Here is a 144179-nt window from a genome sequence, read left to right as displayed (position 1 = left end):
CTTTGTCTCTGTCTTTATATCCAATAACTGTCATGTACATAATCTTGTATGTTTATATCAGTTTCTCTCTTTAAAAGAATCTTTCTTTTTCGTGGATATGGTCATTTGATTATTAGGCACAATGTTTACAGTGTTATGGAACTTCAAAGACACTTCAGTATTTTAAGAGTTGTTTTCTTTTAATTATTTTCAGAGTAGACCATGAACATTTGAAAGCTGGAGAAATCTCTCTCAAATGTGTGAAGTTATCTTATTATCCAGTCTTTGTAAATGAATTGCAAATAGATCAATTTTTAGCAATAAATATACTCAATTAAATTCTCATTTAAATTTTGGTGGCTTTGTTGTTGAATGAAAGGGGAAATCTTCGTATTAATTTATTTGATCAAGCTTTCTGTGCACTTGCCACATTCCTTGCTGGCCATTGACTTGACATCCAGCTGATTTCAAAATGACTGGGCAACAAGGTGATTTCTCTCTTCTTTCTGTCTCTTGCATAGTCAACTTTGTTTAGAGCCTGTTTATTGATTTTTTTCATTGTAATGCAATGTGAAGTTGTTTTTATAGTACTGTTCCAAAGGATTATTATTAACTTAGATTTTTAGAAGGATTAATGATAAAGATTCCTGTAAGCAGCTAAAATAGAATTTGTAAATATATGGAAAATGGCAGTAATTAATATGAGGGTAGGGTTCAAAGACAATTTTACTTTTTTAAAGTTTGAAAATGACTGGCGCAAAGCTGTATATACAACAATGAACACTGATAGTCTCTTCAGGCAAAAAATAATTAAAGCTTTTTTCCCTCTGTAGCTCTAGCAGAATCAAAGCCCTCAAATCTCTTAGGTATTCCAAATTGTAAATCTCATTTCTGAAAATGGTTCTGGGGATGATACCATGATTAGAAAACAAAGTAAAAGGCAATTATTAGCAATTGATTGTATGACTTACAGTCATTGCTGGTAATCTCTGAGTTTAAGAGAAATAAATTTCCTTTCAATTTCTTCTATGTCCATACTTTACCAATTATAAACCTTGATGACCTAGTTTTGTCATATGTTTCATTCCCCCAAGGGAATAAACAAAAGCTGAAGTGAACTTCACTTTTCCAGTATTTACTTTAATCCACATCAATATTTTAAAGAGGGTTAATGGCCGAGCCCTTATCCTGCTGTGTAGAGTTCTGTAAATAGCCAGACTAGGGCCTTTACCTGGAAGAGACTTTTCAGTCAGAACTCTTTGCTGAGGCAGATACCCACCTCAGCCTAAATTAAGCAAAAAAGGGTATTTATTGTCTCTAATAACTCAGAAGTCCAGAGAAGGATTAGTCTTCTGGTTCAAAGCAAGGGATGCAAACGAGGTCATAGGGTTGTTCCTTTGTGCTCTTCCCTTCCCTCCTTTCTCCCCTCCTCCCCTCCCCTCCGCTCTCTGATTCCATCCATTCCCCTCCCCCCATCTCCTTCCCTTAGCCCTTTTTTATGCTCTGTTTTATGCTCTCTAAAAGAAGTCACATCCTCTTCTACTGAAGCCAGTTTTGTATCCTTTGATTAGTATCTGGTCAGCCTAACAAACTATGCCAACCTCTTGGCCTGAAAGAAAACAACTATTTTATTATTATTTTTATCATTCTTTGGATCAGAAACTCAGACAGGGCACAGACAGATGGCTCATCTCTTATTCACTTCATGATGGCAGGAGGTTGAGTATCCAGGATGCCATCTTTACCTACACATCAAGCACTCCAGCTAAGATAGCAAAAGGCATCCATAATGACGCTAAAGTAATAATGGTGTGTTATAGGTTTCACTGTTTCCCCCTCCCTTTAAAAGGAATCTTATAATAGCATGTTAAGTGTTAGATTTTATTCATCCTATATATATGTATCCTTTTTAGTTACTCTAAGTGGTTTTAGAGAAAGCACTGTCTATTTTAAAAACTTGATTGCATGTCTAGAAATAATCATGTGGTTTTCTTAATTTGTTACTATGATAGTTTATGGTTATAGATATTTATTATTAAATAACTTTTGCAATTCTTGTAAGTAGGGTAAAACACTACTATGCCTCATTTTAATAAAAATTCAATTTTGATCTGTTAGTAATTTAAGGTGTTTATAAGTGAGATTTTCCAAAATTTCCTTTTCTTCTTTCTTTTGTCTGAGATAGGTATTAAGTCATGGTATCTTATAATATTAATTAAGTATCCTTTCAACATTTCATCCTATGTAAAACATAACATTTTCCTTGAAAATTTTGGGAGAAATGACTATAAAATCATCTAGAACAGGAGCTATTTTTAATGCAATTTTCTAATAATGTTTTCAATTCTTCTATGATTAAGTGATATTTGTTTTTTCTATGTTAGAGTCTTCCCAGGTGGCCCTAGTGGTAAAGAATCCATCTTCCATGCAGGAGACAAAAGGGACTCAGGTTTGATCCCTGGGTTGGGACGATCCCCTGGAGGAAGGCATAACAACCCTGTCCAGTATTCTTCCCTGGAGAATCCCATGGACAGAGGAGCCTGGTGGGCTACAGTCCATAAGGTCACAAAGAGTTGGACATGACTGAAGCAACTTAGCAAACACATGGTAGGGTCAGTTTTTGTAATTTATATTTTCCAGAAAAATTACGTATTTTATTGAAAAATACACTTTACTATTATAGATTTCATGTTTTAATATTTCTGCTTAACTCTGTGTCAAACTTTCAGCCATCTTGCACCCCATGAACCTGTATGGACTGTAGGAGTGAGATGCCGTACCCTCTGGCTTCTTATGTGGTTCAGTTAGTGGGAAGCCCTATCAGGATATGAGAAGAAAGGGAGGCCAGGTACTCACTAGCCGGCTCTCCCAATGCAGTTCAATTCAGACAGTCAGCGTCGCTGATGGTTGTCTTATACTCAATCTTCTTTCAGGTACTGCACCAGGCCTTGTGGTTTCTCGTACCTGCACATTTTCACTCAAATATCCTTGATTTATCTGTGCCATATGCTTCCTCCTGATACAGACTGAAGATAAAATTTTTTGATATTCATATCTCTTTTGTCTTTGCTATTTGTGGTGTTTTCTTTGTTTGGTTATTTCATGTGCCAACTTGACTGGGCCATGAGGTGCCCAGACATTTGGTCAAACAGTATTCTAGGTGTGTCTTATTTGGGATGAGATTAACATTTGAATTGGAAGACTAACTAAAGCAGATTGCTGTCTTTAATGTGGATGAACCTCATCCAATTGACTGAAGACCTGAACTGAACCAAAAACCTGAGTAAGAGGGAACTACACCTGCCTCACTACTTCAGCTGGAACAGCAGTCTTTCCCCACATTTAGACTTGAACTGAAAAATCAGTTCTTGGGGGTTGAGCCTGTTGGCTTTCAGACTGGAACTTATACCATTAATTCTCCTGGTTCGGAGGCCTTTGGATTTGTACTGCAGCTATACCATTGTCATTCCTGGTTCTCCAGCTTCACAATTATAGGTCTTGGGACTTCTCACTTTCCATGGTCACATGAACTGATTCCTTATTATCTATCTTTCTTCCTGTCTGTCTACCTATACACCTGCACGTATGTGTATTTGCATATATTTATATTATTGAGCCTCAAGATCCAGTAGAGTTTACTTGGCTAGGTTTTGGATTTTATTGAGATCCTTCATTTATTTCCTTCTGATTTCTCCCTTTGGAATGGGAATGTCTATCCTATAACTGTACCCCACTGTATTTTGGAAGCACATATCTTGTCTGGTTTCACAGGCTTATAGCTAGAGAAAAATCTTGCCTCAGGATGATTCATACCTTGAGTCTCACCCATATCTGATTTAGATGATATTTAGGGGAGACTGAGCTTCAGACTTAATGTTGGAATGAAGACTGTTGAGGCTGTTAAGATAGAATGAACATATCTTGCATGAGAGAAGAACATGAATTTTGGAGGGGTCAGGGGTTAAATGCTATAAACTGCATTGTGCTCCCACACAGTTCATATGTTGAAGCCCTAATGTGACTATTTTGGAAACAGGGCTTTTAGGAGGTAACCGAGTTTAAATGAGGTCATAAAGGTGGGACTCTAATCGGATAGAATTGATGAGTTTATTAAAAAAGCAGGAGAGATATCTCTCTTTCTCTCCATGCACATATGCTGAGGAAAGGCCCTGTGAGCTCACAGTGAGAAGGCAGGAAGAGAGTTCTTGCCAGCACTTAACTTTGCTGGCACCATGATCTCAGATTTCCATCCTCCAGAACTATGAAAACTAAATCTCTGTTTAAACCACCAAGTATATGTTGTTTTGTCATGGCAACCTGAGTTAAGACACTATTATATCCCCTTTAAATGTGTACAGTTTATAATTTGCATATTCACTATTTTTATTAGATTTTTCATAGATATGTCACATTTTTTTTAAAGAGCCATGTCTCAGGTTTATAGGCAATAATACTTATCATTCCAGTTCATAAATCACCTACTTCAGTTTCCATCAGTTAGCATTTTGTTATTTCTTTAACTTTGTTTGCTTTCTTTCAGTTTCCTTTGTGCAGTCAAAATAATATTTTGAGCTGAATGTTTTGTTCATTTTCTGCCTTTTCCTTGTTTTCACATTTGGAAAGGACAAGACATTTCATCTGAATATACCTCGTTAGCACATACAACTTACGCTGCATCTTATAAATTTTGAAAGGCTGTAGTTTTATTTCAGTGTGATCATAGGAAAGAAGATCCTTCTGAAACAAAGCAGGCACATATATACTAACTTTCCTACTGAACCAATTTGTCTGTCTACAAGTATATTATACATTCATATATGGAATGATGATTCTCAAGTATCTGATAGGATTTAAAAGAATTAAATCTCTCATTAGTTTATAATTTTGCACATTTTGGGGAGAAGATAGCCTGTGCAATTTGCTTTCCACCACTGTTGAATTTTATTGGTTCTGTATAAATATGGCAAATTTTGTGATTCTTCCACATATGTTAGAGGCAAAAAAGGCAAAAAAGTTATGTTTTCAGGATATAGAATACTGTATATAACACATTAATTTAACATCATTATTATATTATTTCATTTATCCATGGTCCAATTAGTTTTTTCTATTTGATTTATCATTCATTGATAATAGTATATCAGTATACTATAAAAACTAAATCTTTAAATGAGTAAAGATCATTTGAATAACAAAGCTATAATGATGAGAATGTAGATATTTCCCTACCTTATTTTGTCTCCAAGTAGACAACAACTTGTCACATTTACACACATTTATGCTATACCAGTACATAGTTTCCTAGTACAGTAGTTTCCTAATACAATTTGTTACTAATTACTGTAACAAATTACCACAAAAAATTTAGTGCTTAAAACAACACAGATTTATCATCTTATAGTTTTAGAGGTAAAAAATCTGAAATGATTTACACTGGGCTGAAATTACAGTTTGGGTAGGGCTATCTTTTTCTGGAGGCTCTAGAGAAGAATACTTTCCCTTGCCTTTTCCAGCTGCTAGAAGCCATCTACATTCCTTGGCTCGTGGCTCCATCCCCCATATTCAAAATTAGCAACAGCCTAACATCATCAGATCCATATTTCTCTCTTTTTCATTGTCTAACCTCTACTTCTGTTGTTATGCCTCCTTTTCTGACTCTGTTGCTTCTCTTTTTCACATGGGGCCACCAATACATTCAGAATAAACTCTCAATTTCTAAAATCTTAATTTAATCACATCTATAAAATGACTTTTAAATGTAAAAAAACATATTCATAAGTTCTAGGGGTTAGGATATAGACATCTTTAAGAGGTCATTATTCTGGCTATGACACCAGGCACTTCTAAAGTATTTTTCCTCAAGCTTTTCATGGTTGACAGTCTTGTAACTATAAATACATTGCTAGTCATTTGCTTTTCATCATAAGTGGAATGTAAATGTGCTGACCTTACATTATCACCTGTTTTTTAATACTCAGGAAAATGTTTAATACAGTGAATTTTAGAATCACTGTGTAACTTTATGAGGACTTTGATATTTGGTTGGATTAATTATGCTTCAGTAATGGGCTATTTTGATTTTTGCATGTTAGTCTTCAATTCATTTAGCAGTACAATAATGATTTTTATCATGTTTTAAAATGTGCCCCAAAGATTCTGATTAGAATTATTACTAACCTGCTAATGGGCAGCATGAAAAATAAAAACTCATTGTAGGTTTTTAGAAAGGTAGAAGAGTTAATTAATTACTTTTTCCTGTCCTCAATCCCCCAAGGAAGAATAATATAAGTGCTATGCTTCTGTAATTTAAATGAACTTGTTTTTTAGTTTCTTGGAGCTGGTAAGAAAAAAATATGACACATTATTTGTCAAATATACAATAAGCCATGTTTTATATGCATTGTTTTTCTAATTTTGACCCCACATGGAGTTAACATATGAATAAAGTATAGAATTTGCATCTTTTATTTATTTTTAAGGATATATGTAAGTGTCAATGAAATGCTTAATAATGATCTTTATTTTCTGCATAGTTCATCAAACCAGGAACCTCTGGTCATTCTAGTTTATAACAGTTTTGTATTGGCTTATTGACAGATAAAATATTTATCCTAGCCCTGGACACTTTACTAACCAAAAGCCTGGTGCTCTTTGAAGGGGAAAAAAGGAAGAATAAAAGAGTTCTGAAGGCTATGTATTTATCAGCCAAAATATAAGACATTGCAGAGTGATCTGGTCAAGAACAGCAGCACACATACCTGTGAGAATTCATTTTCTAAAAACTAGATTCACCACTGCAAATCTTCTAAAGGTCAAAGAAATAAGAAGGTAGGAAGGAAAAAACAAAACAAGCAAAAACCTTAAGTCATATATTGATCTTCATGGCTTTCCAGTATAGTTACACAGTGATAATTAGCATTAAAATATGACCTAAAAGATTAAGGGGATTAAAATTAAACATAACTTATTTTCAGTACAGTCTCTTTACTAATATAGGTCTTAATGGTAATGATATTACATAGTTTCTTCAAATGACCAAATTGCCATTCATTTCATTGATAAATATTAAGTAGAAAATTAAACACTGTGGTAAGCCAGAAAATAAAGAGCTACCGAGGCTGTAGGGTTAGCATGCCTCTTACAGAGTCTAACGAGTGAATAAGCTTCATCCTGGGCTTTCCTGGTGGCGTAGTGGTAAAGAAGCTGCCTGCCAATGCAGGAGACAGGGGTTCAATCTCTGGGTCAGACAGATCCCTTGGAGAAGAAAATGGCAACTCACTCCAGTATTACTGCCTTGAAAATTCCATGGACAGAGGAACCTGGCAGGCTACAGTCCATGGAGTCACAAAGAGTCAGACACAACTCGGTGACACCCAGACTTCATACCGTCAACTCTAAAATATGGATCTTGTAACAGTTTCAACTTGATCAAAAGAATAATGCAAAATATGTAAGAGGGAAGGAAAGAAGAAAGAGAACTCAGAAAATAGGAGATGATCTCGAGCAATTTAGAAGACCTTTAATTTATATATTTTCATAAAAGTTTATATTTAGTCACTGATCTTCATTTTTGGAAAGGGTATTAGTGAGTGAGGATAAACATGCTTTGTTTAAGCCCTAAAGCTATTTAAACACTACGAATTTGAAGGATGCTAAGCAGAAAAATATTAAAGTGTAATAAAAACTTGTTTTATTTTGTTTTAAAAATTTGAATAGTAAGTGTAAAAATTTTGTTTTAATATTAAGTTTATACAAAAGAATATTTATAGCATGTGTAGGTTAAAACACATAAAAATATAACCAACATGAGCATATGAATGTTGTTTGAGAAATAAAGCTCTACCAGAAATCTTAAAACTCTTCGATTCCTCCCTCACCAATATGATCCTCCTTTCTCTACTCATAAATGGTTATGTTGTCAATTGTATTTATATAATTTTTTGCTCTTTATAATTTTACCACATATTTAGTTTTGCATGTTTTTGAATGTCACATAAAACTGGATATCCTTCTAAAGATTGTTTTTCAAAATTATTGACAATAAGTTTCTAAGATTCATCCACGTGTGTTTGTGTAAGTTGTCCAATGTCTGGGTAGAATACTCTAGCTGGTAAATATACAAATATTTATAACTCAGGCTTCTTCTGTGGATATTTGGATTCTTTCCACTTTTTTTTCCTATCACAAAACAATATTTCTCTGAACATTCTTGGATGTGCCCTCTGGTGCACAGAAGGAAGAGTTTTCCCTGGTGTGCATGAATAGGAGCAAAATTTCTGAGTTAATGCTTTTTCAGTCAGTTCAGTCCCTCAGTCATGCCCAGCTCCTTGCGACCCCATGAACTGCAACATACCAGGCTTCCCTGTCCATCACCAACTCCAAGAGCTTTTTATTAAGATATTTTATGTCTAGAAAGCTTTCTAAACTCTATTATTATTCTTTTGGGTTTTATGCATAGATAATCATATATCTGGAGAAGGAAATGGCAAGTATTCTTGCCTGGGAAACCCCATGGGCAGAGGAGCCTGGTGGGCAAAAGTCCATGGGGTCGCAAAGAGTCGGACACAACTTAGTAACTAAACAACAACAAAATCATATATCTATTACAATAGCTATTTTTCATTATCCTCTAATCAGTCTTGCTTTTATTTTATTTGCTTCTTATACATACAGAATTCCATATCTTGGCTATTGTGAATAATGCTACAGTGAATGTAAAAGTGTAAATACCTTGTTGATATCTTTTTTTTTTTTCATTTTCTTTTGATAAATATCAAGATCTAGGACTGCTGAATCTTAAAGTAGTTCTAGTTTTAATTTAAAAAGTGACCTTCTATACTGTTTTCCATAGTAGTGATTCTGATATATAATACATTTCCACCGCAGCACACGAGAGTTCCCTTTTTAAATAACAATTTTGTGTTGGTATATGCCCAAGTGGAATTGTTGGGTCATATGATAGTTCTGTTTTCAGTTTTCTGAGGAACTTCCATACTTTTTTCTATAGTGGCTGTTCCAATTTAAATTCTCAACAGTGTAGGAGGGTTCTCTTTTCTCCATACCCTTTCCAGCATGTGTTATTTACAGACTTCTTAATGATAGGCATTCTGATCAGTGTGAACTGTACTCACTGTAGTTTTGATTTACATTTTCTCTAATAATTAGTGATATTGAGCATCTTTTCATGTGCTTACCAGCCATCTGTATGTCTTCTGTGGAGAAATGTCTATTAAGGTCTCCTGACCACTTTTTGATTGGGTTGCTTTTGTTGTTATTGAGTTGTATGAGCTGTTTGTGCATTTTGGAGATTAAGCCCTTGTTGGTTGCATTATTTACAAACATTTTCTCCCATACAATAGCTTGTCTTTATTTTATTGTGATTTTCTTTGCTGTGTAAATCTTGTAAGTTTGATAGGTCCCATTTGTTTATTTTTGTTATTTCTATTGTCTTGGGAGACTGACCTAAGAAAACATTCGTATGATTTATGTCAGAGAATGTTTGCATTTCCTCTCTTCTAGGAGTTTTGTGGTGTTATGTTTAAATCTTTAATCCACTTTGAGTTTATTTTTTTGTATGGTGTGAGAGCATGTTCTTACTTCATTGATTTACATGCAACTGTCCAACCTTCCAGAGCCACTTACTGAAAAGACTTTTTCCCGTTTTATATTCCTACCTCCTTTGTCAAAGATTAATTGACTATAAGTGTGTAAACATATTTCTGGGCTCTGTATGCTGTCCCATTGATCCATATGTCTGCCTTTGTACCATTACCAAACTGTTTTGATTACTGTAGCTTTGAAGTATTGTCTAAAGTCTGGGAGAATAATGTCTCCTGCTTTGTTGTTTTATCCTCAGGATTGTTTTGACAATTCTAGTCCTTTTAGGTTTCACATAAATTTTTGGATTATTTGTTCTAGTTCTGTGAAGAATGTGATGATTAACTTGATATGAATCACAATAAATCTGCGGATCACTCTGGTAGTACTGCCATTCTAAAACTATAAATTCTTCCAATCCAGTGAAATTTTAAAAGAAATTTTTTTTTACATTTTTTTTCTGATATTTAATTTTTAGTGTAAATATATGTCACTGATTTCTGAATGTTAACCTTGTATCCTGCTACTTTGCTGAATTATTTTATTATATCTAGAAGTTTTTGTGTGGAGTCCTTAGGATTTTTTATATATAGTATCATATCATGTGCATATAGTGGCTAAAAAATATATGTACCTGTATGTTCATAGCAACACTATTTGCAAAAGTCAAGACATGAAAACAACCTAAATTTCCACTGACAGATGAATGGATCAACAAGATGTGGTACATATATACTATGGCCTGCTACTCAGCCATAGAAACTAATGAATTTGCAGCAACATGGATGCAAACCAGAAATCATCATATTAGTAAGTCAGAAAGAGAAAGGCAAATATCATATGCTATCATTTATATTTGGAGTCTAATATATGCCCAAAACGCGCCTTTAAACAAAACAGAAACAGACTCATAGACATATAGAAGAGACTTGTGGTTGTTGAGGGGATAGGGGAAAGGGAGAGGAATGGAGTGGGAGTTTGGGATTGTTCAGTTGCCCAGTCATGTCTGACTCTTCATGACCCCATGGACTACAGCATGCCTGGCCTCTCTGTCCCTCACCATCTTCTGGAGTTATCCCAAGTTCATGTCTAGTTTGGGATTAGCACATGCAAACTATTATTGATATATTTGGAGTGGATAAACAAGGTCTTACTATATAGAACAGGGAACTATATGCAGTCTCATGGGATAAACCATAATGAAAAAGAATATTAAAAATATATACATATATATATGTAACTGAGTCACTTTGCTGTACTTACAGCAGAAATTAGCACATCATTGTAAATCAACTATTTCAATTTTAAAAAATAGAGAATTTTTAAAAATTCCATTTTCTCTTCATCCTTCCCAATATTTCTCTCTTGTCTTTTTAATGAAAGTCATTCTAACATGTGTGAAATGGTATCTCATTGTAGTTTTAATATGAATTTCTCTATGAGTTTCTTTTTGTGAGTGGTGCATGATAGGAGTCTAATTTCATTCTTCATGTGGCTATTCAACACCACTTATTGAAGAAACTATCCTTTCCCCTTAAGTGTCTGGATCACTTGTTAAATATCAGTTGACCATAATACATGTGTGGGTTTATTTCCAGGTTCTTTTTGTTCCATTGATCTATGTGTCTCTTTTTATGCCAGGACTTTATTAATTTGATTACTACTGTTGAATGGATTGACATGAGGAAGTATGATGCCTCCAGTTTTGTTCTTCTTTCTCAAGGTCACTTTGGCTATTTAGGTCTTTTATGATTCTAACAAATTTGGGGATTACTTTTTCCATATCTGTGAAAAATGCTATTGGGTTTTGGTAGAAATTGCATTGAATGCATAGATGACTTTGGGTAGTATGAATGTTTTAACAATATTAATTCTTCCATTTCATGAACATAGGATATCTTCCCATTTGTTTGGGCTTTTTAATTTCTTTCACTAAGTTCTGTAGTACAGATCTTTACCTCTTTGGTTATATTTGTTCCTAAGTATTTCATTGTTTTAATGCTATTCTGAATGGGGTTGTATTTTTTATTTTTTTTTATCAGGTATCTCATTGTTAGTGTATAGAAACACAACTGATTTCTATGTGTTGATATTGTGCCCAGCAATTTTTTAATTCATTGATTGGTTCTAAAAGGTTTTTGGTGATATCTTTAGAATTTTCTCTATAGAAGATCATATTATCTGAAAAGGGTGATAATTTTAATTCTTTCCTTTGGATTTGTATTTCTTTTACCTTTTTTTCCTTTCCTAACTTCCCTGGGTAGGACTTCTAGTACTTTGTTGAACAGGAGTGGTAAGAATTGGCATCCTTATCTTGTTCCTGACCTTAGAGGCAAAATGTTCAACCTTTTACCATTGATTACAGTGTTAGATGGGGGCTTATCATATGTGACCTTTATTATATTGAAGTATGTTTCTTCTATATTCAATTTGTTGATGATTTTTATTATAGAAGACTGTTGTATTTTGCTGAATGCTTTTTCTGCATCTGTTGAGATGATCATATATTTATAGTTCATTCTGTAACTGTGGTGTACCACATTTATTAATTTGCATGTGTTGAATCATCCTTGTGCCTCAGTGTTATATTCATCATGGTGTATAATGTACTGTATTAATGTGCAGTTGAATTTTGATCACTAATTTTTTTTGAAAATATTTGCACCTATATTCATCAGGGCTATTGGTCTGTAGTTTTCATATAGTGTGCTTATCTGACTTTGCTATCAGGGTAATGATATCTTCATAAAACAAGTTTGACAGTGTTCTCTCTTCAGTTTTTTGGAAGAGTTTGAGAAGGATGGCATCAATTCCACTTTAAAACTCGGTAGCATGCACCAGTGAATGCTGGGAGAATTAAGTATGTCCATGAGACTCTACCAAGAGTAGACATCTAGAAGCTTGCACCTAGATTCTCCTGGCATTCACCCATGTTCTGTTTTCTCTTCCTGACTTTAATCTGTATCCTTCACTGCAATTAGCTGTAACTATGAGTATAACGAATCTGAGTCAAGTGAGTTCTTCTAGCTAATTACTGAGCGTGAGGGTAGTCTTGGGGTCACAGTGTAGTTCAGAAGTGAAACTTACCAGAATGACACTGACTCATTGAAATATGGTGACAACATTATTTGGGAAAAGGAAGGATGAAGAGAGTGGAGGATGACAAATCTTTGAAACCTAAGTGGCTACCAAGTCCCCTATGATATAGGACAGCAGCTATGAAGTGATTAGTTACTTTAAGTAAAAGTTATCAATGTAATTTAGAAATGATAGATCTATTTCTTGAGGAGTTGGCTCACTGGATATACACAAAAACACAAAATAATGAGAGATAAGCTAAATATGAAATCCTTGGTTATTATTTTTTTTTTTCTGTAGTAGATAAAATGAAAGAAAAGGACAGGGTTGGTGTAGGTCTTGGCATTAGATTTTGACCTTCCTGTGCCATGCCCACTAGCTTCATGGCTGTTACCTATATGGAAATGTATTATAGAAAAACAGGTAGCACTTCTAGTATCTATGGTCATTAAGAAGGTAGTTCAGGTGGCAGGGGTAGATGTATGTGTCTTTACAAAACCAAGAAGCTACTAAAACAGGGGAATATTGTAAAAGAGTCGCCTGCTTTTATAGATTAATATAATCAACTTCCTGAAGAACTTTTACTAGAGTAAATTGTGAGGTTGACTAACTTTGAATCAATCTTCTCAGTTTTGAATCCTTTGAAGTGGAGGTGTATGTTTGGGTTGATACAGCACCCATAGCATGCTACTGAACAATCAAAACTGGCTGCTGCACATTATCCAAACACATAATAGGTTTCTTCCTGAAGGGACAGCTAGCTTGGTGGACTGCAGAAAAACAAGATAAAGTTTGCTTATCCTGAGAAGAGGAATTGTCCTTTCCCTCCTTCACATGATAAGTGGAACTCCTCAACTAAAGTGGCTGATATGCTGCATATGAAAGGCATGCTGGAATAATTTTATACTTATTAGGATATTCATCCATTTAGTAGTCTCTTCAATTATATTGTGGTAAAACCTACAATTCTGTGCATGTGCTAAGTTGCTAGTCATGTATAACACTTTGCGACGCTATGGACTGTAGCCTGCCAGGCCCCTCTGTCCATGGGATTCTCCAGGCAAGAATACTGTAGAGGGGTGACATTTCCTCTTCCAGGAGATCTTCTCTACTCAAGGATCTAACCTGAGTCTCTTACATCTCCTGCATTGGGAGGTGTGTTTTTTTCCACTAGCGCCATCTGGGAAGTTAAATGCTATGATTAAGTGGGTCTTTTTGCATGGGCACTGCATGCCCCATGCTGTAAAAATGAGAGAAAGATCAAAAAAGCCATATTAGATTTGTTGTCTCAGCTCCACTTTCTGAGACTCAAAGATTCTAAGAAAATTAGAATGATTCACAGCGATTAAGGAAAGACAAAGAAAATAATAGTCAAGGGATCCATCACTGCAAGCTGAAAGTCTTTAAATAGTTACTAAGGAATTGGATGAATAAAAGGTCATTGACGGATTCAAAACAAAAGCTTTCAAAGATTTGATAAACAGATGGGAGCCACTCCTGGTTCCCTAACATTGAAGTGCTCTAGACAAATCTTCCATATTTGCCCTAGTTTAGAGAAGTTTAAAAACCCAAAAGCAAAGATCATGATGACATATGTGACCTCAGATTACCAGAGGGTGATAGCCTAACTAATGAGGATAAGGACTGATCTAAGTGCCAGGGTCTCCTGGCCTGACCCTTGGCTGGGTCCCAACACCACATGCACATGTGTGAACAAACTGGAGAAAGGACAGGGAGTTGGAGAGAATCCTACCTGGAGCTACTTGTCATGGAAACCCCAAACCTATTGAAAAAGTCCTAACAGGGGCTACAGTTGAAATGAGATGGTATAGAGGTGTAATAGTCAATGGGACTAAAGTAAAAGCTTGGGTGAAAAGTAGAATTTTTGAAGAGACTTTATGTGACATGGTCATGTCTCCTTTATCTAAATGTATTATTCGAATGGATATTATGTCTGACTGGAGAATACTTCTAGTTAATATTATAAAGCAGAAGGCATATAAGTTTGTCCTTCAAGTAGTATTAACTGGACAGGTTAAATGAGAATTTATAGTCTATCCTGTACAGGTTATTAATTTAAAACAGTGTTAAATAACTGGTAGATGGAAAGAGATTATCACTTTAATGAATGACATGTTAGAAATTGGAGTACTGATACCACTAAAATTTCTGTACATCTGCCCTTTGTGACCCTTCCACAAAGCAGATGGCCCAGTGGAGACAAGTAGTAGATTATCAAGGCTCGAATGGAGTAGTACTGTCTCTAGTATCAACAGTCCCTGGTTATGGTATAAAAAAAAAAATACAAGGTAAAGGAGACTGGTACTAAACGACTGATCTTACAAATGGTTTTTGCTCCATCCTGATCTTATGGAAGAGCCAACTGGTTTGCATTCACCTGGGATGAAATCCAGTTTATCTTTATTATGTTGCCATAGGGTTATTTGGAGTCACCAATTTACTGGCATAATTTTGTTAGAAGGGATTTGGATTTGAGGCATGTCCCAAGTGTGGCAATACACTATCTTGATAATATGATACTATCATAAACTAAAAAATAAGCTAGAACATACAGATTTTATGGTGATACACATGAATAGCAGAGGCTGCTTGATAAATCCACTTGAAAGAACCCACTCAGATGGTGAATTTGTTAGGAATAACCTGGGTAGGAGACACTCATGACATTCCACAAGAAACTAAAAGTAAATCACTGTATTTCCTATCTCTGGAACTAAGCAAGAAATCCAGTAAATGGTCAGGTTGTTTGGAAATTGTAGGATGCATATTCCACAACTAGGAATATTGTTGTTTAGCTGCTAAGTCGTATCTGACTCTTTTGTGACCCCATGGACTGTAGCCTTCTAGGCTCCTCTGTTATGGGATTTCCCAGGCAAGAATACTGGAGTGGGTTGCCATTTCCTTCTCCAGGGGATCTTTCTGACCCAGAGAATGAACCTGCATCTCATGCATTGGCAGGCAGATTCTTTATCATCGAGACACGTTAGCCTCTATCTATAAAACTGCCTGAAAGAAGACAGTTATTTGAATGTGAACCTAAATAACACCCTAGTCTATCAGAATTTCAAAAAGCAGTGTCTCAGTCACTGCATTTGAACTTTTATAATTAGCACTCAGAATCAATTTTGGAAAAATCTGTAACTTACATAGACTGGAGGTTATGGCAAAATCCCATTAATGCCACTGAACAACAACAGCTATAGTTTGTGCCAGAAAATTTCCACTTGTGGTGGTATGGTACAAGCCACTTCAGAGTCAGTTATTGACTTGTTATTGAACTTTATTAGGATAAGATAGATACTGAAATCTAAAATATCTATAATGTGTTGGGTAATATTAGAGAAGCACTCTAATAAGAAAGTCAGTGTCCAGAAGAATTCAATAATATAATGGATATGGTTTGTATGGGGACATACTACCTGAGGAATGTAAGGAAGTACTTACCATATCTCTGAGCAGATAGCCTCTTTTCCTCTCGGAATGACTTGGAACCATCTGAGTTGTCGCTTGATCCTGTTGCCATCTGAGGGGTGCACTATGAACAGATTTCAACTAATCAAAAGGAAGATGCTTGGTTTATGGATAGCAGTTACAAGCACACTCTTTGACAGTCCACTATACCATGAGTGACTCCTGGGAAAACTGTGTTTGATAAAGGTAGCAACACATCATCTCAGTTGACTTACCGGCATGCTACTTCCTTGCAGTGATGGAATAAACAATCAGAAGGACCGTGATGTTTGGGTGTGTATAGACCCACAGGCAGTGGCTCTGCCACATAGTCAAGCAGATGGGCGGTGGAAAACTTCACTGTTAAAGGAAATACCCGTATGGGGCATGGACCTATCGCTCTCACTGTAAGAACTTATTTGGTACATTACGGTAGTGTAGGAGCAGGCAGCTAGATATGAGCAGAGAAAGGGGTTGCTGTTGTTCAGTCACTCAGCTGTGTTTGACTCTTTGTGATCCCATGGACTGCAGCCATGTCAGTCTTCCCTGTCCTCCAATATCTCCCAGAGATTGCTCAAACTCATGTCCATTGAATCAGTGATGCCATGCAACCATCTCATCCTCTGTCATCCCCTTCTCCTCCTGTCTTCAATCTCTACCAGCATCAGGGTCTTTTCTAATCAGTCAGCTCTTAGCATCAGGTGGCCAAAGTATTGGAGTTTCTGCTTCAGCATCTGTCCTTCCAGTGAATATTCAGGATTAATTTCCTTTAGGGTTAACTGGTTTGATCTCCTTGAAGTCCAAGGGACTCAGTGGTTAATAGGTTGCGCATGGGTGGTACTGGTCCTCAAGGAAACACTGAGGTGGGGTTCACTGTGTTTGCTAAATTGATGGAGAATGACATGAATTGTGCCCACCAGCACAGGACTAGAAAAGTGGAAAGAGAATAAGAAAAATGGCACCCACCAGCAGTCCCCTCCCTATTAGATCCCTGCTGCTCCGGCACGTGCCATAAAATTAGCCAATGAGTCTCCTTCTCGTATGATCCAGGCACTTTTCAAGGTGCTGCCTCTGCACTAGGACTTGGAGTGAGTTTGTATACGAGCCCTTCAAGAAGCAAAGTTTCAGTTCCTCATACTCCTTAGGCTTTTTCAGACTTAAGTCCTACTAGCTTTGAAAGCCAAGAATTACAAGTGGGAGGTCATCTTCTTGGTGTAGATCCCCTGGACCGGGAAGCTCTATGTGGGGATGGACCCCTCACTCCTGAGACGGGACCTCCTCAGTTGTGATGTCTCTCCCACTTGTGGGTCTCTGTACCAGGGAGGTGTGTTCTGACTACTACATCTCTGTCATTCTACCTTTTCATTTCATTTCTCTGTCATTCTGGCCTTTTCAGTATATCCTTTGTGGTAGAAAAATCTTTTCTGCTACTCTGCAGGTCATTTTCAGAGATAGTTGTTCCCTATGTACTAGCTGTAATTTTAATGTGTCTTTGGGAGGAGGGAGGCCTGGAATCTTCCTTGCTCTATCATCTTGATCTGGCCCTTACGTGATTTTTTAATGATGTGTTGGCATACAGAAACTTCTGTCTATATATTCTATCTTCAACTTTTAGTTAATGATTTTTTTATCATTTCTTCTATTGCATTTTGGGTGACAAAGTCATTTTCATCTTATGCTGTTGGAATTTTCCATTAAAATATATGTCAGTTAAAATATACTTTAATATATGATATGAAATGTGGATCTGACTTTATATTTTTTTCACAACAGTTAGGTAACCAGTCCACATACATTTGTATCTTTCAACTCAGTTGAATTCATGGGATATGTCTTTTATTTTAGCATATAAAAAATTAAGAGCAAAAAGATAAAAACACATATTCAAAAGTGTTTTCTTTTACTTCTACCTTTCCATCATTCAAGTTTCTTTTACCATTTATTATTTTTTAATGGAGTATAACTGCTTTATAGTGTTGTGCTAGTTTCTGCTGCACAACAACGTGGATCACTATTGTTGCTGTTTCCTCACTAAGTTGTGTCCAATTCTTTTGCAACTCCATGGACTAGCCCGCCAGGCTCCTCTGTCCATGGGATTTCCCAGGCAAGAATGCTGGCATGGGCCACCATTTCCTTCTCTAGGGAAACTTCCCGACCCAGGGATCGAATCTGCATCTCCGGCACTGCAGGTGAATTCCTTATGGCTCAGCCATCAGGGAAGCCTGGATCAGCTGTATAAACATATCTTGAACCTCCCTCCCACCCCCTTATTCCAGCCCTCTAGGTCATCACACAGCAGCGAGCTGAGTTCCCTGTAATATACCACAGCTTCCCACTAGCTAGCTATTTTACACATGGTAGTGTATATCTGTCAATGCAACTCTCTCAATTCATCCCACCCTCCCCTCCTCTCACATCATTTGTGTTTAAATATAATACAGTTGCTCATTTTATTTTATATGCTTGCATCATTAAATAAAACACTACATAGATTTTATTTCTTCCTAAATACTGGTAAAGTTTCTTTTTTCTCTACTCTTATTTCTTCTTGGCCAGTTTTGCCAATTATAATATAGATTGCTTGTGGATGGATATGTCTAAAAGGATATTTATATCCAAGCGCAGCTAATTCTAGTCACAGATCTAGTGTCAAAATAAAGTAATCGGCATATATCCTGTCCCCTGCCTTTCTTCACCAGTTTCAGATTCTGTTTCAGGAGGCAAAAATACAGCCCTTTTTTCTTCTGCAGTGACAATCCAAGTGAGATAACAGAGTGTTCAATTAGCTGAGCTAATGGAGCAACTCCCCCAGTTAAACAGTGAGAATGGTTTTGAAGCCTTCATGCTTCCTGTTCAATTTCAGCCTTTCTGATAACATTTTTAACTGCCTAGTGAATTCTTTTTATTTAAGGGCATTCTTCCCATACTTTATTAGTAGTTTGATATTCCAGCTAAATCCCAAAGATGTTAACCTTGTTGGCCCATGGAGCAACATTTGAGTCTTAAATGTAATACATTTCTCTAGCCCATCTTACCTCTTCCGTCTTTGAAATCATTCAGTTTTAGGGGTGGATTACCAGCTGTGGGAGAAATCTTTGCCATAGTCTTTCTCATAGTTTGCTCCAGACTGGCTGGCTTCCTGGATAGGAAGCTTTCAAACGTCTGAGAGAAGGAAGATGAATTGTCACTTTCCCTGAAATATGCGGTGTTGACAGCAAGTGTGGTAATTAGCAGAAAATAAGGAATGCAGATATAGCAGTGGGACTAGTAGTTAGAATCCATTCTTTTAACTCTATCAGTGCTGGAGGAAGCTGTGATGAGCTGGTGTGTCTGTGGCAAATAGGAGAGTACTGGATTTGCATTCAGAAAATTTGAGTCTGAGAACAGGCTCTAACACTTAACTGTGAAGGTTGATACACCCTTCATCCTTCAACCTATTTCCCCATCTTTATTACCTACCTCTCAGGTAATAACCTGAGAGATGATTTTGAAAGTGTTTTATAAATCAAACATTTTCTACAAAGGAAAACAAAATGCTATTATTGTTATTCCTGATATACAAACAATGAAGGAAGGAAGGAGTTTTATTTATAGACCTTTTTCTAGGAAGACATGTAGATTAAGGCTGTGAGGTGGATGACAGGAAAAAGCAAACAAACAAAAAAACAGAAATAAAGATGATCGGTCATCTTATAGGTTGCTAAGTTCCAGGTATGACCTTCAAAATCCAGTCAGAACATTTAGATTTTATTTACTTTGCTTGAAATAGATACCATGAGAAGATACTGTTTTCTTACTGAGTAGGTAAGAGCTAAAATCCAAGTCTTTAGAAATAGGTTCATGTATCTATCCATCTTTCCATCCATCTATCCACTTATTTATACATATGATTAATATGCATTCTGTATTGATTCTGCATAATGTACTATGTTAAGCTATGTGATTCCAAAGACGAAAAAGACAAGGCTTCTGTTTTGAAGGTTCTCTAAGACTTCAAGAAGATATGCATATAGCAATTGCAGATGTAGGTGCTCTTTTTGAAATAAAAATCTTAAAGGAAGGCCAGATAAATAAAATTAAAGGTATGTATGAAATCATTCTTAGGTACAAATTTAAAGACTGTTTTATATCATTTTTGAGGGGCCCCTGAATACTTTTATTTCTTTCCATTTTCAGGCTGTTCAGTTTTACTCTGAGGTGGCTAGTATGTAATTCTTATTTTAAAAATGTCTAGATCTATTTAAACTTTTCTTATTAAGTCAGAACTAGTATACTAGTTGAAACAATTGTGTTTAAGCATCTTCTAGTCTGTGTAGCCAAGTTACCAGATTTGAAAATAAGACTATTGATAAGAAATAACAAGAGTATTGAAATAAAGCTGAACCTTCCAAAATACATGGGCCCTAAACAGGCTAAGAATTTACACTCAAAGGTTTTCTTTGTGCATATGTTTAGCATTTATTTAAAAGGTTTAAAAGACACAGGCTAAGGCATATTTTGTTGTTTGCTTCTTTCTATTGTAGAGAAAGAAGTCAATCATTTTATATTTCACTAGTTGTTCTTGGGTAGAGAGATCTGAGTTAACTGGCAACAAATCTGAGATTTACTGAAGTGATATTTTAGTACTTTTTATAAGTTAGCTTGGTTGGCAGCTACCAAGTTGGCTTGTCCATAATCTGGCTCAGAAATAAGCCATGTCTTTTCTTGTCTTTTATACATTACCTCTGCTTAGAGGAAAAACATCACTCAGGTGTCAGGGAGGAATCAGATCTCAGTGTTATCAGCCTTCTGATCTCTGCTCCACTCCCTCACCTTTAGGGAACTCTGATTAAGCAGCTATCTAGGACTACAGGTTATACTTAAATTAGGCTTTGCTTTCTTCCGCCTTTCTTCAAAATTAAAGAGAAATTTTGTCAGAGAATATTTAGAAACTATGTAAGAAAATAAAAATTACTCAAGAAAGACAAGATTACTCATATTTTAGTGCATTTCTTTCTACTTGTTTTATAAATATACATGTCTAAGTAAATGTACATGTATACATTTTAAAACAAGACTTTTTATTTTATTTATTTATTTTTATTTAATTAATTAATTTATTTATTTTTCATTTATTTTTTATTAGTTGGAGGCTAATTACTTTACAATATTGTAGTGGTTTCTGCCATACATTGACATGAATCAGCCATGGATTTAAGATTTTTTAAATTAATATGTTGTAACCTTGTTTGCTTAAAATACAAGTATGTTTTTAAAAAATATTCTACAACATAATTTCTTATCTGTACTCCAATGCATGGCTTTACTAAAGCTGACTTGCCAATCCCCTGATTATTTCTAAATTTAGATTACAAACTATTTTTTAACATCTTGCAGCTAAGATTTCATGTATGTATATATATAATTATTTGATGAACAATTTTACTATAAGTGAAATAACTAGATTAAAGAACATGCATGTATGAGACATACATTGGAAAAACAAATTTCTAAATTATATTCCAGAAATGCACAATTTTATATATCTTTCATATATGTGACTACAAACTCTGTCAAAATCCTATTTTTACAAAATAAAATTCTATGAGGCATTTCTTTTCTTTTTAAACATCATAATATTCATAACAGAAGAAAAAATTAATTTAATTCACTTTTATTGTAGATAAATATAACTTCCCTTTAATAAATATTCTAATGAATTCTAATGATGTAGTCTTGAAATGACAAAAAAGGCAGACTAATTGAGAATTAAAGTAGTAATTATAATTACTTTAATAATGTGAATGGATAAGAAGTAACAAATATACAAAATCAAAGCAAAAGAAAAGCAATCAGTAGAATTAGTGTGAATTAAAATTAAGTAAATTGCTTAACAGGATGGAAAAAGTTATGCATTATGACAGAAGTTTTTGTTGTTGGTTTATTGCCAATAACCTACAATGTTCTGCAAAATTTTAGTTTTTTGATAATGCTTTCCAATGAATACTGTTCAAACAACATATTAATACCAAATGTATAGGACCAAATGTTTTTAGGACTAATGAAAAATGCACTGAAAAGAATAAGGTGTATTCAAACGTGATCCGCTACTAGTATAGATAAAGTTGTGATACAAAGTGAATCAGCAGTTTCATCGCCCAAGAGCAGAGTGATGCAGGTAATTCCCTACTCTGAAATTACCAAATTAGATCCTGCGTTTTAGCAAGATCAAGGGATTTCTATTACATCAGTTTGACAAGCACTGATTTAAAAGCAAACAAAGAAAAAGTTTTATCCCTTTTAAATAAAAGATGTTTATCAAAACAGCTTGTCATTCTCTTCTTCTTCCAAGGGTTAATGATAGAATAAACATAAGTAACATAGATAAAGCATATAACATGATTTCTTGGCACCCAATAAATGTTCAAAATTGACAATGGTAGCAAGTTAATTGAATTTTAATGCCCTCATCTGTAAATTAAGGAATGATAAGAATTTACCAGTTTTTTTGAAGAGTATAAAAGTATGGTACATGTAGATTGTGTGTAAAACATTGTGACATGACTGGTATTCATGTATTATCCACAGTGGGTGAATCTGTAATGCTCCTTGATTTGGCATGATGCTGCCATGACCCTCATCAGCATCATCACATCTAACATTCCTATGTGAATATTTTGCTTTAAACATTACAGACATTACATTTGTAGTGATGAGCAGATACTGTTATTCCCATTTTACAGGTAAGAAAACTCATGGTAAGAGGGTTTAAATGATTTGCCCAAGTTTTCTCACTAGTAGGTAGGTAGTCAGGAACTTAAAGCCATTAATGCCTGAATTCAAAGCTCATGGTTTTTCTTCCAATTATTAGAAGGTGAATGAAAAATACATGGTTGATTTGATGGCCCTGTTCTTCAAGCAGGAAAAAAAAAAAAAAGGCTAATTTTGTGAACCAGCAAGGGAATGACTTCTTTGTCAAGGTCTCTAGAATGTGGGTCAAATTTCTTAATTGCTTCCTGGAGAAGGAAATGGCAACCCACTCCAGTGTTCTTGCCTGGAAATTCCCATAAATAGAGGAGCCTGGAGGGCTACAGTCCATGGGGTTGCAAAGAGTTGGGCATGACTGAGCATGCTGGTCATGCATGCTGGTCTATCTTATGGGTCTGAATTCTTTAAACGAATTGAAATTTTCTACTTAATGTTTGAAATACAGAGCATAGTATATTATAAAATGTTGTGAGATGTTTGCAAATAGAAGATGGAGTGGTCACCAAAGTTTAGTTTTCTGTAAAATTGTGTAAAAGAAAAGCAAACAAGCTGTTCTAAAAGCATTGCCTTTACAAAAGAATAATACAGGATAGTTAAATTTTGTCAAAACCCATGCTTCTGAGAGTTGGAGCTGTTAAATTTGCTGTCTTTATAAGACAAGGTATCAAGTTAAGGGTAAAGTGTGTAAGTAAACATTTATTATGGAACATCACATCTCCCAGAGGAAGGCTTTTCTACGTCTATCTCCTTTCTGATATGATGCCTTGGCAGGATGTTTTTATTTCTAACTGAATGAAAAAAAATAGGAATAATTCCTGAGGACTTGAAACTTATTGGTTTCAAACTTTGAAACTTCAAAGAATTTCCTTCATGCTGATACTTAGTTTTTGAACAACTACAACTGTTCAAAATGAGCAATAGATGAGAATGAAAGTTTAAATGATCAGGTGATTTGGAGAATCTGACCTTATCTGTTAGTGAAATGTCTATGATAGATGTTCTATAAGATAAACCAATTATTTTTTTAAAAATAGATATTTGGTTTGTATATATATGTGTAAAACTGAAATAAGGAATACACTTCTTACTGAAGATTGGAGATGGGCCTGAAGAGTGAGGCTGAGCTACATAGACTCACGGGTCTCTTTGGTTTCCACCTCATTTCCCTTTCCCATGGGTCCCAACATTGGTACTACTGGAACAATCTAAGAACATTCACAAGGTGAAATTTCATTACAGTTCAATGTCAAGTCTTTGGACCCAAGAAATTAATCAGGCAAGTAAGGCAAAATAGAGGAGGTCATAGTGTTAAGAACAGTTCAAATACAGAAGGTAAATGTCTTTAATTGACTAAATGTAATGTGAACCAAAAAGTGTGGCAAGTCTGTTAAAGAGTTAATGGTACTTAAGAGTTTACATAGACCATCGTGTCCTCCTTCTGATCAGAGCCCATGTGGAGGCTGCATCAAATTCCAGGTAAGGACATACACAAAGTCAACGTTGGCAAGTGTGAGATAGCTAGAGGAGGAGGTGGAGGAATTCAGTGTTATAATGTTGAAGGTTCTGGGCATCATGTTGTGTGTGGAATGTTTGAGGAAACTAGAGCTTGTCAATATAGGAAAAGGACAAACTCAAGAGATGATAAGAGGCAAAACCAGGGAGTTCTCTTCAAACGTTTGAAACACTTCTCTATGGCAAAAGGTTTAGATATCATCAGGGTAGCTAAACGAGGGCCAAGGATGGAAATTCCAGTGATAAAAATTTAACTTAATCAGCAATGTAATTATAATCAATTAAAGCTCTTTTAAAAGGACTTTTGGGTAGAGTAACATGCTTTCACCAGAAATGCTTAAATAGTGATTAAATCATTATCTTTCCAACTTACTTCATGCAAAAAATAACCTAGGCTTCCTGGTGAAAATACAGACTTCTTGATTTTCCCCTGGAGTTCTGATTCAACAGGTCAGGGAAAAGGCATAGATATACATAATTTTTAGCCAGCATATCATGTTATTTTTATAAGTAAGACAGTTTGGGAAAGCCTTTGCTGTTCACCTCCCAGGGATGTAGCAGGAAGTTTCTTGATTTGGATGAGAAGACTGTTTTTCTGATGCTGAAGATTCATTTTAAATTTCTGGTAGATTCTCAAAAGACTTAGTGTTTGACTTTCATTGTGATCATTGTAGTAACATTTTAAACTCATTAATTTGAGACATAATATATACACCAGTGTGGATAAGGTGTTTTATCTTAAGGTGTGAAGATATTTTTAGAAAGTTTAGGAATACGTTAATCATCAGTATTCAGGTTTTTAAAAGATGTGCATATTTTCATACTTCAATATGGGATTTTCCTGTATGTCATTCCACAAAAAATAAAGGTGCATCTTGCTAGTTAATATGATGGATAACTTTTAAAATAACACCCTAAGGTTGAAAAAAATATTAGTTTTCATAGTATAAACTATTAAAGTTTTAGCAATTTATTAACCCACAGTTCAAGATATATATTTTTGTATGATTTAGAAAAAATTAGCCTCTGAAATTTCAGATTGTGGAAGTGATGGCTGTGAGCAGAAACATGCACTTCTAAATGATTATTTTACAAGTGAGTTACAGTAACCATCTAGGGATCTGTGTGCTTCTGACTTTGTGTCAATTTTGTTTTGTGATGATTGAGCCAACTCTGGGGTAATGTCAGAAATTTTATTTTGGAAAACAAAGAAAAATGTGTCAAACTAAACTAAGGAAACATTCAGAAATCCTTTCTAGTTTTTGGGAGCAAAACCAATTTATCAACATACACTGTCACTTTCTTTTACTTCTAGAGAGAAAATGGAAATTTAGACACATGCAAACTTGCCAGCATTTGTTCTGGAGGAAGAATAAGAATAAGGAGAATTAATATACTGGTCATTAGGTGGAACAATAAAGCTGATAAGATTAAGGACTTCTGAGCAGCTTGGGAACATGGTTATGTGAAAAAAAGTATCTGGCCAAAGGGTTTTCAATTTCCAAGAAGAGCATGACCTTTGGGCAAACACATAATACTATTTCTGTGGCTTTAGAATTTGTCCACAAATTCTTTGATTCTCTTCATCCAGGAGGTAGAGCCTGTATTTACTTCCCCCAAGTGCTGTCTTATTTCCTGTCTTCTAATAGGTAAAATATGAAGGAAGTGGCAGTTTGTGACATCAGAGACTAGGTAATGAAAAGCCTCTGTGGATTCTGTCAGATGGTTCTAACTTTCTCCCTCCAGAATTACTCAGGCTGTAAGGAAACTCAGGTAGCCTATGCAGGGGTCCATGTGGCAAACAATTTAAGTCTGACCTAGATTTCTGACACAGAAAAACCTCAGGATAATAACTGTTTGTTGTTTTAGACATCGACTTCTGAGGTAAAAGTTGTTACTCAGCAATAGGTAACTGATATAGTCACTTACCTCCATGTTTTTTTCTACACCCAAGTTAGCAGTCTTCTGGGCCTTATTCTTCTGCCCAACTTAATTACTGTGTCTTTTAAAAATAAATGTTTGGGTTTTTGTATATGGTTCAATCAATATTTTAGGAGAGACTTCAGACACATTTGTATCCTTTCTAGCTAAATCTTGTCTCTGTTATAAAAATGAAGTATGGTGGCATATAGGGAAGAATCAATAAGTACTTATATTTTGCTTTCTAATATAATTAATTATGTCTATGGGGTTAAAAAGAAATGCCCTTATTATTTAAGACACTTTAACTGAAAGCCTCCCGACCAATATATTCTAACTGATCTCTATTTACCTTTATATAATTTCAGATACATGTGTGCTATCTATTTAGAAATTGTTAGAAAGAAATCCCCAGAGATTCTCGTGAAACTGGCCTTTCTTCCCTTAGTACTGGGAGAATCCCTTTTGCTCTACTTAAATATGTTATTCTTTTTTTTTTTTTTTTTCATTTATTTTTATTAGTTAGAGGCTAATTACTTTACAATATTGTAGTGGGTTTTGTCATACATTGACATGAATCAGCCATGGATTTACATGTATTCCCCATCCCGATCCCCCCTCCCACCTCCCTCTCCACCCTCCTCTGGGTCTTCCCAGTGCACCAGGCCCGAGCACTTGTCTCATGCATCCAACCTGGGCTGGTGATCTGTTTCACTATAGATATATACATGTTTCTGTTCTCTCAAAACATCCCACCCTCGCCTTCTCCCACAGAGTCCAAAAGTCTGTTCTGTACATTCTGTGTCTCTTTTTCTGTTTTGCATATAGGGTTATCATTACCATCTTTCTAAATTCCATATATATGTGTTAGTATGCTGTAATGTTCTTTATCTTTCTGGCTTACTTCACTCTGTATAATGGGCTCCAGTTTCATCCATCTCATTAGGACTGATTCAAATGAATTCTTTTTAATGGCTGAGTAATATTCCATGGTGTATATGTACCACAGCTTCCTTATCCATTCATCTGCTGATGGGCATCTAGGTTGCTTCCATGTCCTGGCTATTATAAACAGTGCTGCGATGAACATTGGGGTGCACGTGTCTCTTTCAGATCTGGTTTCCTCAGGTGTGTATGCCCAGAAGTGGGATTGCTGGGTCATATGGCAGTTCTATTTCCAGTTTTTTAAGAAATCTCCACACTGTTTCCATAGTGGCTGTACTAGTTTGCATTCCCACCAACAGTGTAAGAGGGTTCCCTTTTCTCCACACCCTCTCCAGCATTTATTGCTTGTAGACTTTTGGATAGCAGCCATCCTGACTGGCGTGTAATGGTACCTCATTGTGGTTTTGATTTGCATTTCTCTGATAATGAGTGATGTTGAGCATCTTTTCATGTGTTTGTTAGCCATCTGTATGTCTTCTTTGGAGAAATGTCTGTTTAGTTCTTTGGCCCATTTTTTGATTGGGTCATTTATTTTTCTGGAATTGAGCTGCAGGAGTTGCTTGTATATTTTTGAGATTAATCCTTTGTCTGTTTCTTCATTTGCTATTATTTTCTCCCAATCTGAGGGCTGTCTTTTCACTAAATATGTTATTCTTGTAAAAATACCACAAAAATGATGTGTGCCCTTCTCAGTGTACTATACCAAGTACACACATGATATTCGTACATCTCTTTGCTGGTGATGCTGACTTTGAACACAGTTGAAGTGGTATGTTCCAGGTTTTGTTAATATAAAGTTATTATTTTTCACCTTGTAATTAATAAGTATTTTGAGACCATGCACATATCCTATTTAATATCATGTTTTCCTATTAATTTTATCTGAGGATAATTATTATTGTGCTGTTTGACAAATGGTGATTTTCTCTTACTTCTTCTGCATTTAATAATTGGAATTCTGCTATAAGAAAGAGCATTCCCTTCTTCCCTTTAGCTTATTTATTGAATTATTTCTTTAGAATTATTTGGTACTAGTTTTGTAACTTTCTTACGAATATAAAATTATTTCAAAATAAAAGTTAGTAAATTAAAAAAATCTCTTAATGTTCAAATGTGGAAGGCATAGAGGGGTCTGGTAACTTCAGTGTAGGGTTAGTTGTAAATTTAGGTGTTTTCAAATAATATTAAGAAGAGGTGGCAAGAATATACAGAAGAACTGTACAAAAAAGATCTTCACGACCCAGATAATCACGATGGTGTGATCACTCACCTAGAGCCATACATCCTGGAATATGAAGTCAAGCGGGCCTTAGGAAACATCACTATAAACAAAGCTAGTGGAGGTGATGGAATTCCAGTTGAGCTATTTCAAATCCTAAAAGATGATGCTGTGAAAATGCTACACTCAATATGCCAGCAAATTTGGAAAACTCAGCAGTGCCCACAGGACTGGAAAAGATCAGTTTTCATTCCAATCCCAAAGAAAGGCAATGCCAAAGAATGACAGACAACCACGCAATTGCACTCATCTCACACGCTACCAAAGTAATGCTCAAAATTCTCCAAGCTAGGCTTCAACAATGTGTGACCTGTGGACTTCCAGATGTTCAAGCTGGATTTAGAAAACATGAGGGAACCAGAGATCAAATTGCCAACATCTGCTAGATCATTGAAAAAGCAAGAGAGTTCCAGAAAAGCATCTATTTATGTTTTATTGACTATGCCAACACCTTTGACTGTGTGGATCACAACTGTGGAAAATTCTTCAAGAGATGATAATACCAGACCACCTGACCTGCCTCCTGAGAAATCTATATGCAGATCAGGAAGCAACAGTTAGAACTGGACATGGAAAAACAGACTGTTTCCAAATAGGGAAATGAGTATGTCAATGCTGTATATTGTTATCCTGTTTATTTAACTTATATGTAAAGTACACCATGAGAAACGCTGGGCTGGATGAAGCGCAAGCTGGAATCAAGATTGTTGGGAGAAATATCAATAACCTTAAATACATAATTGACACCACCCTTATGCAGAAAGCAAAGAACTAAAGAGCCTCTTGATGAAAGTGAAAGAGGAGAGTGAAAAAGTTGGCTTAAAGCTCAGCATTCAGAAAACTAAGATTATGGCATCTGGTTCCATCACTTCATGACAAATAGATGGGGAAGCAATGGAAACAGTGACAGACTTTAATTTATTGGGCTCCAAAATCACTGCAGATGGTGACTGCAGCCATGAAATTAAAAGATGCTTCCTTCTTGGAAGAAAAGCTATGACCAACCTAGACAGCATATTAAAAAGCAGAGACATTACTTTGCCAACAGAAGTCTGTCTAGTCAAAGCTATGGTTTTACCAGTAGTCATGTAGATGTGAGAGTTGGACTATAAGGAAAGCTGAGCACCAAAGAATTGATGCTTTTGAAGCGTGGTTTTGGAGAAGACTCTTGAGAGTCCCTTAGACTGCAAGGAGATCCAACCAGTCCATCCTAAAGGAGATCAGTCCTGAATATTCAATGGAAGGACTGATGCTGAAGCTGAAACGCCAATACTTTGGCCACCTCATGCAAAGAGTTGACTCATTTGAAAAGACCCTGATGCTGGGAAAGATTGAGGGTGGGAGGAGAAGGGGACGACAGAGCATGAGATGGTTCGATGGCATCACTGATTCAATGGACATGAGTTTGAGTAAACTCCAGGAGTTGGTGATAGACAGGGAGGCCTGGTGTGCTGCAATCCATGGGGTTGCAAAGAGTCGGACGTGACTGAGCAACTGAACTGAACTGAAACAATATGTACATCACTCAAATAGCATTAACAGAGAATTCTCCAAATCACCATTGACTTTGCCAACTATAATACAGTATCTATTGTACAATCATTGTATATGGAAATTTAAGGTGAATACTATTATAGTACTCATCTCTTTCAATTATTGGAATTCATCCTAGTAAACTTCCTTTCACTGTGTATATCTTCAAATTCTAAATAATGAAAAAATTGATTTTTAAGGAAAGGACCATATGTTGAGTGGTCTTTAAGTTATCTCAGTTTTTCCAGTGTTAGTATAAGCTTGAAGAATAGAGAAATAACCAAAATAAAAATATTTATTTATGTTTTAAAATCTTGAATCTCATATTTTGATTTATATGCTGTCAAGGAAACCAAACTTCATTGAACTGGTACCATTCAACTGAGTCTATTTTAGGTTTTTATACATATATGAGATAGTACTTATTCACAGCGATAGTATTTTCATCTATATCATTTTTGTTTAGTTGCTAAGTCATGTCCAACTCTTCCGTGACCCCATGGACTGTAGCCTGCCAGGCTCCTCTGTCCATGGGATTTCCCAGCAAGAATACTGGAGTGGGTTGCCATTTCTTTCTCCAGGGAATCTTCCTGACCCAGAGATTGAACCAGGGTCTCTGGCATTGGCAGGTGGATTGTTTACCACTGGGCCACCTGGGAAAACCCTTTCATCTGTGCTAGAGTAATATATTCACAAAACAACTTTTGTGGTGGGTATTATTTTCATCTTACACATGAGAACATGGAATCAGAGATGCGAATTATCTTTTTCATGTCTCCCAGTGAAAACTTTAAGGATTCTGAATGGAAACCCCAGGATTTTTTCCTTTGTATTATGTTACAAGAACCATGTTCAACCAAATTATTCCATATTAATTGAGATAGTAATAATTTTTATCTATATTTTGTATTTTATTTTCTTTGCTTTCTAACACATTTTCTTTTACTAAATCCTTTGGTCCTTTTTTCAAATTTATTTCATTATTGTGGTTACTGGCTCAGAGTGGAAGTTGGAACATATCCATTTTCTTGAAATGCAGTTTGATAGGGCTGTTTCACAGGGATAGAGATAGAAAGGACATTAATGTCTCCGTTATTGTGTTTATGGTTACTTGATGTTATTAGAAACTGACTTATGAGTGGTAGAGTATGGCTTCTAGTCTTCTTTATAGTACATTGTTAAAAGCATTTCTGTTCTTTTTTTTTTTTTTACCCAAAAAGATATAACCTGAAAGAGCTTTCTTTGATGCAATGTTAGTAGCTGTATTTTCAATCAGTCAACATTAGTTGGCAAAGAGGTGTCCAGGTGATTGCCCTTGGCTTTATCTTGAAGAATCTGTTTCAGGAAGGTTTCGCAATGAGTTTGGATGATGGGAATGGTGAAGAAATAGCAAAGCTGGCTGGTTAGGAAAAAAATAAGAATAAAAAAGGGAATTCATAGCATACACTACACTTTCAAAAGAATGATCCTTACCAGAAGGTGAAAGGTACAAATCAACCTGAAAGTAAATTTTGTGCAGCTAGAAATAGAGTATCATATTAAAGATAATGCTTCTTTTTTTAAAGGATATGTGATTATCCATAATCATAAAATCTGCATGGTTTAAATTGAAAATATTATAATGATTAATTATACATGTCATCTTGATTGACCATGGGATTGTTGGATAAAACATTATTTCTGGATGTGTATGTAAGGGTATTTCTAAATGCACCTGTCATTTAAACCTGTGGACTCAGTAGTTTGTTCTCCTCCATGTGAGTGGGTATCATCCAATCTGCTGAGAGCCTGAACAGATCAGAATGCAGAAGGAAAGAAGAATTCAGTCTCTATTTCTGCTTCACTGACTGAGCTGGGACATCTCATCTTTTCCAGTCTTCACATGACAATTTTTTTTCTTTTTTTTCCATTTATTTATATTAGTTGGAGGTTAATTACTTTACAATATTGTAGTGGTTTGGGTCATACATTGATATGAATCAGCCATGGATTTACATGTGTTCCCCATCCTGAATCCCCCTCCCACCTCCCACCCCATCCCATTCCTCTGGGTCATCCTAGTGCACCAGCCATGAGCACTTGTCTCATGCACATGACAATTTATATAGCTCTCCTGGTTTGTAAGATTTCAAACTTACACTGAATTTTACCATTGACTTTCCTCAGTCTCCAGCCTGCAGATGGGAGATCATGGAATTTATCCTCCAAACTGAGTGAGACAATTCCTCACAGTAAATCTCTATAAAAGAAATATATTTATTTGCATAGATCCATATACATATAGGATTATATATTAGTATAATATATATATTTCTATATAATACAGATATATATCTAACATCTATATAATATTTATCTATATAGATAGATATCCTATTAGTTTTATGTTCTCTTGAGAACCTTGACTAATACAGCAGGAACAAATTATTTTAAAACAAATGATCTTTAGCACTTTGTACACAATTACTGTCCAATAAGTATTTGTTGACACTAATTAATGCCTTTATCTGGAGTCAATGAATTGAGTGCAGTACCTTCAAGAATAAAAGTCATAGTGTCTTAGATATGAAGAGCTGTTCATATCATCCTGGCACATGACCTGCTACCTCACTCTTTGTTCAGTTTCTATCTGCATCACCTTGTATTCTCTTTTTCTTGAAACTATAGGACTCTGAAGACACTGTTGCATTCCCATGTATAGCCCAGAAAACCTTTTAGAGATAAATGAGCAAAGACATGAATCAGACATTAAGCAGATGCTGGACTCTGGGTCTGAAAGAAATGGACATCCTAGGTTATAAATATTAATTGGAAAAAATAGGAGTCAGGTAACACTCCTAATTTTGAAAAATGTGCAATAACAGAAAGTGTTATAAGTACATGATAAAGAAGCCACTCTAAAGATATCCTCTGAGAAAAATACCACTTGAAAATGCATAAACAGAGTTGTAACTTGCTATAGAAATTAGAAATACTCTTATATGGAAAAAAAAACACTAAATGTCCATTGACATATGAAGAGATAAAGAAAATGTAGTATATACATACAATGGAATATTACTCAGTCTTAAAATACCAGGAAATTATGCCACTTGTGAGATGTGATTGGAGAATTGATTTGGAACATACTTTAATTTCCTAGGACTGCCATAAACTTGGAAAGCTTAGAATAGTAGAAATGTATTATTTCATAGTTTTGGATGCGAGAAGACTGAAATCAAAGTGTTAGTAAGGACCTTGATTTCTCTGAAAACTCTAGGGAAGAATCCATCCTTCCATCTTCCTTGCTTCTGTTGGTTGCTGTTGTTGACGTTTCTTGGCTTGTAGATGCATCACTGCAATCTCTGTCTCCATAGACACATGGAGTTCTCCCTGCATCTGTGTCTGTGTCCAAATTTCTCTTTTCTTACAAGAACACCATTAATTGAATTCAGTTCAGTTCAGTTCAGTCACTCAGTTGTGTCTGACTCTTTCTGACACCATGAATCGCAGCATGCCAGGCCTCCCTGTCCATCACCAACTCCCGGAGTTTACTCAAACTCATGTGCATTGAGTCGGTGATGCCATCCAGCCATCTCATCCTCTGTCGTCCCCTTCTCCTCCTGCCCCCAATACCTCCCAGCATCAGGGTCTTTTCCAATGAGTCAACTCTTCGCATGAGGTGGCCAAAGTACTGGAGTTTCAGCTTCAGCATCAGTCCTTCCAGGACTGATCTCCTTTAGGATGGACTGGTTGGATCTCCTTGAAGTCCAAGGGACTCTCAAGAGTCTTCTCCAAAACCATACTTCAAAAGCATCAATTCTTTGGCGCTCAGCTTTCTTCACAGTTCAACTCTCACATCCATACCTGACCACTGGAAAAACCATAGTCTTGACTGGACAGACCTTGGTTGGCAAAGTAATATCTCTGCTTTTTAATATGCTATCTAGGTTGGTCATAACTTTCCTTCCAAGGAGTAAGCATCTTTTAATTTCATGGCTGCAATCACCATCTGTGGTGATTTTGGAGCCCAAAAAAATAAAGTCAGCCACTGTTTCCACTGTTTCCCCATCTATTTGCCATGAAGTGTTGGGACTGGATGCCATGATCTTAGTTTTCTGAATGTTGAGCTTTAAGCCAACTTTTTCACTCTCCTCTTTCACTTTCATCAAGAGGCTTTGTAGCTCCTCTTCACTTTCTGCCATAAGGGTGGTGTCATCTGCATATCTGAGGTTATTGATATTTCTCCCGGCAATCTTGCTTCCAGCTTGTGCTTCATCCAGCCCAGCGTTTCTCATGATGTACTCTGCATAGAAGTTAAATAAGCAGGGTGACAATATACAGCCTTGAAGTACTTCTTTTCCTGTTTTGAACCAGTCTGTTGTTCCATGTCCAGTTCTAACTGTTGCTTCCTGACCTGCATACAGGTTTCTCAAGAGGCAGGTCAGGTGGTCTGGTATTACCATCTCTTTTAGAATTTTCCACAGTTTATTGTGATCCACACAGTCAAAGGCTTTGGCATAGTCAATAAAATAGAAATAGATGTTTTTCTGGAACTCTCTTGCTTTTTCAATGATCCAGAGGATGTTGGCAATTTGATCTCTGGTTCCTCTGCCTTTTCAAAAACCAGCTTGAACATCTGGAAGTTCACGGTTCATGTATTGCTGAAGCCTGGCTTGGAGAATTTTGAGAATTACTTTACTAGCATGTGAGATGAGTGCAATTATGCATTAGTTTGAGCATTTTTGGGCATTACCTTTCTTAGCAATTGAAATGAAAACTGACCTTTTCCAGTCCTGTGGCCACTGCTACGTTGTCCAAATTTGCTGGCATATTGATTGAATTAGGGCATGTAATAATCGAGTATGACCTCATCGCAACTTGATTATATGTGCAAATGTCGCACTTCTAAATAGCATCACATTCACAGGAATCTGGGTTTAGGACTTGAACATACCTTCTTGGAGGATATAATTCAACTCACAACTGAGCCAGATTATAGAAGACTTTGAACATACTTTGACTTTGAAAAGATTTTCAAAATACTGTTTTGTATAATGGCAGTGGAGAAGCATGAAAGCTTTTAAGCAAGCTTTTAAGCAAATAATAAAATTTTGCTTCAGAAAAAGGATGCTAGTATAATGGAGATGATATGTAAAGGAGAAAGGAAAGAGAACTAGAAAATTCTAAACACTTTTTTATTTTATTTTTAAGGTTTCAGAAAATTTTTTCCCATTTATTTTGTGACCAAAAACCTATAACTATTTAATATCTAAGATCTGTGGCACTGTCAAGTAAGAAAATATTGTTATAGAAATAGGAAGTAGTTTTTAATGTCATAATTTGATTCATTCCTTTTCTTAATCTTCTAATGGAAAAATAGCTTAAAAGTAAATGCAACTGGTATTGAGTTTTGGAAGTAAGATCATAGTCATAAAATGTCATTCTTATCACATCACATCAAGAATGTATGATATTACTATGACTCATCACTGTTGTTGTTAATTTGACCAACTTGCTCTGGTAGTGTTTATTATTCTCATTCATAGTTGCTCTTCTCACTCATTTTCATAGTAGTACTCTTTGGAAGGAAGTCGTTACTTCAGACCATATTTAAGGAATGAGAAGCTATGTTCTACCTCTTTGAGGATGAATGAAGTTTGTACACAAATTAGTTGGAATTCTCCTGCATGGGGAAACTTGTTTTTTTCCCCCATGTATGTATTCAGCCATTTATTTACCTAAATATATCCTCCTGTGCTTCATTCTTTCAAATTTCTTCTTTGCCAATTCCTGTTTACCACTGATCCATTCACAAGTCTATGGTTTCTCCTTTTCTAGAATATCGTATAAATGGAATCACACACCATGTCACCTTTTCAAAAAAGTGGAGAAAGTGGCTTTCTTTTTTCACTTAACAATATGCGTTTAAGATCCATACTTTTTTTGCATGGCTTGATTACTCATTCCTGATTATTGCTGAATAGTTTTCATCTACTGAAGGACATCTTAGTTGAGAAAGTCAAGTGCAGTAAGTCTCCACATATGAATGAGTTCTGTTCTGAGAGTGCATTCATAAGTCCAATTTGTAAGTCCAACAAAGTTAGCCTAGGTACCCAACTGACACAATTGGCTATATAGAACTGTACTGTAATAGGTTTATAATACATTTCACACAAATAATACATAAAACACAAAAAAATCAGGAAAACATTTTAATCTTACAGTACCTTGAAAAGTACAGTGGCACAGTACAGCAGCCAGCATATAGGGGCACATTTGCATCTTTGAAAGTTTGCAACTTGAAGGTTTATATATAGGGGATTTACTGTATTTAATCCAGCTACAAACATTATTTTGACTTAAAATTGGCTTCAATTTACTTAAATGCTTCAACCACTAATTAATTCTATTTTTAAAATCAGTTCTGCCACCTACCTCCAGCTGGAAACAGCTGCCCACAGACATAATTTCCATTAAGATATAGGATTCCCTGTGGTCTTTCTCAAGAATCATCCTGTAGTAGAGAGGCTGAGCAGCACACTGAATATTTGAAATCACAGAAACAAATGGAGAAATAAATTCCTGTGTCATTTGGGACACTATGAGAATTGAATCAGGGGAGACTTCTTTAATCAGGTAAATCTTGAGTCAGCTCTTCATAACTTACAAATAATTATGGAGAATAGATTAAAAGAGGATTTGTATTCCAGAATCACTAAAGAACATGGGGCTCTAACTGCAAACTTATCTCACTCTTAATTTTCACCAAAGAAAATACGGAGGCAGAAATAAAAATGCACTTATTTGTGCATTTGCCATCTTTTCTGAGTTCCCCAATTTGACAGTTCATGATAATATAAATTTAAGTTTGGCTTTTCTCAAAGTGGGTGGCATTTAATCATAAATGTAATTGTAAAACACTTGTTCTCAGGAAATTAGAAAATTCTAGTATGAGGAGTTTAAGTTAAAAAGTGGAACTACTGTTGTCTGATTCAGGAGTGATTGCCATAGAGTGGAAATCAAATTGTGTGACTTTAGAAAATAGCTCCAGAATACAATATTTTAAATCCAAAAAGTATCTGACACTCATACATTCACTGAGTAGAAATACAATCTATTACCCCTGTCATGAGAAGAGTGATAATATAGAAGGTATGAAGGTTGTATTTTTTTAAATACTGTTTAATTTTGGATTTCCTGAAGGCTTTTAGTTCATGAGAAGGATAATAATAGCATTATTATTGATACATTTATGAACTGTAAATGACAATGCCAGGTACATTTATGTTGATATCATTCTATATTTGCCACAGATGTATGTGATATCTACTATTATCTATATTTAAAAACATTAACTAACATGCTCAAGGCCGCAGAACTTTTAAGGATGTCACTCTAACTCAAATCTGATCCAATGTAAAGCTCTTCCCTTTTTCTTAGTGACTATGGTACACTGATAAGCAATAATGCTCATACTAACCCCATCTAAAAATCAATTTATTGATGTATAATTTACGTGAAATACAATGTACCCATTTAAAGTGCACATTTAGATAAATTTTGGGAAAACTTGCACAGGAAGGAAATCATCAACACAATAGAAGTGTAGAATATATCCATCACTTCAGTTACTTTGTGTCCCTTCTGATTCAATCTCTCTTTGTTATTCAGCTAAGTCATGTCCAACTCTTTATGACCCCACAGACTACAGCATGCCAGACTTCCCTGTCCTTCACTATCTCCCCGAGTTTGCTCAAATCCATGTCCATTGAGTCGGTGATGCCATCCAACCATCTCATCCTCTGTTGCCCCCTTCTACTCTTGCCCTCAGTCTTTCCCATCATCAGGGTCCTTTCCAATGAGTTGGCTCTTTGCTACAATCCCTCTGTGCCTACATTATTTCTTTTAGTCTTACTTGTTTTCTCTAGAGATTCATTTAAGCGATTTATACTCTGCAGTCTTTGGTATCTGGCTTTTTTGACTTGTGAAAGTGTTAGTTGCTCAGTCATGTTCAACTCTTTGCAACCCAGGGACTGTAGCCCGCCAGGCTCTTCTGTCCATGGAATTTTCCAGGCAAGAATACTGGAGTGGTTGCCATTCTTTTCTGCAGGGGATCTTCCCAACCCAGGAATTGAAACTGCACGTCTCCCATTGCAGGCAGATTCTTTACAGTCTGGGCCACCACTTAGCAGAACATTTTAGGCTTATTTGTGCTGTGTTTTTGTTCAACAGGTGCTTCAATTTTCTAAGTAGTATTCTATTGTATAAATATGAAAAAAAAAGCTCATTCTCCTAATGATGGACATTTAGGATGTTTCCAGTTTTGGGCCATTACAAAAAGAGCTGCTATGAAAATTTAGGTGTAAGTCTTATTTGAGCATAGGTATCATTTATTTGGTCAATGCTTAGGAAAAGGATTGCTGAGTTGTATATGGTAAATACATTTTAAATTATTTAAGTAACTGCCAAACTGCTTTCTAAAGTGGTGATGCCATTTTGCATTCCCACTGGCAATGCATAAGGCATCAGCCCTTAGTATTGTCAGAAAGTTTAATTTTAGTAACTCTGATGTGTGTTTAGTAGTGTCTCATGGTAGTGTTAATACATATTCACCTGATGATTAATGATGTTGAATATCTTTTTATGTATTTTCTTTGATAAGTGTTTATTCAAATTTTGCCTATTTTTATTTGGTTAGTTGTATTCTTATCAAATAGTAAGAACTCTTTTTATAGTTTGGATACAAGTATCTGTCATATATAATGTGATTATTTTCTTTTACTTTGTAGCTTTTCATTTTCTAATGTGTTTCTTTTTTTCTTCTTTCTTTTTGAATGAGGTCTAATTTATCAATTCTTTTATTTTATGATCTGTCCTTCTCCAGGACTATATAAGAAATCTAGCCTATCCCAGCATCATGAAAGTTTTCTTTTATGTTTTATACTTTCAGCCCATAGACTTAGGACTATAGTGAACAATGAGTTCATCTTTGGATATGGGTGATGATCAAGGTTCATTTTTTTCAAAATTGCTTCATTGCTAAATGTTGAAAATACTGTCCTTTATTGAAAAATTTTCTACCTTTGTTGAAACTCAGTTATCATATATGTGTGAGTTTATTTCTGAATGCTTTATTCTATTCCTTTGCTCTCTATGTATATCTTTATGCCAAACCACACTGTCTTGATCATTATAGCTTTATGGATATTTCTTGAAATCAAGTAACATAAGTCCCCCCATTTTGTTCAATTTTATAATTATTTTAGTATTCCTCATTCTTTTCATTTCCATACAAATACTAGAATCAACTTGTAAAATTTATTAAAAGTGTCTGCAGAAATTTTGAGGGGAGTTGGTGGAATTGCATTAACTCTGTAAGTCAGGTTGGTGAAAACTTTAACAATATTGAGTCTCCCAATAGTTAAGTATGGTATGTGTCTCTTTTTTTAGGAGTTCTTTAATGTATTTTACTCAAGCTTTACTGTTTTCAATGCACCCATACTCTTTTTAAAGTGTCAGATATCCAGTAAGTCTTTAAGATAAACCCATAAACTATTAATATTACTTCTTTGGTGGCCCAAAATTAAATAATTATATTTATTTTCTTTTAACTGGCAAAATCACTATGAACTTCTAAGCCTGAGGGACTGAATACTAAACATATTTCTAAATACTGGTAGTGATGAATTTCCACTTGGAGGAAGACATGGTATTTGAACTCATATAAACTAGAGGAACAATTTTTATTTAATGCACATTTACTGAGTACTTACTATATTTTAGGCATTGTTTTAGATGCTAGGGACATAGCAATGAACTGAGACAAAATTCTTGTCCTTCTGGAACTTTAGTTATGAACTTTTATAATGACAGAGCATCACTGATATGTCAAGTTGATAGCAGGCAGCAACAATTGATTACAGGCAAGTAGCAATAATTTGAAGTAATACGATGAGCAAGATCAAATTAGTTATATGTAGAATAGAAGGAACTTCAAAGTTGGTATTTATTAATGAAGAAGAGACTTTAAAATTATAGTCATAGAAATAATACCAGCTTTGTATAGCACTTCATATAGTGCTATGTGTTAACATTTTCCAAAATCTGAAATTGAGATAGAGGATGGCCCTAAACATCAATTATTTCTCAGTGATAGCTCCTAGTGAAAACACTGATAGAAAACTAGTTTAAAGCCTATCCAGCACTATTTGTCATTATAATGACTTCAATTACATAGTACTGAAGTTTGTAAATACGGAATAAAATGTTCTGGAAACTAAAAGGTGATTCACTCTGAGATCAGCTTTGGATTTTAAAAGGATGCCATAATAATTCAACTAAAATTATCTTATTAAATCTGTATCTAATTTATCAGTTCAGTCGCTCAGTCGTGTCTGACTCTTTGCAACCCCATGAATCACAACACGCCAGGCATCCCTGTCCATCACCAACTCCCGGAGTTTCCTCAAACTCACGTGCATTGAGTCGGTGATACCATCCAGCCATCTCATCCTCTGTCATCCCCTTCTCCTCCTGCTCCCAATCCCTCCCAGCATCAGGGTCTTTTCCAACGAGTCAACTCTTCGCATGAGGTGGCCAAAGTACTGGAGTTTCAGCTTCAGCATCAGTCCTTCCAATCAACACCCAGGACTGATCTCTTTTAGGATGGACTGGCTGGATCTCCTTGAAGTCCAAGGGACTCTCAAGAGTCTTCTCCAACACCACACTTCAAAAGCATCAATTTTTTGGTGCTCAGCTTTCTTCACAGTCCAACTCTCACATTCATACATGACCACTGGAAAAACCATAGCCTTGACTAGACGGATCTTTGTTGACAAACTAATGTCTCTGCTTTTTAATATGCTATCTAGGTTGGTCACAACTTTCCTTCCAAGGAGTAAGCATCTTTTAATTTCATGGCTGCAATCAACATCTGCAGTGATTTTGGAGCTCCCCAAAAAATAAAGTCTGACACTGTTTCCCCATCTATTTGCCATGAAGTGATGGGACCAGATGCCATGATCTTAGTTTTCTGAATGTTGAGCTTTAAGCCAACTTTTTCATTCTCCTCCTCCACTTTCATCAAGAGACTTTTTAGTTCCTCTTCACTTTCTGCCATAAGGGTGGTGTCATCTGCATATCTGAGGTTAATGATATTTCTCCCGGCAATCTTAATTCCAGCTTGTGCTTTATCCAGTCCAGCGTTTCTCATGATGTACTCTGCATAGAAGTTAAATAAGCAGGGTGACAATATACAACCTTGACGTACTCCTTTTCCTATTTGGAACTAGTCTGTTGTTCCATGTCCAGTTCTAACTGTTGCTTCCTGACCTGCATACAGGTTTCTCCAGAGGCAGATCAGGGGGTCTGGTATTACCATCTCTTCCAGAATTTTCCACAGTTTATTGTGATTCACACAGTCGAAGGCTTTGGCATCTAGAAATAGATATTTTTCTGGAACTCTCTTGCTTTTTGGTGATCCAGCAGAGGTTGGCAATTTGATCTCTGGTTCCTCTGCCTTTTCAAAAACCAGCTTGAACATCTGGAAGTTCACGGTTCACGTATTGCTGAAGCCTGGCTTGGAGAATTTTGAGCATTACTTTACTAGCGTGTGAGATGTGTGCAATTACGCATTACTTTGAGCATTCTTTGGCATTGCCTTTCTTTGGGATTGGAATGAAAACTGACCCTTTCCAATCCTGTGGGCACTGCTGAGTTTTCCAAATTTGCTGGAGTATTGAGGGCAGCACTTTCACAGCATCATCTTTCAGGATTTGAAATAGCTCAATTGGAATTCCACCACCTCCACTAGCTTTGTTCATAGTGACGCTTTCTAAGGCCCACTTGACTTCACATTCCAGGATGTCTGGCTCTAGGTGAGTGATCACACCATCGTGATTATCTGGGTCGTGAAGGTCTTTTTTGTACAGTTCTTCTGTGTTTTCTTGCCACCTCTTCTTAATATCTTCTGCTTCTGTTAGGTCCATACCATTTCTGTCCTTTATCGAGCCCATCTTTGCATGAAATATTCCCTTGGTATCTCTAATTTTCTTGAAGAGACCTCTAGTCTTTCCCATTCTGTTGTTCTCCTCTATTTCTTTGCGTTGGTCACTAAGGAAGACTTTCTTGTCTCTCCTTGCTATTCTTTGGAACTCTGCATTCAAATGGGAATATCTTTCCTTTTCTCCTTTGCTTTTCACTTCTCTTCTTTTCACAGCATTTGTAAGGCCTCCTCAGACAGCCATTTTGCTTTTTTGTATTTCTTTTCCATGGGGATGGTCTTGATCCCTGTCTCCTATACAATGTCACGAACCTCCGTCCATAGTTCATCAGGCACTATGAACTATCAGGCACTGTCCATCATATCTATCCCTTAAATCTATTTCTCATTTCCACTGTATAATCATAAGGGATTTGATTTAGGTCATACCTGAATGGTCTACTGGTTTTCCCTACTTTCTTCAATTTAAGTCTGAATTTGGCAATAAGGAGTTCAGGATCTGAGGCACAGTCAGCTCCCGGTCTTGTTTTTTCTGACTGTATAGAGCTTCTCCATCTTTGGCTGTAAAGAATGTAATCAATCTGATTTCTGTATTGACCATCTGGTGATGTCCACGTGTAGAGTCTTCTCTTGTGTTGTTGGAAGACAGTGTTTGCTATGACCAGAGAGTTCTCTTGGCAAAACTCTATTAGCCTTTGCCCTGCTTCATTCCGTACTCCAAGGCCAAATTTGCCTGTTACTCCAGGTGTTTCTTGACTTCCTACTTTTGCATTCCAGTCCCCTATAATGAAAAGGACATCTTTTTTGGGTGTTAGTTCTAAAAGGTCTTGTAGGTCTTCATAGAACCATTTAACTTCAGCTTCTTCAGCATTAGTGGTTGGGCATAGGCTTGGATTACTGTGATATTGAATGCTTTGCCTTGGAAACAAACAGAGATCATTCTGTCATTTTTCAGACTGCACCCAAGTACTGCATTTTGGACTCTTTTTTTGACTATGATGGCTACTCCATTTCTTCTAAGGGATTCCTGCCCACAGTAATAGATATAATGGTCATCTGAGTTAAATTCACCCATTCCAGTCCATTTTAGTTTGCTGATTCCTGGAATGTCGACATTCACTCTTGCCATCTCCTGTTTGACCACTTCCAATTTGCCTTGATTCATGGACCTAACATTCCAGGTTCCTATGCAACATTGCTCTTTACAGCATCAAACCTTGCTTCTATCACCAGTCATATCCACAACTGGGTATTGTCTTTGCTTTGGCTCCATCCCTTCATTCTTTCTGGAGTTATTTCTCCACTGATCTCCAGTAGCATATTGGGCACCTACCGACCTGGGGAGTTCCTCTTTCAGTATCCTATCATTCTGCCTTCTCATACTGTTCATGTGGTTTTCAAGGCGAGAATACTGAAGTGGTTTGCCATTCCCTTCTCCAGTGGACCGCATTCTGTCAGACCTCTCCACCATGACCCGACCGTCTTGGGTGGCCCCACACAGCGTGGCTTAGTTTCACTGAGTTAGACAAGGCTGTGGTCCTGTGATCAGATTGGCTAGTTTTCTGTGATTATGGTTTTAGTGTGTCTGCCTTTAATGCCCTCTCACAACACCTACCATCTTACTTAGGTTTCTCTTACTTTGGACGTGGGTTATCTCTTCACGGCTGCTCCAGCAAATCGCAGCCGCTGCTCCTTACCTTGGACGAGGGGTATCTCCTCATGGCCGCCCCTCCTGACCTTGCTGAGCCACTAATATGTGGTTGGTAAGAGTGAAAGGTTTATTTTATGTTTCTGGCTATGTTGGCTTGCAGCAAAATTTGCTGAAAGATGTAAAACTGAATAGCATATTTGACATTAGAAGTAGTGAAAGGCAAAAGAATACTTAAATGAAAGTCATACTGTTCTTAATGTGGTGGATTTTTAAAAAGTGAAACCCTAATGTTGCTAAAATTATCACTGTATAAATTAGCCCTCCATTACTTATTTTCAATATATATTTAAAATATTTTGGAAGCCATGCTTTGAAATTCATTTAGGAATATAAAATTTTTAATTAGTATTTATTATTTAGTATACATAATATTTCATTGCATAAGTCATTTCATTTAATCCTTTCAGTAATCTAAGAAGTTAGGTACTACCATTTTCTCATTTCATAGATAAAAACTAAAATTAAGGTTGATTTATACTTATAGTTTCAAATTGCTAGTAAGAGAGAGAGCTGACACTTGGATTCAGGCACATCTAGTTTCAAGCTTATGTTCTTTAACCCTGTATGACTCTGGTTAATAATTAATGTATAGTGAAGGAAAAATAGAAGAACTTATGGAATTTTGTTCCTCTAAAATGACAATTTCAGCAGTAAGCCTTAAAATATATATCAATATCAGTGGCTTTACTTACGTAGTTGAAGGAAAACTTATAGGACATCATATAATTTAGTTGGTTGGTTACCTTTGTTTCTCCTCTTAAAGAACTAGGAATTACTTACATGCTATTATCCATTTAAAACAAATACCTCTGAGTTTCTTATGCCAATAAGATTTAAATAATTTTTGGTTAATTTATTAAACATAGAATTTTAAGTTCAAGCTAATTTGTAAACGCACAACGATAAAAAATCAAGCTAATGAGAAAGCTCCGTATCATCCTTTCTATTATACTTGTGCAAAAATAATGCTATCAGTGTTTTAAAAGAGAAAAGTACAATTAAGAATGTACATGAACATACAGATGTGAGAAAACAGAATGCTGAACACAGAATTAAAACATAATAAGAGTAAAGACATATAATAGAAAATTTGAGGTCTAAAATAATTGAAATTTAGAAAAGATTATTTAGCCTCTAACCATAACTTGGAAGAGTTTATTAATATAAAAAAATATTGAAACATCACATCCATCTAGGGATAATGAAATATTTCTTGTTGCCATTTTGTGGAGGCAGTTAAATTGAAATGTTTTTAAACTTGAAGAAATAGATTGATGAAAATGGAGAAATGAGTTAAATTTTAGATTAAATGTAATATATTCAGGAAATGATCTTATGAATACTTTTATTGTTCCAAGTAAGATTTATAAGGGGCCGGGAATAGACTGGTGCAGATCCATCAATAGCACATTATCAGGAGAGGCTACTTTTCAACGTAGTGTGGAAGATTAGGAAAGGACATACAGAAAGTTAAAGAAGATATTCAGAAGAATAACAGGAGAGGAGATTTATATGGTAGCTTCCATAAAGTAATGACTTTGAAGTGCCTTTAAAAAGAGAAAGATAGCAAATCAGCTGTTTCTCATTCTGTTTAAAGTAACAGATCCAGCAACCCAGGAATAGGAAGTAGGAGAGGAGACAGCAGCCTCTGCAGAGTGCAACCAGAGGACATCACAGGGAGGCGTGCCTAGATTGAGGAACATCCAGGACTGATGCTCCACGGCAGACTGCTGAGCTAGACTTGCTAAATGACTGGAAACGGAGTTTCCAGCTTCAGGGTCAGTTCAAATAAACATAGGTGTTTTGAATATCTCTTCCCTGGGTTATGAGGCTTCCCAGGTAGCTCAGTGGTAAAGAATCTGCCTGCCAAGCAGGAGACATGGGTTGGATCCCTGAGTCGGGAAGATCCCCTGGAGCAGGAAATAGCAATCCACTAGTATTCTTGCCTGGAGCATTTCATGGACAGAGGTGCCTGGCAGGCTACAGTCCACAGGGTCGCAGAGAGTCAGACATGACTTAGCAAGTAACCAGCAGCAGCCCCTCGGTCACGGCAAACCAACATAGCTGCCAGTTTCATGGAGCTGATGGGAAAAAGTAGTACCATTGTTTCCTTCCAGTTGTGATGGGTCCATTATTGTGTTTGGAAACACACTTAAGCTATGTCTACTTACTTTTGATACTGCACTCTCATTCTGTCCAAGTGGCATGTACCTGCCTGGAAGTCAACTTTGCGGTTGGAGGAGGCTTAGAGCTCTCAGCAGCAGTGACTGGGCCCATTTGTAGTCCACAGTATATAGTGATTTTATGATGTCATGGTCTGGTCTAATCAGGACAGTTAAAAAATCATTTTAGTATTGAAGTGTAGCAGGTAAGAATTTACATTTATAGCCTCAAGAGACAGAAGTTAAATTTTTAAAATTGCAGTTTGAACACCTGGCTTCCCTGATGGCTCAGACAGTAAAGAATCTGCCTGCAATGCAGGAGACCTGAGTTCAATCCCTGGGTTGGGCAGATCCCCAGGAGAAGGGCATGGCAACCCACTCCAGTATTCTTGCCTGGAGAACCCCCATGGATGGAGGAGTCTGATGGGCTACAGTCCACGGGGTCGCAAAGAGTCGGACGTGACTGAGCACATGAACACTTGAGATATAGCTCTTAACCAATGTTTAAGTGTACAATGAAAGTGAAGTCGCTCAGTCGCAGCCATTTCCTTCTCCAGGAGATCTTCCCCACCCAGGGATCCAACCTGGGTCTACCACATTGCAGGCATCCGCTTTACCCTCTAAGCCACCAGGGACAGTACAGTATAGTTAACTGTAGGTACAGTGTTGTAGAGCCAATCTCTAGAATGTAGTCATCTTACTTAACTGAAACTCTGTGCCTATTGATTAGTAACTTCTCAATTTCCCCTTTCCCCAGCCTCTTCAACTACCGTTCATACTCTCTGATTCTACACATTTGATTATTTCAGATACTTTATGTAAGTGGAATCATGCAGCATGTGTTTTTCTGTGACCGGCTTATTTTACTTAGCATAATGTCTGCAAAGTTCATACGTGCTGTCACATGTTAAAGAATTACCTTTTTTCCAGGGCTGAATAATATTCTCTTGTACACGCACACCATGTTTCCTTTGTCCATTCATCTGTTGAAGGACATCGAAGTTGTTTCTGCATCTTAGCTATTGTGACTCTTGCTGTAGTGAACATGGGAGTGATATAGTATCTTTTTGAGATCCTAATTTCAGTGATCTCAGGTAAATGCCAGAAACGGGATTTCGAAAAGCTTCTTTTCTATTACCGAAAGGAGTCTCTATTTGAGTACCTTTCTCAGAGTCCTTGCCGGCTCCTGCGCAGTGCACAACTCCAGGCAAGCCATGCAGGTGGCCCATGGTGTACAATGGGTGTCCCGAAGCTGCAATGCCCTGCCCCCTTGTCAGGATGAAAAATACAATCCTGTCAGTTTGAAGCTTCTAACCCTACATCCCTTTGTTCCTGAGATTTTTCTCTAAATAACAGGGCATGGTGGGCATCATTCATCTGATTTTTAATGTCACTTGCCCTGTTCACATCTCTGAAATACTGTCGGGTGGTTCTTTGTCCAGTGACCCTTCAAGATGCTAAGAGATGGAAAATCCTCTGAGGAGGGACATGTCAGGCCCCCTACTGGAGGTAAAGTTGAGATTACAGCTCATAACTGATAAAGAGTTTCTCTTATATTAGGACTGTCAAGGTTTCTCTTCAAAGATTTTAATGTTAATTGACTAGTCTGATTTCTTTTAATTTTTTTTTATTGTGATAAAAGTCACAAAATGTAAAACATTATTTTAACCATATTTACCTGTACAGTTCAGTGACACTAAGTACATTCACATTGTTGCTTAACTCCCACCATCATCTATCTCCTGAATTTATCACCTTCCTAAACTGAAATTCTGTTCCCATTAAACACTAACTCCCCATTCCCCCCCGAACCCCCAGCCCCTGGCTCCTGGTGTCTATCAATGTACTTTCGGACTCTATGAGCTGGACTGTTCTAGGTATCTTGTATAAGTAAAATCAAATACTGCACTTGTCAGCACTTAAAGTATATTGGAGTGTGTTTTTAAGGGTAATATATGTCCTATGCCTTTTTTCCCTGTAGGTTCTCATTAGTTAGTTATCTATTTCATGCATGTTGTTCTGTGCTTAGTCTCTCAGTTGTGTCTGACTCTTTGCAGCCCCATGGACTGTAGCCCTCGAGGCTCCTTTGTCCTTGGAATTTTCTGGGCAAGAATATTGGAGGGAGCTGCCATTTCCTTCTCTAGGGGATCTTCCTGATGCAGGAATTGAACCCATTGCTCTTGCATCTCCTGCATTTTCAGGCAGATTCTTTACCCCTAGGACCATCCGGGAAGCAACAGGATATATATGCCATAGCTAAATAAACAGTAATGGGTAAAATAAAATTCACAAAAAGGAAAATGAGGAACCTTAGGCAATTATTTTGTAGCTAAGAGAGGAACTAAGTTTTCAAAGGTCTTATGTCAGTCCTAAGGAATTAGTGAAGAGATGGGCATTGAAATGTTTTAGGCAAGGAAGTGGTATGGTCAGATTTGAGTTTTAGGTCCCCCATACTGATGTCATTAAGAGTAGATAGAACTGAAAAGGCTATACCAGTTAGACAGAAAAGGGAAGGGATAGGCTTTAACTAAGCAGTGAATGGAGAGAGGGGACCTCATGTAGATATAGATATGAATAGCTGATAGAGTATCAGGAGAAACTATAGGAGGGGAGACAAGCACTACATTCTTCATGTGTGACTTTCTGTCTCCTCAATCAGATTATACCCATCTTGAGATTGAGATGATGGTATCTATTCATTATTTATTCCCCACATAGTTTTTGCTCAGTAAACATATTTTATTTACTTTGACCAATAATACTAGAATAAGATCTCTGAGATCTGATATTTTGACCTGATTGTGTTTTGTATACTTGTGTGTAGTCAATCTGTTCTAGAGGCTTTCTGACATGGTATTGTCAATTACTGGGAATTTTGTGAAATTCAGCCCTCTTTATTTTACCATCAATAAACCTGACTTGATAATAGCTATTGATGTCAATAAAGTTTATGTGTTTTACCATAGTCATTATGTCATTGGGATGCTAATTTACTTTAATACTAGACCACATTTATGGCTTATTTTATTATCGATATTTTGTGAACTCCTGTTCTCCATGATGGCAAAGCAAACACTGCGTGTAACTTCCCTGTTCTCTCTGTGTGAAAAAAACTAGTCAAATCTGGTATGTATAAGTGCACATATGCATGCATATATGAAAAATTTATATATATACGTATAAATACCTGTGTGTGTGTATATATATATATAATATATATTTTCATATGTATAGTGTTTCTGACTCACTGACAGACTGAAAAGCTCACAAAGTCATCTAAGTAGCAAATTCCATGAAAGAGTCTTATTACTTCAAAAAGTCTATTTAATAGGAATCATGTATTTACTCATGACATGGCAACAGAGCCTAATGACTGCATTTCTTGCTTTTTAACTGAATTATAATTAGCAATACTATGCATGCATGCATGCTAAGTTGTTTCACTCGTGTCTGACTCTTTGCAACCCCATGGACTGTAGCCCTCCAGCCTCTGGCCATGGCATTCTCCAGACAAGTATACTAGAGTGGCTTGACATTGCCTACTCCAAAGCAATATTATAGTTTATATTATAATGATAATTACAGTATTATAGTTTACATATGATATTATAGTTTACATACAATGTTAGTTTCAGGTATATAACAGTGATTCAATAGATTTATACATTTTCACAATATGAGCAGTTACCATCTGTTACCATATAAAGTTGTTACAAAATTATTGACTATACACACTATATGTCCTCCACCCATTTTTAAAATGGGTTGGTTGTTTCTGTTTTTGATATTGAGTTATGTGAGTTCTTTATATGTTTTGAATATCAACCCCTTATTGAATATATCATTCAATATCTTGTAAATATCTTCTCCCAGTTAGATTGCCTTTCATTTTTTTGGTGGTTTTCTTTACTGTATAAAAGCTTTTTTAGCTGGATATAGTTTCATTTGTTTATTTTTGCTTTAGTTGCTCTTGCCTGAGGGGACACATCTAAAAAAATATTGCTAAGACTGATGTCAAAGAGGTTACTGCCTATGCTTTATTCTAGAAATTTTATGGTTTCAGGAACTACATTTAAGTTTTTAATTCAGTTTTACATCTATTTTTATATATGGTATATGAAAAGTGATTTAATTTCATTCTTTTGCATGTAGCTGTTCACTTTTCCTAATACCATTTATTGAGGAGACAGTCTTTTCCCCATTGTATATTCTTGATTCTTCTGTCTGTTGTAGATTAATTAATCATATGAGCATGGGTTTAGTTTTGGACTCTATTCTCTTCCATTCATATGTGTCTCTTTGTGCAAGTTTGACATGGTTTTGATTACTGTAGCTTTGTGGTATGATTTCAAGCCTGGAAGAATGATACTTCTAGCTTTGTTCTTTTTGAAGAGTCTGTAACTATTTACAGTCTTTTGTAGTTCTGTACAAATTCTAGAATTTTTTATTATAGTCCTATGAAAAATGCCATGGTATTCTGAGAGACTATTGAATCTGTTGTTTGCTCTGGGTAGTATGGACACTTTAATGTTAATCCTTGCATTCAGTGAGCATGGTAAATCTTTCCATTTATTTGTGTCATTTTCAGTTTCTTTCCACAAGGTCTTACAGTTTTCAGAGTACAGGTTTAAGAACTGCATTCCTTGTTTAAATATAGTCCTAAGTATTATTGTTTTGATGCAATAGTAAATTAGATAATTTCCTTCATTTCTCTTTTACATAGTTTGTACTAGTTTATAGAAAGGCCAGAGATTTCTGTATATCAGTTTTGAATCTTGCAACTTTACTGAGTTTATTTATTGTTCTAATAGTTTTTTGGTGGAGTCTTGGTTTCTCTATATACTATCAGTTCAGTTCAGTTCAGTTCAGTCGCTCAGTCATGTCCAACTCTTTGTGACCCCATGAAGCGCAACACACCAGGCCTCCCTGTCCATCACCAACTCCTGGAGTCTACCCAAACCATGTCCATCGAGTCAGTGATGCCATCCAGCCATTTCATCCTCTGTCGTCCCCCTCTCCTCCTGCTCCCAATCCTCCCCAGCATTAGTATCATGCCATTTGCAAATAGTGCCCATTTTCCTTTCCAATTTGAATACCTTTAATTTCTTTTTTAATTTGTTTGTTTTATTGTTATGTCTAGGATATCCAATACTATGTTGAATAGAAGTGCCAAGGGTGGGCATGCTTCTCTTTTTCCTAATCTTAAAGGAAAAGTTTTCAGCTTTTCACCATTGAGTATAATGTTAGTTGTGAGTTTCTTTTATATGGCCTTTATTAATTTGAAATAAATTTTCTCTAAACCCATTTTGTTGAGAGAGTGTTTTTATCATAAATGGATGCTGAATTTTGTCAAATGCTCTTTCTGCATCTATTGACATGATCAAATGATTTTTATCCTTTATTTTGTCATGATCATATGATTTTTATCCTTTATTTATCTTTGCAATATGATGTATCCCATTGGTTGATTTACAGATACTAAACCATGCTTGCATCACTGGAATGAATCTCATTTGATCAAGGAATATGACACTTTTAATGTATTGTTGATTCACTTTGCTAATATTTTGTTTAGGATTTGGCATCTATCTTCATCTTGAGCATTGACTTGTAATTTTCTCGTGTTGTAGTATCTTTGAATGGTTTTTTTAATTTATTTATTTATTTTTTATTATTTTTTTTTTCCAGTGGGTTTTGTCATACATTGATATGAATCAGCCATGGATTTACATGTATTCCCAATCCCAATCCCCCCTCCCTCCTCCCTCTCCACCCGATTCCTCTGGGTCTTCCCAGTGCACCAGGCCCGAGCACTTGTCTCATGCATCCCACCTGGGCTGGTGATCTGTTTCACCATAGATAGTATACATGCTGTTCTTTTGAAATATCCCACCCCCACATTCTCCCACAGAGTTCAAAAGTCTGTTCTGTATTCTGTGTCTCTTTTTCTGTTTTGCATATAGGGTTATCGTTATCACCTTTCTAAATTCCATATATATGTGTTAGTATGCTGTAATGTTCTTTATCTTTCTGGCTTACTTCACTCTGTATAATGGGCTCCAGCTTCATCCATCTCATTAGGACTGGTTCAAATGAATTCTTTTTAATGGCTGAGTAATATTCCATGGTGTATATGTACCACAGCTTCCTTATCCATTCATCTGCTGATGGGCATCTAGGTTGCTTCCATGTCCTGGCTATTATAAACAGTGCTGCAATGAACATTGGGGTGCACGTGTCTCTTTCAGATCTGGTTTCCTCAGTGTGTATGCCCAGAAGTGGGATTGCTGGGTCATATGGCAGTTCTATTTCCAGTTTTTAAGAAATCTCCACACTGTTTTCCATAGTGGCTGTACTAGTTTGCATTCCCACCAACAGTGTAAGAGGGTTCCCTTTTCTCCACACCCTCTCCAGCATTTATTGCTTGTAGACTTTTGGATAGCAGCCATCCTGATGGCGTGTAATGGTACTCATTGAGGTTTTGATTTTGCATTTCTCTGATAATGAGTGATGTGAGCCATGCTTTTTCATCGTGTTTGTTAGCCATAATTGTATGTCTTTCTTGGAGAAATTGTTGTTTAGGTTCTTTTGGCCATTTTTTGATTGGTCATTTTATTTTCTGGAATTGAGCTGCAGGAGTGCTTGTATATTTTTGAGATTAATCCTTTTGTCCGTCTTCATTTGCTATTATTTTCTCCCAATCTGAGGGCTGTCTTTTCACCTACTTATAGTTTCCTTTTGTAGTGCAAAAGCTTTTGAAAGAAGAATGGGAACTGGAGGAACAACCTGCCTGACTTCAGACTCTACTACAAAGCCACAGTCATCAAGACAGTATGGTACTGGCACAAAGACAGAAATATAGATCAATGGAACAGAATAGAAAGCCCAGAGATAAATCCACGAACCTATGGACACCTTATCTTTGACAAAGGAGGCAAGGATATACAATGGAAAAAAGACAACCTCTTTAACAAGTGGTGCTGGGAAAACTGGTCAACCACTTGTAAAAGAATGAAACTAGAACACTTTCTAACACCATACACAAAAATAAACTCAAAATGGATTAAAGATCTAAATGTAAGACCAGAAACTATAAAACTCCTAGAGGAGAACATAGGCAAAACACTCTCCGACATAAATCACAGCAAGATCCTCTATGACCCACCTCCCAGAATATTGGAAATGGGACCTAATGAAACTTTGAATGGTTTTGATATCAGGGTTATGTTGGCCTTGTGAAATAAATTTAGAAGTATTCCTTCCTCTTTCATTTTTTGTAATAATGTGAGAATGCTGCTGCTGCTAAGTCGCTACAGTTGTGTCCGACTCTGTGTAACCCCATAGACGGCAGCCCATCAGGCTCCTCTGTCCCTGGGATTCTCCAGGCAAGAACATTGGAGTAGGTTGCCATTTCCTTCTCCAATGCATGAAAGTGAAAAGTGAAAGTGAAGTCACTCAGTTGTGTCCAACTCTTAGCGACCCCATGGACTGCAGCCTACCAGGCTCCTCAGTCCATGGGATTTTCCAGGCAAGAGTACTGGAGTGGGTTGCCAAGAGGTGTTAACTCTAAATGTTTGGTAGAATTAACTTATGTAGCCATCTGGTTCTGAACTTCTCTGTGTGTGTGTGGGAGGGGGTTTGATTACTGATTCAACGTTGTTACCAGTAATCAATCTATTAAGATTTTCTATTTCATCATGATTCAGTTGTAGAAGATGTGTTTCTTGGAATTTATCCTTTTTTCTCTGTTGTCCATTTTATTGATGTATAATTGGTCATAGTAATCTTTTATGATCCTTTGAATTTCTGTGGTGTCAATGGTAACTTTTCTTATCTGATTTATTTATTTGGGCTCTTTTTTCTTGATGAGCCTGGTTAATGATTTGTTGATTTTATCATTTAAAACAATTAATTCAGTTTCATTAATCCTTTCTACTGTTTATTTTTTAGCCTCTATTTTATTTACTTCTGCTCTGATCTTATTTCCTTCTTCCTAATAACTTTGGATTTTGTTCGTTCTTCTTTACTTTAAATGACAGATAGGTAGCTTAATTGAGATTTTTGTTTTTTGAGCTAGGGTTGTTTCTCTCTGTAATTCCCTTTTAGGACTGCTTTTACTTTGTCCCATAGAGTTTGGACCATTTTATTTCTGTTTTCACTTGTCTCAAGATATTTTTTTATTTCCTCTTTGATTTGCTTAGTAACTCATGGTTATAATAAATGAGCAACTTGTTTAGTATCCAAATGTTTGTGTTTTTTCAGTTTCCTTCTTGAATTGATTTCTAGCTTCATACTGTTATGGCCAAAAAAGATGCTTGATGCAATTTTAATCTTCCTCTATTTATTGAGATTTATCTTGTGGCCTAATATGTGAGCAGTCTTAGAGAATGTTCAATATGCACTTGATAAGTATATGTATTCTGCTGTGTTTGGATGATATGTTCTAAAAATATTTATTAAGTCCATTTGATTTAATATGTTATTCAATGCTAGCATTGCCTTATTGAAATTCTGCCTGGATGATCTATTCATTAATGTAAGTGGGGTATTTAAATGCCCCACTGGTAAAGAATCTGCCCACAAGCAGGAGACCTGGGTTCAATCCTTGCGTTGGGAAGATCCCCTGGAGAAGGGAAAGACTACCCACTCCAGTATTCTGGCCTGGAGAATTCCATGGGCTGTATAGTCCATGGGGTCTCAAAGAATCGGACATGACTGAGCAACTTTCATTTCACTATGATTATATTCATGTCTATGTCTCTCTTTATTGGTTAACATTTGCTTCATATATTTAGATGCTCCTATGTTGGGTTCATAAATGCTTGTAACTGTTATATTCTCTTGTTGGATTGACTACTTTATCATTCTATAGTGCTCTTCCTTGTTTTTTGTTATAAGCTGTTATAAAGTCTATTTCACCTGATATGAGTGTTGTGACCCAAGCTTTCATTTTGCATGGAGTATCTTTTTTCCAATCTTTTACTTTCAGTCTATTTTTGTCTTTAGATATTAAGTGAGTCTCTTGTAAGTAGCATGTAGATTAGTCTTGTTTCCTTTATCTATTTAGCTACCTTAACTTTCTGATTGGAGCATTTAGATCACTTATGTTTAAAATAAAAGTGATAGGTATGTAGTTATTACCATTTTGTTACTTGTTTTCTGGTTGTTTTTGTAGTTCTGTATTTTTTCTTCTCTTCACTTACAGTCTAATGGGTTCCTTTAATGTTGTGTTTGGATTTCTTTCTCCTTACTTTCTGTGTGTCCAGTTATCTTGAGGTTCTTATATATTGATCTGTACATATAGCCATCTATTTTAAGCTGTTAAGTCACTGGGCTTCCCTGGTGGCTCAGCTGATAAAGAACCTGCTTGAAATGCAGGAGACCTGATTTCAATCCCTGGGTTAGGAAGATCCCCTGGAGAAAGGAATGGCTACCCACTCCAGTATTCCTGCCTGGAGAATTCCATGGACTGAGGAGTCTGGTGGGTTATAGCCTATGGGATTGCAGAAGAGTCAGACATGACTGAGCAAGTAAACAACAAAATTGAAGTTTGAAGGCATTCTAAAAACACTGCATTTTATGCCGTCCCACATTTTGTTTTGATGTCATATTTTACATCTTTTATTTTGTGTATCCCTTAACTACATGCTGTTAATTGTGTAACTTTTGTCTTTTAATGTATACTTGCTTTTTAAGTGGCTGATCCACTGTTTTTTATTATATATTTGCCTTTACTAGTGAGATTTTTCCTTTCATATATTTTCTTATTTCTAGTTGTGGTCTTTTCTTTTCCACTTACAGAAGACCCTTTAACACTTCTTGTTAGGGCCTTTTAATGCTTATGGACTGCTTTAATTTTTGATTGTCTGTGAATTGCCTCGTCTTTCCTTCAGTTATGAGTGATAACCTTGCCAGATACAGTACACTATTTTGTATTTTTTCCCCTCTCAACACTTTATACTACTTTGTATAGTAGTATATCCTGCTCCCTTATTGCCTGCAAAATGTCTGCTGAAAAAATCATTTGATAGTCTTATGGGGATTCCTTTGTATGTGATGTGTTGTTGTCTGTTGCTGCCTTTAAGGTTATCTGTAACTTTTGCTATTTTAATTGTAATGTCTAGAGTGAGTCTCTTTAGGTTCATCTTGTTTGGGATTTTTTTTTTTCTCTCCCCTGTGCTTTCTATACCTGGATTCTATTCTCTTTCCAGGCTAGGGAAATTTTCAGCCATTATCTCTTCAAATAGTTTTTCTGTCCCTTTCTCCTCTTTTTGTATACCTATATTGCAAATGTTACTGATACTGTGCTTGATGTTGTTCCAGAGGTCCCTTAAACTCTCCTCACTTAATTTTTTCTTTTTTCTGTTATGATTGGGTGATTTCCTCTTCTCTGTCTTCCAGATTACATATCTATTCTTCTGTATTCTTTAATCTGCTCTTGATTAACTCCATTGTATTTGAAAATTTTAGTTATTGCGTTGTTCTGTTGTGATTGTGTTTTTTTTTTATCCCAAGTCTTTGTTGAAGTTCTCTCTCAGCTTTTTAATTTTTCTGAGTTTGGCAAACGTTCTATGACCTTTTCTTTGAATTCTTTATCTGGTTTTCCCTGGGGCTTTATTTGTTCTTTTGTTTAGAATATATTCCTCTCTTCATTTTGTTTGACTTTTGCTTTTTGTTTGTATGAATTAGGCAAAACAGCTACTTCTCCTGGCCTTGAAGGAGTGGTCTTCTGTGGGAGCATGCCCTGTGTAGACTACATGTGCCTGGTGGCTTGGCCATCTTAAGCTCAAGCGGGTGTGACCTGGGTGCAGTCCCTGGGGAGTGATGTGCCTAAGGCCACTTCAGCAAGGTAGCTGGGTCTAGAGTGAACGTGGTCTGGGGGCAGTTCATGGGGAGCACTGTGCCTGAGGCTGCCTTGGTAGGGCAGCTGCAGTTGGAGCAGGCACAGACGAGGGGAAGTCCTAGGAAGACTCCAGCAATGTTGCTTGCTGATACCTCTAGCCCTAGAGAGGGCTCTAGCAGTCCCATGCTCATTTTGCATAAACCATAAGATTAGTAAGTGGATTTCTTTCCCATATCATCTAGGTGCTCTTTAAACTGCTAATTTTTTTTTTTTTTTTGCTGTGTTCCAAGGTGGGTGGGTCTGTACTCGAGCCCCTCAGCAATATCCCTCCCCATTGAAAGTCACTGCATTGGAGCTGGGATTCCCATGGATACTTGTTTCTGTTTGCTTCCCATTTCTATGTTGTCCTTGTATGCACAGTAGCTATTCAACCAGCCTGCAGGTCTTCTTCAGAAGTTGCTCTATATGTAGGTATAGATTTGGTGTGTCCATGGGAGGAGTAAGCTCAAGGTCTTCCTATACTGCCATCCTGTACCCTTCTTCACATTTCTTTTTTTTTTTTTTTTACTAGAATTATGTAACAATTCAATATGGCAACACTCATTTTCTCATACTTATTTTTGATTAATGACTTAAAATACTCACATACCTATACAGATGAAAAACCATTACTAATATATGCAAATTGGTAGAACAAATCCTTCAAAACCTGAAATCTGAGGTGAGTAAATAGAGAATGGGATACTCGGATGTAAAAAAATATCAAATCTCAGACACAGGTAGCATAATGCAGACTGAATTCATGCCTAATCAGCTAACAGGTAGTTGGAACAAATTCCTCAACAAACATTCATTAAGCACCACTATGTATGCATCAAGCCCTCATTTTTGGAGTCCATGATACATCAGTGAGCAGAATAAAAGCATATCCCTTATTAGTGGAGCTTGTGTTCTAGTAAGAATGAGATTTTTATACAATCCTGCCAAGAAGCAATTTATTGGATCGTGCTGGATTTCAATTAAGAAATATTGATGATCTGTAGAGAAGGAGGAAGTGTCTCTATGATATTAAGAATGGCTATAGAAATCAAAACACAATAGAAATTTCTGGGTAAATGTCAAAGACACACTGCTTCTTTTAGTAATTTTCTGTAAAACCTGTCTCATTTTTCTCTGACAATTTCTATTTCTTGATATGAAGACTCTTCTCATTTGTAGAGAATTATATCATTTCTCTGGTGACTGAGGTTATTGTGTGGGTGGCCTATTTTATACCTCTTCTTTTCGACCTAAGTGCAATTGTACAATATGCTGTGTGCTATTTATTGATTAGTTGTACTGTGAAGGTACAGGAAATGTTACATATTGATGACCCGTGTGAGGGTTTAGTCCTGTTAAGATACATGCACTTGTTTCTTTTAGGACAAAATATGAAGTAATCATCCTGAAAATTCTATCTTTGGAATCTGCTCCTTTCAAAGAAAGTAAAATCTATAAATAATTTATGGTTCTTTCAAAAAAAAAACAAAACCAAAACTATAACATCTAAACTCCCAGAGCATTTGGTAGCTGGCTCCATTTTATTTGGAAAAATAACAATATTTTAAAATAAAATCTTACTCAGTGTAACGCTTATGGGAATGCTAGATAGTGATTGTTAGACAATGGTCACAAGAGTTATATACTTAAAAAAAGAGAGAGGCTGTGTAATGAAGGATTATCTTGATAATTCTAACTATAGGAACATGCATGCTTTTTATAGAAATACTTGACCAGAATGATTCAGATCACATCTACATGAAAAAATTTATCAGGCTGTTACTGAAATATTTTCATTTGTTACCTTTTAAAGAATACTTATTCTTTTAAAGAACACTGGAGTGGATAGCCTTTCCCTTCTCCAGGGGATCTTCCCAACCTAGGGATCAATCCCAGGTCTCCCTCATTGCAGGTGGATTCTTTACCAGCTGAGCCACAAGGGAAGCCCTTTTAAAGTTATAGGCATAATTTTAAGGCATATAGCTAATTACATGTCTATGGTGTGTGTGTGTGTGGGGAGTATGTGCACACTCAGTCATGTCCAACTCTTAGCAACCCCATGGACTGTAGTCTGCCAGGTTCCTCTGTCCATGGAATTTTCCAGTCAGGAATACTGGAGTGGGTTGCCATTTCTTTCTCCAGGGGGTTTTCCTGATGCAGGGATTGAACCCTCGTCTCCTCTTGTGCATTGGCAGGCGGATTCTTTACCACTTGCGCACCTGGTGGGCTTCTCGAGTGTGCTAGTGGGAAAGAAACCCCCTGACAGTTCAGGAGACATATAGACGCAGGTTTGAGCCCTCTGTCAGGAAGATCCCCAACGGAGGAAATGACAACCCATTCCAGTATCTTTGCCTGGAGAATCCCATGGACAGAGGAGCCTGGCGGGCTACAGTCCATAGAGTCGCAGAGTTGGACACGATTAAAGCACCTTAGCACAGCACCACCTGGGAAGCCCATATGTATATGGTATTAATATTTATCACCCTGGTAGTTCATTATGAATGGATGTTTGGAGTGATTTTTTGTTTTTAAAAATTTCCCTTGAAAACCATAAATGAAGAAAATGCATTAAAAATATACATAATCCATATAGAGTTTGGACATGGTCACAAATGGACTCAAACTATTTTAGGGAGGTCTCTGATTTGCCATTGTGTATAAGTGTATATCAAGTTAATTTCCAGATATGCAAGGTTAAGAGAATGATTTGTTACATTTTTACTTTCATGTGCTAAGGGTTGAGTTCAGAAGACAGTGGCATAATCAGAAACTTGCCAGTGCAGTTCTTCAAGGTCACATTCTTTGAGTCTACAAATCTAGGTAGGCGGGTTTTAGTCAATATTCCAGGCAGCAGTAGGTAGGCACAAAATAGATGTATTGGAGGCAGTATTGATTCTGATGTCTGTTGCTGCATGTATACTCCTAGAAAGACCCTCCTTTTTTTCCTTTCTTTTCCTTAGAGGATAATTTCTCTTTTCTTTAAAGACTCCTCTCTGAGCATCTACTCTTGCTAGAAAGGCCACTTTCTATGATGAATTCCAGTCATTGCCTATACTGTGATGTAAGTAACAATTTCTATTATTAACAAAGAAAAATGCAATAAGAAAAGTCTCATATTTATAGGGCACCCTACTACATTTAGTACGGCCATGTATTTATCACTGAAGATGTCTAATTAAATAGATGTAAAGAGATAAGAGACAGATTGAATTAAGGAGATCAGCACTCTCTGATTGTGTGTTATTTGGTTACAGTTAAATTCTGATCTCATTGTGGGCTATACAGCCTTTCCCGGATTATACTAGAATGTTCTGCCTTCATTATGTGATGCATTTTTGTGATGGGATACCATAGTGACCCCCAGTCTTTAATGAAAAAATGGATAACTTACAATGTCTAGGGGTCTTGAGAGCAAAGATGTTTGTTTTAGTGGGAATCATATCTGAGAAGACCTGAGAGGAACATGGCAGTGAAAAGCAAATACTGATTTGGAGAGTACAGGCTTCCCTGGTAGCTCAGAGGTAAATCTACCAGCAGTTCAGGAGCCATAGGAAACACAGGTTCAGTCCCTGGTTAGGGAACATCCCCTGGGGGATGGCAGGGCAACCCACTCCACTATTCTTGTCTGGAGAATCCCATGCACAGAGAAGCATGGAAGGTTACAGTCCATAGGGTCCCAAATCAGACACGACTGAAGTGACTTAGTACACAGCGCACCATTCAGAAAAAGGAAGGAGCAAAGATGAGGATGTCCTAGAACAAGAGAGGAAGACAGAAGTCAATTACTCCCTCTATACCTGAGAATTAGTAGAAACTAAGGCTTCCCTGGTGGCTCAGAGGTTAAAGCGTCTGCCTCCAATGCGGGAGACCGAGTTCGATCCCTGGGTTGGGAAGATCCCCCAGAGAAGGAAATGGTACCCACTCCAGTATTCTTGCCTGGAGAAACCCATGGACGGAGGAGCCTGGTAGGCTACAGTCCACGGGGTCGCGAAGAGTCGGACACGACTGAGCGACTTCGCTTCAAAGAAAGCAGGGAGGAGTGGTGACAGCTGACTCAGAAATACGCCAGGTTGCTCCAAGGCTCTTGATCTCCCTAGTGTCTTTCCTCTTCTCTCCTTCCTCTGTCTCTTCTAGCCATTTTTCATAGAACCTCCATCTGGTATTTAATGAGCAATTCCTTGTTGCCAGACTTGGGGCTCAGTGCTGAGGAGATAAGGTGATGCTGACCTTGAGAAGCTATTTGATATCTCTGATAAGGGTATGAGAGGATAATTACAAGTTGCTTGAGGGGCATGTAGAAGGGATTAGGATCCCACATCTCAGAATTAGGAATCATTACAATGATTCCTTATCAGATGGAGGGGGCAGAACATGATGGTTTTAAGGGTTTGTTAGGGAGTCAAGAGACTCAGTGCAACTAGAACCCAGAGAACTTGGTTGTGTGTGGCCAGGGGAGCAGTGTAAGAGAGGAGTGCATGAGAAGGCATAGGTAGAGAAAGTCTGAGAGATAATCAGGAATCGATCATAAATCTCTTTTAAAAATATAATAATTTGGACATTATCCTGAGGACAATGGGGGACCTGTTGAAGGATTTTAATCAAGAAGTGACATGATTAGATTTGGATTTTTAAAAGATTGCTTTGGCTGCCATGTAGAGAGAGGATCAGGAGGAAATTAAATTTATCTATTATTCATTAAGGTATTAAATTTGGTCAGGCAGCATTTTCACAGGCAAGAGTTCTCTTCATTGACTCAAAAAATTTAAAGGCAAGATTTAAGCTCTTGTTTTGTGACTTAGAAAAAACATAGTGAAGACAAATAAAAAGGAGAGAGCAACCATGTTTACTCACGCATGGTGTTTACTTCTCAGACTTGAGAATTATTTTTATAATAATTTTTCCCATATATCTCTAGGCACACACATCTTCTGTAACTAAAACAGCAATTACCATTCTATCCAGATTTGTTTTAAAATATAAGTCAAGGGAGATCAAAATTGTCCTTCCCTTATTGTCTTATTTGAAATAAAGATGAATTCATATAAAAGCTTATCAAAGTGATTTACCATGGCTTGACCAATTATCTCCCACCTTAGGGCCATTCTTGGTTAATGATGACCAGGCACATTTCAGCCTGTCTGACACTAAGCTCATAGCTGATAACAGTGATTATTCATGATATTTGGATTGTAAGATGCTCTGGTTTCCATCACAGTGCCCTTATTTCCTGCTTCAAAGTCTTTGTGAACAGCATAGTGACTTGGGCAACTTCAGGGGACTGATATTATGAGTCTGCAGGTTGGAGATTTCTCTTCCCAAGACTAGTCACAGAGTCTGTGTTTGATTACTTACTCAGGAGAACTGTTCATAGCACAAAATTATCACACAATTGAACAGAGCTGGCACTCTGGGCTCAAGAGAAACCAGAAAAAGATTGGGGAGGATAAATGACAGATAGGTCGAACACAGGCTAAGAAAGGGACCTGAAAAATAGAGAATCTCATTATAAGTTTAGGGATACTTTAAATCCTTGGAGATTTCTTTTCACACTCAGCTACATTCTACTAAAATTGAAAAGTAGTATCATTTGATTGTTAGTCTTCCTATAATCAAATTTAATATAGTTTTATAAATGTTTTTCTAATGTATTACTTCTCATCTTTTTTTGTGTGTGTGTGTGAGCTGCATGGTCTATTATTGTCAGTTGGCAGCTGAGGAAAATGAACAAAAATATTAAATAACTTATCTAAGGTAATATAATTAATTAAAAAAGAACAAGGGAAAGATTCCAGTTCAACTTCCTAACTCAGCTTTTTTCCACTCAGTGGTAATCAAAACAGATTTAGATGTAATCATTAAGGTCTACAAATAAAAAGTTACTTGGTCCATAGTTTGGGGTTTGATTTGAACATTATTCCTCACCCCATCACCTTTTTGAAACTGGAGCAAATATTAACAAAGATAAGGAAATATTGGAATACGACAAAATTTGATTTAGTGAGGAATTTTTTTTATCAGTATCCTGTCTTGGAGGGTTTTTTTTTTTCTCTCTCTCTCTCTTTCTCTGTCTAGACAAAAGTTCCTTATTGTTTTCCTACTTATTTCTTTATTTTAAGACGTGAAAATAGAAGATTGGAAGGAATGGATATGGGAATCTCAAAAACTCCTTTGTTTAACTCAAATATGAGAGGATCGGATACTTTCACAGCATTGTAGTAGACCACGAAGAGGAGAAAGTTAAGCTTAACAAAGTGCCTCAGTGGGTTTCATTGAGTTCCCACAATGCTACTCTAGAGGGCACTGGTGGGAGGATTTAAAGTAAAGAAAATGAGACCAAAATCCCACATTAGAGAAATTTTGCAACCTAATTAGAGAAATATACACATTTGAAACCGTTAAGTAACTGTACAAAGTAATATGCGAATAAGTGTAAAAATGTGTGATTCTTGGCTACAGTTTGTTTGTTTTTGCTGAAAGTAAAATATCCTAAAGTTATTCCAAGCCAAAAAGCATCAAAGGAGTTAGATTGGATACCTGAATATCTTTTCCCAAGGCAGGAAATGCAGCAAACATCACAAGAGTGCTGTTAGAACCCTGGTCAGCAACTGCCTTCAAACTTCAAACTGCCTTCAAACTTCTGCATACCTACCACATTCCTTCTTTATTTTTCTATAGATCAAGATTTTCCTGCTTTATTATGCACGTGGCTAAGCACAACTCCCATGTTATTCTGAATTTTATATTTTTCATTTAAGTAATCAAGCCAGGGTTATTAGCTACCTATCTCTGAGTCCCAGTTTGAGTTATTAGGACCGAGGTTCCGACTGGTTCATCTTGGGACAAGTCACTGCTTCCTCATTCAGTCGGCTGTGGCAGAGTTGGAGAGCCATAAATACAAAACAAATGCAGGCAAGCATTTTGGGGAAGAAGAAAGTTCTATAAAAAATGTGTCATATCTTAGTAGAAAATCTTATACTATTTATAAGAGAAACTAATTCAGAAAAAAATTGTGGGCTGAGATGTTTGCTGGAAGGCCTTGGGACCTGGTAGAACATAAAGAATCAGGAATATTTAGATTAGTGCAAGAAGATGGAGGCAAGGAATAATGACAGATAGAGCGATAGAAATGGCAAAAATGTAGAGATGAGTCAGGTATGTTTGACGAGCAATGAGTGGATGGGTTTTCCTGGAGTTAAGGGTTCATGTAGTACAGTTTTGGGCAAATGACTCAATATTGATTATGATAAGTTTGCCTGGGGTTCCAAGCTATCAAGGCACAGGGACTCAAATTCAGCATCTAAAACTTTAGTTCTGTTGCTCATTCAGCCTCACTGTGATTTCTAATACTTGTGTATTGGCAGCTATGGAGGGTAGCCACAGTTATTGTGAGGACAGAGAACAGATGTCATGATTTTAGGTGAGTAGTAAGGAAGCAGAAACAAGATATGTAGACCTATGTTTTGAGAAGTTTAAAAGTAAAGGGAAAGAAAATTTCAGAACAGAGTATGGGTTTGGGTATGTTTTTATGGTTTTAAATGGATGTAGAAACCTTGAAGTGCTTCACCAGAGGTGAGGGAGTGCCTGGGGATGAGGAGAATGAAATGTTTAAATGCAAAGTTCTGAGAAAAATGGCCCAGGTGGAGGGGGCAGCTCTCCAGAAGAGTAGCTACTGCTCTTCCTTGGTGAGCCATGGCAATTAAGGGATGGTGAAGTGTGGAGACGTTTCAAGACAATTAGTCAACAAGATTCTTTATTCCTAGTTTCCTTCTTTATTAACAGATAATAATATATTTGATACAAAGGTTTTGTGAAAATACCATTAGCAACTGTGTATAACTGCTTAGAACACAGTAGAAACAATTTTTGGTGGTAATGTGTTATGTTGAATGCTAGTAGGCTAGACTCACTAGAGATTCCATCAACTCCCTCATGTTCCTCATACTCCGTGCAGTTAGCTGGGGTGCCAGGGTCACTCTGGTCTTGGGCTACAAGCAGAAGTGATGCATATTCCTTCTGGGAAAACATGTGACTAGCCAGTGATTCTCCCATTATCTTGCCCTATGCCCAGCAAGGAAATGTTCCTTACGGTAGGGACACAGTCAGTCTGAATGGAATAGTTTCACCTTCTATCTCATCTTGGCTAGCATCAGTCATGTGTCATGATGAAAAAAATGTACTTTTTAGGGTTAATTGTTAAGTCTCCATAACCTAGTCTATCCTGATTACTACTACCACCACCAGGCTAATGGCAGTTTCCACACCCTAGTTATCTTGTTTCTAAGAATATACGTTAAAGTAGAGCCTAGTTAAAGTATTTCTATCTAGCACTGGGAATGCTCAATAAAGTTAAATTTACTTAACTTCCTTTTGGAGTGGTTCAGAAAGTACTGTTTCAGCATGGACCAAGTGCCATGTGCTGGGAGTTGAGAACACAAAGTTAATAATAATAATAACAATAGCATGTATTCAGTTGCCTTATTTCAGGTGTAGTGTGCCTCGCAACAAAACTATGAGTTTCACTATCAACTCCATTTTACAAATGAGGGAACTGATCCCAGAGAGATTAATTACTCTACCAAAAACATACAGCTAATGGGTGGTAAAATTAGAATTCTAAGGCACTAGAATTTAGATTTTCAATCACTCTGTTATTTTTTTCCCCTTATTCAGCGGTATCTACCCCAGGGAAGTCCAGAATCTCTGGAAAGAATTCTAAAATTCTAAGTGATGGATTGGGTACATTAGAATTAACTGAGAAATGTCTGTAAAAAATAGTTATTTCATGAGTCCTTCCTAGACTCACAGAGTCAGAAGCTCTGTGCTAAGGTTTTGCTTATTCTAGTTGCCAAACAGATTTGGGAACCACTGTTAGGAGTAATATAGGCACTTAAAAATTGTAACATGATGAGAGAAAAGAGAGATTATTTGAAAAGTCCAATAGAATGTATACGGGAGCAGTTAATTCTGCTTCTCAAATTATAAGGTGAGTTTGTAGTTAAAAGAGGAGGGGGAAACAGTTTGGTTAAAAAAAAATGGGTAAAAGAAAATCCATGACATAAGATAAGCAAACAGAAAAAAGAATATTTAGTCCACTTACCCTCAAAATGTTGGGGTTTCATAGGACTTAATTTCCCTTGTTTCTCTACATTTTCTCCTAAAGTGATCTTAATTATTGCTATGGGTCTAAATACTACCTCTATATTGTTAAGTTGCTTCAGTCATGTCTGACTCTTTGCGATCCTATGGACTGTAGCTCGTCAGGCTCCTCTGTCTATGGGATTCTCCAGGCCAGAATACTGGAGTGGGTTGTCATGCCCTTCTCCAGGGGATCTTCCTGACCTAGGGACTGAACCCACATCTCTTATGTCTCCTGCATTAGCAGGGGTGTTCTTTACCACTAGTGCCATCTAGGAAGTCTTACTTCTACATTAGTGACTTCCAAATTTATCTGTTCAGCCCTGAGTATCCCCTGAGATCAAGGCTCTTATAGGAATTGGTTACTGGTCTTTCCTACAGATATTTCACAAGCTTTGAAAACTTAATACATCAGAAACTCTTGATTTCTCTCCTAAACTGATTCTTTAAAATGTTCAAGTCTTCATAGATAACACTGGCCTGTTACCTATTGTTGCATAACAAAGGATCCCAGAACTTAGTGGCTTAGAGTGACAATTTGTTTTTATTATTATATCACATGATTCTGTACATCAGGAATTTGATCAGGGCACAGCGGAAATCACCCACCACTCTGCAGACATGCCATAATGTCTGGGGCCTCAGCTGAGATTGGGCTTCCTTGAATGCTCAGCTGGTAAAGAATCTACCTGCAATGTGGGAGACCTGGGTTCGATCCCTGGGTTGGGAAGATCGCCTGAAGAAGGGAAAGGCTACCCACTCCAGTATTCTGGCCTGGAGAATTCCAAGGACTGTATAGTCCAAGGGGTCGCAAAGAGTCAGACACAACTGAGCAATTTTCACTTCACTTCACTTCCGCTGAGACGGCACTACTGGCTGGAAGTTGGAAGAGCTGGGGGCTGGATGGGCAGATCTTCTCTCTGCACCTCCTTGTCACTCCTGCCCTGCTGGTACCTCCGCCTGGCTTTCTCAGAGCATGACTGACTCATGGTAGTCAAACTTCTACCTGAAATTCCAAGGCACCAAAAACAATTGTCCCCGGAAACATGGGCAAAGCTTTCTTCTAGCCACACCTCAGAAGTCCTAGAATGTCCTTTCTGCTGTATTTCTGCCTCAGACTAGTTCAATCTAGAATCAAAGGGTATGTGGTACAGTAGTGGCGAGAGTGGAGTTTATAATCTGTCTCTTAATGAAGGGACTAGCAGAGAATTTGTAGCCAAGTTTAATTTACCACAGACACCATAACATCAGTTGCTCAAGCCTGATATTCATGATTAATCCTTTTACTTCCTTCTGTGGTCTCCAGTAAATCTTGGTCTCACCTCCACAACTTATCCTGAATCTACTTCTTCTGACATTACCATAGTCCAAATTGTCACCATCTCTTGCTTGCAGATGCACCTTGACTTCTTTCACAGTTGTCTGTCTTGCCTTCCTATGATGTTATTCTCCAACTAGAAGTCAGTGTGTGATCCCATTACTTCTGATTAAACTACCTACTCGCTGGCTTCCTTTTACATTGAGAAAATCCAAATGCCTTTACAGGACCTATCCCGATCTATCCCCTGCTTAACTCTCTAATCTTATGTCAAATCATTTTACCCTAACTCATTACTCTCAAGACACACTGCTCTTCACACAGGGCCTAGAGAAATAGTTCTCAATGGGAGAAATTTTGCCCACCCTGCAAAAGGCATTTGGCAATGTCCTGAGATGTTATTCACTGTCATGCAGTGGGCAGAGGCTGGAGATGCTGCTAGATACCCTCCCAGGCACAGGAAGACCCCATAAGAAATGCTGATTCTGATAAAGGTTGAGAGGTATTTCTGTCTGTCAACCAAAGAAGTGCTACGCTGTGCAATTCACTTTGTCCCAGCAGCTTTAAAATATGATTCTTTACATATTAGAAAATGTGGGAAGTTTTCATTATTTCAATTATTTGCATAAACCAATGCTTTGCTACTATTTTTGTATCACATTATTTCAAATTTGAATAATTCAAAACCATATAAATTGCATTATTTGTCATTTCCAGTCTTCCTAGTTTAGGAAAGAATGAAGTAGCATTCTCTACTACTCCATCTTTTTTTTTTTTGGAGGTCTCAGGACATGTTGAGAATGGCTCTCCTTCTCTTGTTAGTAATCAGCAGCAACTCCCTGTGATTCTATAGCTTTCTCAGAGGCCTGATGACCACTGTTGCTATGGAATCTGATGGGACCTTAGACTCCAAAGGTTGACGGTGCCTTAGACCTTGGGGTTTAGCCTGGTGCTCAATTCCCTTCTTCCCAACACTCCTTCTAGCACTTGCTAACATGAACGTGGACTCCAATGTTTTCCCTGGCCTTGAAATGCATTTATCGACAATACTCTGAGCAATATGGAAACACCCACTTTGGTCAACCTTAATATAGATTAAGGTATTCCAGGAAACATAGATTTGTGAATTCTTCCTTTCTTGTCCATCTCTGCTCCCACTATTTGCCTAGAACAGAGGTCCTGCAAGGGGAGGTGACTGGTCACCTCTATATAACATAAGGATAATACTTTTTCTGGCCCAACCAAGACAGAAAAGGAAACACAGACACACACACTTGCATTTTATCAGGCGCTTGGTTCACTGGGGGGAAAAAAGCAGGATATCAAGGAATACCCAATTTAATCATTTGCCAGTTCTTCTTTTGGACATAAAAAAATGTCCTTTGAGGTCAGATTTCCTGAGAGTCTGATTGAAATATCACTGGCAACTGTGAAATCTGAGGGTTCAATTGGGGGTAGCCACCCCAAGAAAACAGCTGATTCTTTCCGCTCACCTTTCATTTCACTCTTAAAAAAAAATTTCAGGGACAATAACCTATAGAAAGCTATTGACACTTTAGGTTAGCCTCAAGATAGCTAAATGGAGAATAAAAATTTATTGTAAGCGTCTGTGTAATATTTTGAAATACACATAGGATTTCTTCCTGCTTGTTTTGCGTAATATCTGTGCTCAGCAATATCAAAGAAAAAATGAGCTCTTTTCTGTAAGCTGTTGTATGTCTGGTATGTTAAGTAAAATCCCTTAGTCTCATTAGACCAAAGAAGACTATGACCTCTTGTGGAGGCTAGGTGAAGCATTTTATTGCAATAAGCATTATGTAGGCAAAAACACATAGAAATATGTGTGATAGTTTTCATGATTCCCTGATCATAGCAGCTTGAAGTGGTTTCTCCCTGTTGCGAGCTCCAATATCATGTATCTGCTCTGGTCATAATTCCTTTAAATACTCTCATGTTTCATGATTATTTAGAATATTTACTTAACATACTACATGTCAGCCATTTTTTGGTGGCTGAAAGTGAAAAGCGAAAGTGAAGTCACTCAGTGGTGTCTGACTCTTTGCAACCCTATGGACTGTAGCCCACCAGGTTCCTCCATCAGTGGAATTTTCCAGGCAAGAGTACTGGAGTGGGTTGCCATTTCCTTCTCCAGGGGAACTTCCCAACCCAGGGATTGAACCCAAGTCTCCTGCATTGCAGGCAGACACTTTACCATCTAAGCCACCAGGGAAGCCCTTTGGTGGCTGAGATTATAAATAAAACACAGTTCCTTCCCTTAAACTACTCACAGCTTACTAAGAAATTGCATAAAAATAAATATACAATTACAATGGCTTATGAAAAGAGTGCTAACAGAGATTTGTGGATAGTGCTTTGAAAGTTCAAATGTGTTGGTAATATATACCCTATTTTTTGAACTAATTTGTAGAAAGAAATTTTTCCCAGTGGCCATTCCCATAATAACTTGAATTTATTTGGAAGATATTCAGTGTTTATTACTTTAGTTTCATTTTTGGGAGAGGATATCCTCTAGAATTCTTAAAGTACTATTTTTATTGAAGTATAAAATATACAAAAGGCATGATACATCCTACATTTTCATTTATATTTCAGTGAAATATCTAAAGTAAATATGGCCATGAAACCGCACCCCAAAATGGTGTGCTAGACATGACTTATACCAGCTTGTGGGATCCAAATGTTAAATATGCAGGAATTTTGCCACTAGTTGTTCAAATGCTGGTAACTTGAAATCAGGCACCATGACAATATGTAAACTATGAGAAACTTTGTTTCAGAAAACAAGTTGCTAAACATTTAAGATTAATCACTGTTGATTAATAAATAGAAAGTTAACAGCATCTCTGAAGCCATTCCTAGGTCCACTTCCAGTCACCAGCCATTTCATTTTAGGAGTAGCCACCAACTTGACATCTAGTACTATCAGGTTAATTTACTATTTTGGAATTGTATAGGTCGAGGAAAGAACTGATTCATGGAAGATGTGAAGTTTGAATGATTTGTGGGCTCTCTTGAAACTAAATACTTAATTATAAATACAATATTTGTTACAGGGCCTTAGATTGGATCTGAGCAAGTTAAAGATTATCCATATTATCTTCATAGTAAATCTAACTCTGCTAGCATGTATATTTTGTTTTGTTTTGTTTTTTTGGTCTTGTTTTTATCATTTTCTATTGTGTTTGAGAGGTTCATCTATGTTGTTGCATGCAGCAATCTGTGCATTTCATTGTTTGAATTTACCGCAATGTACTTATCTATGCTATTGTTTCCAATTGAAGCTCTTACCAATATTTCTGCTGTAAACACTTGTACATGCCTTTTAGTGCAAATGAGTTACATTGCATTGGTTACATTACATTACATTACACCTGTGATTGGCATTGTGACATCATAGGGTGTTCATGTGTTCAGCTCTAGTAGATAGTGACAAAGAGTTTTTCTGACTGATGGTAAAAGTGTACGGTCCCAACAGCAGTGTATGGGAGCTGCAGTTCTACATTCCTGCCAAATGAGAGTATTGTGAGACTCAAAATTCACCATTCTGGTGGGTGTGAATTGCCCTGATGACCAGTTAGCTTTAGTGTATTTTCAAACAAGTTTTGGCCCTTTTGATATTGATATTTTCTTTTGTGTAGTGTTTGTGCATTAAAAATTGGGTTATCTATTTTTAATGTCTTATAGCAGTTCTTTTTATATTGTGGATGTGAATTCTTTGAGGGATATATGCAATGCAAATATTTTCTCTCATTTTGGGTTTCACTCATTTAAAGTTACCTTTTAATGAAGTCAAGTTCATGATGTTAAAGAAATTTAATTTTACATCCTATTTAAGGTTTATGAAATCTTTTCCTCCCACAAAACATTAGGAGTACTCTGTGTTTTTCCTAAGAGCATTATTGTTTTAGTTTACTGAAAAATATCTCTCACTATGATGGAGGATTTTTCTATATCTTTTACTTCTGTCAAGTTTTGCTCTATATAATTTGAATATTATTCACTGCAAAGAAATTTAGAATTATAATGTGTTCCTGGTGAATTGATATTCCCTTTATCTTCAGTAATGCTTCTGTCTCAGAGCTTATCCTTTCTGATATTTGTATACTTATAATAGTTATCTTTTATTTAGTATTCATATTGTACACTTTCCCTTCATTTTCAATATATTTGTATTTTTAAAGGTAAGTCTATTCTATATGCAGTTGTATTTATCCAATCTGACAAACTGTGTAATTTAAAGGAGTTTTTAGTTCAGTTACACTTAGTAAAGTTCTGATGTATTTACTTTTAAATCTACTATGCTATGAATTTATTTATACTTCTCCAGTGTGTTCTATGTTCCTTTTTTGCCATGGTAATTTTTCTCATTTTATAAGTTTTCACAAATATTTTATATTTTTCCCTATTGGCTTGCTAGGTACACATTTGTTTACTATTTGTATTGGTTGCCCTAAATTTTACAACACATCATTTCTGACTTATTCTAAAAAATTAGTATTTTTACCACTTCTTCTATCTCTAATTAGACTTTTGCTGGTTTTTGTCATATGTTTTATTATACATATGTCTAACTATCACAAGGCAACATTCATATTATTTTACACAGTTAATGGCCATTTAAATTTAATCACATATTTATTTCTATAATTCTCATTCCTTCCTGAGCTGCCATGATCCAATCTAGGTTCATTATCTAAATATTAAATGTCCTTTAATATTTATTTTAGTGCATGCCTTTTGTCTTAAACATAGTACCTTTAGACTAACTCCTGAAGTCAGATTATGTCCTCCAACTTTGTTTCTTCTTCAAAATTACGTTGGCTCTACTACACCTTTCACATATCTATATAAATTTAAGGTCACCTTGTCAATTTCTAGAAATAAGTTATAACTCATTTTATTCTTTGACTTTTGCTATTAATTTCAGTATCTTTTTTGAAGATTGATTATTTTTATATATTTGATCATCTTGTCTAAGAATAAAAGGAGTTTAGTTTCTTAATTTCCAACCTGTATGACTTTTCTTCTTCAGTTGCACTTGGTGGGACCTCCAAAACTATGTTGAATAGAAGTGCTGAGAGTGGACAGAAAAGTCCTGTTCCCAGACTTAGGGAGAAAAGTTGTCTTTTCCCTTTAACAACTTTTACTAGCTGTAGGTATTTTACAGATGCCTTTTATTGAGCTGAGGGTATTGTTTTCTATTCCTGGATGTTGAACATGTGTTAGTTGCTCAGTTGTGTCCTACTCTTTGCAACCCCATGGACAGTAGCCCACCAGGTTCCTCTGTCCATGGAGTTTCCAGGCAAGAATACTGGCAGGAATACTAGAGTGGGTTGCCATTTCTTTCTCCAGGGGATCTTCCCAACCCAGGGATCGAACATTGGTCTCCTGGATTGCAGGGATATTCTTTACCATCTGAGCTAGATGAGCGAGATGTTGAGGGTTTTTATAAATGGGTGTTGAATTTTTCAAAAAAAGTTACATATGCTGTATATTGAAATAGTCATGTGGTTTTTCTCTTTATTGAGTTAATATGGAGAATCATAGTTTGATTTTCATGTATTAAACCAAATTTATACTGCTTCAATAAATCCCACTTGTTCATGATGTATTAACCTTTTTGTAAATTTTTGGCTTCCCCAATGGCTCAGTGGTAAAGAATCTGCCTGCAGTGCAGGAGATACAGGTTCAATTCCTAGGTCAGGATGATCACCTGGGGGAGGAAATGGCAGCCCATTCCAGTGTTCTTGCCAGGGAAGCCCCATGGACAGAGGAGCCTGGTGGGCTATGGTCCATAGGGTTGCAAAGAGGCAGATAGGACTGAGTGACTGAGCAAACACACATACAATTTGCTAACATTGTTGAAGATTTTTGTATCTATATTCATGTAGTATATTGGCCTGTAATTTCCTTTATTGTAATATCCTTTTTTTGATTTTGGATATCACAACTAAGAGACTAAACTACAACAACAGAGTAGCACTGGCCTCATGGAATAAATTGGCAAGGGTTTGTTTCTCCTCCACATTCTGAAAAGGTTTGCACAAAATTTGTTGTTTAGTCACTCAGTCATGTCCAACTCTTGGTGACCCCACAGACTGCAGCATGACAGGCTTCCCTGTCCTTCACTGTCTCCCAGAATTGCTCAAACTCACTTTCATCGAGTTGGTGATGCCATCCAACCATCTCATACTCTGTGGTCCCCTTCTCCTCCTGCCCTCAATCTTTCCCAGCATCAGGGTCTTTTCCAATGAGAATTTTTTTTGCATATAAATAGCATTTTTTAATTTCTAAGTTTATATTAGAATTCACCAATGAATCATCTGTCTCTAAAGTGTTTTTGTATATGTGTGTGTGAAGGGGAGGGAATGGGAAAGTTCTTATATGAATTTGGTTTCTTTAGCTATATAGTTACACTATATCTCCTTGAGTTAACTTTGGTCATTTGCAAATTTCAAAAGTTGGACAGTTCATTTACACTTTTAATTTTATTGACATAAGTTTTTCATTATCTTATCATTTTAATGTGTGTAGGATTGGTGGTGATTTCTGCTATTCTATTCTTCTTTGTAGACATGATTTTGTCTTCTAATTTTTTTTTTCTTGATGAGTCTTCAGTTCATTTCGGTTGTTCAGTTGTGTCTGATTCTTTGTGACCCCATAAATTGCAGCACGCCAGGCCTCCCTGTTCATCACCAACTCCCAGAGTTTACCCAAACTCATGGCCATCGAGTCGGTGATGCCATCCAGCCATCTCATCCTCTGTCGTCCCCTTCTCCTCCTGCCCCCAATCCCTCCCAGCATCAGGATCTTTTCCAATGAGTCAACTCTTCACATGAGGTAGCCAAAGTATTGGAGTTTCAGCTTCAACATCAGCACTTCCAATGAACACCCAGGACTGATCTCCTTTAGGATGGACTGGTTGGATCTCCTTGCAGTCCAATGAACTCTCAGGAGTCTTCTCCAACACCACAGTTCAAAAGCGTCAATTCTTCGGTGCTCAGCTTTCTTCACAGTCCAACTCTCACATCCATACATGACCACTGGAAAAACCATAGCCTCGACTAGACGGACCTTTGTTGGCAAACTAATGTCTCCGCATTTTAATGACTACCTAGGTTGGTCATAACTTTCCTTCCAAGGAGTAAGCCTCTTTTAATTTCATGGCTGCAGTCACCATCTGCAGTGATTTTGGAGCCCCAAAAATAAAGTCTGACTCTGTTTCCCCAACTATTTCCCATGAAGTGACCGGACCAGATGCCATGATCTTAGTTTTCTGAATGGTGAGCTTTAAGCCAACTTTTTCACTCTCCCCTTTCACTTTCATCAAGAGGCTCTTTAGTTCTTCACTTTCTACCATAAGGGTAGTGTCATCTGCATATCTGAGATTATTGATATTTCTCCCACCAATCTTGATTCCAACTTGTGCTTCTTCCAGCCCAGCATTTCCCATGATGTACTCTGCATATAAGTTAAATAAGCAGGGTGACAATATACAGCCTTGACATATTCCTTTTCCTATTTGGAACCAGTCTGTTGTTCCATGTCCAGTTCTAACTGTTGCTTCCTGACTTGTATATAGGTTTCTCAAGCTTGAGATTAATATTTTTTTATGAACATGTTGTTTTTCTATAGTGTTTATATCTTTTCTCTTCCACTGATTTGTACTTTTATTTTATTCCTTTTATTTACTATGGGTTTAATTTCCTTTTTCTAGCTTATAAAGTGCAAGAAAATTGATTTTATATCTGTCTTCTTTTCTAACATAAGAACTGAAACTATATATATTCTGTAAGCACTATTTTAAATTCATCCTATAGATTTTTATATGGTATATTTTTCTTTTCATTCAGTCGAAAATAATTTCCAATCACACGTGAAATTTCTTTATTTTACCCCTGTGGTTTTTAGAAGTATGTCAATTAATATTCACATACTAAGGTGTAGTCCATAAATGTTTGTTACTGATTATTAATTTAATTCATTTTGATCAAAGAACACATTTGGTATGATTATAATCCTTTTAAATGCATTGAAAATTGTTTACGGACCAGCAGAGGTCTGTCTTGGAGAGTGTTTCATGTGCATTTGAAAAGAATATGTAATCTCTGTTGTTGAGTGGGATGTACTAAAATGTCAACTAGATTCATATTTATTGTGTGACTACTTGTTTTATGAATTACTAAAAGAGGACCTGAAATTTCTTGCTCTTATTATGGATTTATTTGGATCTCCTACATCTGTTTTTGTTTCTTGTGTTGAAGCTCTAATTTTAGGTACATAGTCATTTAGAATTTGCATTTCTTTAAAGAATTGCACCTTTTAAATGTACAGTAGATTCTTTTAATTCAAGATAGTTATGTTCTACAATGTCACTGAATACTGAATTAGTGAATATTGCTATATTGCTCCCAGGGGAAATTATACACACAGGGCTTCCCTGGTGGCTCAGAGCTTAAAGCATCTGCCGCAATGCGGGAGACCCGGGTTTGATCCCTGGGTGGATAAGGTCCCCTGGAGAAGGAAATGGCAACCCAGTCCAGTATTCTTGCCTGGAGAATCCCATGGAGGGAGGAACCTGGTAGGCTACAGTCCACGGGGTCGCAAAGAGTAGGATACGACTGCGTGACTTCACTCACTATGTACATGTATGGCATAGATTTTAATCTTAAATCCTGAAAATAACATGTCCTGTCCTGCTAGATTCTTCTTTATTTTACAGAAAAACATAATGAGGTTCAAAAGTGTGAAGTGACTTGCCTGAGGCTACCCTGCTAACATACGCCAGAGCTAGGATGAAAGCCCTGTCCATCTGGTTCCAGAGATGTGTATTACTGCACTATATCACACTGCCTTCTACTGTCTCCTCCCTCTGGTCATCCTGGTGTGAGAACTGAAAAAAGAAGGCAGAGCATTGCTTTGTTCAACCTCAGCTGGAAATGTGCATGTTGGAAGGCTAAAATTTGTCCCTCCCCACTCTGCACATGTCCAAGAATAACCATGAAAATATGGGGTTGATTTAGGAATTAAAAATGTTAACCAGGAGGTGAATTAACAAATATGGAACCCACAAATAATGAGGATCAACTGTACCTCAACTGATAAGGGTAAGGAATATTCCTTATTCTGAAGTCTATTTTATCTGACATTAAAATAGCCACTTTTCTTATAATGAATGTGTTTGCATGGTATTCTTTTTCAATCTTTTTTTAAACCTGCAGTTTATATATTTTATAATTAGAGTGAGTTGCTTTTAATTATAGTTGGGTTTTGAATTTTTATAAAGCCTGACAACTTGATCCTGCTGATGATTTATCCATTTATATGTGATGTTATTACCATTATGATTTTAATCTGCTGTGTTTCTGTTTCTTATTTTTCTTATCTGTACTCTAGTCATTCTTTTTTTCCCACTATTTTTGCATTGACTTTTAGGATTACAACTTATTCACTAGTTTCTTATTGCTATACCTCTTTGATTTGTTTCTGTAGTTTTTTTTCTCTTGGGCAGAGATTCTTGTAGGTCCTTGAGCCTCTTAAGGAATCTGTAAGGTCAAACTTTTCACAATGATACTAAGTATGATTTGCATGTTCATCTCTTTATTTTACAAATGTACCATGGGGTTTTCCAGAAACTAAATGTCATGTCTGGTTAAACAGATTAAAGATGCAGCAGGTATGAGAATCTAGCCACCTTTTCTTAGACCAACATTAAAATAATTTTCAAGATGTGAACTAGTGATACTTTTCACTACACTTTTGTTACACATAATATTTTTCATTAAAATATGACATGTATATTAACATACAATGAGTTTCTTCTTATTGTTTTTAAACATTTAAAAATTAATATTCAGTATGATAAACACTGATAGAAAAACTTAGAGTCTTAGAATTACTGGGTACCCTACTCTAGAGAGCTTATTTATATTAATTCTAAGATCCAAAGTTGGAAAACTACTGCCCTGACTTTATGATATGCATCTCTAACTTATCACAGTCTACCTGTGGATAATACTGTAACATATTACCTATAGTGTAAGAGCCCTGAAAAGGTATTTTTTCATCTTCTATTGCTATGATACATTTTATTCCTACAGATGTTATAACCTCCACAAAACACAGTTAATATTTTCTCTTTAAACAGTCTTTTACCTACATATTGGGTTGGCCAAAAGTTCATTCTGATTTTTCTATAGGAGTAATGGAAACACTTGAAAAAACTTTCTGCACTACCCAATATTTATCATTTCCTGTATGAAGATACAACTCTTCTTCAGTTGTCATGTGCTTCTACCTGAAGAACTTCCTTTAACAGTTCCTGGAGTGTGGCCTGCTCAATGAATTCACCCCCAATAGGGAAATTATTATGAGTCATAAAGATCACTTAGTTTTGGTAAATGACTGATACTTGGGTAGATATAACATACAGGGGAAGGATATTATTAGAATAAAAGTTGGCAAGATTTAACAACTCATTGGATGGCCTGGGAATAAAGTGATACACTGTAAAATGTCCCTAAAACATAATCAATGCACTAAGAATAAATAATTAATATGGGGAAGATTTATCCAAATGTATTATTTGCAGATAGTAATAGTCTACCTGGAAAACCCAGAATCTAATGAAAAATCACTACACCTAAAACCAAAGAAGTATATAGCATTAATAGCTTTCTATATATAAGAAATAATCTATTAAAATATAATAGTAACAACAGCAGCCATAACAATAACAAATATATTTGATAAAAGTAGAAAAAACATTTGAAAGACCTGGCTAAGGATCTACAAATGAGGAATATGAAGAGCTAACCCTAACTATAAAGGACTTAAAGGAAAAATTCATAACTAAAAAGGTACATCTTGAAATTTGAGGCTTAATATGTCCATTTTCTCCAAATCAATCTATGATTACAATTGATGCATAATAAAAATTCAAGTGGATGAATTTGATTATAAATATTAATCTTGAATGAATAAGAACATGATATAAAGAAGCATTGTCTTAAATGTCAAGGAGGAACCATGTCCTATCAAATAGCAACATATTATAAAGTCATAATATTGCTAATATAGGAATAAGTACCTGGAGAACCCCATGGATAGAGGATCCTGGTGGGCTACAGTCTATGGGGTCATGAAGAGTCAGACATGACTGAAGTGACAGCACAGCCCAGCGCAGACACTGATTATGATCTTTATAGCCAAAGATGGAGAAGCTCTATACAGTCAGTAAAAACAAGACCTGGAGCTGACTGGATCAGGTTCAGAACCACTGTGGACAGTGAATGCAGCCATGAAATTAAAAGACACTCGCTCCTTGGAAGAAAAGCCATGACAGACCTAGTGTTCTGTGTGTGCTTAGTCGGTGGGTCATGTCCAACTCTTTGCGACCCCATGGACTGTAGCCTGCCAGGCTCCTCTGTCCATGGGGATTCTCCAGGCAAGAATACTGGAGTGGGTTGCCATGCCCTCCTCCAGGGGATCTTCCCAACCCAGGGATCGAACCCAGGTCTCCCGCATTAGCAGGGAGATTCTTTACCATCTGATCCACCAGGGAAGTCCATGACAAACCTAGACAATGTATCAAAAAGCAGAGATGTCACTTTGCCAACTAAGGTCCATTTAGTCAAAGTTATGGTTTTTCTAGTAGTTCAGTATGGATATGAGAGTTGGACCATAAAGAAGGCTAAGCAGTGAAGAACTGATACTTTTGAACTGTGGTAATGGACTCTTGAGAGTTCCTTGGACAGCAAGGAGATCAAATCAATCAATCCTAGAGGAAATCAACCCTGAATATCCACTGGAAGGACTGATGCTGAAGCTCCAATACTTTGTTCACCTGATGCAAAGAGCCAACTCATTGGGAAAGACCCTGATGCTGGGAAAGATTGAGGGCAAGCTTAGAAGGAGTTGACAAGAGGATGAGATGGTTGAACGAATCACTGACTCAATGGACACATGTTTGAGCACACTCTAGGAGATAATGAAGGACAGGGAAGCCTGGTGTGCTGCAGTCCATGGGTTCACAAAGAATTGGACACAAATTAGTGACTGAACAACAACAGGTTTGAGCTCCTTATTGCAAAACCCAGGCTTAAATTGGAAAAAGCAGGGAAAACCATGAGGCCATTCAGGTATGACCTCAATCAAATCCCTTATGATTATACAGTGGAGGTGATGAATTCAAGGGATTAGCTCTGGTAGACAGAGTGCCTGAAAAACTGTGGACAGAGGTTTTTAACTCTGTACAGGGGACAGTGACCAAAACCATACCAAAGAAAAAGAATGCAAGAAAACAAAGTGGTTGTCTGAGGAGGCCTAACAATTAGCTGAGGAAAGAAGAGAAGTGAAAGACAAAAGAGAAAAGGGAAAGGTATACTCAACTGAATGCAGATTTCTACAGAATAGCAAGGAGAGATAAGAAGGCCTTAAATGAACAATACAAAGAAATATAGGTTTTGTCATACATTGATGGCTGATTCATATCAATGTATGACAAAACCCACTGGAAAAAAAAAATAAAGGAAAAAAAAATTAAAAAAAAAAGTATACAATTCAGTTCAAAAAAAAAAGAATTTCAAAAGCTGGTTATTAAACAGCCATTATGAAAATTTAAATTATATAAACTTACAATTAAACAATTAAAAAAAGAAATATAGGGAAAAAATAGAATGGGAAAGACTAGAGAAGTCTTTAAGAAAACTGGAGATATTAAGGGAACATGCAAGGATGGGCATGATAAAGGATAGAAACAGTAAGGACCTAAGCCAAAGAGATTAAGAAGAGATGGCACAAATATACAGAATAACAATACAAAAGATGTCTTAATGACTTAGATAACCATGATGGTGTGGTCACTCACCTAAGCCAGACATCTTGGAGTGTGAAGTCAAGTGGGCCTTAGGAAGCAAGCAAAGCTAGTGGAGATGATGGAATTCCAGCTGAAGTATTTAAAATCCTAAAGGATGATGAAATTAAAGTACTGCACTCAATATGTCAGCAAATTTGTAAGACTCAGCAGTGGCTGTAGAACTGGAAAAGGCAATTTTCATTTCAATCCCAAAGAAGGGCAATGCCAAAGAGTGTTCAAACTACTGTACAAATGCACCCATTTCACATGCTAACAAGGTTATGCTCAAAATCCTTCAGTCTAGGTTTCAGTAGTACATGAACTGAGAACTTCTAGATGTACAAGCTGGGTTTCAGAGAGGCAGAGGATTCAGAGATCAAATTGCCAACATTCATTTGTTCATGGAGAAAACAAAGGAGTTTCAGAAAACCATCTACTACTGCTTCATTGACTATGCTAAAGCCTTTGACTGTATGGAACAAAAACAAACTGGAAACTCTTCAAGAGATGGGACTACCAGACCACCTTACCTGTCTCCTGAGAAACTTGTATGCAGGTCAAGAAGCAACAGTTAAAACTGAACATGGAACAACTGGTTCAATTTGAGAAAGGAGTACAAGAAGGCTGTATATTGTCACCTTGCTTTTACAATTTATATTCAGAGTACATCATGTGAAACACCAGGCTAATAGATTAGATAGCAGATTAGAAGGACATGAGCTCACAGCTTGATACAAAAAAACACCAAAATCTCAATTTACTGCTGAACAACCATCAACAACAACAACAACAACAAAATACTGGAACCTACCAAAAAAGATACCCTACATCCAATGAAAAAGAAGCCACAATGAGACAGTAGGAGCAGCACAATCACAATGAAATCTTTTCCAACCACAGTGCATGAGATTAGAAATCAATGATAAAAAACACAAACAACATGGAGGATAAAGAGTATGCTACTAAATAATGCATGGATCACTGAAGAAATCAAAGTTAAAAAGTACCTAGAGACAAATGAAAATTAAAGTATAATGATACCAAACCTATGTGATGCAATAAAAGCAGTTTTAAAAGGGAAGTTTATAGTGATGCAATCTTATTTCAAGAAACAAGAAAAATATCAAACAACCTTAACCTTAAACTTAAAGCTACTAAAGAGAGAAGAACAAAAAAAACCTCTAAAGTTAGTAGAAGGGAAAAGGCAGAAATAAATGAAATAGAAATAAAGAAAACAATAATAGACAATGAAAACAAAAACTAGCTCTTTGAAAGATAAACAAAATAGATAAACCTTTACTCAGACTCATCAAGAAAAAGGAGGAGGAGTCAGATCAACAAAATTAGAGATGAAAAAGGAGCTGTTACAACTGACACCACAGAAATGCAGAGGATCATAAGAGACAACTACAAGTAAGCACAAGCAAAAAAAAAAAAAGGACAACCTAGAAGAAATGGACAAATTCTTATAAAGATACAATCTCCCATGACTGAACCAGGAAAAATTAAATAGGAATAGACCAATCACAAGCATTGAAATTGCAAGTGTGATTAAAAAGCTTTCTACATACAGAAGTCCAGGACAAGATGGCTACACAGATGAACTGTATCAGAACAGCATCACCCTGATACCAAAACCAGACAAAAATACCAGAAAAGAAGATGACAATATTGATGAACATGGATGCAAAAACACTCAATAAAGTATTAGCAAGCTGAAACCAATAACATATTAAAAAGGTTACCCACCATGATCAAGTGGGACTTATTCCAGGGATGAATGATTTTTCAGTATCTGCAAATAAATCATTATGAAACACTACATCAAGTTGAAGAATAAAAACTATGATCACCACAATAGATGCAGAAAATTCTTTTGAGAAAATTCTGCACCCATTATGATAAAAATCTTTCAGATAGTGGGCAAAGAGGGAACTTACCTCAACATAATAAAGGACTTATATGATAAACCTTATACCTAACATCATACTCAATGGTGAAAAACTAAAAGCATTTTCTCTAAAATCAGGAACAAGACAAGGACATCCACTCACATCACTATTATTCAAAATAGTTTTGGAATTCTGAGCCATGACAATCAGAGAAAAAAAAAAGACGTAAAAGGAATCCAAATTGTAAAAGAAGAAATACAACTGTCACTCTTTAAAGATGCTACCAGAAAATTACTAGAGCTCATCAATGAATTCAGTAAAGTGGCAGTAGACAACATTAATACACGGAAATCTGTTGTTTTTCTATATACTAACAACAAAAGATCAGAAAGAGACATCAAATAAACAATCCCATTTACCATTACATCAAAATGAATAAAATACCTAGGGATAGTCCTACCTAAGGAGGCAAAAGATCTGTACTCTGTAAACTATAAGATGTGTCAGCAAAGAAATCAAAGATGACACAAAGAGATGAAAAGGTATACCAAGTTCTTGGATTGGAAAAATCAATATTGTCAAAATTACTATACTACCCAAGGCAATCTACAGATTCAGTGCAATTCCTATCAAATTACCATTGGCCAATTAATCTATGACAAGGGAGGAAAAACTATACAGTGGAGAAAAGATAGTCTCTTCAATAAATGGTGCTTGGCAAACTGGACAGCTACATATAAAAATGAAATTAGAATATCCTTTAACACCATACACATAAATAAATGCAAAATGGATTTATGACCTAATTTAAGACTGGATACTATAAAGCTCTCATGGCTGAGCCCCTTTGCTGACCACCTAAAACTATCACAACATTGTTAATTGGTGATATTCCAATACAAAACAAAGTTTAAAAAAGTTAAATAGAACTACAATGAGATATCACCTCATGTTATTCTGAAAGACTATTATCAAAAAGTCTAGAAACATAAATGCTGGCTATAGTGTAGCAAAAAAGGAACACTCCTGTAGTGCCAGTGGGAATGTAAATTGCTACAGCCATTATGGAAATCTTATGGAGTTTCCTTAAACTGAAAATAGAGCTATCATATGATCCAACAACCCCACTCCTGGGCTTACATCCAGAAAAAAATATGGTCAGAAAGAATATTTCTCGCAATGTTCTTTGCAACCCTGTTTACAATAGCCAAGATGTGGAAGCAAGCTAAATGCCCATCAACAGATGAATGGAAAAAGAAGATATGATACACATATACAATAGAATATTCCTCAGCCATAAAAAAAAATGAAATAATGCCATCTGCAGCAACATGGATGGACTTATAGATTATCATACTAAGTGAAGTAAGTCAAAGAGAAACATCATATGATATTGTTTATATGCAGAAAAATCCTTAAAAAATATAATACAAATGAACTAATTTATAAAACAGAAGCAAACTCACAGACTTAGAGAACAAGCTTATGGATATCAGAGAAGGGTGTGGGGGAGGGATAGATGGGAAGTTTGGGATTCACATGTACACACTGCTACATTTAAAATAGACAACCAAAAAAAATTTAAAAAAAATAGATAACCAACAAGGACCTACTATATAGCACAGGGACAACCCCCAAAAAGAAGAGCAAGGAAAATGAGCAAGGTAAGACGTGTGTCTAGTTGAATTACTTTTTATTATCAACATCTCACTCCCTTGGTGAAATGTTCTTTCCTGCCACAATAAAGTTAAGTTGGGCTTTATAATTTTCTTTGGCTAAAGAAATATCTCTTTCAGGCAAGAGTTTTTAAGAACTACTTTGTTTTTTTACAAGATTTTATTGGCTAACATAATGGAGAATATACATATAGACACTGCTCACCTGGATCCAGAGGGAAAAGTGCATGCAGCAAGCCTCCCCCACACCCACCCATGCCCCAAACCACAATGGAAATGTTGTCTGGGGAAAAATAGACCTTTGCTGTTGTAAGCCACTGAAATGATAGGATTATTTTATTATTTCAGCATAACCTAGTATATCTTGTCTGGTACATCTGGTGAACTTTATGTTTTTGCCCTCCTGTGGGAAAATTGTTTGAAAGAAATGCCAAACAAAACAGATTATCTACCCAAGAATGTACATAAAGAAGGTTTAGTGGGAGAGTAATGTTAACAGATTTACTTGCCATTAGTGAAGAGATTTAGGTAGAAAGTGATGAGATAAAAAATGTAGTGTAAAGGGAAAAAATAATAGAAGGTAGATGGTCAAATGTCTGGATAAGAAGTTTATATTTAGTTGAGGACTTGAGTGACACAGAGCTTCAGTTTGAAGACAATTATGTTTTTCTTCCTTTTCTTATGATTTTTATTAACTATTACTTTGCCTAAAGTATTTCTATGGGACAAGAAATAGGATGGAGGAGCAGCATGCCAAACTATCAGTGAATAAATGTCCCATTCTATCTTGACTTCAATTATATTATCATAAAACTCCTAAGACCCTTAAACTAGAGTTTTACCAGGAGAATCCTAATACTCCATCTTGTCAACTGTCCATTTTCTAGGGTCTAAAGAATGGAAAGAAATCCACAGAGACTGCAGGTAACATAGAAGTTATGGGTTAATATAAAGCTTTTTGTATCATAAACAAGACTGGAATGCAGGTGCACACAATTCGAGTCTACTGTAGGACCTAATAAAGTACACTGGCTCAGCAGTTGAAAAGCTAGGAGTTGCTATTTTTGTACAAAGATTTCAGACCCATGGCAGGAGGCTGAGCCATAAACTGTGTTTGCCTCTTTGGATGGTAAATGACCTGCCCTTCTGCATTGTGTTCACAGTGGGAACACTGTGAGGACTCGAGCAGGTCACAATTATCCATTGTGGCTTATCAACTTTGAGCTATCCTCAATGTGAGTTCAACTGCTTCCACAGTTTCCTTTCACACTATTGAAACTTTCTTTCTTCTCTTAAATCCCATATCAAACTTGGCCAAATCCTCTTTCTGTTCTGATCTCTATAATATCTATGGACTCCATATTTCTGTCTTAACTCTCATTTCTTTCTCTGCATAATCTTTTTGGTTGTTCCTTCCAGAGTTCAGTCTTAGATACTTGATACTACCTAACTCTGTGTTTCTGAATCAAAATTTTACCACTGAGATCTAGAATTATATCTTGTTTCCCTGATACCTCAATTTTAAATTGTCCTAAATTAGTTTCTAATTGTACTTCTAATGCAAAACTAATGGTACCATCATTACTGAAACACAAACTCAATAGCCTAAGTGGAGCCCATAATTTCCTTTTCTTTTATTCTCTCAATCTTTTTAATTTTAAGTCCTATCAGTCAAATTGCTTGATGCTTCCTTAATTTGTCTTCTCCTCTTCATCTCCAACTGAATTGATTGTTGTCACCTCTTACACAGACTATTGTAATAACACTTCAGAAAGTCCCCTTGTCTCTTGCCTTCTCTTCATCCAGTTTACCCACCATCCAATTTACTGTCTACACTGAGAATTATGATTCTAAAACACAAATTAGATCGTATTACTCCACTTCTTAAACGTTCCAGTGTTTCTCCATTGCCTAATCTGTATTATTCATCTTTGTGTACACATAAGACCCTTTGTTACCTAGAATCTTGTCCACTTTTCTATGTCCACTCATATCACTTAATGTCCCTAGAAGTGACCTCACTGTGCTCCTTCATGCCTCTTAGCTGTGCACATACTCCTCAATCTGAAATAGCCCTCTACTGTTTCTCTACTGGTCAAACGTTGGGCAAACTCCTACTCTCCATTCAGGAATTAGTCTAAGCACTCCCTGTGCAGAGCACTGGGTGAAAGGTGCTTGTATATCAGGCTGTATCTTCCTTTTCAAAGCCTCATATCAGTATTATCAAATGTAGCCCTTTGTTTACTGGTCAAGTTTTATAATGGACTGCATGTTCCTTTAGGAAAAGAACTCTATCTTCATACACTCACAACTCAGCTCAGTGGCTGGCACATAGTAAGTGATCAATGCTGCTGCTGCTGCTGCTAAGTCGCTTCAGTCGTGTCCGACTCTGTGCGACCCCATAGACAGCCGCCCACCAGACTCCCCGTCCCTGGGATTCTCCAGGCAAGAACATTGGCGTGGGTTGCCATTTCCTTCTCCAATGCATGAAAGTGAAAAGTGAAAGTGAAGTCGCTCAATAACAAGTGTTAAATATACCAGTGAACAAATAAATGCACATATCTTTTCTGACTTTAAAAGAATACAGTACATTCCCTCTTCCTGCTGCACTGGGAACAATAGTTTGACCTTAGCCACTTATTAATTTTATTTGTTCATGAGATTAACAAAGTTATAACACTTTAATCCTGTAGGACAGGAGTAGTACTGGGTGAGGGCTGAGGGCAAACAATGCTGGATTTCTTGTGCCCTTGTGTACTTTTTTGGATAATTAAAACTTATTTTTCTATTCTGGTTAGTGTCTTGCATGCCCAGAGAGAGGCAAAGGTAATGATGTTAAGAAATCTTTCTCTGGTTACATTTTTAAAAGAACCTTTTCTTCTGAGAAGAAAAAAGTTTAGTTGTCATTTTTTCAATTTAAATGTCAAAGTGAAACTTTTTTTTCAGTAATCTGTACAAAATGTGTACTTTTGATACAGTAACCTATATCCAGGTTGGTCTGAAATTGCTGCTGATTTTGAACAATTTAGACTTTACAGGTCATACAGTGATGTATTTCCTCAGTTTCTGGGATCTGGCACTATAACAGATTCTGGGAGGTAAAGCAAGGTGGGGGAGTAGTTGTTTCTGTTTAATAAAAACCATTATGTTATACAAAGAGCAAAACAATTGTTTCAGACAAGGCATGTAAGAATTTGGTTAGATCTGAAGACTCAAATGAAAATGAGATAAGCTAATTTTGATTCAAAGGCTGCAGACTCTGTCTAGTAGTGAAATGAAGGGTTCTCTGAGGTTGTCGTCATGGCAACCAGCGCTGGAGGGAGCTAAGCTTAGAGTGCCCTTGTCCTGCATCGCTGTCAGGTTAGAGATCCCCTACTGGGAGGAATGGTGCTGGTGAACAGGTAGTAAGAAATCACCAACTGAACCATTTACCGCATTTAACCACTTATTAAATCTGTCTTTTTGGGCACATGTGCACAGCTAACTATAATGAACTCATAGTTATGATTCTACCCTACCTCCCATCAGGTTACAAACTGGAACTGCTTCCAACAGAAAACCAGAAGCTTTCAGGGTCTCCATCTGCCTTTAAAAAATATTTTGCTGAGAATTTTCTCAATTCATCGCATTTCCACATGGGCCTCTGTTTGCTTTGGGGAACGATTAGTTCTGGACTTACTATAAGAGATGCCTGTTATCTACCTCTCTCTCTCCCTGACTTGGTTACTCCCTTAAGAGCCCCATATAGTAAGCTGTCAACATGGTAAGAGAGAATTGATGGCACAATGATTTTCTCAACATAGGGAAGAGACTGAGGGGACACCCAATCTCTATCAGAAGGTTTACCAGAAGCACCTTTAAGTAAATATTTGATCTACAGCTCTTGAAAAGCTCTTTTAAGGAGCTGGTAGTGGATTCTGAAACAGAATTTTTGTAAAAACTTTTCTAAATCCTTCCTCCTCTTTATCCTCCACTATTTACCCATATCACCATTATCCCAACAATAGGTTTACAGTAACTCTTGTGGATTGCTTCTAATATTGCTTAGTGACAGTTTACACAGGTAAGAATCTTGGAAACATTTTAAGAGTGGAATAATAACAATATAATAATAATTTCCAAGTCCCTAATGTGAGACTGCGCTAAACACTTTATATACTATTTGTTCTTTTAAATCTCAGCAATCCAATGAAATAATATTTTCATATCCATATTATAAATGAGGAAACGAATCTTAGAAAGGTTAACAACTTGTAACAAGGTCAACAACTAGCCTGTGTCAGAACTAGAACCTGAAAACAGACTTTTCTGGCTCCAAAGTCTGGTGTTTTTTTTTTTCCCATTTATTTTTATTAGTTGGAGGCTAATTACTTTACAATATTGTAGTGGGTTTTGTCATACATTGACATGAATCAGCCATGGATTTACATGTATTCCCCATCCCCATCCCCCCCTCCCACCTCCCTCTCTACCCGATCCCTCTGGGTCTTCCCAGTGCACCAGGCCCAAGCACTTGTCTCATGAATCCAACCTGGGCTGGTGATCTGTTTTACCATAGACAACATACATGTTTCCATGCTGTTCTCTCAAAACATCCCACCCTCGCCTTCTCCCACAGAGCCCAAAAGTCTGTTCTGTACATCTGTGTCTCTTTTTCTGTTTTGCATATAGGATTATCATTACCATCTTTCTAAATTCCATATATATGCGTTAGTATACTGTATTGGTCTTTATCTTTCTGGCTTACTTCACTCTGTATAAGGGGCTCCAGTTTCATCCATCTCACTAGAACTGATTCAAATGAATTCTTTTTAACGGCTGAATAATATTCCATGGTGTATATGTACCACAGCTTCCTTATCCATTCGTCTGCTGATGGGCATCTAGGTTGCTTCCGTGTCCTGGCTATTATGAACAGTGCTGCTATGAACATTGGGGTGCACGTGTCTCTTTCAGATCTGGTTTCCTCGGTGTGTATGCCCAGAAGTGGGATTGCTGGGTCATATGGCAGTTCTATTTCCAGTTTTATAAGAAATCTCCACACTGTTCTCCATAGCGGCTGTAGTAGTTTGCATTCCCACCAACAGTGTAAGAGGGTTCCCTTTTCTCCACACCCTCTCCAGCATTTACTGCTTGTAGACTTTTGGATAGCAGCCATCCTGACTGGCGTGTAATGGTACCTCATTGTGGTTTTGATTTGCATTTCTCTGATAATGAGTGATGTTGAGCATCTTTTCATGTGTTTGTTAGCCATCTGTATGTCTTCTTTGGAGAAATGTCTGTTTAGTTCTTTGGCCCATTTTTTGATTGGGTCATTTATTTTTCTGGCATTGAGCTGTAGGAGTTGCTTGTATATTTTTGAGGTTAATCCTTTGTCTGTTGCTTAGTCTGGTGTTTTTAACTGCTCTCTTGTCTCTCAAAATCAGTACTAAACTTTAATATTGATGTTAACATGATAATTTTCTTCTGAATACTTTTGGCTTTCTATTCTTATTAGGCAAAATTCATATCATATGCCTACTGTGTGTTGACTTGAAATAGAGACTTTAGATATTTTTCAAATATTTCTCAGCAAAGATGGGTTTATTCCAGATAAACAGAACTGCAAGTCAGAATCTGTAACTGTGTTGAACTATGTGCAAGTTCCTATGTGGCAAAGAAAAGAGAATGCTTTTATATAGAGGAAGAGGAAATTGGGAGGTCTGTAGAAAACAACAAATACATGACCTTTCATTGACCAAGTCCTCTCCAGGAAAGCAGAGGAGTCTTTCTTCTTTGTGTTGGACTCTGCTACCATCAGTGTGAGAACTCCCCAGTCTAGTCTCCCAACTCTACTTAATTCAAGTTTCTATTATTAATTTTTAGAATTTCCTTCTTGATCAAGACCTTCCTGTGAAAGCATCACTGATCGAGAATCAGGTCTTCTAGTTTCAGTGGGTTTTTTGTCGCCCGTGTTGAGGAAGTATCTTTCCTCTGGGTAGTGTCTCATGCAGTTGGGAAAGTGCCCAGTTTGGAACCCTACTGAGGCCACATTTGAGTAACAAAGAGGGGTAGGAGGGACCTCTCTCAGATACCTTTTTTTTTTTTTTTTTTTTATTAATTTTTTTATTAGTTGGAGGCTAATTACTTCACAACATTTCAGTGGGTTTTGTCATACATTGATATGAATCAGCCATAGATTTACACTTATTCCCCATCCCGATTTTTTTTTTTAAAGTTTAAAGTTCATATGTTATCAAATCATAGATATTGGAGATTATCTGAAGCACTAAATCATTATCAATGGTTTGGCAGCAAACTTCCAATAGGCCTGATCTAGATATCTTGGGAAAACATCAGATGTTGTCTGCTTCAGTTTTTGAACATCTGCTAATTGTGATGTCAAGGACAGAGGGGTTCATATCAAACTTTCCTTTAAGACTTTAAAAGACTATATTTTCCTGTTCTTCCCATAAAATTGGGTCACGTTTGCTGCTGTTGAGTAAAACACATTGAAGTTGGCAGTAAGAGACATCCATTTTATGCAGTAATCAACCTGCCTGAGAAAACCTTGCATCCGGCACTTTGGGGTTTTGGGAAACTGAGGACACAACGAAGTCTTTCTGCATCTAAGCTTAGCCCTGGTTCTGATATAAGATGTCCTAAATATCAAGCCTTGGTTTGGGCAAACTGCAGTTTTTCTTTAGTACATTTATATTCCTTTCAGGCTAAAGCTTCAGCAAGTGGATGCTTTTTTCTTGTGAGGAGGCTTGAGAAGGAGGGAAAAGAAGCAAATCACCCATGTATTGAAACAAAGTGCAACCTCTAGGGAGCTTTAGGTTATCCAGATCAGCCTTCAGGATTCGAGAGAAATAAGAAGGGCTCTCTGTATAATCTTCAGGCATTACTGTCCAGGTGAATTTTTTTCCCCAAGTGAAGTCAAAATGATTTTGGCTAGCTTCATCAACTGGCATACTAGGGAATACCCTGTGTGAATCAATTACACTAAAGAATTTACTTTCAGTGGTAATAGATGTTAGTATGGTATGATGATTAGGAACAATAAGGTGTCTAGGGCTAACAGCATTAATTTATTGCTCAAAGTTCCTGGAAAATTTCCACCCTCAACATGTAGATTTTCTCACTGGTAAAATGGAAGTGTTACAGAGACTAGTGCAAGGGATAATGAGGCCTTAAGCCTTGTAATCTTCTATTATAAGCTTTATGCCTTGAAGGGTTTCTTTATTTATAGGGTATTGGATAATTATGGGAAAAGGTTTTGAGAGGTCTGTTTAAATGTTGATGGGAGGTTCACTGAGAATTTTGCCAACATCAGTTGGAGATTTTGCCCATCAGAAAGTGGTAGCTGATTCATTAGGGACAAATGATCAGTGTTTCCAGAATCAGCTCTAGTCCTGTCAGGTATAGAACAAATGAAAAATCTCAAAGGGTCATTTAATTCATCTGGTTGGTTACTTCATTACTTATTGTCACCTCCTAAAATCATTTCCCCCTTTTGGGAGAAAGAAATTCTGATGAGTTACTTCTCTGAGAATTCTTGGCCTAATTAATGGAAAAGAGTAAAGAACTAAGGAGAAGAGGATCTGTATCTGTCAAAGGGCCTTAAGCAAAAGAAAGTAGGTTCAGAGACAGGAACCTCCTGAGGTTCATGGAGATTCCCACTACTTGAGAATGGCTTTAGTATTCCAATGCAGGGGTTGTTTTATAGTCATGGGGTTAAGCTGTGAGAGTGTGGCTCCACCGTCAGTTTGGACTGAAAGAGATTTGTCCCCAACCTGGAGAAGTGTTTCTTTCAAATCATTTAAAAGGGAAGAAAGTGAAAAGTCACTGTGATTGCCAGGAAAGAAGAGGAGTCTTCTCTTGAGCTCTGTTCTCATGACAGGTGTGAGAGTTCCCCTTCTGGTCTCCTGATTCTATTTAATTGAAAAAGTGAAAGTGAAAGTCACTCAGTTGTGTCTGAATCTTTTCGACACCATGGACTGTAGCCCCTCAGGCTCCTCTGTCCATGGAATTCTCCCAGCAAGAATACTGGAGTGGGTTGCCATGCCCTTCTCCAGGGGATCTTCCCAACGCGGGGATTGAACTCAGGTCTCCCACATTGCATTGGATTCTTAATCATCTGAATCACCAAAGAAGATCATTTAATTAAGGTTCCTGTTTAATAATTTGTTACATGTGTGCCAGGTGATATTTTAAGCACTGGATTATTTATGAACATCACAGGTTAGCACTCTGACTTTTAGATTCTACAATTTAAGGGTGGGGATACAAAAGTCAAACAAGAAAATAAGCAAACAAGATTATTAGAGGTAGTGACTCATACTCTGAGAGGGGGGAAGCAGTAATGGGATGTGTCTTGAAGTTTCTGTGTATAATGGTAGAGTAATTTAAGAACATGAGATCATTAGGGAATAACTATTTATGAAGGGAACATTTCCTCCAAGACTTGAATAGTGGGAAAGGGACATTCTGTCATGGATTAGGCTACAAAGTTGTCTAGGCAGAAGTTCTGAGGGAGGAATATACTTAGCATGTTTCAGAAATTTAAAGAAGGTCAGTGTGAACCAGGGAAAGTGGGAAATTAAAAAAAAAAAAAAGGATGATAAAGTGTAAAATTAGTAAAGTGGACAGGGATCAAATGATGCAGAATAATACAAATTGTGATAAAATGATGAGATTTTATTCTAAATGCAAAGGAGAAATTCCAGAAAGCACTAAGCAGGGTGATAACATGATCTGCTTTGTGTCCTTAAAACCATCCCTGTGACTGTTGGGTAGAAAATGGATTATAAAAGAAAGGACAAGAATATGAGCAAGGAGATCTGTAAAGAAATTAGTGTAATCTGGGTTAAAAGGAGGGTGGTTTGGATTAGCTGGTGACAGTGGAACTAGAGAGAACTGGGCAGAATCAGGATACCTTTTGAAAGTACTATCAATCAGTTCAGTTCAGTTGCTCAGTCGTGTCTGACTCTTTGTGACCCTATGACAGCAGCACGTCAGGCCTCCCTGTCCATACCAACTCCTGGAGCTTATTCAAACTCATGTCCATTGAGTCGGTGGTGCCATTCAAATATCTCGTCCTCTGTCATCCCCTTCTCCTCCCGCCTTCAATCACTCCCAGCATCAGGGTCTTTTCTAATGAGTCAGTTCTTCACATCAGGTAGCCAAAGGATTGGAGTTTCAGCTTCAGCATCAGTCCTTCCAATGAATATTCAGGACTGATTTTCTTTAGGATGTACTGGCGGGATCTCCTTGCGGTCCAAGGGACTCTCAAGAGTCTTCTCCAACACCACAGTTCAAAAGCATCAGTTCTTCAGTGCTCAGCTTTCTTTATTGTCCAGCTCTCACATTATACTATCACATCCAGTACTATCAATAGATCGTGCTACTAGATTGGCGATAGAAGTGTCAGGCATAGGGAGGAATTAAGGACAATCCCAGATTAATATCAACTCTGTAGTTTTGAACTTGAGTGACCAGGTAGATAAATATGACATTTATTTAGACGTAGACAACCAAGTAAGAAGCAAGTGATAGAACTGGGGTAATCAAGAGCTTCATTTTAAGATTAAATAAAACTTCTTTAGCCTGGTTTTCATCTATGTGTACCTATGTCTAATTAGGTGCTATTTATACAGTAGTATTTCACAACTCTTCATTGGGTTAACATGTGGAAAAATCAATTCCCTTACCTAGTTTCTCTTAAATTCAGGCAAAACCCTCCACTGTGAAAAGCTTACTGATTCTGGAATCCTGTTGTCCAATTCTGGAACAGGTCAATTTTCCTCCATTTAAATCACTAAATAGGCATAATCACTTGTACTCTAAATTGTAAAATTTGCCTCCTCCAAACTCACCAGACTTTTGCAAAACTTTTATTAACCCACTGCAAGAAATATTCACTTCCTAAGCAAATACCATATTCATATAACAGCCAAAGCTAGAGAGCCCCATTGTCACTTTATCAAAATTAGCTTTCTTTCCCTTGAGGTAAATTGCAGATTCTTGCAAATAATATGGAATATGACCTATGTTCCATATGATAAGTGAAATACCTCCAATCATCCAGATTGCTCAATAAGACAGGCTTATTCTTTCACTCATATTTTAATTGCTGTAATGTCATCCTCAAAGCTCATTATGTTTTGAAGGTACTGTATCTTTGGTGTAAAATATTTTTATTGAGAAAATGATTTTTTTCCTGCCTTGAGAATAGCTCCCTAATTAGAAAGCTCATACCATTAGTGTAAGTATATCACATTAAACATACACTCTGATGAATTGATAATTCATTTCAATCTCAAATTATAATCATTTTATTACCTTTCTGCAAGAAAGAAACCTCCAATGAAAAGAGAAAAGCACTAGGATATTTTGAAAAATTGGACTGTTCTTGGTTCACTTAGGATTTCTTGACAGTCATGGTTGCATAGATGGTTTATAATAATTTTATTTATTTATTTCTGTTTTATTCTTTCAGCAGTCAATTGGCATTTGAACCTGCTGCCTCCAACCTGTCACCCTACCAAGACTGTGACATAACTATTCATATATAATTTTGCAATAATCTCAAAATTTGTTATCTTTGAAGGAGCTTCAAGAAAATTACTCTGTCATCATTAAAATATCTTCCATTTATTCTAATCATTATAATGATTATATGAAGAGCATGGTCTATATGTTCCTGCAGACACTGAGTTGTGCCAGCAGAGAATGATTGTCTGCTATTGTCACAGAATCAGCAGTTTTAGGCAGCATATAATACATTAGCTTTCAAATTTTCTTCATTAGAAACTCTCCAAGTTTAATTTACCCAACTGTATGGAGGTTAAAGATCTGCTGGTAAAGCACTCATCATTAACAGTGATTATTCATCGTCACATTTGAGTAGGCAAATTCCACTTTTGGAGATTTTCTTGCTAAGGAGAATTAATGAGAGCTGTGAAATCACAGTGCAAGCTTCAGGCCACAACTCTAAAGTTTGGGACTTAAAAATTGAGAAGAACCTAAGAATCTCAGTCAAGTGGCAGAGTTGGGTCCTTGTCAGGGTAGACAGGCAGAGAACAGAGACAAGTGGCCTAGAGAGCCAGCCTTACTAATCTTGCCAGCTTGACTAAACTTTTGACTGGTATCTTCCTGACTAGAGGCCCCTGACTTTTCTTTCTTAGAGAAACCTGCAACTGTAAATTCTTTCTCCATTCTTTTTGGGATGTAAATCATGTATAACCCAGGAATGTCTTTCTCAACAACCTGGGAGTTTTCCCTTTGAACTATAATCATCAAGAAAGATGTACTAATCATTTGAGAAAAATCAATGAGAACTTCAGTCTTTCAAAGTGGATCCTATTGACCCCTTACATGAGAATTACTCAATTAATGAAATGCACATATCTGGAGTATTGCAGAAAGTCTTAAATTATCTGGGCATGAGCCTCAGAATCTCTTAAATGAGTTCTTGTGTTCTTTCTTCTACATATGAAAATCTGAGTATAACTGCTGTAGAGCAAGTGATTACTGTAAGCTTCATAAAAAAAAAAAAAAAGTAAAAAGTCATGAAAAAGAATTCCAAACAATGGAAAGGAGAATTTTAATTCTGTTTTTATAATGATAAAAGCAAAGAGATAGAGGTTTTCAATCTATATTGTACTGTGATAGAAATCTTAAATCACTTGATTTTTCTCCCTGTGTTATTTTCCCCCATAAAAGACATCATCAATTGAGAATGTATTGTCCTCCTAACATTTTCTATTGGAGAAAATTTCAGAATTTTTTTCATTTGTCATCAGAATGTACATGACTATGTTTGGCATTGCTTCTGTGTAAATCATGCTGAGTTTCTCACTGCAATTGAAATTTCTTCTTATTCAAGCCATTAGGATTATGGAAAACTAGGGATAGTTACAGGAGAAAAGCTCTTTCCTTTTACTTTCCTTTTTCTAAGCAAAAAATTATATGTAAAAAAAAATCTATTCTTTTATTTGTAGAATAAGGAAAATGACATCCTAAACCAGGTCCTAGAAAATGGCCGTGGGTCAATGACTTTCAGCACAGCGATTTGTTTAATTTTTAGAGGCCCCCTTTTTCTGGAAAATGTGTCTCTTGATCCCTTTATTCCTGTAATGAACAACTTCTATGTCTTTAAAATCAACTCTGAAGGAAGGTTCTCTGTCAGCAATTATTTACAATAGAAAGTATGACTTTATTATATCACTGTTTTTCTTTCTGATATTTCCACTTTAAGAAGCTTTCTACCATGGGTCAAACATTTTATACCATTAAGGAGGAGGAGAGAGTAATTTTAGAAGCAGGAAGTCCTTTCTAGTGTCTCTAAAATTAACCCATTTCCTCCTAATAACACCATCTTCTCTAAAAGAAACCTTTTCCTGAGAAAGACTACACATTCACTTCCCTTCTCCTTGCTGAAAAGAAAGTAGTTCCCCCACAACATGAAAAACCATGAAGGAAAAGAGGCAGAAGATCAAGTGAGGGAAATGTAACTAACAGACTTCTAGCTTGGGACTTTTCAGTCTGTGTTTTCCTATTCTTTTACCCATATCTTATCCACTACTACAGATAGAAGCATTTGGATTTGAACGTGGATTTTCCCTGCCACAGCTTCCTATCTGCATGGACCAGAGAACCCTGGCATGGAATGGGGGCCTTAACGACGATCTCTGACCTGAGTCAACAGAAGTGCCACACTAGACCTTGACTTCTAGATGGAGAACCAGGAGGAAGTGAGGCTGCTAGAGTTTGCTTCTACACACACACACACACACACACACACCCCTTCTATGATTAGTAATCAGTGGCGGAAGTACAGGAAATCATAAGTAGGTTAAATTGCTTTTTTGTTTTAATGCTTTCCTTTGTTTGCATTTGTCCTGGTTTGGAAAACCCCTCTCTGTGTGGGAAGCTGCACTGCAGCCCTTGGTACAATTAAAGATAAGCTGATAGACTACAGTTTAAAGAGCTCTCTCAGACAGAGCCTTTTATTTTTAGGAGTGGATAGCAGGGGCTCTGTAACACACTTAGATTGGGAGAAACACTGTGCCCTAAGACAATAAGGGAGCATGTGAGATTTCCAGCCATCCAGAAGAGGATCTCATGCATACTCAGAGAAATGATCTTTGGAGGTTTGTTTCTTTTTTAACCTGTGTAACTTTTAATTTTTCTAATAAAGCTGAAGATAATGAAGTTTTTCCATTCAATATAATAAAATAGCATAGCTGGAGGCATGAGGGAAAGCTGAGTGGCTATAAATAGAGAGATGTGGTGAAGGCCAAGTACTGATGGAGTGCAGACCAAAGGTTTGGGGAGGTGATCAGAATGAAAAGCTTAAAAGGTGATATGGGCTAGGAAGACATATAGGAATAAGAATTTTGCAACTGGGCAGGACCTGAGAAGTGTGTATGCAAAGGCAGATTGGTTGCAGCATTGCTGCCTGGCAGGGTCGTCCATTTTTTTCTCTTCAAAATTTACTGAGCACTATGTGTCAAGTCTTGTGCTAAATCCAGAGGCTACTTAAGAGAATACATGAGGGCTACTTTCTGGAAGAATATAAAGATATAAATGTAGAAACTGATAATTATGTTTAAATAGGATCCAAATCAATAGAAAATACAGAATACAATGAAGCTGCCAAATAAAAATTAGTTACTTGCAATCTACTACTTACTAGCCACTGCAGTGGCCAAACTTCAGCACACCCTGAAAGGAGTTCAGGGTGCAGATCAGGAATGAGACACTATGCTCAGAAAAACAGACAGAACAGGCCCTCAAGACAGATTTTCAGAAGAAGGTTCTGTGAGCCCAAATGCTTATATTTTATTATATTTAGAAAAGCGCTAAAATCATTACTTGCCTGCTCCTTGTGACTAGCAGCAAGCCTCTGCTAAAATGCATGCTTGACTGCACATATCCCCCTCCACCCCTGCAGAGCAATTCCCTAGGGCTTTCTGAGATGCTGTCTCCCAGCCTATAGTTCTCATTTTGCCCCACATTAAACTTAACTGACAATTCTCATGTTGTGCATTTTTTTCAGTCGACATTACCAAACTTTAAAATATTTGTATTTTGAAGTTTTCATAAATTACATATGAAAGTGTTTGCAAAATTTTAAGAATAACAATGAAACATTAAAGATATGTTCATGTACTCTGTTCTTTAACATACATGAGCATAAATATGGACTTGTACTTTATATCCACATGTAGACATCTCCATCTGTAAATGTATTCTTGATGCATTAAGACAGTATGGTTCTGGCACAAAAATAGAAATATAGATCAATGGAATAGGATAAAAGCCAAGAGATAAACCCACACACCTATAGTCTCCTAATCTTTGACATAGGAGGCAAGAATATACAATGGAGAAAAACAGCCACATCAATAAGTGGTGTTGGGGAAACTGGACAGCTAAATGCAAAAGAATGAAATGAGAACACTTTCTAACACCACACACAAAAATAAACTCAAAATGGAATAAAGACTTAAATGTAAGGTCAGATAGCATAAAACTATTTGAGGCAGAACCCTCTTTGAAATAAATCACAGCTAGATATTTTTTGACTCACCTCCTACAGTAAAGAAAATAAAAATAAAAAATGAGACCTGATTAAACTTAAAAGCTTTTGCACAGCAAAGGAAACCATAAACAAGATGAAATGACAACCCTCAGAAGGGGAGAAAGTATTTGCAAATGAAGCAACTGACAAAGGATTAATCTGCAAAATACACAAGAATTTCATGCAGTTGTATATAAAAAAAAAAAAAACAAAAACAAACACCAACCCAGTGAAAAAGGGGACAGAAGATCTAAATAGACATTTCTCCAAAGAAGACATACATGTGACCAAAAAACACACTGAAAATATGATCAGCCTCACTAATTATTAGAGAAATGCAAAATCAAGACTACAGCAGCACTGGTCAGAATTTCCATCATCAAAAAAGTCTATAAACAATAAATGCTGGAGAGGGTGTGGTAGAAAAGGAAACCCTTTTACTCTGTTAGTGGGGATGTAGACTGATACAACCACTGTGGAGAATCAGTATGAATTGAAGTGAAGTCGCTCAGTCGTGTCCGACTCTTTGCGACCCCATGGACTATGGCCTACAAGACTCCTCTGTCCATGTAATTTTCCAGGCAAGAGTACTGGAGTGGGTTGCCATTTCCTTCTCCAGGGGATCTTCCTGACCCAGGGATCGAACCCAGGTCTCCTGCATTGCAGGCAGATGCTTTACCATCTGAGCCACCAGGGAATTAGTATGAAGTTTCCTTGAAAAAACTAAAAATAGAACTACCATCAGTTCAGTCCAGTCGTGCAGTCGAGTCCAACTCTTTGCAAGCCCATGGACTGCAGCATGCCAGACTTGCCTGTCCATCACCAACTCCTGGAGCTGGTTCAAACTCAGTCCATTGAGTCAGTGATGCAAATTAAACATATCCTCTGTCGTCCCCTTCTCTCCCTGCCTTCAACCCTCCACAGCTGCCACAAACATGTGAACAAGCTCTGACTGGCTTCTAGAGGATAAGAGACCATATGGAACTAAGACCAATATGGATCAGACATTCCTCATCCATGTTAGCTGCTGGTTGCTGACATTTCAGTGAACTCAGTTGAGAACAAAAAAATCCAGAGCTGAATCCAGCTCAAATTGCCAACCTACAAAACTGTATATTATGTAAATGGTTGTTTTAGCTACTCAAATTTTGGAATAGTTTGTTACACGGTGATAGCTAACTGCTAACAGGAAATGAATAATATGAGCCACAGAATAGAATTTTTAAAATAACATGGCTTTAACTTCCAAATCTATAAATCAGTAGCAAATAGAGTAACGTTATAACAATACCCATCAGGTCTTACTAAAACCAATAAAACTAGAAGAATCTTAGTAAGTAAACTCACAGTTAATGAATTGTATTTTTCTGATTTCTTATTTACACAGTGCAATTTCCAGTAAAAACATTTTTCATCTCATAGTAACAATCATTATCACACATATTTTAGTAACCTATAAAGAACATACAAATTGTATAAAAATGCAGGTCCAATATTTTTTATTTCAATGATGTTCAGTTTTTATTTATAGCAAATGACAAAAGTCTTTAAGATAACTCCTCCTAAGCAAATAGTAGATCACTGAGAAAAAGTTGGAATAAAATAGCAACTTCTAGTCCTAGCAAACTATGAAATATTAGTCTATTCATTTTCCCTCTGTTGTTCTACCAATGAATGAAAGAGAAAAGTCCTCTAACCACCTATTCTTAGAGAGTGTCTATCAAGATGAAGTGAAGCAGTTCATCTTAAAATACTTCACAAAACATAAAGCACTCAGTTCAGTTCAGTCACTCAGTCGAGTCTGACTCTTTGTGACCCCATGGACTGCAGCACGCCAGGCTTCCCTATCCATCACCAACTCCTGGGGTTTACTTGAACTCATGTCCATTGAGTTGGTGATGCTGAAGCTGAAACTCCAATACTTTGGCCACCTGATGCGAAGAGTTGACTCGTTGGAAAAGACCCTGATGCTGGGAAAGATTGAGGGCAAGAGGAGAAGGGGACGACAGAGGATGAGATGGTTGAATGGCATCACCGACTCACTGAACTGAGTGCTTTATGTTTAGTCAATGCATTTCTTTTTCTTGGGGCTCATCTTGATCACTGCCTCTTGTTCAATGTCCCGAACCTCCATCCATAGTTCTTCATAAAGCATTATGTAAATGGAAAGTTATATGATGCTTTTACATCAAAGGAATAGCCTTTCTTCTGGGTTGAATAAATGGAAAAAGGAGAAAGAATTAGTCTCCAGTAAAGACTAATCACATTGTTTTATGAGATAAAGAAAGCACTTTGTTGCCCTTCCCTGAGAAGTTGAACAGAGACCATCTGGTGAGTCCTCCAAGCATTTCATAATCGATCTCACATTTCATTAATCAACTATGGGCATTTAAAAAGGCTACCTATCCTCTTTTAGTCGTTCCTTAAAATGAAAAATTTTGCCCTGGGTGACTATGTTCTGATTAGTATGAATATTCACTGTGCTCTTTCTCATATTGTCCTCAGTTCAGTTCAGTTGCTCAGTCATGTCCAACTCTTTGTGACCCCATGAACCACAGCACGCCAGGCCTCCCTGTTCATCACCAACTCCCGGAGTCCACCTAAACCCATGTCCATTGAGTCGGTGATACCATCCAACCATCTTATCCCCTGTCATCCCCTTCTCCTGCCCTCAATCTTTCCCAGCATCAGGGTCTTTTCAAATGAGTCAGCTCCTTGCATCAGGTGGCCAAAGTATTGGAGTTTCAGCTTCAACATCAGTCTTTCCAATGAACACCCAGGACTTATCTCCTTTAGGATTGACTGGTTGGGTCTCCTTGCAGTCCAAGGGACTCTCAAGAGTCTTCTCCAACACCACAGTTCAAAAGCATCAATTCTTATGCGCTCAGCTTTCTTTATAGTCCAACTCTCACATCCATACATGACCACTGGAAAAACCATAGTCTTGACCAGATGGACCTTTGTTGGCAAAGTAATGTCTCTGCTTTTTAATATGCTATCTAGGTCGGTCATAACTTTCCTTTCAAGGAGTAAGCATCTTTTAATTTCATGGCTGCAATCACCATCTGCAGTGATTTTGGAGCTCAGAAAAATAAAGTCAGCCACTGTTTCCACTGTTTCCCCATCTATTTGCCATGAAGTGACGGGACCAGTTGCCATGATCTTAGTTTTCTGAATGTTGAGCTTTAAGCCAACTTTTTCACTCTTCTCTTTCACCTTCATCAAGAGGTCCTTTAGTTCTTCTTCACTTTCTGCCATAAGGGTGGTGTCATCTGCATATTTGAGGTTATTGATATTTCTCCCTGCAACCTTGATTCCAGCTTGTCCTTCATCTAGCCCAGTGTTTCTCATGATGTACTCTGCATATTGTCATCAAATCCACACAAATATATAAAGTCAAGGGAAGCTTATAAAAATATTATGTTCACTGAGAACAACTAGGGGAATCAAGGGGGAACAGAGTGGGGGTAAGAGAGATACAAATAGAGAGACAGAGTAAGTAAGGGCAGACAAGTGTTCTGGAGCAGTAAACTTCAAATGTGTTTCTCTTGGTAAATCATGGTTCTTAATTTTGGGGGGCAACCTGTTGTTAACACTGGATTTCATAATGACTTGCTTTGCTTTATAATCTTTTAATCTCTTTACCTCAGAATGAAACACTGATAAAATTAGGGTTTTAGTGTCTGTGTCTATATGGACCATTTTTCTCTGCCCTATAGAAGGATCCTATGCTGACCTGAGCCCCTATCCCCAACCAAGTCTACTAAGATTGTGTTATGTGTCCCAATGAGACTATAGTGGAATAAGCAATCATATAAACAACTAAACAGCCTGTCAGTTGGGGGTAGGGTTATGTTCTCATATTCCTCCTCTCTTGCCCCTTCCACTGTCCCTTCCTGCCTCCCTCCCAGCTCACTAAGTTCAAAGATTCCTTGATATCTTTAAGAGTGACAAATCTTTCAGGAAAACAGTTAAAAATAACACTCCAAGTCGAAACATTCCTGAGAAAGTTCAAAATTCATTTTAACAATTGCTTAAGTTATCACTAATAAATCCTCTCTGAAGGCAGCATATCATAAACTGGAGGCAGTCATGGAATCATGAGATTACCCTAATGGAAAATTGAGAAAAAAACAATAACAGTTAGAGAACAGCATTGGTTTTGATTTTGAAGATGAACTTAGTAGATGTCACAGCCTGGGCAAGGAATTACCCTACATAGGAAGTAATGTGGATGGATCAGATTAAAACTGTATAGGAACAACAATTCAAAGGCAGTGTGCTCATAAGGGTGAATCCTTCAAGCCATTTTGGTTGAGAACACAATCTAGTGTTTAGCAGCTTCCGGTATCTGCTTTGCAGTCTGGTTATTGCATGGCGTAGACATAGTTCTCAACCTTCAGCTCCAATGGATTAAAAGTTTGCCTTCAGTTACATCAAATATTTTCAGTTTATTTTATTAAGGAATCAAAGCAAGGGAAAAGTCAAATAATATATTGGTCTAAAAGGTTAAATCACCAGCAGAGGATTAAAAGGCAATGGAAAAGACGGGTCCTCTGAGGATATTTGGTGTGAGATGACCTGGAACAGATCCTCTTACTCACAATAACCAATTACTCTCTACACCTTGCTCTTTTCTAGCAGATATTATTGGCAGTTGCAGTTACTGCAGGATTCAGTCATTTCATCAGACACCCAGATGTGAAATGGGTGTTGATTATGGTTGGCAGGTGAATAAGATATTCTTCTTACATATGACTGAAGAACAATTCCAGATTCAAAGTGTGGAGGCTCTTGAAAATAAATCGAAACCAAACAAAAAAACTCCCATCTTAAAATTTTGATAACTGGATCACATCTATCCTTTCTTCTGGCCGCTCTAATAGCTGCCAATTAGAAGAAAACTCCAGCCTCCCTATGGTATCTAAGCATTAATCTACAGGGTAATTACATGAGCCCTATGGTGAAAGTTTAGCTAACAAGCTTTTTTTCTGCAGGGTGAAAAATTTATTATTTTGCTTGTGGCAAGGTCTCAAAATGATATCAGAAATGAATATCAGGTATTCTGTGGTTGAATTAATATATCCATTTGAAACTATAATTCTGGCTGTGAAAGAAATAAGCCTTTTTCATTCACATCTTGTGATTTTTGCCAATTTGTTATTCAACTCCATGTTACAACTTTATGTAAAACAGAAGCTTTAGAGTAATATATAGACTGCCACTGCACTTCAGAAAAGGAATGATTAAAACAGGCCCCAAAGAATTAATCATCTCTGCCTATAATAAAATCCTACACACAATTTTTGGTGTATACTGACATACTTTGAACTATATCAGAAAGTCAACTTGACAGAAAATAAGTAATATTTCTTATTAAATTATTTTTTTAAAAAAAGATTTGGGGATGAAAACACATTTTCTTTACCTTTAGTCATTTTGCTTCTATTACCTGTTCTTCCTTATAATTCACAGAGAAAAATTGCCTAGCCCTAGAATATGGTTCCATTTGACATATGAATAACTTTGTTATCTAAAAGATACTTTGGCCTGATTGAAAGGTATGAAGTTAGAAGGTAAACCTGCATTCTCAAATTGGGTGGTGTCAAAACAAAACCATAGAATGTCCTTAGGCTTCAAATGCATCATTTGATTAATGAGAAAAATAATACCAAAGTTATTATGGGAAGTAAATGGTATAAACTTCAAAACATATTTAAAAATTACAAATACAGTATAAGTATTACTTAAAATGGTACCACAGCAATCATTTAATAAACACAGTATTCTTTTGATGAAAACAAAAAGGACAAAACAAGTAATCTTATTCCTCATTTTATAGTTGGAACATACTTCATGCTAGAGTTCACTGGATGACTATAATCAATAATGAAAAATGTACAGCCTCTGTGTTTATATATTATACAAGAAAGGATTCTGTGAATAACACAGATGCCTCAGCTACATTCTGAACACAAATTTCACCCTACTGTTCAAGTCATAATTAATTAGATAAAGGATGGACACCTTAGGAATAGAAGTAATCATTAAGTTGCCAGAGCACACGAGACAACTCAACATTGGAAATCTTTCCAATTGAAGTTTCTCTATATTAGGTAGACACTGACAGAATCATCAATTCAATCTTGTAAAGAGTTTGAAATTAGTTGTGAAAAACAGATCAGAGAGTAATGACATAGGAGCAGGAGCTGGTAAGCGGTGTCTATAAACAGAGATCACAGGCAGGAGATAGCACCAGGCACAAGAAAACTGAAGCCTTGAATAAGCAAAGCCAGAGACTGAGAAAGGAGTGGAGAGTTCGTTAGCTGAGAGAAAGTATGAACAATGAGGTGAGTATAATTGACATTAGAAAAAAAGTGGAAACAGAGATAGAAAGTTCTTATTACTGTGTAACAGAGTAGAGTTATAGATTCTTGGTGCTGAAGGGCCAGAAAGATAACTTAATTCAAAGAACGGCAGCATTTTATAAACCATAGCCAATTAAATCTGACTAACTGACTTTTGAGCCAACTCCTTGTTCTTCATTGCTGCTTTTCCTTTATGAAGATTAGTCAATGATCTCCATAAATTGAGGCAGTATCTCCATTCTTTCCAACTGAAAAAAGCTTATCTTGGCACAATGGAAACATGGCAATGGGATCCATATTCTTTACCTCTGAAGTTGGATAATGTATTCATAAGAGATCTAGATAACAATTTGTAGCTTTTCCAAGACTTACTGCCTTTTTTTTTTTCAGTTAAATTTAAAAACAAAATAATCAAAACCTCAAAATATCTAATAATATCAAACCTCAGGGAGGGGGGATCGGGATGGGAAATACGTGTAAACCTATTGCTGATTCATGTCAATGTATGACAAAACCCACTGGAAAAAAAAAAAAATGTCAAACCTCAAATTATCTTACCTACAAATTAAGAGTTGATCCTTCAGGTTACGAAAGTTGCTCTTATCTTCTTTATTTCCCTCTAATCTGAAGTCAGATGACTATACTTTAGAGGCTGGTGGAACTAAATGCAAATCCCTTCACCATCAAGTTGTTTAGAAGCAATCTTTTCACAGGGTTGAAATATGAACGAATGTGTCTTGTATTTATAATCCATTGTCTTATGTAAATACCCATACACATATTCATATCACATACTACACACACACACACACACACACACACACACACACACACACTTCTACCTTATTTGCTGCTTACAATCATATAAGAAGGCAAATTATTTCACCTTTAATATCCACTTGTCAAATGAAGCAGCATGGGATGTTTAAATGCTTTGTCCAAGGTCCAGCAATAACTCAGAAGAAGTGGAACTAAAAGTCAAGAGTCCTGGCTAAAAGTCCATTCACCTATATGTGGTGCCACATTCCTTAATCACACCCATCGCAGATGTGTGAACTCAAGAAAGATTTCAAAGACTGTTAGTAGATGTATAGTATATTTGAAAATGCCTGAATTTTGGGGAAAAAATGTGCAATGTGTGGGAGGTGTTGGGGAGAAAGGGCTCTGTGGGGAGGGAGATAAAATGTTGTGCTCTCAGAAATTCCCATCTCTTTACTGCCTATGTAATACCCATTGCACTGTGGGCTGCACTTTCTAGAACGAGTTAACCATCTAAATCTCCTGGGTGGTGGCCTTCAGCCCAAGGCAGTCAGCTTTAGGTCTGGGAACATATTCCCAACTTTCAACCAATGCTTGCTTCCCAAAGGCAGGGAGAGAATGGGATTTGTTATTGAAAAAAGAATAAAGTCTTCTCTTCACAGAGATGTGACTGTATTGATACAGAACACTGCCCAGGAATCACAAATATCTACTGTGAACTGATGATGAGAAACCTTAGAAATCAAAACAAAATGCTAAGCTACAGGTCTAGAAAAAAAAATAACAGCAGAGTTTTAAAAAATAGATATCAAGTATGAATTTTTCATTACTTTTGAAAGCAGAAATATAGATTTTTGGCAGATGAAATATTTTGTGATAATCTCACTGTCTTTTAAATACATGAATGGATAAAAAAAAGTGACTTTAGCTTGGGGAGAATGATCAAGTTTTGTGAGGTTGCTCTATGAACATGAATTCTACAGATACCAGAAATTCTGAAATATTCCATCAAATCAATCTGTGACATGACGAACCTTCCTTGAACCATACTAGGCAAGCGCTCTGCCAAGTATGGGTTAGTTTTTCTCTAGTTCTGCTGTAAAACTGTTAACTTAGACCTTCCTTCATCATCAATTTGAAGATTGCCTTTGGCTTCCCTGGTAGCTCAGATGGTAAAAGCATCTACCAACAATGCGGGAGACCCGGGTTCTATCCCTGGGTGGGTAAGATCCCTGGAGAAGGAAATGGCAACCCACTCCAGTACTCTTGCCTGAAAAATCCCATGGATGGAGGGCCTGATAGGCTATAGTCCATGGGGTCATGAAGAGTCTGACACGACTGAGCGACTTCACTTCACTTCACTGATATTGGATCCTAGGTATTTTTTTCTTGGTTACTCTTCTACTTTAATCCAATAACTCCCTCAGAAAATATTCATGGAAGGTAATCATTTTAGACATTTCATATAAAAAATACCTTCATTCTAATTTATACTAATTATTGCTGTCAGTTATGATAGGCTTGGTATATTAGGGTGTTTAAAAAAGTCAATGTGTTAGTCACTTCATTATGTTTGACTCTTTGCTACCCCAAGGACTGTAGCCCACCAGGTTCCTCTGACCATGGAATCCTCCAGGCAACAATACTGGAGTGGATAGCCATTCCCTTCTCCAAGGGGTCTTCCCAACCCAGGGATAAAACCCTGGTCTCCTGCATTGCAGGCAGATTCTTTACCATCTGAGTTGCCAGGATGCCCATGTCCATGTTCATGTTCAAGTGTTCCATGATATCAAAATCTCCTTAGACATAAATCTTTATAGCTTGACTAATTTTCTTTCTTCTGTTTCTTTGTATTTAACCAGTACTTTCTGGGGCATCCCAAATTTATTTTTCATACTTTATTGAATTTTTCATATGTTGTATTTTTAATGCCTGCAGCTCTTGCTTTTCCTCCTATTAATCCTTAATAGCAGCATGACAACCTGTTCTTGATTCATGGGTACATTTTCTTATCTCTCTGAGGAAGTTAATATTTCTAAGTTTCTTATAAATTAATTATCTGCTTTTCCTATAAATTGTATATTTTTCTGCTTGTTTGCTCTGGTGTCTGACTTTGGTACTAGAGATTTTCCTCAATTACTACTGGTCCTTGACTGAATACTAATACTAAACAATGGGCACTGAAGAGTTGACTGGAAACCAAGAGAACCCCGTGAAGTTTGTCAACCATAGGTCTCCTGAGAGGTGATTGAAATTTCGTTGTGGAAAAACACTACCATACATATCTTAGGTCTTTTCTCCTGAGCTTTTCTGATTTCCCAAGGTATAACAATAGCAAGGACTCCTCTCATGTCTCAAAAGGTAAAGAATCTGCTTGCAATGCAAGAGATGCAGGAGATGTGGGTTCAACCCCTGGGTCAGGAAGATGTCTTAGAGAAGGGAAAGGCTACCCACTCTAGTATTCTTGCCTGGAGAATTTCATGGACACAGGAATAATAATATACAAACATTAGTGCTTATTATATGCCAGACAGAGTTCTAAGTACATGTAAAATTCTTTTTAATCTCTACAACTCTATATAAGAAAGGTATTATTACTATTTTTACTCCAGTGTTGTATATGAGGACACTGAGATAAAAAGAATTAAAGCTACTTGCCCAAGGTCACATAGCTCACTAGTAGTATAGAAACAGGCAGCCTGGTTCCAATGTCCTCTACATGATATTACCTATTAAGTTCCCATTGGGAGAGTGTAACTTCAGTTACTTGGGTTAAAAGGGCCAGGATATCACCATTCTGTGTGTAGATAGATATTAAAATAAATTCTGTTTTTCTATAAAGAAACCCTGACTTCAACACTGCCAGGTGCCTCCTTTTGTACTCATCTGATTCAGAGACTTTGTTTTACCCTTTCTAGAGAATAAAACTCAAGGCTTCTGCAGGATCATACAAGGAAAACTGTCCTACTTTTTGGCAAGAAGGGAAAATCTGCAGTTTAAAGGCTTACCTGTTGGCTCAGACAGTAAAGAATCTGCCTGCAATGCAGGAGACCTGGGTTTGATCCCTAAATTGGGAAGATCCCCTGGAGAAGGGAATGGCAACCCACTCCAGTATTCTTGCCTAGAGAATTCCATGGACAGAGGAGCCAGGCAAGCTAATTTATGGAGTCCCAAAGAGCTGGACATGACTGAGTGACCAATACTTTCACTTTCAAAGCCTCTTTAAACAGACTTTGGCCAAGTCTTTTTTTTTATTACTTGTATGCTATTCTCACTTCCAGTGGAAACTGCTGCCATAGATTCATGAGCTTTGAGGTGCATGTGTGTGAGTAGGTGTGCAAATCATGTTGCTTCACAGTTGTCATCATTGCCAACTTAGAATTGATTTTAGATGGCTAAAATATTTACCACATATTCTTTTGGTCTTCAATCCCTGAAATTTTGTTGTTATCATCTCTTTTCCCATTTGGGGGAATTTATGTTTTTTTAAAAACCCCTTTACTATCTCAATAGGGTATTGGTAGAGAGCAGAGACAAATTTTATTTTCAAGGGTTTGTGTGAACTGGGGATTTGTTATGTATTTTTCATTCACAAACATCTATTTTAGATGAACTACCCTCCTAAGGGAAGAATGGCAACTAATCTTGGCAAATTTAGTTATAAGATATCACACCTGGGATTTGGGAGAATTATTAATTTGCTAAGAATTCCACTATATACTAGGCAATGGGATAAACACTTTAATCACCTTTACTTGCTAATTTGTTCATTTAATAAATATTTATGTGCCAGGTTTTATAGATTTTGTGCATAGATTCCAATAAGCAGTTGTTTCAGTCAAAGGAGATGTGACCCTAGGGAGGCATTTGGCAACGTTTGGAGACATGTTGGTTGTCACAGCTGCTGGATGCAGGGGGGATGGCGCTATGGGCAACCATCCAGTAGGCACAGATGTTATAGAAATGCTGCAAAACATTATATAATGCAGAGGACAGTCCCCCACAACAAAGAGTTGTCTAGTCCCAAATGTTGGTAGCACTAAGGTTGAGACACTCTGAAATAAAGCCTTGTGAAAATAATAACTGATTTAAATGATAAAAACTTGGTTTCTTGTACCAGGGCTGATTTAGCTATTCTGATTCTTGTGCCTTGATTCTCTTTGATTTTATCTAAAAGGGAGCTTCCATTGCGTTGCTATAAGCCTGCTACTCTACAGGATATTTTGACCCAAAGAAGGGAAAATTTTCCTGTTTACTTTTCATTGTCTGCTTTTGTTAGAATGGAGTAGAAGATTGCTCTCCTTAACTATAGTTCAGCTATAACAGTAGCAATAAAGGTTTATGAGGACAGCCCAAGATAACTTGCCCCTAGCCTTAAGAAAACTGGTCAGAAAGTGTGGTGAGGCATTGTTCACACTTCAGCTCACAAACACAGGAGGAAGCAACCTCTTCCCTCATAGAAACCTGGCTCATCATGGGAATGTGAACACCCACGTTACCTTTGTGATTAAAGAATTGTTCTCATTGTGCCAGAAACATAAAATAGATCTCACAACTGAAGGTTTTTAAAGTTGTTAGACTTTTTGAAGAACATCTCATGGGGAAAAATTTATTTAGGAAAAAACATACAGTTTCCTTAAGTCATAAAAGATTTATTGTGTGAGGGATTTGTTATACCAGAGACCAAAGATACTGTAAGAGAAATTATCTTCCATAAAATTGTACCACTGCTTTCAAATATAATGAAAAATTCACAGCTCAATTTTTTTCCCAGCAGAGTTGATCATTTTAGAGTGAGAAGTCATATGTTCTGTATTATCTTTGATTTTAATGTGGAAAAAGAAAAGGTTTTTATTTTTCTGTGAAATCAGATGATAGTATCATTTCTACATAAATGTCTCTTCATTGCTGTGTTCTGACCAACCCTTCCCTTATTTCACCGCATTTTTAAGGATGTCTAAGTCTTTCTTACTACGAGCTTTGAGCAGTGGGTCTTTATCACATGTGTGTCGGCAGGGGAGGATTATTATTTCCATAATTCTAAAAGAACCAGGAACCAAGTATAGAAAATTCATAGCTTTGTCCATGTTGTTGTATTGCTCTTGGGTTTCAAAATACAGGCTATTGACCAGTTTGCACAATACAACTAGCAATTTTGAAAACAATATGGTCACTTTTTTGCAACAAGATCTTAATTAAGGTAAATACTTCTGTAATTATGTCATTCACATTTTGGCCCATTTTCTAACATAACTGTGAAAATGAACATGAAATTACCTTCTACTATCTTATCTAAATCTTTTTTTATCTTTTTCTCCTGAATACACTACTAACATTATGCATGCTCTTTTCAATTAGAATATAAGAAGTAATCAATTTTTTCCCCATAGAAGAGATGTTTAAAATTACACAATGGATACTTAGGCAAAGCCTATTATATTCTTCAAGTTAAACTAAGAGTTGCCAGATGCAGCAGAAACAAGAAAGTAGATTTGTGAGTATTTGTGTTTCAGTTCAAAAATACTTAAATACTTAGTCACTTCAAAATTTTAGCTAATTCTTTGAAAGGAAATGAATTTCCTGGATCCTTTTATATTTCATGCCTTTCTTAAGAACTTTTGGTACTTAAGTGAACATGAACATTTTCCTCAAATATCACATATTTCAATAAGGCTCAGTTAAAACTTTCCATAAAATCAACGAAAATGTAATTCCAAGAGTTCCTCCTATATACTTAGGGTGGTTTGCAGTCATCCTTGAATAGCAAGTTATCTTCAGTTTAGGTGCTTAGTCGTGTCCAGCTCTTTGCAACCCCATGGACTGCAGCATGCCAGGCTTTCCTGTCCATCACCAACTCCCGGAGCTTGCTCAAACTCATGTCCATTGAGTTGGTGATGCCATCCAAACAGTTCATACTCTGTCATCCCCTTCTCCCCACTGCCTTCAATCATTACTAGCATCAGGGTCTTTTCCAATGAGTCAGTTCTTCCCATCAGGAGGCCAAAGTATTGGAGTTTCAGCTTCATCAGTGCTTCCAATGAATGTTCAGGACTGATATCCTTTAGGATGGGCTGGTTGGATCTCCTTGCAGTCCAAGGGACTCTCAAGAGTCTTCTCCAGCACCACAGTTCAAAAGTATCAATTTTTAGGCACTCAGCATTCTTTATAGTCCAACTCTCACATCCATACATGACTACTGGAAAAACCATAGCTTTGACTAGATGGACCTTTGTCAGCAAAGTAATGTCTCTGCTTTTTAAGATGGTGTCTAGGTTTGTCATAGCTTTACTTCCGAGGAGCAAGCATTTTTTAATTTCATGGCTGCGGTCACCATCTGCAGTGATTTTGGAGCCCAAGAAAATAAAGCCTGTCACTGTTTCCATTGTTTCCCCATCTTTTTTCCATGAAGTGATAGGACCAGATGCCATGATCTTAGTTTTTTGAATATTGAGTTTTAACCCAACTTTTTCACTCTCCTTTTTCATCAAGAGACTCTTTAGTTGCTCTTTGCTTTCTGTCATAAGGGTAGTGTCATCTGCATATCTGAGGTTATTGATATTTCTCCCAGCAATCTTGATTCCAGCCTGTCCTTCATCCAGCCTGGCATTTTGCATAATGTAGTCTGCATATAAGTTAAATAAGCAGGGTGACAATATACAGCCTTGACTACTCCTTTTCCTATTTGGAACCAATCTGTTGTTCCATGTCCCATTCTAACTGCTGCTTCTTGACCTGCATACAGATTTCTTAGGAGGCAGGTCATATGGTCTGGTATTCCCATCTCTTTAAGAATTTTCCATAGTTTGTTGTGATCCACATGGTCAAAGGCTTTGGTGTATTCAATGAAACAGATGTAGACGTTTTTCTGCAACTCTCTTGCTTTTCAATGATCCAACAGATGTTGGCAATTTGATCTTTGGTTCCTCTGCCTTTTCTAAATCCAGCTTGAACTTCTGGAACTTCACGGTTCATGTACTGTTGAAGCCTAGTCTGGCGAATTTGAGCATTACTTTGCTATTGTGTGAGATGAGTGCAATTGTGTGGTAGTTTGAGCATTCTTTGGCATTGCCTTTCTTTGGGATTGAAATGAAAAAACTGACCTATTCCAGTCAAGTTATCTTATTTTACCATTTTTGTTTCACCATAACCTTGAAAATCTTCTTTATTAGTTTCCATCCCCAATGAGATGCCAATCATCTTAAAAACTTGTGAGCCCTGCAAGTGGACAATAAAACCAATCACACTCCTTTTGACTTGATTAATTATGTAAACTTCATGTCTATTTCTTCTCTAGGGTTTGTGATGTTAAGCTCAGCCTTTATTATTGATTCACTTAAGAAGGATACTGGGATAAGTGCTTGGTAAATTCTAAGTCAAGCAACCAAAAAACTGAGTGAAAAGTACAGCCACTATGGAGAACAGTATGGAGGTTCCTTAAAAAACTAAAAGTAGAGCTACCATATGACCCTGAAATCCCACTCCTGGGCATATATCCAGAGAAAGACAAAATATGAAAGGATACATCCACCAAAACATACATTGCCACACTGTTTATAATAGCCACAACACAACCTGAATGTCCATCAACAGAGGAATAGATAAAAAAGTAGTGGTACATATATAGAGTGGAATATTACTCATCCATTAAAAAGAATGAAATAATACCATTTGCAGCAACGTGGATGGACCTAGAGAGTGTCATACTGAGTGAAATACGTCAGACAGAGAAGGAAAAATACCATATGACATCCCTTATATGTGGTATTTAAAAGGAATGATACAAATGAACTTATTTACAAAAAAGAGACTGACAAACTTAGAAAACAAATATGGTTGCTGACTGGGAGGGATTGTTAGGGAGTTTTGGAAGGTCATGTACACACTGCTATATTCAAAAGCATAAGCAACCAGGAACTATTGCGTAGCACAGAACTCTACTCAACGTTATGTGCCAGCCTGGATGGGAGGGGGTTTTGGGGGAGACCGGATATGTATATGTGTGTGGCTGAGTCCCCTCACTATTCACTTGAAACTACAACAACATTGTTAATTGGCTATACCCCAATGCAAAATAAAAACTTTAAAGTTTGAAAAGAACAAAATAGATAAATTAAAAGAAAAAACAGCAAAAACACAAGAATATGGAAGAAATATGAATGTGCTTCTTGACAGCAGTAATGCAATGCTGAGGTCACAGCCCATGAGCCAGACTGCCCAGGTTTAATTCCCATCCTTACCTCTTAGCTAACTGTGTGACCTCAGGAAAGTTACTTAGTGTCTCCGAGTAAGTTTTTTCGTCTAAAACATGAGGAAAATAATCGTACCTATTTTGGAAATTCTTGTGAGTATTAAATGAGGTAAAACATGTAAAGTGCATAGAACCATGCCTAGCATATAGCACTAGCTCTGTGAGTGTTTGTTCTTATTACTTCATCAGCTCAAAGGGTCTAAGTCTGAGAAAAAAGGATGAAATGACCAAGTGTCTGGCAAGCTTCACCTCCCTGAGAGCTTTCTAACTATGCATGAGGGGTAAAAGAATGAAACAAGAAGACAAGACCAGAGAGGCAGAGATGGAGCTGAGTCCACTTGCTGGATCCCAGCACTGAGGCTGCGCCAAGGACAGCGGCCACATTCAGTGATCTGACAGTCCACCTCCTCTTCCTCAGTTCAGTTCAGTTCATTCGCTCAGTCATGTCCAACTCTTTGCGACCCCGTGGACTGCAGCACGCCAGGCCTCCCTGTCTATCACCAACTCCTGGAGTTTCCTCTTCCTCAGAGCTACATAAATCCAAAATAACTTACCAACTTTCTCTAAACATGTGAGGCCATAGTAACTGGATTTATCTTTCCTTAAGTGGTGGGTTTTGGGGAGGTTTCTTTGTTGCTTATTTTCCCCAGGCAGCAAGTTAGGAAAAAATATCAGACTGAATTGGACCAAATTCCAGATTTGTCCTCCATAGCTATGTGACTTTGGGGAAGGTATATATCTTTCCTTCCTGAATATCTCCAATTAATATTTCACAGTTTTGTTTGTGTGGAAGATTAAATGATTTACTCTCTATGAAATGACTCATATGGGTTTTGTGGTGCCTAGTACATAGGATGTACTCAATACATATTAGACCAACTTTTCCTGCAGAACAAAGGTCAGGCAGGTTGGTTTGTAGCCTGTGATAAAAGACTGAATTTCAGTAAGCTTGAGATTCCTTAGCTCCACACAAACTCACTCCATGAGCAGCATCTACCTGGATCACTCTACTTCACTCCCCTGGGAATCAGGCTTGAGGGGAACCAACACAAATGTGAAGATCATGCTAGTTTTTGTTCTATAAGTAATAAAGAAAGGCAAGGCCAAAGAATGTTCAAACTACTGCACAGTTGCATTCAATTCACATGCAAACAAAGTATGCTCAAAATTCTCCAAGCTAGGCATCAAGAGTATGTGAACCAAGAACTTCCAGATGTTTGATCTGGATTTAGAAAAGGCAGAGGAATCAGAGATCAAATTGCCAACATCCATTAGATCATAAAAAAGGCAAGAGAATTCCATAAAAACATCAACTTCTGCTTCATTGACTAGCTAAAGCCTTTGACTGTGTGGATCACAACAAACTGTGGAAAATTCTTAAAGAGATGGGACTACCAGACCACCTTACCTGCCTCCTGAGAAACCTGTATGCTGGTCAGAAAGCAACAGCTAGAATTGGACATAGAACAACAGACTGGTTCAAAATTGGGAAAGGAGTACATCAAGGCTGTATATTGTTATCCTGCTTATTTAATTTAAATGCAGAGTACATCATGCAAAATGCTGGGCTGGATGAAGGACAAGCTGGAATCAAGATTGCTGGGAGAAATATCAATAACCTCAGATATGCAGATGACACCACCCTTATGGCAGAAAGCGGAGAGGAGCTAAAGAGCCTCTTGATGAAGGTGAAAGACAAGAGTGAAAAAGCTGGCTTAAAATTCAACATTCAAAAAACTAAGATCATGGCATCTGGTCCCAACACTACATGGCAAATAGATGGAAAAATAATGGAAACAGTGACAGACTATTTACTTGGGCTCCAAAATCACTGCAGATGGTAACTATAGCCATGAAACTAAAAGATGCTTGAGCCTTGGAAGAAAAGCTATGACCAACCTAGACAGCATATTAAAAGCAGAGACATTACTTTGCTGACAAAGGTCCATCTAGTCAAAGCTATGCCTTTTCCAGTAGTCATGTATGAATGTGAGAGTTGGACTGTAAAGAAGGCTGAGCACCAAAGAACTGATGCTTCTGAACTGTGGTCTTGGAGAAGACTCTTGAGAGTCCCTAGGACTGCAAAGAGATGAAGCCAGTCAACCCTAAAGGAAATCAATCCTGAATATTCCCTGGAAGGATGGATGCTCAAGGTGAAGCTACAAAACTTTGGCCAACTGATGTGAAGAGCTTGCTCATTAGAAAAGACCCTGATGCTAGGAAAGATTGAAGGCAGGAGGAGAAGGGGATGACAGAGGATGAGATGTTTGGATGGCATCACCAATTCAATGGACCTGAGTTTGAGCAAGCTCCAGGAGATGGTGAAGGATAGATAAGCCTGACTTGCTGCAGTCCACTGGATCACAAAGAGTCGGATTTGACTGAGCCAGTGAACAACAACAGCAGCAAGTAATAGAGACTCTGAAAAAAAAATCCTCTTAAAGGAAGATTTAGTATGTCGTGTTTGAAATCTATGGCAGGAAGGTAATGGAGTAGGTTCATGCTTTCCTTCCATCAAGTCAAGTCAGTTTGTTCTAGATACTAATAATAATCATGAGTATAAACATATGTACAAATAGTTAGCATTTGTTAAATGGCTAATATGCACATGCACACGCATGTATGGATGCAAGGGTGCACACACACACCCCCAGGCACTGTTGTTAAGAGTTTTGTGCATATTGATTTATTAATTCTCACGACAACCAAATGAGCTAGGTATGAATGAGGCAAAGAACCTTTAAAATATGTGATCATGATCACACAGCTAGAAGAAATACACAAAAAATTTATCCTATAAATTTGGATTTATAATGTCATTTTCCTTTTAATGGATGCCAACACTTGTCATTGGTAACAATTTTTATACTTAAAAAGTAATCTTGCAACATCTTTATGAGTTTAGTTAACTTTCACCTTGATTCATGCTTCCCCCACCCTCTAAGATCTTAAAGAAGCAGATGACTAGACTCATCAACAGAGTCCTCATTACATTCACATCAGTATTATATCATAGTATCCCAGATTATACACTAAAAATGCTCAATAAATTGTGAATGAAGGACTCAAACAAGGTTTCAGTTATCTATTATCACTAATGAACCGCTCTGAAATTGGCTGGCTTAAAACAGTCCTTTTTTATTGTCTGATACACTATTTTGGGTTGACTGGGCTGAGCTGGGCAGATCTCTCTGGATGTCCCTCATGCAAATGCGATCAGTAAATAGCTAGGCTGAAATCATCTGAAGGTTCTACTGGACTGGAAAACCTAGTTGACCACTAACACTGACTGACATCTAAGAGCTCAGCTACAGTTGTTAGATAACCCTTTCATTTAATTTGAATTTATCAGAGCCTTGTGGCTGACTTTTGAGCAGGAATGTCCCAAGGGCAAATATTCCAAAAGGGAAGAAGAAGAAGCTGCCAGGTCCATTAAGCATTAGCATTGTATCACTTACTCTAGGGTTAAAATATTACAATATGACATTTGTGAGCCCTAGGCACTCTTGCTTTCATGGACACCTTTTTCCATTAGACAAATAAATTTAAATATTTATAATTATACTTTATGACAGTGTTGACAAGAAGATAAATATATGTTAAAATATTTTCTTAAACCTACATGTTCATGTTCTAATTTCTGAATTTAAGATAAATGAAAACATTATCATGGGTCCCTAAAAGTGTCATGTGAAGAAGGGAATGACAACCCACTCCAGTATTCTTACCTGGAGAATCCCTTGGACAGAGGAGCCTGGTGGGCTACAGTCCATGGAGTCACAAAGAGTTGGACACGACTGGGTGACTAGCACAAAAGTGTCATGGCCCTAGACATATCTGATGGATAAGTTAGCTCTGACTTCCTTTTCTATTGATCAAAGCAATTACAGGGCCCACTGGATTCAATGGGATAGAGAGATCAACTCCATTTTTTGAGGGTGGAGGGACAAGGTAATATTGCAGATGAGCATGTAGACGGGAGATATTATTATAACCATATTTAGAGAATAAAATCTTTCAAAATGATCATGCTTCTGAGAAACGAGCCTATTTGCTGTCTTTCTTTAAATGCACGCATGATAACACTAAGCTCTACTAATACAATAGTCATCAAGAAGGCTTAAATAATATTTCCTAGTATTCAGGAAAATATAAAACAGCATACTATCTTCAAAATTCTAGCATACAGATATAAAGATATATTATAGGCCCAGGAAATTGTTACTGAAGCAATCATAACTTTATAGAAATTTTCAATAAATTTAAATGAGTTCATGAAGGAATACTACCTCTATGCACAAGTCAAAAACATAGTACTAAGGAAATTGGTGTTATGCTAGAGTGTTTCAATTTCAATGCCAGGTAGAAACTAATGGAGTAAACATGTGTCCACAGCATAACATAAAATAAATTCAAGCGTTGTAAGTGAGTATCCATGTTGGTTTAATGGACCTGGTTATTTTCTACCTCAAAGATTGCTATATGTTGTTGCAGAAGACAATTCTTTCTTTGTTCTGAGAAAGTTAAGCTTTTCTCTCCCGCCTCCTCCTCTCTTTCTCCCTCTCTGGCCACTTTCACCTTCTGAAACATTTTCCAAATAATAGAAATGCCACATGTAGGTGACAAAGCGAAAATTCAGTACATTAATGATTAGCCAGGATATTTTTCCTCTTCCTTCCATAGAAATACAATACGACCTTTACACCTGATTAATATACTAGACTGCAATGTTATAAGTCCACTTGCTCAGAGCTATTTCAAAACACCAATTATAGTAGCACAGGGCTAGCTTGGAAGGCTAGAATGAACAGATTGTCTGGTCTGTGGAAGATTGATTTTACATGTATAAGACAAAAACTATTTGAGTCAAAAGAAAGGGCCAGTTGTCTGAGTCAATGTTCATACAAAATACTCATCTCAAAACCAGGACGTGTAATAAGACTGGGCTAGATGACCAGACAATTTAAAAATATTTTAAAACAGAAGCTGATGCTTAAAATAGAAGCTAGAATTTAGATAGCAATTTTAGCATCCAAATATAGGAGAAATTAATCTTTTAGCTACCTAACAGATATTCTTTTGGGAATTTCATCCCCACTGTTGTTGGGGAAATTGACCTTCTCACTAACCCTTTATGGCCCCAGGATGGATGTGGTTCATATTCAAGTTTCCATCTTAGCGATTTACCTCTACTGCTATTGAATCGGTCTGTTATGGAACTCTGATCCAGTTGATTTTACTTAAGGATTTTCTGAAATAATTCTTAAGAAATAATCATTGTAATGGATATTTGTTGACTATTATATACCAAGGACTATTCTAAGCATATTGTATATACTGGATCATTTAATTTTCTCAGTAATTCTAAGAGAAATAACACTATTAGCCACATTTTACAAATAAGGAAACTGAAGCAGAGAACTCACACAACTTGCTTATTAAGTAGAATATTCAAATCAAAATTAAAACCCTGGCATTCTAACACTAGGGCCTGCAACCTATATATTATCTCACCATTGGGGCATTCACATTGGAAAGAACACACGTGGTTACAGGAAAGTTCCATAGAGAATATTAACATGGTCAATTTTAATTGGTCTAGAGAGTTGCATTCATTGCCAAAGATATAAAAATAATGCTCATTATGATAAAATCCTTATAGATATACTCAATTGCGAAGTTTTCAAATATTTAAAAGATTTAACTTTCACTCCCTTCTTGAAATCACTGTTTAATGGCAGATCCATCCCTGACTCCAGCCTTTCCTGGATCTAGGATTTGAGGAATGAGCATCCTCACTTGTATTCAAGGTTCTCCAAGATAGAGATAAAAATCTAATTTCTAAAGCACTACTTTGAGAGTAGCCAGAAGACTATCCTTGTTCTGCCAATAAATTAAAAGCCTCTGTCCTGTGGGCCATCAGTCCTATCCCTCCCCTAGCTCCTACATTCACCCTGACTATAAATCAATAGGCCAATCCTAAAATGTTTCAGCAGCTGTAGAGAGTGGTGTATTTGTTGGTACCAGACTTTGTGCTCCTTGTACACTCTCTGGACACAAATAATAGAGCTCTCACTTTGATGTGTGGGGTTAAGAGAGAACACTCTATAAGTATATATGACCCATCAGAGTCTATAAAATAAAGTTGCTTCTTTTCTTGAAATTGGTTCTAAAACTCAGATTGTATAGTCATAGTGCAAAGTAGTCTGTCTGTCCTGAATAGCCCAAATTTGTTGCTTCTTTTGATCCTTTTATTCCATAAGGCTTCTTATTCTCTGTGTCTTACCTACCCCTTTCATTGAGGTCAAACTTTCTGGCCCTTGGGTAAGCTCCAAAGTACAGAGTAAGTCAAACAATGATAGGATTGATTTTTTTTTTCTTCCCATGATTTCTCTCTCCATGGAAGAAACCAGAGACTTGCTATCCATTATTATACTTGAAAGGAAATAAAAATGTAAAATAGTGCCAAGAGACTTTTTGGTCTTGTTCTCCTATCTCAATGTTCAATTTTCATTGTAGCCATCATATGCGGAATTATTAACTGAAACCACCTCCTACAAAGTACCACATGATTCTAGAAATGTAGTATCAAAGCATCAGCCTCTTTGACCAGCATCTTAGCTTTCATTTTACTGACAAAAATACAGTTCTATGCTAGCATTTATTTTTCCTGAGCTGTCTTTATATTCTTTTCCTAAACTTCATTGTAAAAATTCTACATTCTGTTGACCCTCCTCTACTACTAGTGCCAACTTTCAATTTCATTTCTCTAATTATTTGCAAAGGATAATTCCTTTGGGTACTGTTTAGATTTTTGCAGATTGTGATATTTTGACTTTTCAGCTTGAGAAGAAACTGCCCCTCCTGGGAGCAGTCAGTTCTTAGAGTAAAGGAATCAGTCTAGAACATGCCTTACTTAAGCAAACTAACCACGACAGAGCCCTGACTCTTTTAACTGGTTGATACACCCAGGAGGTGATATTCCTCTCTGCCTTAGTCATCACAGAGCCAGGTGGTGGTGATGGTGGATTGGTCACTCAGTCGTATCAGACTCTTTTGCAACCACATGGACTGTAGCCCACCAGGATCCTTTGTCCATGGCATTTCCCAGGCAAGAATACTAGAGTGGGTTGCCATCTCCTTTTCCAAGAGATCTTTCTTACTCAGGGATCAAACTGTTTCTCCCGCATTGGCAGGTGCCTTATTTACCACCGTGCCACCAGGGAAGCCCTGGCAAACATGCGCTACCTCTGAAAGCCTAGAATTTACCAAAACTATTCATGCTAGCTAATCCTAAACTGTTTACTCTAGCTTATCTCACCTTTTCTGCATAAAGCCAAGTAAAGGCTGTGGCCTTAGTCCCCCCTCAGTCCTGCCTCTTCTGTCTCTTGACCACCTTGATGTCTTTCTTAAGTTCCTCCAGTCTCTAGGATGATCCATGAGTATCATACTTTATTTTCTTACTGAACTTCTCCTCTATCTTCTCTTGTGGCCATGTCTGACTGATCATCACATAAAAGAATCAGAACAATTTCTCCTGGACACAACGATCTCTTAATTGATAAAAATGTTACTTAAAATACTCTGCTTTAAGTGAACTTGTCTGCAGAGGGATTATTGGTTACAGCATGTGGTGATAAATACCTCAATAGAACATGGTGTTCAAAGCATGAAAGTGAAAGTGTTAGTCACTCAGTCGTGTCCAACTCTTTTTGACCCCATGGACTGTAGCCCTCCAGGCTCCTCTGTCCATGGAATTCTTCGGGCAAGAATACTGGAGTGGGTTACCATTTCCTTCTCCAGGGGATCTTCCCAACCCAGGGATCGAACCTAGGTCTCCTGCTTTGTAGATAGATTCTTTATCATCTCAGCCACTGGGAAAGCATGGAAATATGAAAGAATGCTTGTTTTGGTGGAAAGATGAGTAGTTCCAGATGTTAAGAGACTGGGGAAGGGGTATAAGTAGAGATACAGAGTAAGGGAAAATAAACATAAACGGAGGAAAGGGTCATTCAAAGTTTTTTTGTTGTTGCTGTTATGCTAAGAAAATGAACTTTTATATAATGGTCTTCAACCCTCTTCTCTCTGCTCTGATACACAAGGGAGAAATTTACCTGAAAGAAGAAAAAAAAAAAACCTAGGGAATATCTAAAACCATTACCACCATACTTGCTAAATATAACTCCTTTCTCTTGCTCTCAAAAAAAAATTAGAATGAATATTGCTTAAGAAAAACAATATTAAAGAATTATTCTATCATCTTCTTTATTATATAAGGGATATAAATCATTCAAAATTTTTTCAGCTTTGTTAGTAGTAACAAAACATATGAGACTCATTTCTCATCTGAGCGTAATCCATTTGTGTCTTGACAAAAAGTTTGAGAATCACTGGAAAAGAACATGGTTTGGGTATAGGGAGAACACTGAAGGTGGAACACCAGCCAGAACATGAGTGAAATTGCACAAGTCACTTGCAAGTTTACAAGTGACAATAGGAGTGAAAGCAGAGAAAGACTAAATATATCTGAGGATCAAATTGTTGTTCAGGTTGAAGAATAAGAATAAAATCCTAGTGGCTAAAATATTTAGGCTAGTCTTTGGATGATGAAGTTATCATTATAAGAAAAGTAGAGTAAATATGAAGTGCCTATTTAGTGGTGACAGGAAATGATGAACAAAGGAAGATAAATGTATCACATGGGAACGCATTTTTCTGCAAACTGTACACTTCTCACTAATAGTAACAAATAAATAGGGTTTTTTTCTTTCATAAATAAAGTTCAGATATTGATAGGTATTGGAGTTGATCTGTTACTCAGGGAGATCTTCAGAGACGCAGGCTTTTTCGTTAAGGTTGAAAACATACTGAGACATGAGTCAGGAGCCTTGAATAAAGACAAGTATGTATAACAATTTCCGAAAGTTTGGTAATAAAGGAAAAGGAGGAGAAATCCAAAATTAACATAAAAGAAATGAAAATAAGTAAAAAACAAAAACATGCTGCTAGTATTGGGGAGATTTAAGAACAACCATGGAGAAGGCAATAGCAAACCACTACAGTGTTCTTGCCTGGAGAACGCCAGGGACAGAGTAGCCTGGTGGGCTGCCGTCTATGGAGTTGCCAGAGTCGGACACAACTGAAGCGACTTAGCAGTAGCAGCAGCAAGAACAGCCATAAACTATGGGGAAAGGAGAGTGAAGAAAACGACAGACAATAGTAAACAGAATAATTAATGTCCCAGAATAATGGTGAGCATTTGTGTCAAGAGCACAGGTAGGTTCTGGGTTTCAGAGAAAACTGTTTTTTGTTTTGCTTTTTAAATTTAATTTCTGTGTTTCTTAAATGCTCTCCAATGATCATATATCACAATTATGATAGAAAGAAAAAATATTGTTGGGTTCATCTCATGTCGAGCCTGGAATCAAGTAGAGATTATATATGTACACAGTCCATGCATTCATATTGCTCCTTTTCCCTTTTTCACTGAGATAAAAGGGAGCAATATAGGGAAGGAAACTGACTCAGATACATTTAGAAATAGACAGAAGGAAACTTAAAGAAATTCACTAACTATGATCTTTCTCTCCCTCAGAATACTGCTTAGATTTAAAAAAATAGCAAATTAATACATTCTTTGATCTCCTTGAAAAAGGGAATCCTCTATACCCATGAAGTAGCTATTAAAGAAATGCCGATGATTTGGGTCTGGTGAATGTACAACTTAGCTCATGAATTGAGGGGTAGAAGATCTGGATTCATGGGTGAAACCCTGTCTTTTCCATCAGAGCTGTCCAGCCTCAGGTTTAAAAGCCCAAATTGTAACATTTGAGAAAAAATACCAACAGCAGAGATTGTTAGTTTTTTGTGTTTTTTTAACCCTGAAACTGAAAATAATCAAAATGACACTAACACAGTTCTGGTTATCAATATCAATTTCCCTGGGAGTCACAGAAATACCACCTTTGGATATCTGACAGGGAATAAATAACTTCCAAATTTTCTAACTCTAGCATGTTAAAAAAAAAAAAAAAAGCAAAACTACACAAAAGATTCGAGGCTATAGGGAATGTTATCATACACGTAGTACAAAATCCAGCCCAACCTCTTCAAAATGCCTCAATAACCTTCCATTGTATTTGACACTTTGGACTCCAATTACCTCTTCACATTTGCAGAGGATAAGTGTCCATTTACTTGAAAGGTATGTTCCTTTACATTGCCCACATAATGCTATCCTTTCAGCGTGCTATAGGATGGCTCGCTGAAAATAGCTTTAAGGAAAAAAAAAAAAAAAGAGAGATAGATTTTCTTTCATTTTCCCACCTTGCAGTTAGCTATTAGACTAAGGATGAAGATCCCAGCTTCATCTTAGCCATTTACTGTTATCAAAACTGTAGAGTTATAGCCCTCTGTTGCTGGAGTGGGAATAATCATTATAACAAAAAATCGAAATGTGATCTCATGGCTCCTCCAGAAAAGATATCCTTCACTTCCTGGACTGAACTATCCCATGCTACTCATTTATCTTATACCTTTCTATATTTCACAATAAAAGAACCTCCATGTACTTAAGTAGAGTTAAATTAAGCATCTTCCCAAGACATTTGAGACTTTCAACACAACCTATATATATGTGACAAAATGAGCATGAAGACCTCATTAGTAGCATTGAAGTACTGTTCAAGACCAATGAGGACATCCACCAGCAGTAATGTGCTCCACTTGAAAAGATTTCTTGAAAGACATAGAACTTAAGAAACACCTCTAATAGAGACCTTCATGCAACTTCTCTAATTGTAAATATAACCAACAAATATTGGCTTGTGTGTATATGTATATATATATATATATATAAAATAAGTGATAAGGCCAATATACCTCTCTCTTCATGTCATCACCCTGAGAAGAGCTGAAACAGCTACCTTTTTAAATAACACAATTAAGCTCTTTCACAGACACAAATTGGGTCTTTTGAGAAGGGCTAACAGAAACAAAATCACTGCATAGAAAAATGTGAACGTGGCTCTCAGGACACATCTGTCATTTACAGCAGCCCCAAATCTTCTAATATCCCTGCCCCATTCTGGTGGTTTTCCAATATCATGAAGCTAGCCTTCCCTTGGGAGAAGCACTAAATGAGCATTCCAAGGCTTCCTTAACATGAGGGGTAGACATTTGACCAGCTTTCATCAGGCAGACTCATTTTCAGGAAAATAAAGGCAAAAATAAACAGTTTGTGACTGAGGAGTTCTGGCAAACATGGCCTCATGAAATTGTTGGGTTTGCTGAACCAGCTATAGGAAAGGGTTAGGTTCTGATTCCTGTGTTTATAGATTCAACTAACTAGTGGAAAGAAGCAAGGATATTTCTACTGAAACAGTTTTGTGGTAGGATAAGCATTTCTCCTGCTTTAAGCTATATAGCATCTAAGCTTGGTATCTGGGTCTCATAGATATTCTGTAAAATATCAAATTCCTTATAATAAATCTATTTTATACTCTATCTAGAATAAATTATCTTGTCTGAAACAGAACGCTGACTGATAAATTGTTTGGTTTAGAAAAGGTTAATGTGTATCTAGGATTCCTGGATGAAAAGCCCAGACTAACCTTTAGATGTACGTGGCTAATGGAAGTAGCTCTGCCTATAGAGGTCACTTACTATTTCAGAACCTATGGGTTTGACAAGCAGTTTTGCTATTGTCAATCTTATTTTGATGTCTGTTTGAATTCCCAATTGTGAGGAGGCATTTCCTCATCATAAAATAGTATATTAACATAAATATGTTTAAAAATTATAATGTGACTTTGCATAGACTAACTCAGTTTCCCTAGAAGTGTACTACCTTTAGATAATTTGACTACTATTATTTTATATTCAAAGATTTTCAAAGAATTCATTTCTATAGTGATTTTACTATACCTCTAAAGTTCCTATATCCTGAGTCTATGAGAGTAGTTCCTGAGGATTTAATTTCTAACACCACACTACCACAAGAGGAGATTAGGAGTATCGCAAGTGATAGTCCTATCAGTAGTCCTAAATGCTTGAAAGGAAAAAAAAAAAATCTTTGGGGAAACACCAGACATGCGCAGATTACCTGCTATACTGTGACACTGCTTCTGATACCCTATGAATTGCTATTTATTATGTTGAATGTTTACTGTCTGCTATGCAAGTACTGAAGAGGGTATGGCAACCCATTCCAGTATTCTTGCCTGAAGAATCCCATGGGCAGAGGAGGCGGGCAGCTACAGTCCATAGGGTCACACAGAGCTGGACATGACTGAAGTGGCTTAGCATGCACATGTATAAGTGCTATGAGGGCAAGAGTCTTCATTTTATTTAGTGATGTAGCCTAAGCCCCTAGAACAATATTGGTATAACTTTGAATTAATATTTATTCAATGAAACAAGTTGGCTACATTCAGCCTCCAAATAAGGGGAGAGATACTCTCTGTGACTTACTTCCACTTCATCATTCTCCATATGATAAGTCTTATTCATCACTGATCTCTGGTATATATTTCAGGGACAGTGCTGAGTTTTCTCCTTTTCTTACCAAATAAACTTTGACTTCCTAAAGGGTCAAAATGGTAGTTAATATGAACCATCTTTTTAAATATTTATTTTCATTTTTTTCTTGTATCCCCCAAATATAATTCAATTTAACATGGGAAAAACATAATAAAAAAGGAAATAAATATCCATAATTGACAAGAATTTTTGGATATTTTATCCTTTTAATGGAAGTTTAAATTGGAAACTTTTTCCTGCCTAGTATAGCTATGTTTTTCTATCTAGTTTGATATACTATAAATATAGATTGGTTTATTTTGCAGCCTGTCAAGGCAAAATGTGGCAGAGACAAGAGAACTAGATTTGATTTTAAGCACAGAAATTCTTCCAACTTCTGGTAAAATATTACTTTTAAAAATGTGAACACCATAAACTTAAAAAAAAAAAGTTAGTGTCCCATATCATACACCTGTATATGCATTAGCTTATTAAGTGCTTACAACAACCCATGGGAATGGGTGTGATAAGTCACACTTTTAGAGATACAAATGGTACTCTACTCTTTACTTTTACATTGCTTTTTAACACATGCTCTACAAAATAAGATTCTAATAGCAATATGGTATTTTATTCACTCCAAATTTGAAGCAACTTTATCATATAAGACAGGTTGGACTTGTGATCATAAAGAAAGTCCATAGGGAATTTCACTGGCAGCTGGCTTCATCAGGGCAAGCAAAGTAAAAGGGCCAGAGAGAATCCTAGCAAGACAAATTTCAGACTTTTGCAACCTCATTTTGTGACATGCTATTACTTTTACAATATTTTATACATTAGATGCAATCATAAAGCCCAGCCCACAATCAAGAGAAGATTACACAGTATGACTACGAAGAGGTGGGAGTTATTGGGTCTTGGAAACTTGTCAGGTAGTATTTCAGATGTGGGTTTCTATTTTCACAGACCTGCCTCAACTTTCTTCCTCTCAAGGGATAATTTAAGAGGTGATCACAAACCTGAGACTTCCCATCACAGGTCCTATTAGATCTTCATGATATGGCACCAATATGACCTGTTGCTCATATTCACTCTGGTTCTGGTTGCTACACATCTTCCTGATTTCATAGTCATTGTGAGTAGATGGACGTTTGTGTGCTCCACTCTCTATCTGCCTCAGGTTACTTCTTCTCATCTTCCAGTCACAACAAAGGTGCATGTTCTACCATCCACTGAGGGTTTTTTGTATGCCATGTGCTTAGGAGGTATTATTCAATTAAATACCTACAACCTCATGAACAGTATGAAAAGACAAAAAGATATGAAACTTAAAGATGACTCCCCAAGTTGGAAGGTGCCCAATTATGCTACTGAAGAAGAGCAGACAGACAGCTCCAGAAGGAATGAAGAGGCTGAGGCAAAGTGGAAACACCCAGGTGTGGATGTGTCTGGCAGTAAAAGTTACATCTGAGGTTGTAAAGAACAATATTGCATAAGAACCTGGAATGTAAGACTCAAGAATTAAGGTAAATTGAAAGTGATCAAACATGAGATGGCAAGAGTGAACATCAACATCTTGGGATCTGTGAACTAAAATGGAGCAGAATGGGAAAATTTAATTCAGATGACCATTATATCAACTACTATGGGCAATAATCCCTTAGAATAAATGGAGTAGCCCTCATGTCAATAAAAGAGTCCAAAATGCAGTACTTGGGTGCAATCTCAAAAACAACAGAATGATCTCTGTTCATTTCCAAGGCAAAATATTCAATATCACAGCAATCCAATATATGCCACAACCACTATGCTGAAGAGCTGAAGTTGAATGGTTCTATGAAGACCTACAAGAACTTCTAGAACTAACACCAAAAAAGGATGTCATTTTCATCATAGGGGATGGAATGCAAAAGTGGGAAGTCAAGAGATACCTGGAATAACAGGCAAATTTAGCCTTGGAGTACAAAATGAAGCAGGGCAAAGGCTAACAAAGTTTTGCCAAGAGAATGCACTGGTCATAGCAAACACCCTCTTGCAATAACACAAGAGACAACTCTACACATGGACACCACCAGATGGTCAATACCAAAATCAGACTGATTATATTCTTTGCAGCCTAAGATGGAGAAGCTTTATACAGTCAGCAAAATCAAATTCCGGAGCTGACTGTGGCTCAGATCATGAACCCCTTATTGCAAAATTCAGTCTTAAACTGAAGAAAGTAGGGGAAATCACTAGACCATTTAGGTATGACCTAAATGAAATCCCTTATGATTATACAGTGGAAGTGATAAATAGATTCAAGGGATTAAATCTTATAGACAGAGTGCCTGAAGAACTATGGACGGAGGTCTGTACAGGAGGTGGTGATCAAATCCATCCCCAAGAAAAAGATGCAAAAAGGCAAAATGGTTGTCTGAGGTGGCTTTATCTGAGAAAAGCAGAGAAGCAAAAGGCAAAGGAGAAAAGGAATGATATACCCATCTGAATGCAGAGTACCAAAGAATAATGAGAGATAAAAAAAGCTTCCTAAGTGATTCAGTGCAAAGAAATAGAGGAAAACAAGAGAATGGGAAAGGCTAGAGCTCTCTTCTAGAAAATTAGAGATACCAAGAGAACATTTCATGCAAAGATGGACACAATAAAGAACAGAAACATTATGGACCTAATAGAAGGAGAAGATATTAATAAAAGGTGGCATGGATACACAGGAGAACTATACAAAAGATCTTAATGACCCAGATAACCATGACTGTGTGAACACTCACTCAGAGCCAGATATCCTGGAGTGCGAAGTCAAGTGGGCCTTAAAAGCATCAGTACAAATAAAGTTAGTGGAGGTGATGGATTCCAGATGAGCTATTTCAAATCCTAAAAGATGATGCTATTTTAAAGTGCTGCACTCAATATGCCAGCAAATTGGAAAAACTCAGTAGTGGCCAACAGGACTAGAAAAGGTCAGTTTTCAACCCAATCCCTAAGAAAGGCAATGCCAGAAAATGTTCAAACTACTGCACAATTGCATTCATCTCACACGCTAGCAAAGTAATGCTCAAAATTCTCCAATCTAGGCTTCTACAGTACGTGAACCAAAAACTTCCAAGATGTTCAAGCTGGATTTAGAAAAGGCAGAGGAACCAGAGATCAAGTTGCCAACATCTATTGGATCATAGAAAAGGCAAGAGAATTCCAGAAAAACCTACTTCTTCATTAACTATGCTAAAGCATTTGACTGTGTGGATCATAACAAATGGTAGAAAATTCTTCAAAAGATGGAAATATCAGACCACATTACCTGCCTCCTGATAAACCTGTATGCAGGTCAAAAAGCAAGAGTTAGAACAAGACATGGGACAACAGACTGGTTCAAAATTGGGAAAGGAATATTTCAAGGCGGTATATTGTCACACTGCTTATTTAACTTATATGCAGAGTACATCATGAGAAATGCTGAGCTAGATGAAACACAAGCCAGAATCAAGACTGCCAAGAAAAATATCCATAACATCAGATATACAGATGACACCACCCTTATGGCAGTAAGTGAAGAGGAACTAAAGAGCCTCTTGAAGAAACTGAAAGAGGAGGGTGGAAAAGCTGGCTTAAAACTCAACATTCAATAAACCAAGATCATGGCATCAGATCTGATCACTTCATGGCAAATAGATGGGGAAATGATGTAACAGTGACAGACTTTATTTTCTCGAGCTCAAAAATCACTGCAGATGCTGACTACAGTCATGAAATTAAAAGACACTTGCTCCTTGGAAGAAAAGCTATGACAAACCTAGACAGCATAGTAAAAAGCAGAGACATTACTTTGCCAACAAAGGTCCATATAGTCCAAGCTATGGTTTTTCCAGTAGTCATGTTTGAGTCACGTTTGGATGTGAGAGTTGGACCATAAAGAAGGCTGAGAGCCAAAGAACTGATGCTTTTGAACTGTGGCATTGGAGAAGACTCTTGAGAGTCCCTTGGACTGCAAGGAGATCAAGACATCCTAAAGGACATCAATCTTGAATATTCATTGGAAAGACTGATACTGAAGCTGAAGCTCCAATACTTTGGCTGCCTGATGCAAAGAACTGACTCATTAGAAAAGACTCTGATGCTGGGAAAGATTGAAGGCAGGAGGAAAAGGGGATGACAGTAGATGAGAAGGTTGGATGCATCCTTTATTCAATGGACATGAGTTTGAGCAAACTCTGGGTGATGGTGAAAGACAGGGAGGCCTGGCTTGATACAGTCCATAGGGTGTCAAAGCGTCAGACATACTGACATATTGAACAACAATACCTACAACCACTGATGGGATAGGGATCATTTCAATTTTATAGGTAAGAAAACTAAGGCTTATAAATGGTATATATCAACATCATGAAGCTAATGAGGGATAGGTAGGGAATTTGAGAATGTCATGGACACACTGCTATATTCAAAATGGACAACCAACGAGGACCTATTGTATAGCACATAGAACTCTACTCAATGTTATGTATCAGCCTGGGTGGGAGTGGGTTTTGGAGAAGAATGGATACATGTACATGTATGACTGAGTTCCTTTGCTCTTCATCTGAAACTACCACAACATTGTTTATTGAGTATACCCCAATACAAAATAAAAAGTTAATAGTTCAAACAAAATAAGGTTAGGTATATGTCAACATCATGTAGCTAACGAATGAAAAACTTGGATTCAATCGCATATCTACTGAAACGCAGAACTCAAGTCTATAACCTCTGCTTTCTTCCCCTAAATCTCATCCTTGATATAATTTGAAATGCTGTTATTACATCTTACATACTGGCAAATAGGACTCACTTCTCTGTATTAAAAACAATTTCACTTTAATAATAATGTCATGTGCTTATAGTTAACTTTAATGGTAGTGATAGATGCACAGAGCTTAGAGTAAGCCTCTATTTCTGACCCTTTGTGCTATATTAGGTGTTATAAAAGTCATCACTTACAAATGAGGGGAAAATGACAGAGAGGGGATAAATAATTTGCCCATTTTCACACAGTTATTATGAAGTAAACAGCTGTGCCTCACTTTAATTCACTTGCTCTTTGCACTGTTATGTGCTGTGTGTTGATCATGTTTCCTTCTTGTCTGTGAAATGTCAGTATGATTAAATGACAGATGATAACTGGCAACTTCAACTTGCCACCTTCCAATCTGCCCTTCATTCATTACCTCTTTAAGTTGCTAAGCATTCACATATTTGTACTTATGGTGTGGAACATAATCCATGCCAACTTCTCTCCTTGGGGCTGATGTGACCTTAGTGCCTAATACAGTCTTCATCTGTCCCATTTCACCCAATATTCTTGAGTCAAAAACCTCCTTCTTCAGTTATTACTGGCTGACCCCAGTCCCCCGGCACAACCCACTCAGCATAAGCAAGGATTTTCAGTTGCCCACAAGGTCGGGGCTTGAAATACATTTCCATTACTGTCCCTCCCCACTACACTCCACCACAGCATCACCAACTCCCTGCTTGTCAGACACCTTCTTCTTATCTGTAAGATGTGAGTATCATGGGGAGAGGGCAAAACCTCTTCATTCTACTTAGCCCTCTGGAGGCCCAGTTCCCAGTCATTAAAAACCTCAACTTCATCTATTGAATCTATTAGGCATAAGGCACTGTGGGAGTCTTGAGAGAACACCTCACATTGACTCATTTGCTCCCCAGGCAGCCAGAGAACCAGGACAAAGTTATATATTGTCATGGCATTTATTGAACCTGATTCTGTCCTTGGTTTGCACAAGAATATCATTTATGGTTAAGAATACCCCAAAGTTGCCATTTATCTTACCCTTTCTCTAAAAACTGTCATTGCTTCTGCTTGAGTTTTGTGGAATTGTTACCCTCTTTAAAAATTATTCTCTATCTCATCTTTTTATTCCTTTGTCCACTTTCTACCTACTATTCACTGGTTGAAACCATACCCAGTACAACCAGGGCATCTAAAGCACCCAGTCAATACCAAATGCTTTTTCCTTCAGTTAACAGTACAAGCTTGAAAGTCAGATTTCTTGTCCTCTTATTTCTCTGGTCTCCAAACATGTAGCTTCATATTTTAATAACATTGACTGTATCTGTTCAGGTTAAAGCTTGTATGGGTAGATTTTTTTGTTTTTTTGTTTTTTTGTTTTTTTTTTTAAAGAACAGCTATTTTTTAAAAAGCTGCAGCCCAGCATTGCTATTCCCAGAATGATAAGCAGAGTATATATACTTTTCTTATGTTAAAGGGTTCAATTTACCTCTGTAAAGGAGACTACAATGTAGTCATCATTTTTATTTAGCAAATCAAACTGCAATGTCTTCCTTAGGGACAGTGTTGTATAATTTGGGAAGAGGAGAAGCTTGGCTCTCTTGCAAGGGATAATCTGCTCCCATCACTACCACTTTTAATTTTATTGAGTTTACCAACTGGATTTGATTCATTTGCTCTTGATTTATTGTCTTCTCATTGAGAAATGACACTAATGAGTACAGATCAATAGAGTCTCCAAACAGAAGGGCACATAAGCTAAAATTGCCTGGGCTTCTGGAATGAAATCTCCTGGTCTCTGCTGGGGGCCATGTGCAAGTTGAAGAGCTTGTCTGAGCCTCAGCTGGCTCACAGAAAAGGGAATAACAGTACTTTCTTCACGTTGCTGTTGTGAGGATTAAATGAACTAAGTTAAATAAAGTGTTAAGTACAATCCCGACCACAAGAAGTGCCCCAAATATGTGACAGCTCTTGCTAAGGAGAAGAGAGGGCCAGTGGGCATCTCCTTATTCCCTTAAAATCTCTAGCTAGGGTGGATTATGTCCTCTGGGGAAATACTGACAGCCTCCCAGCCTGTACTGGCCTATGTATCCCTTATGAGCAAAGGTTAATCAAAGCCTGTGTCCCTCCAGGCCTGCGCTGTGAATCAAGGAGTTGATCATGGGAGCTGCAAGTAGGTACCCCCTCCTAGTTTTCATCAAGGAAAAGGAACACCTCCCCAGTATGTTCTAATCTTATCTAATCTTATCAAATCATTCTAACAGTTTATATCATTGTCTTTCTTCCAGCAGAATAGCAGGAAAATGCAGCATTTTAAATAACTCTAGGAGTAGGCATGCCTAACATCTTGATCAAACCCAGACACATACGATTCTCTATCTAGCAAATTGTGCTGGCTGGGCTTCATGAACTCATTTGCACTGAGGCCTATATATTCCCTTGACATCCAGAGGCGATCATTACCTGCTAAGATCCCATCTGAAAACAGCCCAAGAAACAGGAACTATAGGTCACCAGGGGCTTCTTGAACTGAAATGAGAGACAGCAGGACAGAATGAAAAGCACTGGGCCAGGGCTCAGCTTTACCATTAATCACCTGCATGACCTTGACCAGTCACAAGCCTCCAACCTTCCAATCACTTTAGCTGTAACATGAGAGAACTGGATGAGATCAGCATTTTTCACAGTGTGCTTCATGGAATATCAGCCCAAAGGGATGGGCCATAAAAAGAGAGCTCTGTGATTAATTTAGTTTGGAAATGCTACATATCAAGTAAGTTTGGAAAAGCTGTTTTGGGAAATCTATGATGTTTATCAGGGCACAGTTTTTTAAGATGTTTAAGCTTGTTTCAGCCAGCGTCTTGACCACTGTTTCCATTTGTTTTTCCTCCTATGTGCTGTTGTTAAGTTCCTCATACCAGGTTCCCATAGACAATTCTGTGAGAGACATAGTCATCTATAGAGTACCATTTAATCATGACTCCAAGTTAGTCTGTTTTGTGAGATTTCTGATTTAAACTAATCTCCAGGCAAAGACAGGCCACAGAGGCAGGCACAGTTGGTGCTCTGGCATTCCTTTATACCTGCTCAAAAGCTCTTTGGAACCATTTCTGAAGGTTCAGGCTGAGGGAATTTTTCAACAATAGGAGCAGACCCACCGGCACAGAGCAAGCCAGAAGTGGAGGAGTTAATGGCCCTGGAGTCAGCTCAGGACAAATGACAGAAAGGGATTTAGTGGATAAATGCTCCAGCTTCATCATCCTCAGGTGAGATTACTATGTTCCACACTGACTCCCAGAATACCCCAGTAGGATTAAACTTGAGTTGTCCTCAGCAGGAACTTTGTGGTTAAAGAAAGATGTCATCTTAGGTTGTTTCACTTATCCCCCCTCACTGGGACCCTGTGATCACCTTCCAAGTGAACTATTGTATTAGAATCCTTGTCAGAATATATGCTACTGGGAAAACCCAAAGTAAGTCAACCACCCTCCATACTGAATGATGACCCTAGTTTGTAGCACTCCACTAATAAAAGTATGCAAAACAAGTCTTCAGGAGACTGAAATTGTAAACTAAGTTCAAAAATCATGTTCTGGAAGCAACTAATACAATGAGCATTACACCAAATAGAAGTTAGTAATTAGAAAAGATCCCAGGCAGATTTTTAAGCATCCTTTAGTTTGATGGTCCCCAAGAGAGAATGCAACAGGGTCCATGGGACTGCAGTGCACTTGTTTGACATTTCTCCTTCTCATAAGCGTATATAGATATTGGAGAGAGGGTTGTTGGAATGAATTACAAGGGAAGCTTTAGTTATATAGGGCATTCTAACAAGAGCTGAAATTAAAAAGATTAGGAAGTAATAAAACAAAAATGAGAATGACAATATTTTCAAACATATTTAACCTCATTGAAGAAGAGCTTTAAAATCAATCCTATCCCACTGATGTTAAAATAATTTAATATCATGAAGAATTATATAATTATCATAAGTAATTATGCATCAATAATTCTCTGTAAGAAGGGACATAAGAGTTTCTTGGGTCATTAAAGATTACTTGGCCATTAAGGTATCAATATTGAAACACAGTATCAGAGTGGAAAAGGTCTAACCAAACCTTCCACAGGAGGACCTAACCTTTCCAAAGCTCCCTCAGAGAACATCTGTAGTGATGACTGTTTTACCATTTCACTAAAACAACCCATTTCCTTGCTGAGTGGCTGTTTCTTTATATTGAGCTAAAATCTGACTCTCTCTACCTGTTGGTTCTTATTTTACCCTATATTTAGAAATACAATTTGCCTTCTCTTATTTGACAGCTCTCCTTTATATAGGAAAGATCATTTTTCTATTTTAATCATCAGTTGCAAATTATAATTATAGAGCTAGGAAGTTTAGCTCTATTTTTATAATGAAAATACTATTCCTCCTTTCTCCTCAATGGTACTATTTCATGGATGTTGTCTATTGTAACCAAGACTGATATTATCATTCAAAAATTATATAGTGACTTGCAACTAACTTTAAAAAATTCTGAGTAATGGCAAAGATATTCTACAACTTCACTTAGTGACAGAGTCTTGAGCCCAACTGTGCTATGGTGGTCTAACTTATCCCTAATTACCTAATTTGATGCTTTAAAACTTGAGATTTTGAATACCACTAAGATCTTCATAGAAATTGAACCTGCAGAGATTTAACCAGGCATTTTAAAGAGATGAGCTGACACTCCACAAGTTGGATACTTAATTATGAATTTGATCCTTTAAGCTCTATCATATTAGGGTATTTTGGAATCAAATTCCTGTTTGATAATGTGGTGCCTCCATGACAGATGACAGCCTGTATCACTGCCAGCAGGGTAATGGAGAGATTACAAAACTGGCGGGGAAGTTACAGGGGGCGTCAGAGTTTCTGAACGATGAATTTGAGTCAATGTTATATGATGGGAACAAATAGAACTTAAAGATAGACATTGAGTTATAATATATACCCTTCAAATATATGTGATCTTTTGGGGGTGGGGGGGAATGTGTGAGTCTGTTTCCAGATCTATAAAATAAAAATAATTTAAAATTTTGTCCTTATTATTGCAAAGTGGTTTTTAATGTTTAAATCAAATGCTTCTATTAAAAACTTGCATTATGAAGTACCATGCAAATATATATTATTTTTTAATTTAAGCCTTTACTATCATATGCCTCCATGTGATTTGTCTTTCCTTAAAGAGAGAAAACTAATCTGATCCTAGACAAGACCTGTTTATATATCTGAAAATCATTAGTTTTATATTATCAAAATTTGAATCCCTTCTATCATCTGTCCTGACCAATATCATTTACCAATCGGTGTTCACAGCAGCACCTAGTGTGGTGTGGCTGGACTTGGAGATCAGGATGCATTATGGTACCTTAAGGGCAAAACTGCAAGTGAATTAGAGAGACAGGGTTTCCTCTTGGGTTCACACTGTCTAAGAGTGCTTTAAGGAGAAATTAAAAAATGAAGAGCTCTAGACTCCTTGCTGAACAATTAAATTTGGTAACATATAAAATAATACTGACTTCTCTATCTGCTCATGTTTTATTTGACAGTAAAACACCACGTAAGTCACCTTACTCTAATATCTTCAAGTAACTCTATTTGTACTGAGCCCAACAAACTAATCATGTGTGTAGGGAGCCAACAGATTACAGTCACCAAAACTTGTTTCAAAAATATATTGTATTTGATATTTTAAGTTGGACAAAGTAAAGGCTAGGATCTTGAACATTTTTCCTTGGTAGATCTGGAATTTTGTCTGGGCAGCTGTTTTTTTTTTTTTTTTTTTTTTTTTAAGTCCTCTATATGATCCTAATGAACATAAAAGTTTAAGAATCCTTGCTTTGGGCTAGCTACCACTATTTGTTTTGTTTCATTTTTATAGCCAAGTGTACTTATCCCTGTGATTCAGATGCTTTACAACAAACTTTTCACTGCTTCTCTTTATAAACTAAAAGAGCAAGTTTTTGCAGAGTTGAGATAGGCCACATTTCATCTGCCCTTTTAAACTCTATTAAATGAGAACAGACCACAGCAAAGGGACAGACATGTTATAACAATGGTGTAGAAAGTGAGAAAAGAGCTCTTAATGATAGAGTTTTCAACATATTTGATACTAAAAATCAAAAGGGAGAAAGCTAACTACCAAAGGAGGTAGAGTAAAATGGAGCCTAGACAGTATCAAGAGTAAGATTCACTCAGTAAGAGAGACAGCCAGGCTGCTAAGACTACAGAGATCATAGACATTTATAAGTGTAAGGTACTAAGGTAGGCTGGAGTGAGAATTGAAAGTGAAGACAGGACTGCTATTAATTTCAGTTCAGTTTAGTTCAGTCGCTCAGTCATGTCTGACTCTTTGCGACCCCTTGAATCACAGCACACCAGGCTTCCCTGTCTATCACCAACTCCCGGAGTCCACATCGAGTTGGTGATACCATCCAGCCCTCTCATCCTCTGTTGTCCCCTTCTCCTCCTGCACCCAAATCCTTCCCAGCATTAGGGTCTTTTCCAGTGAGTCAACTCTTCGCATGAGGTGGCCAAAGTACTGGAGTTTCAGCTTCAGCATCAGTCCTTCCAGTGAACACCCAGGACTGATCTCCTTTCGGATGGACTGGTTGGATCTCCTTGCAGTCCAAGGGACTCTCAAGAGTCTTCTCCAACACCACAGTTCAAAAGCATCAATTCTTCGGCACTCAGCTTTATTCACCGTCCAACTCTCACATCCATACTATGACTACTGGAAAAACCACTAGTTGACTAGATAGACCTTTGTTGGCAAAGTAATGTCTCTGCTTTTTAATATGCTATCCAGGTTGGTCATTACTTTCCTTCCAAGGAATTTAAACATAGTTAAATAGTTCAATCTCCAGACATGATTTCTCACAAGTGTTTTCTCCCAAGGCAAAAACAAAACCACAACAAAAAGTGAAACACACACACAAAAAAACCCTCTAAGAAATGTAAATCAGTCTTAGAGAGATAAGATAGACCATAACCTAGCATTATAAGATTCCACCCAATGGTGAATAAATAGCCTTTTGCCTATAGGTGTGTGTGTATGCATGCTAAGTCATATCAGTTGTGTCCTACTCTGTGTAAACCTGTAGCCTGTAGCCTACTAGGCTCCTCTGTCCATGGGATTCTCCAGGCAAGAATACTGAAGTGGGTTGCCATGGCCTCTCCAGAGGGTCTTCTCTACCCAGGGATCAAGCCTGCATCTCTTATGTCTCCTGCGTCAGCAGATGGGTTCTTTATCACTAGTGCCACCTGCAAAGCCTTTTGCCTATACACTGTGAGGCAAACCCATCAATGTATAAGCCCTGCAAGTGCATACAGATCCTCCAGTCAGCTTCTTTTTTGTCTCCTTCCTAAATGCAAACAGATAACAAGTATCCCACAGTATATGATAAAAGCCCACATATTAAAAAAGATTTAAGATGAATAAACAAGAAAACATGACGCACAAAATGGATCAAGGAATATAGAGGACTTAGGCATTAAAATATTCAGTGCAAAGCAGAGTGAGCCAAGGATACATTTTATCTATATATTAAGATCATGGTGCCATGTGAAATAAACAACAGGAAAACACAAACTGTTTCTGAGAAAGGAAAGACAAGTACCAGTGGACAAATCCATCAGAACTGAAAATAAAGTCAAGATAATTAGCTAAAGAGTATGGGGAAGGAGATTTCAATAAAGGCATAGAGAAGCATTCTAAGAGTTACAACTTTTAGTGGGCATTCCAGAAGACGAGTTCAGAGAAACAGGGAAAATTACATCACAGAAATTATGAAGGAGAGAATTCTTCTCCAGGTTAGATTACATCAAGTGTCAAAATAATTAAAAAATATACTTACATGTGCAACTATTATTAAATTTCAGGATATCCAAGAGTTGATTCTCTTACTCTTGGAGGTAGAAAAGTATAAAGGTTGGGAGGTAATTTCTCAAAAATAGAAAATTAAAATGGAGGCAGTAATATTGCATGCTAGGAAACAACGGGACTATTTCTTCAAAGTATCAAGGGAAAATTTTTTTCAAGCTAGAATTCTAAAGTCAGTGAAATCCTTACTCAGCTGTAGCGTTACGAGATTGCAGAGTCAATGGACTCAGTGTGGAAGATGAGGGAGGGAAGGCCCAGGAGGAAAGTCGTGCAGCAGGGCTAGAGAGGAACAAAGCCAGACTGAAGCAGGAAGCTTGATGGTCCTGGGACAGAGGCTCCAGAATAAAGGGAGAGGGAAGGCTCAACAAAATACCAGATAGAATAGAGTGCAGAAGGGAAACAACTGAGGATGAAAGAAAAATACTGAAAATACAGAAAAAGAAAACAAAAAGTCGTACAAAAAAAGAAAAGGAATTCCTGGCATAAGACTTACCTCGAAAGTGGACCAGGTACATAGTAATTGTCATGTAGAATAAATAGTATTCTAATTATTGTCTATCAGTTTAATTAAACAAGGATATAATTTTACCAGAACACAAAGGAGAATATATAAGAGCTTGTGTAAAAAGCTGAAACTAATGTGTGTTATCATGGTAAGAAGCCAAGAGATCTTATCTAAAACCATTAAGAAATACTGTAAAAAGACACATACTGTATTGAGGGGTAAGAAGGGACTCCCTATAGTAAATGCTGAAGAATTTTAAATTATTGCATCTGGAGAGGAAATCTGGAAAAGCTTAGAAAAGGGAACTTTTCATAAAAACTTCAATAATTATTAATTTATTTTAACCATGGGAATTTTAGTCACAGTTTGAAGAGAACACTTTGAAAATATTAAGTGCTTATGACAACTCTGAAAGAGTGGAGGTGGTAAAGGCTTCCAAAAGCTACTGCAGGCATTAGAGGGAGGAATAGCTTCTTGGTATTAACACATGACAGATTTTAAGCATTATTCAGGTATTATTTCAAAAAAAAAAAAAAATTAGATATGTTTGCTTCAGTTATGTGATACAAAAACTTGTGTGTTTTTCCATGAAGTTTTATCTTACTCTTTCCCTTTTAACTTACATTTATAAAGGATTTCAGATTTATAGAAAAGTCACAAAAATAGTGCAGAGTTCCAAAATACACTTCACTCAGCTTCTCTTACTGTTAACATATTATGTAACCACCAACACAAGGACACTAACTAAGGCTGATTCACTAAATCTAAGCTACAAATCTTATTTGAATCTCAGCAGTTCTTCCACTAGTACCTCTTTTTCTGTTTCAGCATCCACCCAATTTCCCACATTCTGTTTAGTTGTCATAGCTCTGTGGTCTTTGCTTCTGTCTGGCAGTTCCTCAATCTTTCTTTGTGTTTTATGATCCTAATGCTATTGGAGAGCCAGCTACTCTGCAGAATGCCCCTCAAATTGGATTTGTCTGATGTATTCTCACAACTAGATTAAGGTGATGCATTTTTGGCAAGAATATTACAAAAGTTATATGTACCCTTGTCACTTTATCATATTGGAAGGAATATGATGTCCAAGGATTTCCTTACTTGGTTAGAATGGTGTCTGCTAGACTTTTCACAGTAAAATGGAATGATTTTTCTTTATGTAATTCTTTCTATTCTTTATGCAATTACATCCTTTATGTAATTCATTCTTTATGTAATTCACAGTGATGGGTCCTTAGTTTTTCTAACTAACATTTTATCTAAGTCATTAAATGTTCAATACATACAAAATGCTATTTAACTGTTATTATTTGAAGCTTTAAAATTTTTCCTTAAACTGTATTCATTTCTTCATTCAATAAGCATCTTTTTAATTATTTAGGACATGCTCCATAAAACCCTATGCTCAGGCTGGTGGTTATTTATGTTGTTGACTATGATCTTATTCAGACTAATACAAATTTGACTCTACCCTACATAATATCTATAAACAGGAATTGTTATCCTAAACAGGTCTTTTGGCATTGCCTATGATATGGGGCTATAGTGGTGTTTCTCCCTTCTTAGCAGTGACTGTTGTGGGGTGGAGTTGTTGGTGGTGGGCAGTGTTGGGGGGAGGGGTTGGTGCCTTCTGAATGAGTTCCACATTATGAAATCTATACACAATGGAGCAGATCAGAGATATACTAAGTCTCTTTAGACAGAACATTCTCAGATCAGCCTTCCTTGACTGTAAATTGATTGAATGCATTAACAAACTTAAAGAATGTGTTCCATCCAAATGGGATGAGTCAGGCAATGAAACACAGAAGAGTCAATTTGCAAACATAAGCAGCATCTCCCCATGCAGGGTCCAGAGGAGAGTTTCCATCCCCTTCAGAACAACTGCATCCAGGCCTACTGTAATCAAATCTCCAAGTGCTGCAACCAGAGCCTCTTATTTTGAGCCCAGCAGACAAATCACGAGTTTAAGACATCAACACAGCAAAGTCATTAAAAAAAATTATGTTTTTATTTCGATGAAACTATAGAAGTATTCATCATAGGGAAAGTCAAAACTTTGTTAGACTTTCCACATTTTTTTGTGGCTTTATAGTGTTTATTTTTTGAATAACATAACAGAAGTGGGGAGGCACTCTAAAATGTTTATGACCTCAAAAGATCTTAATCTTGCTCTGTTCTGATCCTGTGCCCACCAAGCAATCTCAATGTTATAATTTAGCATTGGTGTAGGAGTTGTTACATGGTTTCCTGGAAGAGAAAGTTGATATTAGCATTCCAGTCATGTAACAGCTATTTTTCTCATTGTAAATCAATAAATAGGCATTCTGGTTTTATGCATTGGTCTGTGAGCTTGTTTAATTTGAGTCTGCCCCTGAGATTCAAGGTACTCTCAGTGAATGACAACATCAGGTCTCCAGGTCTGTCAATCTAAAACCCAGAGTTGGGTCAATGTAACCAAATGCAAACAAAAGGAAACCTTTTGCAAAAGTGTCATCTAGTTCCTCCTGGAGACAACTTTTTAATTACATTTTTATTTTTTAAAATCCATCCATGTTTGAGGATTAACTCTTTAGAATAAAAGCTCTTTATCAAGAAAGCACCATATGTTCGTCTTCAATGAAATAAAAAAAATATTAATGGCCAGCAAGAAAAACAAAGTTCATTCCAAGTCTATACCTGCGTGGATGGAAAAGTCTTAACTAACCTCTTAAGAGCAAGCTTAATTAGGAAAATAGACTTAGTAATAAACAGCATAATGATGGAAGTTAAGATGCAAAGAGAATCATTCCCTGAATACCAGTATGTGGTGGTTTAACTGGACTTGATAATTGCTTGTTCTTCTTCTAAAGAGTAAAATCTAGAGAAATAAGACAACAATACATGCAAAACTCTAGGGCAGAGATACTTCCAAATCTATGCTGAAATATACGCTGGGGGAGCTACTTTCAATAAAAGACATCTCTCAAGAAGAACACAGATGTAAAGTCAAGTTTTTAAAAGAAAGGTCAATCAAGAAAGATGGTCTGGGAGATTCAGAAAATGATACTGGGCCAACTGGCAACAGTGAGATGTGATTTCATCTCTCTAGGCTTTATTTTCTTGATCTATAAACTTAGAGGTTTATTCAAAAGTCCTAGAATTCTACTATCAAAGGAGTTCTCAGATAAGTAGGGGTTCAGAGAAGAAAGGAAAGTGTGGGCTGGGATAGTTAGACACAGCTTTAAGGGTTAGAGTCCTTAAGAATAGGTAGAGTAAAATTGGGGGAAATCAGGAAGACAGAAAAGCTTTCATGAGAATTCAGGAAAATAATTTTTCTTCTTTTAAAGGAAAACTGCAATAGCTTATTAGATATATCTACCTTGATGCAAGTTTTCTTTTCAATACCCTTTTAAAAATAAACATATATTTACCATGAGAACAGACTCTGATGCTGGGGAAGACTAAAGGCAAAAGGGGAAGGGGGGCAGTAGAAGATGAGATGGTTGTATAGCATCACTGACTCCATGGACATGAGTTTGAGCAAGCTCCAGGAGATGGGGGAGGACAGAGGAGCCTGGTGTGCTGCAGTCCATGGCATTGCAAAGAGTCAGACACCACTGAGTGACTGAACAACAGCAAATATCTAGTATCTATTTTTCAAAACCAGACAGGTCATCAGCATCCCTCTGTGAAGTTTCGCTAGCCTCCTGCCCACTATTTCCCTGACTTCTGCTCCTGCAGTTCTACAGTGCTCACTCTGCCTTGATCCCAAGATGTTCTCTCTTGCATTCATGAGCTCTTCCTCTGTGCTCCACATGACTCTCTACTTCACCCCGCTTCTCTGGCAAACACCTTTCAAATCATCCTCAAGGACCCAGCAGAGCACACCTCTTCCATGAAGGCTTCTCCTTCCTGCCCCACCTCCTTTGAAAAACTGATGACTTCTTTCTTTGGCCATCACGTCTGGTGCACATAGGGAACGCTGGGTTATGCTGCACCTTGGTTGCTTGCTTATGCAACAGCTTCCCTGTGCGTTCTCTTAGGTGTGATATGTTTCATTTGGCATTGTCACCTCAGTAGCTAGCAAAATAGGTAGTATATAATAGATGCTCACTGAGGTAAACACACACTACCCAGTGAAAATGTTGGGTAAGTTAAGTAAACTCGAGGTGACCGTTACTCATTTCCCTCTTTCTTGCCTTAAAAAATTAGACCCCATGACTCATGTAGAGAATAGATTAGAGACAAGACTCTTCTCTTCTTGCCATACTTAACTGTTTTGGTACTATGAGTGTTTGCCTTCAAAAAAAGGTTTCAGTAATAGATTGCTAACTAGGCATAAATGAAAGCAAAATGAGGGCTCCACAAGAAAGACATTTTATGAATCATTGCCATCTTAAATTTCTATCCTAGTATTTTGTCCTAGGGCTCTCACTCACTAATGACTTGGGGGAAAAAAAAAACCTGCAAAAAGAAAGTTATCAGATCTATCAATTGTGCTTACCACTAAAGCTATTGTCACTTTTCCCCCTGACAATGTTAAATAAAGGCCAAGTCAGATTATAATTTAGCTAACATTTTTTCTTTTCAGAATAAGCAAAATAGATGCCAAGTAGAGTAGAAAGTATTATTGCTTTTCTCTTTCTCTAATGGACTGATGACTGCCTGGGAGGGACTAATGAGCTTTTTGGGATCCACAACTTTCTCACTGCCCAGGACACATCAGGCTTGATGCTGTTCCTGCCATTTGAAGAAAATGAACCATCATCCTTTGTCACAAATAAGAACTTACTTAATGAATAGTAAAGCTAGCAATCTTAAGCAAGA

The sequence above is a fragment of the Cervus canadensis genome, chromosome 5 (genome assembly GCF_019320065.1).
Source record: "Cervus canadensis isolate Bull #8, Minnesota chromosome 5, ASM1932006v1, whole genome shotgun sequence".
Classification (NCBI taxonomy): domain Eukaryota; kingdom Metazoa; phylum Chordata; class Mammalia; order Artiodactyla; family Cervidae; genus Cervus; species Cervus canadensis.
This window is presented reverse-complemented; position numbering follows the sequence as displayed.